General features: G+C 44.2%; 4 protein-coding genes, 2 long non-coding RNA genes and 1 other non-coding gene across 29 annotated transcripts; 5 read left to right on the plus strand and 2 right to left on the minus strand.

Annotated features, from left to right (window-relative positions):
• Window positions 1-1,168: 1,168 nt before the first annotated feature.
• LOC135364544 (uncharacterized) lies at window positions 1,169-8,212 on the minus strand. 2 transcript variants are annotated; one of them, XR_010411873.1, is made up of 3 exons: window positions 8,084-8,212; window positions 3,084-3,604; window positions 1,169-1,291 (listed from the first exon to the last, which is right to left on the minus strand). It is a non-coding gene; the product is annotated as an uncharacterized LOC135364544 (long non-coding RNA). The 2 variants fall into 2 exon arrangements; XR_010411874.1 differs by lacking the exon at window positions 1,169-1,291 and adding an exon at window positions 2,205-2,380.
• On the plus strand, window positions 2,355-31,423 carry LOC135364542 (acyl-coenzyme A synthetase ACSM3, mitochondrial-like). Of its 9 annotated transcripts, none has more exons than XR_010411869.1 (7): window positions 2,355-3,299; window positions 18,674-18,754; window positions 19,193-19,410; window positions 26,143-26,270; window positions 28,272-28,446; window positions 30,128-30,290; window positions 31,252-31,350. XR_010411869.1 is itself a non-coding variant. In XM_064592636.1 (6 exons), exons 1-6 carry the CDS (start codon window positions 2,867-2,869, stop codon window positions 31,421-31,423), a joined length of 1,158 nt encoding a protein of 385 aa, XP_064448706.1. In that variant the 5' UTR covers window positions 2,355-2,866. The 9 variants fall into 9 exon arrangements, 7 of the variants coding, with proteins under 7 accessions (XP_064448706.1, XP_064448709.1, XP_064448708.1 ...); XR_010411870.1 differs by having other exon boundaries at window positions 28,272-28,429; XM_064592636.1 differs by lacking the exon at window positions 30,128-30,290 and having other exon boundaries at window positions 28,272-28,429; window positions 31,284-31,423.
• LOC135364539 (transport and Golgi organization protein 1 homolog) lies at window positions 31,257-54,594 on the plus strand. 4 transcript variants are annotated; one of them, XM_064592615.1, is made up of 20 exons: window positions 31,765-31,876; window positions 32,687-32,749; window positions 33,466-33,553; window positions 36,140-36,205; window positions 36,651-36,782; window positions 40,244-40,265; window positions 42,006-42,094; window positions 42,328-42,405; window positions 42,748-42,858; window positions 43,469-43,532; window positions 43,702-43,840; window positions 45,831-45,932; window positions 46,600-46,660; window positions 46,769-46,804; window positions 46,884-46,951; window positions 47,075-47,169; window positions 48,113-48,195; window positions 49,827-49,989; window positions 50,582-50,664; window positions 51,936-54,594. In XM_064592615.1, exons 3-19 carry the CDS (start codon window positions 33,488-33,490, stop codon window positions 50,662-50,664), a joined length of 1,458 nt encoding a protein of 485 aa, XP_064448685.1. In that variant the 5' UTR covers window positions 31,765-31,876; window positions 32,687-32,749; window positions 33,466-33,487; the 3' UTR covers window positions 51,936-54,594. The 4 variants fall into 4 exon arrangements, with proteins under 4 accessions (XP_064448686.1, XP_064448688.1, XP_064448687.1 ...); XM_064592616.1 differs by lacking the exons at window positions 31,765-31,876; window positions 32,687-32,749 and adding an exon at window positions 31,257-31,351; XM_064592618.1 differs by lacking the exon at window positions 36,140-36,205 and having other exon boundaries at window positions 31,379-32,749.
• Window positions 54,595-62,833: 8,239 nt separating this feature from the next.
• On the minus strand, window positions 62,834-70,095 carry LOC135364543 (uncharacterized). 2 transcript variants are annotated; one of them, XR_010411871.1, is made up of 3 exons: window positions 69,749-70,095; window positions 64,749-65,269; window positions 62,834-62,956 (listed from the first exon to the last, which is right to left on the minus strand). It is a non-coding gene; the product is annotated as an uncharacterized LOC135364543 (long non-coding RNA). The 2 variants fall into 2 exon arrangements; XR_010411872.1 differs by lacking the exon at window positions 62,834-62,956 and adding an exon at window positions 63,870-64,045.
• On the plus strand, window positions 64,020-93,090 carry LOC135364541 (acyl-coenzyme A synthetase ACSM3, mitochondrial-like). Of its 9 annotated transcripts, none has more exons than XM_064592627.1 (6): window positions 64,020-64,964; window positions 80,338-80,418; window positions 80,857-81,074; window positions 87,809-87,936; window positions 89,937-90,111; window positions 92,956-93,090. In XM_064592627.1, the coding sequence occupies exons 1-6, from the start codon at window positions 64,532-64,534 to the stop codon at window positions 93,088-93,090; spliced, it is 1,170 nt and encodes a 389-aa protein (XP_064448697.1). In that variant the 5' UTR covers window positions 64,020-64,531. The 9 variants fall into 9 exon arrangements, with proteins under 9 accessions (XP_064448697.1, XP_064448699.1, XP_064448700.1 ...); XM_064592629.1 differs by having other exon boundaries at window positions 89,937-90,094; window positions 92,919-93,022; XM_064592630.1 differs by having other exon boundaries at window positions 92,919-93,016.
• Window positions 93,091-93,505: 415 nt separating this feature from the next.
• LOC123842573 (transport and Golgi organization protein 1 homolog) lies at window positions 93,506-115,772 on the plus strand. Of its 2 annotated transcripts, XM_064592623.1 has the most exons (20): window positions 93,506-93,542; window positions 94,353-94,415; window positions 95,132-95,219; window positions 97,822-97,887; window positions 98,333-98,464; window positions 101,926-101,947; window positions 103,688-103,776; window positions 104,010-104,087; window positions 104,430-104,540; window positions 105,151-105,214; window positions 105,384-105,522; window positions 107,513-107,614; window positions 108,282-108,342; window positions 108,451-108,486; window positions 108,566-108,633; window positions 108,757-108,851; window positions 109,795-109,877; window positions 111,509-111,671; window positions 112,264-112,346; window positions 113,612-115,772. In XM_064592623.1, the coding sequence occupies exons 3-19, from the start codon at window positions 95,154-95,156 to the stop codon at window positions 112,344-112,346; spliced, it is 1,458 nt and encodes a 485-aa protein (XP_064448693.1). In that variant the 5' UTR covers window positions 93,506-93,542; window positions 94,353-94,415; window positions 95,132-95,153; the 3' UTR covers window positions 113,612-115,772. The 2 variants fall into 2 exon arrangements, with proteins under 2 accessions (XP_064448693.1, XP_064448694.1); XM_064592624.1 differs by lacking the exons at window positions 93,506-93,542; window positions 97,822-97,887.
• Window positions 115,773-124,774: 9,002 nt separating this feature from the next.
• On the plus strand, window positions 124,775-124,908 carry LOC123840856 (small nucleolar RNA SNORA31). Its single transcript, XR_006790116.1, has one exon. It is a non-coding gene; the product is annotated as a small nucleolar RNA SNORA31 (small nucleolar RNA).
• The last annotated feature ends 15,034 nt before the right edge of the window (window positions 124,909-139,942 follow it).

Raw genomic sequence — 139,942 nt, forward strand, 5'->3', positions numbered from 1 at the left:
GCACGTGAGTTTGCATTATGTCAATTTGCAGTCTGTATTTTGGAGGGGAGTGGTGGCAGCGCTAGCAGTTCCCTAGTGACATTGACAAAATCGGTTTCATTCTTCAGTGACACAGAAAGGAGAAGGTACAGATGTCTTTGTGTCTGAGGCACCGTCACAAAGCCCTGTCCCAGTCTGGAGAACAGGCTTGGCGGGACCCAAGCACCCTCAGTGCCTGCAGCTGAGCAGCCATGGCTTGGAGAATTGTAGGGATTCCCAGGGCAGCCGGCAGGGGGCGCGCGCGCACCTCCGACGGTGGGGGGCGGGGGCGCGCGCGCACCTCCGACGGGGGGGGCGGGGGCGCGCGCGCACCTCCGACGGGGGGGGCGGGGGCGCGCGCGCACCTCCGACGGGGGGGGCGGGGGCGCGCGCGCACCTCCGACGGGGGGGGGGGCGGTTTCCCTGAGGGCGCAGCAACTGCCTGCTGTAGGAAGACTTCATGGCCTTCTCTGACCCAGGGCACCGCAGGGCAGGAGAGGTTTCTGCTGCCCCCCGAGGACCCACTACCCTCCGAGAGCCAGGGCTGCGTTTACCAGCAAGTTCTGCCGCCGCCCTGGGAGAACCTGGGGCCTTTGCAGCAACTTGGTGCCTCCTGAGGAGCGAAGGAGAAGCAGCCTTGTTGGCTGAGTGCTGAGCAGGGGGCTCTGGGCGGCTTCCCAGGCCCTGCTGGTAGGTGAGCAGCACAGTCGCTTGCATTTGGGGGGCTGTTGCCCTGGTTTGGTCCTTATTTTCCCTGAGGGTATTTGAACAAGAGGTATTTGACTCGGGCATCCGTGGATGGAGGGGTCCCGCGACGCCCCGTCAGAGATGCTGTGGTGGTTTTGTTACAGATGCAGGCTTGTTTCTGGGGAGAAATCCTGACTCCAATTAAGAGGAAGGGGAGCAGCATTTAGTTGGGAGGTGAAGACGCTAACTGCTGCCTCTCAGGACCTTCTAGAAGAATGAGCTGGGATCCCACTTTCTGATTTCTGCTGGAACCAGAGCCCCAGGTAAAAACCAAGTACCGTCCAGTTTGTAACCTTAAAGGTAGAAACTCTCAGGGAATTATCAGCCCAGGTCGGGTTTCTTTGGAAGGAAAGAGACTTGAATGCAGGACAGAGAAGCTGTGATTCAACCGTAGGCACATTGGGGAATATCAGAGAGGCTCCCTGTTTTCAGGAGGAAAGGGGGCAATTTGGAAGGCTGTTAAGAACCGAAGGTCCATTGGTGGCATCTGGGAGTTCCAAGTGTTGTAGCTTCTCGTGGGTGAGCCCTGTTGGAGGAGGTGAGGGGGGGATATAGAGATGAGAATAGAGTTCTGCTAGCTGGAGTAGTGGAGTATCCATGTGCGAGGTCAAGTCCATGTCTTCCTGTTGGGTCCCCACTTTATTTGGAGGGGTAGGGTGTGGGGGCTCCCCCTGCCCAAACCTCCTGCCTGTGTTTTGTGACATTTCCCATTAGGAGTTTTCAAAATTACCCTTTTAAAAAAATTTTATTACGTTAGTCGCCATGCAGTACGTTAGTTTTTGATGTAGTGTTCCATGATTCATTGTATTTGTGTAACACCCTCACTCCTTCTGATCAAGATTTGCTTTGATGAGCAAAATAAATCAGAGAAAGATAAATACTGTATGATTTTACTCATCTGTGGAGTTTATAAAGAAAAAAAAAACAAATGAGCCAAGAGAAGAAAAAAGAGTCAAACCAAGAAACACTCTTAAGTAGAGAGAACAACCTGTTGTTACCGAGGGGAGGTGTTTGGGGGAATGGGTTGAATAGGTGATAGGGATTAGGATGAGCACCAGGTGTTGCCTGGAAGTGTTGAAGCGCTAGATTGTACACCTGAAATGAGTATCATAGTGTATGTGGACTAATTGTAAATAAGAACTTTAAAAAAGTTTCCTTGGGAGAATTTCTTTTTCTCTTTAGGATTTTATTTATTTGTATGTATGTATGAGAGAGAGACAGAGAGGCAGAGAGGCAGAGGGAGAAACAGGCCCCCGCTGAGCAAGGATCCCAATGTGGGACTCAATCCCAGGACCCTGGGACCATGACCTGAGCCAAAGGCAGACGCTTAATCGACTGAGCCGCCCAGGTGTCCCTGGAAGGCTTCCTGATCAACAGTCAAGTTCTTTGTAGTTAGTGGTTTTGTGTTTCAGTGCCAGCAAAGCTTTTTCAGATTGGCATGTCTCATGTTGGAGGGAATGTGCATGGCAGTTGTAAACTACTCAAGTGACACCTGAGGAACAGGGAGGGTTAGATGGGAGAAACTCACGAACTTCCCATGTGAAGTCTGTATCTGCTCAAGACTGAGACCAGTGAGCCAGCATCACTTCATTGGAGACAGTGTTTCTACAAAGGACTGAGAGACAGCAAGTACAGAATCAAAAACAAGATGACAATTCCAAACCATATGCTGGTTTTAATCCAGGACCCTAGGTCTGAAAGGAGCCAGCTGAAAATATTTATTGGCACTTGTTTGGACTGAAGGCAAACCCGGAGTCCTGTATGCCTCCTGGAAGTGTCCTCCCCCAGTGGCTAGAAACAAAACAGACAAATACTGCAGGAATGCACTGAATGAAATCACTGAGCACATTAGGGAACATAGAGTACACTGAAGAACATGAAGCAATAGTTAGAGAACTTGTTGCAAGAATAGGAATACTTCTGGGACATTTCAAAACAGTATTGTTCTTTCAAAAGAACTGTTTAGAACTATATGGGTTATCAGTAGTGGTCTGTTATGTTGTAAATTCAGAAACCATGCATTTGGATTAGAATCAGGATTCAGTTAGTAGTTGAGGTAAAAGAAAGACTTTTGAATTCTGAACCTTCTAAACCTCTAGAAATGCTCACAAGATCAAAAGGAGGCGATTTTAGGGAAGATCATAATCCAAAGAGGTTTCCTCCTTTTGCAAGAGACTGGGATATGCAGAAAATGGCATGTTCTTTGCACAAAAGAGGTAGAAGGAGCAACAGTGAGAAAAGGAATGCAGGCCTGGTCTGGACATGTGGGGCAAGCTGTCTCCCCAGATGTTTTCTATTGCAATTTGGGAAGTATTTACCTTCTTGTCACCAGCTGGTGTACAGGTCCAGTCAGGGTTTGGTGCCTTCTTTAAATGTGTCCCGTGGACCCAAGAGTCCATTCCCTGGGATTTGGCAGCACAAGGTTTGGTTAGCAGTATGTGATAAGGGCCTCTCAAGGGAGGTTGAAGAGAATCTCTGTGGAGGTGTCTTTTCCAATGGAGAGACTCTCCAGGTTGCAAGGTGTGATGATCAAGGTAAGTGTCCGCTGGGAGTGGCCTGTGAAAAGATTGCTCTGCTACAACATGGTTAGTTTTAATAGAAGCAACTAGATGTTTGCATTATTGAAATATATCCCCTTTTCCCACCTGTGGGTCAAAAGGGGCAGTGGTCGAATGCATGGATGTCCAGTGACTGTCTCCAAGGGTGAGAGTCTGAGTTCCAAAGGGTGTGGACTTGAGATTTCGAAGGAGTAACAGCAATGCCTTTGTCCCAGGTAGTTGGAAAATTTGCACATTTTGCTCATTGAGTCCCCAGTATTGCCATTATTGCATTGGACCATCTGTGAAGATAGGGGTTAGTAATGTACAATGAAAGTGTTGTAAAACTGGCCAAACATCACAAACGGGGTGAGGGCCCTGCACGGTAGAATGGGTTTTCTGGTCACTGTGTAGTTCAAGAGGGCTTCCCTGGGAGGGATAATTTTTTCTAACAGGATTTTAGCCACACACGAGTCATTGGCCTTTCTCCAAGGGAAAGCTTTGGTCCAGTGAGGAAACATAGGCACATTGACTAACACTTATTTCCATGAGATGAGGAAGTGGCATGAAATCCACTTGCCAAATCTCAAAGGGTTCATTGGGCAGTTTAAATGCCCACGGGAGGTATGGATTTCTTTCCCAGGATTGTATTTTGGACCAATGGGAGGAGCAAGGTAGGCACTTTTTTTGCAGCCTTCTTAATATTTCCCCACCAATATTGGTTCATGAACACTATCAGTTTGTTATTAGACCAATGGTTTAATGTTTGTACTATTGTCAGGCATGGGAATTTTAGAATTTTGGGGAGGGCCAGATTGTTACTTGATCCAAGGCAGAATTCTCTCTTTTTATCAGTCATTAGATTCCCAACATTGTTTCTCCTTCTCTGGGCCCAGTTGTTGGGCATATCTGATCAATTTTTCCAAACTGTCAATTGGTAGGACATCCCTTCAGAACATGACAGAGGCCTGACTCTCAAGCTCCTTTTGAGCAGATTTTTTGGCAGAAATGTCAGCAAGGCTGTTTCCTCTGGCCCCCAGGGAGTCAAGTGCAGAATATCCCTGGGACCTTAATAATAGCTAGATCTGCAGGCAAAAATATGGCATCTGATGAATTTTGGACATAGCCATTTTTTAAATTTTTAAATTTTATTATGTTACTCACCATACAGTACATCATTAGTTTCTTTTTTCTTTAAAGATTTTATTTATTTATTTGACAGAGAGACCCACAGCAAGAGAGGGAACACAAGCAGGGAGAGTGGGAGAGGGAGAAGCAGGCTTCCCGCCGAGCAGGGAGCCCGACGTAGGGGCTCGATCCCAGGACCCTGGGATCATGACCTGAGCCGAAGGCAGACACTTAACGAGTGAGCCACCCAGGCGTCCCTGTACTGTGGAGTTTTATGGTTTTTATATTCTGGTTTTTCATGACCTATCTTGTTTTTCCGTCAAAACCAAACTATCCTGTCTCCTTGTGCCTCAGGGCGCTACTGAAAATCTAGTAAGTGATTTCCAGTATAGAGGAAGGACTGGATCCGTGATCCATTCCTCCCACAGTTTTGATCTTTGAGATAATACCTTAACTCAAAAGTGCTCTAATGGCAAGCAGGTATTATAGGCCATAGCATGTAGGTGGAAGGACTGCAAATTGAGGACTTTTCGTTTCATCATCAGCACACCACCCTATGCGCAGTCTCAGTCAGCTAGGTGTCTAACTCTTGATTTAATTTTGGCTCAGGTCACGACCTCATAGTTGTTGGATTGAGCCCTGCGTCAGTGTCAGGCTCCACATGCAGCAGGGAGTCTGCTTGAGATTCTGTCTCTTCCTCTGCCTTCCCCACGTCCTCCCCTCCCCCGCCTCGATCTCATGCACTCTCTCTCTGTAATAAATAAATTAATCTTTAAAAAATGAGTCAGAAAAAGATAAACATTCAGATTTTAAAATCGAAAAAGGACAGTAAACAGCAGAAAAACTTCAATCTTACTAGTAATCAAAAGACAAGTAAGATTACTCACTTTTTTTTTTTTTGAGATTATTCACTTTTCACATTGGCCAAGACTTAAAACCTGATAATATCCAATGTTACTTGCTCCTTTACTGTCTGTAAGGGTTTTTGTAAGTTTCATGTTATTTCTTCCATAAATGTTTGATAGGATTTACCAGTAAAACCACCTGGGTCTGGGGCTTTCTTTCTGGTAAGGTTGTTAATAATTATTTCAGTTATTAAAATAGATACTGGATCATTCAGATTTTTGTTTTATTTTGTGTGGTATGTTCTATTTTTTGAGGCATCTTTCCATTTCATCTACATTGTTGAATTTGTTGACCTAAAACTGTTCATAGTATTTTCTTGTTATCTTTTTTTTTAAAGATTTATTTATCTATTTTAGAGAGAGAATGTGAGAGACTGGTAGAGGGGTAGAGGGTGAGGGAGAGCGAGAATCTCAAGCAGGTTCCCCACTGAGTGCAGAGCCCAACATGGGGCTCAATTCCATGACCCTGAGATCATGACCTAAGCCAAAACTGGCTAAGGCCAACACTTAATCAACTGAGCCACCCAGGCACCTCTGTCTTTTTAATATGTGTAAGATCTGTAGCGATAACTCCTTTTTTATTTCTGATACTGACATACAAAAATGTTATGTTAAAGGATGATCATCCAAGCGTTTTATAAAGTAAAAAATTGAAAAAAAACTAAAAACCAAACCTCCAACAATAAGGGATTAGTAAAGTAAAAAACTTTATCATCTTGACAGAATGAACTACTACATGTCCCTTAAAATTATATGAAAACTATTATGAAATAATACTGCAGACTTACCTGGATGACTAAAGTTTAAAAGATTCATAGTAACAAGTGTTGTTGAGGGTATGGAGCAAATAGAACTTTTTTAAAAAAGGTTTCTCTTTAAATTCCAGTTAACATACAGTATAATATTCATTTCAGGTGTAGGGTTTAGTGATTCAGCAAACCAAACAACATCCAGTGCCCATCACAACAAATGTGCTTCTTAATCCCCACCACCTGTTTCACCCATCTCCCCACCCACCTCCCCTCTGGCAACCATCAGTGTGTTCTCTATAGTTATAAGTCTCTTTCTTGGTTTGCCTCTCTCTCTCTTTTTCCTTATGCTCATTTGTTTTGTTTCTCAAATTCCGCATATGATTGAAATCATCTGATATTTGTCTTTCTCTGACTGACTTATTTCGCTTAGCATAATTATGCAAATGGAACTTTTATTCAGCCTCCACTGTGGTAGGAGTATAAATTGGGAATTAGAAAACTGTGGTAATATCTTAATCAAACTTAAAATATGCATACCTTATGATTCACATCTCCCCTCCTAGATCTATATCAGTCATCAATCTTTGCATATATTCAGCAACAGACATGTAGAATAATATTCAAAGCACCTTTATTCATGTTATCCCAGATTGGAATCAATCCCATTCTCTCACCAAAAGTAGAGTGGATAAGTAAATTTTAGGTGTATTCATACAATGGGATTCTACATAGCAATGAAGAAGAATGAACTATTGATACAGATACAATGACATGGATAAATCTCACAGGCATTATTTTGAGAGAAAGAAGTCAGACACAAAAGAGTACAGACGGGATGATTCCATTTGTATAAGGGAGCAGGCAAAATTAATCTATGGTTTTAGAAGTCAGAATAATAGTTACTGATGGAAAGAGAGGCTAAAGGTAAACCTTGAGACCAGTTAGAGGTAAAGAAAGGAAGTGGTTCATTCAGAATTAACTCCAGTAGGGAGTGCTCAGAGGAGAGACTTCCTGAGCAAACTTTAGTTGAGTTTTTTAAGTTGTGTCAAAACACTGGGAAAGCAGGTTTGCGATTTAGAGAGTGGGATGTTCAAATTGCTTGTCATATTTAACATTCCTGTGACTTTTGTGGTTGGCCAGGTCTGAATTGGGATGGCCCATGGAATCTGCTTGCAGGCATCTGCCACTCAGAATTTTTTTTTTTTAAGATTTTATTTATTTATTTGAGAGAGAGAGAATGAGAGAGAACACATGAGAGGGGGGAGGGTCAGAGGGAGAAGTAGACTCCCTGCCGAGCAGGGAGCCCGATGCGGGACTCGATCCAGGGACTCCAGGATCATGACCTGAGCTGAAGGCAGTCGCTTAACCAACTGAGCCACCCAGGCGCCCTGCCACTCAGAATTTATTGCTCTTAGGATTTAATGGACTTTTCCCAATTCCTGAAACTGCTTTTAGGTACAGAAATTTACTTCTAAGTTCATAAAAGGAGGAGTTCAGTTTTCACAGAGGCGTGAGGACATGAGGGAGCCTATTAGGGTGCTGGGAATATCTTATGTCCTAATCTAAATGTGATTACAGGTGCATAAATATGTAAACATTCATTGGGCTGTTCATGTAAGATTTGTGTACTTACTGAATATATGTTTTACTTAATTAAAAATTTTAAAATGGTATTATGTAAATATGCATTATTGCACAGAAAAACATTTCTCTTATATTGCTGAATGAAAAAGACAAGTTATGCTAGAACATTTCTCCTTGAACTCACTTCTACTAAAAAAGTGTTTCTATATACGAAGAAAGAAGACTAGAAGAATATACACCAAAATATGAGATGGTGAATGACTCTTATTTTTTTATTTTTGTTTATTTGCATTTTCTAAACTTTCTGTAATGCTTATGTATCTGAGGTGGTCCAGAGCCCTCCCCAGACCACCACAGCCCCACGCTCAATAGCAGTAACCACAAGCATTTACCGCCTCTGACCCCAACACACCTGGGACATCATCAGCTCTACCAGTCCACCAGAAGGAACCATCTTCATCCATGATCCCTCTGTCCCCTGTGAGGTAAGCCATGTGGACTCTCGCTGAAGCATATTCCTCCCAGCTCACCTGAGAGAAGAACAAATTCAGAAACCTAAATTTACGTAACTTCCACAATCATTTAATGGCATGAGCTGAGCACTGTGCTAGCCCTGAAGGGAGATAGAGAGAAATAACACAAAATCTGCACTCTCCAGGTGCTTCCCAGAGAGAAAACGCACATAGATCTTTGTTGGTGACTTCTGTTAGCACCAGGTCTTTTTTTTTTTTTTCTTCCCATCTGGAAACAGGAATAAGGATGGTACTTTACCCAGAGGTTTTTTCCTGAGGCTGAAATGATGCAGTGCAAGCATAGCATTTAGCATAGGGCCAGTGGCCGTGTGTGCAAGGGACGCTGGCTTCTATTTTCTTAGGCTCATCATCCATCAAACACAATCACTGCTCTTAAATTGTGCCTTTAATTTCCACACTGTCCATGGCTTTCTATCAGAAGGTGACTTTGGATTTATGTTCTTACACCAGAAACACAACACAGTGATTAGTACAAATACCCCTTAGCACAGACAACCTCATTTTGCTTGATCATTCTGTAGCGTATCCACAGATTCTTTTTTTAAAAAGATTTTAAGGGCACCTGGGTGGCTCAGTCATTAGGCGTCTGCCTTCGGCTCAGGTCATGATCCCAGGGTCCTGGGATCAGCCCCACATCGGGCTCCCTGCTCCACGGGATGCCTGCTTCTCCCTCTCCCACTCCTCCTGCTTGTGTGCTCTCTCTTTCTGTCAAATAAATAAATAAAATCTTAAAAAAAAAGATTTTACTTATTTGAGAGAGAGAGAGAAAGAGAAAGAACACAGGGAGAGAGCACAGAGGGAGTTGGAGAAGCCGACTCCCCACTGAGCGGAGAGCCCGGCATGGGGCTTGATCTCAGGACCCTGGGATCATGACCTGAGCTGAAGGGAGACGTCCACCCGACTGAGCCACCCAGTGCCCCAAACATCCACAGATCTAACAGCACTTGACTTGCCTGCTATGGAAACCACAAGACCAGTTAGTCTAGGTTCTTGTATCTAAAAAAAAATCTGCTTATTAAAGTTCTAATGAATTTTGGTAAAACTGTGTAAGCAACTCCTTCTCAAGTAGCATAATAATCCAAATAGGTGTATGAGATGCTGGAATCTCTTATTTGGAATCTCTATATTATGGGGCAGAAAGAGATTTTTTTGGTATCAGTGTGTCTGAGTTATCTTGTCAAAGTTTGAAAATATTAAGCATTATCCCTTCAAGAAATTTTGTAATATTAGAACTTTTAAAAAACAAGAAACAGAATCTTAATTATAGAGAACAAACAAATGATTACCCAAGGGGAGGGGATGAGTGAAATATGTGATGGGGATTAACGAATACACCTGTGATGAGCGCCAAGCGTTGTATCAAAGTGTTGAATCATTAGGGGCACCTGGGTGGCTCAGTCAGTTAAGCGGTTGCAGCTCAGGTCATGATCCCAGGGTCCTGGGATCAAGCCCTGCCTCAGGCTCCCTGCTCAGCAGGGAGTAGGAAAAAAATTACCCAGCCTTTAACTCAGAAATTTGGCTTTTGATAATTTTTCATAGGAAATAATTAAAATGGCATTTAAAGAGTTAACAAGGTTACTCACTGAAAAAGTATGTTTAATATGAAACATTGGAAATGAAGAAAATTTCCAATAATAGTGGATATGTTCAATAAATCATGATATTTCCTTTTGGTAGCATGCTGTGAAATTAAAAAAATTTTCTGTTATATAGGGGCGCCTGGGTGGCTCAGTTGTTAAGCGTCTGCCTTCCGCTCAGGTCATGATCCCAGGGTCGTGGGATCGAGCCCCACATCGGGCTCCCTGCTCAGTGAGAAGCCTGCTTCTCCCTCTCCCGCTCCCCCTGCTTGTGTTCCCTCTCTTGCTGTGTCTCTCTCTGTGAAATAAATAAATAAAATCTTTAAAAAATTTTTTTCTGTTACATAAAAAGATTTACCTCTTTGTGAAAATCATAAGTAAAAAAGCAAGATTGATAGCCAGTAGGTAGAATGTAATTCCAATTTTATAAAATAATATATGTACATAGAGAAATAAGAGAAGGACATATATCCAAACGTTAAAGTGAGTAGTAATGGTGGGATTATGAGTGAAAAGAATTTTCTTTGGCCTTTTTCTTAGTTTTTCAAAGTTTTCTATATATAACATAGAGTTTTATTATTAGAAAGGTTGAATAAATAATATTTATATTTAAAAGTAATTAAAAGGAGGCTTCCCTTTATAGAAAAAATGGAAATCTCTTTTTTTATATGTATATTTTTTTATTCTTATGTTAATCCCCATACATTACATCATTAGTTCTAGATGAAGTGTTCCATGATTCATTGTTTGTGCATAACACCCAGTGCTCCATGCAGAATGTGCCCTCCTCAATACCCACCACCAGGCTAACCCATCCTCCCACCTGCCTCCCCTCTAGAACCCTGTTTGTTTTTCAGAGTCCATCGTCTCTCATGGTTCGTCTCCCCCTCCGATTTCCCCCTTCATTCTTCCCTTCCTGCTATCTTCTTCTTTTTTTTTTCTTAACATACATTGCATTATTTGTTTCAGAGGTACAGATCTGAGATTCAACAGTCTTGCACAATTCACTGCGCTTACCAGAGCACATACCCTCCCCAGTGTCTATCACCCAGTCACCCCATCCCTCCCACCCCACCCCCCACTCCAGCAACCCTCAGTTTGTTTCCTGAGATTAAGAATTCCTCATATCAGTGAGGTCATATGATACATGTCTTTCTCTGATTGACTTATTTCGCTCAGCATAACACCCTCCAGTTCCATCCACGTCGTTGCAAATGGCAAGATCTCATTCCTTTTGATGGCTGCATAATATTCCATTGTATATATATACCACATCTTCTTTATCCAGTCATCTGTCGATGGACATCTTGGCTCTTTCCACAGTTTGGCTATTGTGGACATTGCTGCTATAAACATCAGGGTGCACGTAGCCCTTCGGATCCCTACTTTTGTATCTTTGGGGTAAATACCCAGTAGTGCAATTGCTGGATCATAGGGTAGCTCTATTTTCAACTTTTTGAGGAACCTCCATACTGTTTTCCAGAGTGGCTGCACCAGCTTGCATTCCCACCAACAGTGTAGGAGGGTGCCCCCTTCTCCGCATCCCCACCAACATCTGTCGTTTCCTGACTTGTTAATTTTAGCCATTCTGACTGGTGTGAGGTGGTATCTCATTGAGGTTTTGATTTGGATTTCCCTGATGCCGAGCGATATTGAGCACTTTTTCATGTGTCTGTTGGCCATTTGGATGTCTTCTTTGGAAAAATGTCTGTTCATGTCTTCTGCCCATTTCTTGATTGGATTCTTTGTTCTTTGGGTGTTGAGTTTGATGAGTTCTTTATAGATTTTGGATACTAGCCCTTTATCTGATATGTCATTTGCAAATATCTTCTCCCATTCTGTCGGTTGTCTTTTGTTTTGTTGACTGTTTCCTTTGCTTTGCAAAAGCTTTTTATCTTGATGAATTCCCAATAGTTCATTTTTGCCCTTGCTTCCCTTGCCTTTGGCGATGTTTCTAGGAAGAAGTTGCTTCGGCTGAGGTCAAAGAGGTTGCTGCCTGTGTTCTCCTTTAGGATTTTGATGGACTCCTGTCTCACATTGAGGTCTTTCAACCATTTGGAGTCTATTTTTGTGTGTGGTGTAATGAAATGGTCCAGTTTCATTCTTCTGCATGTGGGGCTATCCAATTTTCCCAACACCATTTGTTGAAGAGACTGTCTTTGTTCCATTGGACCATTCTTTCCTGCTTTGTCAAAGATGAGTTGACCATAGAGTTGAGGGTCCATTTCTGGGCTCTCTATTCTGTTCCATTGATCTATGTGTCTGTTTTTGTGCCAGTACCATGCTGTCTTGATGATGACAGCTTTGTAATAGAGCTGGAAGTCCGGAATTGTGATGCCGCCGGCTTTGCTTTTCTTTTTCAACATTCCTCTGGCTATGTGGAGTCTTTTCTGGTTCCATACAAATTTTAGGATGATTTGTTCCATTTCTTTGAAAAAAGTGGATGGTATTTTGATGGGGATTGCATTGAATGTGTAGATTGCTCTAGGTAGCATTGACATCTTCACAATATTTGTTCTTCCAATGCATAAGCATGGAACGTTTTTCCATTTCTTTGTGTCTTCCTCAATTTCTTTCATGAGTATTTTATAGTTTTCTGAGTACAGATCCTTTGTCTCTTTGGTTAGATTTATTCCTAGGTATCTTATGGTGTTGGGTGCAATTGTAAATGGGATCGACTCCTTAATTTCTCTTTCTTCTGTGTTGTTGTTGGTATATAGGAATGCGAATGACTTCTGTGCATTGATTTTATATCCTGCCACTTTACTGAATTCCTGTATGAGTTCTAGCAGTTTCAGGGTGGAGTCTTTTGGGTTTTCCACATAAAGTATCATATCATCTGCAAAGAGTGAGAGTTTGACTTCTTCTTTGCTGATTTGGATGCCTTTGATTTCTTTTTGTTGTCTGATTGCTGTGGCTAGGACTTCCAATACTATGTTGAAGAGCAGTGGTGATAGTGGACATCCCTGCCGCGTTCCTGACCTTAGGGGGAAAGCTCTCAGTTTTTCCCCATTGAGTATGATATTCGCTGTAGGTTTTTCATAGATGGCTTTTATGATATTGAGGTATGTACCCTCTATGCCTATACTCTGAAGAGTTTTGATCAAGAAAGGATGCTGTACTTTGTCAAAAGGTTTTTCTGCATCTATTGAGAGGATCATATGATTCTTGTTCTTTCTTTTGTTAATGTATCGTATCCCATTGATTGATTTGCGGATGTTGAACCAACCTTGCAGCCCAGGGATAAATCCCACTTGGTCATGGTGAATAATCCTTTTAATATACTGTTGGATCCTATTGGCTAGTATTTTGGTGAGAATTTTTGCATCCATGTTCATCAGGGATATTGGTCTGTAATTCTCCTTTTGGATGGGGTCTTTGTCTGGTTTTGGGATCAAGGTAATGCTGGCCTCATAAAATGAGCTTGGAAGTTTTCCTTCCGTTTCTATTTTTTGGAACAGTTTCAGAAGAATAGGTATTAATTCTTCTTGAAATGTTTGGTAGAATTCCCCTGGGAAGCCATCTGGCCCTGGGCTTTTGTTTTTTGGGAGATTTTTGATGACTGCTTCAATTTCCTTAGTGGTTATAGGTCTGTTCAGGTTTTCTATTTCATCCTGGTTCAGTTTTGGTAGTTGATACATCTCTAGGAATGCATCCATCTCTTCCAGGTTGTCTAATTTGCTGGCATAGAGTTGCTCATAATATGTTCTTATAATTGTTTGTATTTCTTTGGTGTTGGTTGTGATCTCTCCTCTTTCATTCATGATTTTGTTGATTTGGGTCATTTCTCTTCTCTTTTGGATAAGTCTGGCCAGGGGTTTATCAATCTTGTTAATTCTTTCAAAGAACCAGCTCCTAGTTTCGTTGATCTGTTCTACTGTTCTTTTAGTTTCTATTTCATTGATTTCTGCTCTGATCTTTATGATTTCTCTTCTCCTGCTGGGTTTAGGCTTTATTTGCTGTTCTTTCTCCAGCTCCTTTAGGTGGAGGGTTAGGTTGTGTACTTGAGACCTTTCTTGTTTCTTGAGAAAGGCTTGTATTGCTCTATACTTTCCTCTTAGGACTGCCTTTGCTGCATCCCAAAGATTTTGAACAGTTGTGTTTTCATTTTCATTGGTTTCCATGTATTTTTTTAATTCTTCTTTAATTTCCTGGTTGACCCATTCATTCTTCAGTAGGATGCTCCTTAGCATGGCTCTCTTTCTTCCCTAAAGGCATTTACTGTCTTGACTTTTATGGTATTCCTTTCCTTGTTTTCCCTTATAGGTTACCTCCTAAGGAAATACCCCTAAACAAATTATCATATTTTACTTGCTTTTGATCTTTATGTGTGTAATCATATATTACTCTGTAATCTTTGGCTTCTTTTTTCAGTATTATGTTTTTAAGATGTGTCTATGTTGCTGTAGTTAAGTTTCATTGCTGTATAATATCCCATTGTATAAAAACATGATGTGTTTTTTATCTGTTCTACCATTAATGGACACTGGGTAGTTTTCATTTTGGGGCTATTAGTGATTAATGCTGCATTGAATTCTTGTACATGTACGCTGGTGCATATAAGCATGCATTTCTGTAGCATTTTTCTGGAAGACGAATTGCTAGTTCACACTGACATGACATTTTACCATGCGATTTTCCAAAGTATTGAAATGCTCCCATTAGCAGGAGAGGAGAATTCCCATTGTTCCATAACGTTGGCAATATTTGTTATTGTCAGAGTTTTTAATTTTTGTCAATCTGATGGATATATAGTGTTATCTTACTGTAGAGTTTTATTTTTGCATTTCCCCATGTTTGCAGGTTAATTTCAGCTAACCTGAAATCTGCTCTTTGAAACTTATGGGCATTTATGTATCTTTTAAAGAGTCTGAGATTAAAACGGCTACTTCAAAAATCAGAGTAACATGTCGTAAATATAGAATTAAAATATTAAGGTGTTCTGTGGCTACCCTTATGAAGCTAACTCTGAAACACAGTTTTGATTTTATTCATGAAGCCTCAAGCTGTTTGGATCCTGTTTCCATCTGTATTTCAAAGCTCATATTAAGCTACTTTTTGAACATTCCTCAGTCAATGATCTTTGTCCAAACCCAGTAAAAATACAACCAAAGCATAGCTAATGACTGCATCAGAGAATCTGCCCATTTTACCTACTTTGGATAAAGCTGCAGAAGAATGAAGAAGACACCCTCAGCCCTCCTGTCCCTGACTCTGACTCTGATGTACCAGGACAGGGTGATGAGGATGAGAAGGTGAACCAGATGTCTGCTACCTCTCTCATCCCCAAGAGCTGACCCGGCTCAGCCCCAGGCCACCTGGTACTGAGACCTCAATCACTTCTCCCCACGTCCTTCAGGGAATCCATCATTATTTTGTGGTTGTTTTTTTATTAGCAGAAAATGTTATGGGGAAAAATGAAGAAGAGGATTTACATCATGCAATGTACCTACTACAGATGTTCACAGCCAACTTTTTGGCTCTCTGAAATTCTTTCTCTCAGGGCTGCTACCATAACCCTTCTCTCCTTTCCTACACACATCCCAGTCTTCCTTGATGTCCTGGGCAATTCATTTCTACCCTCTAACTTGCATTCTCTGCTCAGAAATACAAAAGCCCTTCAATTCACATGACCCTACCCTTCAGAGAAGGCAATGCAGTTCTGTTAGCATCCTAACATGCTCTTGGGATCTTATCCCCTACCACCTTACAGTTTATAAAATACCCCTCATAGCCACAGAGAGTGTGAAGACAAGGTCTGATAAATACATCTTTGCCATCTTTTTATGTCAGCTTCCAAAGTTGATCCAAACCTTTGATCCAAACCCATTAGCCTCACCGCCACCACCCACCCCTTGCCAGAAGAGTTAACATGAACTGACAGGAAGTGAGTGACTTCCAGTTGGCTTTGACCACCAGCAAATTGCCTCAAAGGCAACTAAGAACATGAGGAAGCAGAAGCATGAATGATCCAGATGACGAGGCTCTGAGCTCTTAACACTCTGGGCCTGGGGCAGAACATCCAAGGCCTGACTGCAAGTTCTCTTGTCACTTTGCCTTCCCCTAAGTCTCAGGTTCCCTACCCTGGAGCACTCTCTGCTGCCAGAGGATCAAGAGCAGTGGAGAAAACGGACAGGTCTTCTGCTCTACGAGGTCTACGGACAGTCAGAAACAGTAGGTAGAAACAGTAGGTAGATGGTACTTTCTTGATCAGTCAGGATGTGCTGAGCCACTGAGCCCAGCAGACGAGCTGAACCATGTATATGCAGAGGCCCCACTCTGCTCACACATTGCCTGAAGCCAATGGGAGGCTTCAGAGTTCTAGGCTAATTTGCCCCAAATCAATTTGCACAAAGACAATTCACAGCTCATCAGTTTGTCAAGAGGCCAATGTCCTGAAAACTATTGGACAAAACTTTGAAAAGGGGTGTAAGGACATGGTGCTACCATCCCTGTGATCATTAGCTCTAGGGAGCCCAGGAGGGGTGGCGGGATGGGAGGTTCTCTCCAGTAACATGGAGCCCACCATCAGCAAGTCCTGCCTACTTCATTCCTTCCTAGGGTGGCAACCACAGGCAGCCAGGAGCTGGCCCCAGAAGTTCATTTCTGGATGCTCATGTGGACAGCACACAGGTTTGATTGTGGGACACTAGCTAGAGTGGGGGAGGGAACAGAGACTTTCTGTATATACCAACACACACACACAGACACACACACATACACACACACATAGTGTGACTCCCAAAGGCATCACTGACTAGCCAGGTGACAGGACATTCAGAGTATCAGGCATGTCTTAAACCAGAAAAACGTTATTAATGATAGTAGGGGCAGGGGCAGGTATCTTCCAACACAATTCTCAAGTCATTTCTGTTGCTGGGCCACTTTCCCCAGCCTCCTTGTTATCCCTGTAACTGACAGACAGACGACTACCATCTCAGGAGCTGGAGCAAAATGACTATTTTAGCCTCAATTCACATACTCGTCTTGACTTTTTTGCAAAAAAAAATATGCTTTTAAATCATCAGTTAATTGGTCCGCTTCCAGGCCTAAGAAATATTAAGACTCTAGGTTAGTTCTTGTATGGTTCATAGTTTATATTTGGACAAGGAGGAGGGTGGGATGAGAACTACAATATACCCATGATCCAGGTTCCTTTGTATCAACTCTTTGCAACAACAGAATACTGCCTCATACCCAGGTGGTGCTGTATTTCACAAAGTATTTGCATAGCCACTGACTCATCTCTGGGACATTTTCCACATGCCTGTACTGTGAGCAGCAACATAGCAAAGGAGGAAGAGCTTTCCCTCTCAGGAACTCAGACCCCGGTTCAAATCTCAGCTTGCCAATTACAGGCTTCAAGACCACTGGCATAGCACTGAACCTTCCAGAGTCTCTGCTTCTCTGTCTCCAAAATGGAAATATAACCCAGTCTCGCTGGGTTGTGATAAGGGAAACGAAAGGAAGTATATAAAGCTCTGGCTACAATGTCCAACCTCTTGTACATGCTCACCTTGCTGTTACTCTTGTTTTTAAGTAAGTGTTGCCCTAGATACTAGGGTAGTAGAGATGAATGGGGCAGTCTCTATTCTCAGGATGCTTGTTATTCACTGAGGGAAACAGACAAGCAAAAATAAGGATAATTGGGAGCTCTCGGTTGGCTCAGTGGGTTGAGTTTCCGACTCCTGGTTTCAGCTTAGGTGGTGATCTCATGGGTCGTGGGATTGAGCCCCTGCATAGGGCTCCATGCTCAGCGGGGAGTCTGCTTAAGACTCTCTCTCCCTCTGCTCCCCAAACCCCATTCAAGCACTCTTGCACTCTTTCTATCTCTCTAAAATAAATGGATAAATATTTTTTAAAAAAGAAGTATAATGCTCTCTTGGCTACAATGGAAGTGTGGGAAAAAATACTACAGAAGGAGAATGTCCCAACTGACTTTTCTTGGGGCCAGAATAATAGCTAGTTGTGACTGTTTATGGAGCTAACTTGGTGTGCCAGGCACTGTGTGAAGAGTTTTCCACACACTCACAGGTACTATGAGAGCTAAGTGTTATAATTACCCCTTTACAGAGAAGATGAAGGGGGATTAATTGGCACATAGCTGGAGTCAAGATTCAAATCCTTGGGTGGCTCAGTCGGTTAAGCATTTGCCTTTGGCTTGGGTAGTGGTCCCAGGGTCCTGGGATTGAGCCCCACATTGGGCTCCCTGCTCAGCTGGGGAGCCTGCTTCTCCCTCTCCCCCTGCCCGTCCCCCTCCACCCCTACTCTGTCTCTCGTTTTTCTCTCTCTCAAATAAACACACAAAATCTTAAAAAGAAAAAAAAAAGATTCAAATCCTGGTCTAGCTTAGCTTTAGAAAGATATTTTAGAGTACCATAAAGGAGGAATAAAGTTCATCAGGAGGATAAATGGGGGTGGGGCAGTTGCCTAGCAGAGGGGACAACACAATCTGAATATTCTCAGCACAGCTCTGAGTCGTTGAGACAGGGTTCCTATCACTGTTTAACAGCCTGAGTCAATGTTAAATGATATCATGGCCTTCCTCTAGCAAACGGACACATGTCTGACATACAGTGCGTACTCCACACCTCACGTTACATGCCCACAGCCCCGGGCTCACCCCTTTGCTTCTTTTTTGGCCCCTCGCAGTGGACCCGGTAGCCCCAGGAGCTCGCACAGGCCCAGTCTATGTCAGGTGTGGTGAATATCTGCTGACCAGAATTGGGTCCATGCCTTGCACCTAGAATCTGGGCCTTCTAGCTTCCCCATAAGGGTTCTTTGCATAGCATCGAATGACATGGATGAGTGAGGATGCTGTGTGTGGTTCTTAATGCTTTGTAATCAGCCTGGACTCTTTGGCCAACCCCATTTTCTTTCTTTTATGAATAGGGAGTAAGTTGTGTCACTCTCCGTGGAATGAAGATCAAGCCGGGTTCCATCGGGAAAGGCATCCCCTCCTTCGACGTCCAGGTCTGGTCCTAAAGGCATTTGCTGGGTGCAGTTAGGGCTGAGCTGGGATTGAACAATTGTGGGACACCAGGTGACAGAACCAGCTGTGCCCACTCCACCCCACCCCCACCCCAGTTGTTGTCCTTCTTCCTCTCCTCCTGTTTTCCCGCCGATTTCCTGGGGAGGCTTCAGTTGAGAACTGCAGTATCCTGGGCATGAATGCTGCTCAGCCTGGCAGCCGGAAGCCTCATACACAACAGATGGGACCAGAGCACCTGGAGGGAGCCCTGGCAGCTCTCTCCATCAGCTGGTGCTTCTAGTTTTCCCTGATCTGTGTTTTCTAGCTTGAAGACACGTTTGCCACGTCTGCATATCCGTGAGACCAGGAGACCCATAACTTGGGTTTCACCATTTCCTGACTTCAAAGTCTTCTGACAGCTGTAATCTATTTTTTGACAGGGCTCCTCCCCCCATTTATTCTCACCAGTGTCACACAAATAGTCAGGTACTGTGTGGGTGGGGCCGGCGTGTTGGGGTGGCCCTGCAGGTTGGGATCCACAGGCCTGTTGCTCCAGATCATTGACGACAAGGGCAACAGCCTGCCGTTCAACACTGAAGGCAACATTGGCATCAGGACGAAGCCCACCAAGCCCATTGGCCTCTTCATGGGCTATGAAGTAAGTGGTGATCCTCACCTGCCCACTTCCAGGCCCCCCAAATCCCTTCAGGGAGCAGTGTGGGTACTAAGGGGGTGGATACAACTCTGTACTACGAGCCTTCTTCACACCTCTCTTCAGTCACTCCAACTCAATGAAGCCTCTTCTAATTAATCTCTAAGCTCCTAGTGTGTTCTCACATCCTTTCCTGTCCAAAACCATCTGACACTTAAGTGCTGACAGGGTAGAAAGAAGCACCCCAGACTTGGGTTCCAATGATCTCTCTCTCTTTTTTTTTCAGATTTTATTTATTTATTTGACAGAGAGAGACACAGTGAGAGAGGGAACACAAGCAGGGGGAGTGGGAGAAGGAGAAGCAGGCCTCCTGCAGAGCAGGGGGCCGGATGTGGAACTTGATCCCAGGATCCTGGGATCATGACCTGAGCCAAAGGCAGATGCCTAACGACTGGGCCACCCAGGCGCCTGTCCAATGATCTCTTGAGGTTGAGTATGCAGGAAGCTTTGACTGAGTTCAAATCCTACAGTCCCACTTACCAACAGGCTGTGCACAAATCTGTTAACCTTGCTGAGCCTCCAGAGAGGACAGTGGTGCCCCCACTTCACAGAGGAAGAAACTGCAAATTGGAAGCTTTGTATGTTTTCCCCACGTCAAATAAATGGCAGGTCTAGGATTCAAACCCACATCTTTTTGGTTCCCAAACCCTACGTAAGAAATCCAGGGATTACATAAAACTGTGACAGGTTCTAAAGAAACCTGAAACTCTTGACCAGGCAAATTCTCAGCTTCCAAGATTGGTCAGGGGAGAGTGGACAGACCTTGAAGTTGATCTCAGACCCGTCTCCTTTCTCCACAGGAACAACCATTGGTGTCCCTGTTGGCCTCACTCTATGGCCTTGGGGGTGGGTGGTGCTGCTCCTTTTGTGACGTTATTGACCAAAAGCAAATAATGCAGGCCCTAGCCTTAATTCACAGTAGCACGATTTTAGGCTTGGATAAAAGAGGAAATAAACAGAGTAACAGATATATAGATCAGTGGTTCTCAACCCTGCCTGTATGTTAGAATCAGTTGAGGAGATTTAAAAAAATAATTCTTGGATCCAACCATAGAGATTCTGGCTAAATTAAACTGGGATGGTCCAGAGCAACATCAGTTTTGTTTTAAATTGGAAGTAACATATTTTATTTTACAAAGATGTCCTCCTCTATGCCCACACCTGTGTAGATATATACCCCATTTCACATGCTCTCTTGACTATATGTTGTCACTCCTCCACTGAGATTTGTTTGCTTTTTTCCTTTCTTTTCTTTACTGAGGTAGAATATATAAAATTCACCCTTTTCACCATTTTTAAGCATACAATTCAGCAGCACTGAGTAAATCACAACATTGTACAATTACCACCATGCATGTGCAGAAATTTTTTCCATCCCAAATGGAGACTCTGTTCCCATTAAACAATAACTCCCCCCTCCTCCTCATATCCCCAGCATTTGGTAACCTTTAATATACTTTTTGGCTTTAAGAATTTGCCTATTTTAGGTACCTCTATTAAGTGGAATTGTACAACATTTGGCCTTTTGTGTCTGGCTTATCTCACCTAGCACATGTTTTCAAGGTTCATCCATGTTGTAGCATGTGACCAAATGTCATTTTTTTTTCAGGCTGAATGGTATTGTATGGGTATACCATATTTTGTATATCCATCAATTTCTTAATAGACATTTAGATTATTTCCATCTTTTGGCTACTGTGAATAATGCTGCAATGAACATTGGTGTGCAAGTATCTGTTTGAGTTCCTGCTTTCACTTCTTTTGGATATATACCTGAAAGTGGAATTGCTGCATCTTATGGTAATTCTATATTTAACTTTTTTTTTAAAGATTTTATTTATTTATTTGACAGAGAGAGAGAGACAGCGAGACAGTGAAAGAGGGAACATAGGCGGGGGGAGTGGGAGAGGGAGAAGCAGGCTCCATGCTGAGCAGGGAGCCCGATGTGGGGCTTGATGCCAGGACCCTGGGATCATGACCCGAGCCGAAGGCAGACGCCCAATGACTGAGCCACCCTGGCGCCCCTATATTTAACTTTTTGAGGAACTGCCAAAATGTTTTCCACAGTGGCTGCACCATTTTATATTTCTGTCAGCAATGTACAAGTGTTCCCGTTTCTCCATATCCTTGCTAATCCTTGTTATTTTCAGGTTTGTTTGTTTGTTTTGTGTGTATAATAGTCATTCTACTGCATGTGATGTGGTGTCTCATTGTGGTTTTGATTTTCATCTCCCTAATGACTAGTGATGTTGAGCATCTTTTCATGTGCTTATTGGCCATTTGTGTACCTTCTCTGGAGAATTGTCTATTTAAGTCCTTTGCCTATTTTTAAAATTGGGTTGTTTGTTTTGTTGTTGATTTGTAAGAGCTCTTTATATACTCTGAATATGAACCCCTCATAAGATATATGCTTTGCAAATATTTTCTCCCATTCAGTGCATTGTCTTTTCACTCTTTTGATAGTGTCCTTTCAAGTAAAATTTTAAAAATTTGATGAGGAACATTTTATCTATTTTTTTCTTTTGTTTCCCGTGCTTTTGGTGTCATAGTCAATAAATAATTGTCAAATCCAAAATCAGGAAGACTTCCCCCTATGTTTTCTTCTAAGAGTTTCAGAATTTTAGCTCTTGTGTTTAGGTTTTTGATCCATTTTGAGTTAATTTGTGTATATGGTGTATAAGGTAACTGCATTCATTTGCATCTGAACATCCTAGTTTCTCAGTGCCATTTGTTGAAAAGATTGACTTTTCCCACTGAATGGTCTTGGCATTTTTGCCTAAAATCCATTGACCATATATGTGAGGATTTCTTTCTGGGTTCTCTATTTTATTACAATCATCTATGTGTCTTTTTTTTTTTAATGCCAGTTTTGTATGGGTGTACCATATTTTGTATATCCATCAATTTCTTAATAGACATTTAGATTATTTCCAGTATAGTTTTGCAGTAAGTTTAAAAATCAGTAGTGTAAGCTCTTTTCCCTGGAAAGAAGAACTTTCTTCTCCCTTTAAAAGATTGTCTTGGCTATTTGAGATCCGTCAAGATTTCATATGAATTTTAGGATGAATATTTCTATACCACTGAGATTTTGATAGGGAGTGCATTGAACCTGAAAATGGCTTTGGGTAGTACTGTCATCTTAATATTAAGTCTCCAGGGTGCCTGGGTGGCTCAGTTGGTTAAACGACTGCCTTCAGCTCAGGTCATGATCCTGGAGTCCCGGGATCGAGTCCCACATCAGGCTCCCTGCTCAGCAGGGAGTCTGCTTCTCCCTCTGACCTTCCCCCTCTCATGTGCACTCTCTCTCTCTCATTCTCGCTCTCTCAAATAAATAAATAAATAAATAAAATCTTAAAGAAAATATTAAGTCTCCAATTAATACAGTATGTCTTTCCATTTATTGATACCTTCTTTCATTTCTTTCAGCAACAATTTTTATTTTTCAGTGTACGTCTTTCACTTTCTTGACTAAATTTATTCTTAGTATTATATTCATTTTGTTGCTATTCTAAATAGAATCATTTTTTAATATCTTTTGTCCATATATAGTTTTTTCTGTTTTTTAGTTCTTTGTTCATTTTTTCTCTTAGTTTTTGATCACTTAACACGTTTGACTTATTATTTCTTCCAAGTTTTTATTTAAATTCCACTTAGTCAACATACAGTGCAATATTAGTTTCAGGTATAGAATTTAGTGATTCATCACTTACATACTTCAGCCAGTGCTTATCGTAAGGGGTGCACTCCTTAATCCCCATCACCTATTTCACCCATCCCCCTGCCCCTCCCCTCTGGTTACCATCACTTTGTTCTCTACAGTTAAGAGTCAGTTTCTTAGCCTTCCCCTCTTTTTTCCCCAATGTTCATTTGTTTTGTTTCTTAAATTCCACATATGAGTGAACTCTAGAAATCAGATTCTCCCACTTCCCTGGGGGTTGAGGTTGCTGGGGTTTCATTGTTTTGTTTTTTGATTTTGGACTGTTGAAGGCTATAGTAGTCCTTTGTTGTGGTACTTTTGCAAATTCTTTAAAGACTATTGTTTGTCATGTGTGATTACTGAGGTTTCTGATCCTTTAGCTTGTGTTCAGTTAATGTTTTGACAGAGATTTCCTTGAGGGGCAGGAGCTCAAATGAACAAAGAAAAACATCACCAACCAAAAAAGAAGAGAGAACAACCACTGTGCAGATTGGCTCTGTGCTGGGATACTCCTTCACCACTTAGCTGGACTTGCTCTGAGCCTAGGGATCAGCCTGAGATGAAAGCTTAAGGTTTTCTCAGGACTTTGCTGAGCATGCATCTTGCCCAGGCATGTTCACGGCTGTCTTAATTCCCCCATGCATATAGCTGTCTTGAACATCCTAATTTCAAAAACAAAAAACAAAAAAACCCCCAAAACTCACTCCAGCATCTCCCCCAGACCTTGATGGTCTATTGTATATCTCCACCCATAATCTCTTACGTCAGGCAACTTCACTTTTGTAGTTTGCCTGGTAGCTTCTATGAGCCGGGCCTGCTGCTTTTTTCTGAGTTACATAAAGTGAGTTCCTTGCACCTGTCCTTCAGGCAGCCCCCCAGATAGGTTAGAACAGATGCACACAATAATCATTATTTTACTTTAAAACATCTGTTTTTGGGGGCACCTGAGTGGCTCAGTCGTTAAGCATCTGCCTGCGGTTCAGGTCATGATCCCAGGGTCCTGGGATCGAGCACCGCATCGGGCTCCCTGCTCCACGGGAAGCCTGCTTCTCCCTCTCCCACTCCCCTTGCTTGTGTTCCCTCTCTCGCTGTGTCTCTCTCTGTCAAATAAATAAATAAAATCTTTTAAAAAAAATAAAACATATGTTTTTTAAAAAGTTAATCAGTATCACAAATGGAAAACAGTATGATTTGCCAAAAACAGAAGGCAATTATAACTATAACTATAATGCAAACAAAACAATTTTTCTTGAATTCTAGCTAAACCCTGTTCCCACTAAAAGCTCCAGTCCTGAAACTTACTCTTGGTAGTTCCAGAGCTTTTAAAAACATGTCAGAGAGTCTCCTTAATACAATCAGAACAATTGGAAGGGAACATAAAATGGGATGTCATTCAATTTTTTTTTTTTAATTTTTTTTTCCTGGACCTTTTTCAAATCATTTCATGTTTCATGAGAGGGATGATCTCAACACATTGAGTGTTTGAGTGCAAACACTTGGTGGTTGAGTACAAAGGCTGTGGAGCAAGAATTAAATTCAAATACCAACCCTACCACTGACCAGCTGGGTGACTTTGAGTGAGTTATTGTGCTTCTCTGAGCATTCATTTCTTCTGTTATGGCCTATAAAAATCTAGCCTCACATAAAACCTGCACATGAATGTTGAGAGCAGCTTTATTCACAATAGCCCCAAACTGGAAACAACCCAGATGCCCTTCAATGGGTTGACACCCAAACTGGGGTTCATCCATAACATGAAGTACCATTTAGCAGTAAAGAGAACAAAGTATTGATGAACATAAGAAGCTGGACGAATTTCCAGAAAATTATACTGAGTGAAAAAAATAAAAACAGAGCTAGTCCCAAAAGGTTACATACTCTAGGATTCCATTTATGTAACACTCTTAAAGTGACAAAATTATAAAACTAGGGAATAGATCAGTCCCTGCCGAGGGCTTAGGGATTTGGAGGGAGGGAAAAGATGAGGGAGATGGGTGTAGATATAAAAGAGCAACACAGGAGATCCTCAGGATGACGGGAGTCTTCTGTAACTTGACTCTGGTGGTGGATGCACATTTGATAAAATACACGTAGACACACACAAAAAAGTAAAAGTAAACTGCTGGGAGATCTAAGTGAGATTGGTGGACTGTAGCAATGTCAGTATCCTGGTTGTGATATTGAACTGTAGTTTTGCAAGATGCTACCATTGGAGAAAACTGAGTAAGTGGCACACAGGATCTCTCTGTGTTATTTCTTATAACTGCATGCAAATATATAATTATCTTTTTAAAAAAGATTTATTTATTTATTTGAGAGAGAGAGAGAGAACATGTATGCATGCATGTGTGCATTAGTTAGGGAAGGGGCGGAGGGAGACAGAGAATCTCAAGCAGGCTCCATGCTGAGTGCAGAGCCCTACACAGGGCTCGATCTCACAACCCTGAGATTATGACCTGAGCAGAAATCAAGAGTTATCCGCCCAACTGAATGAGCCACCCAGGTACCCTGCAAATATACAATGATCTTAAAATAAACAGTTTAATTAGAAAAATAAAAGCCTTGTAGGTTTTCTGGGAGGATCAGATGAGGTAGTATTTTGGGAAGGAAATTCATTTAACAAAAGTGTATTGAACCTCTCATTTATCCAGGCACTATGTGAATGCTAAGCTGAGAACAATAAATAAAATACACAGGGTCCATGTTCTAGTGGAAATTTTATTATACTAGAGCGCCACACAAAAGTGAGTTGTTACTTTAAAAAATTATCCTTAAAATTGGCTCAATATTGTTCACTAATTGACAAGTAGTGTTCATTGAGTACTTGGATATAATGAAAATAGACTCAGAGAGATTACAAAACTTGCCCAGGTGCCAAGTAGAGCCAGGAGCGGGATCCAGACCCAGATCTGAGCACCAGGTTGTGGCTCATCATCTCTAAACTCGTTGCCTTCAACAAAGGGGTATTGTTGTCTTTGCAGGACAACCCAGTAAAGACAGCCAAAGTGGAGTGTGGGGACTTTTACAACTCTGGAGATAGAGCAACTATGGATGAAGAGGGCTACATCTGGTTCCTGGGGAGGAACGATGACATCATCAATGCCTCTGGGTAGGTATGGCTGACCTGAGCCGGGAGGCATCACCCTCACATGCCTCATGGGATCTAGCTTGTTCTGACATTCATCCAAGCTTGGTGATGGTTAGCTCAGGCTAACTCTGAACAGAGCTCTGTCTATGGGCCCCCTTTCTGGGGATACCTGTGCACCTCCCCCAAGCCCTGCATCCAGAAAAGTCTATCAAAATGTAGTTCAAGAAGGTCTGCAAGGCGAACCATAATGAGACATTATGCAATTTAAGGGATTTGGAAGGAAGACGTTACATAGGCCCTTATTGTTGAGGAAGCTTCCTCTATGTTTGGCTCCTCTAATGGGACACAACAATCACTGAAAATTTTAATAATAGATAACAACAACATAAACCTTTATGGGGCACTTACTATGGGGATGCACACTCTGCAGTGCTTTATATAACCCAGCTCTCAGTGCTAGAAGGTAGATGCAGTTATGCCCATTTTACAGATGAAGGAACTGGGTTACTGACTAGTGAATAAAGTTCCCTAAAGTTTCAGAGTGCTGGGTACAACCCAGATTTACCAAAGCTGTCTGGCTCCAAGTCAGTTGTCCCTAAATCTTCACGTGATTTGGAAAGAAAAAAAAAAATGACACATTATACCAGAGTAACAAGTTCTCTTGGCTATTTCAGGGAAGTTGAGTGTGTTTACCTTTTAAATTTCTAAAACATGCTAATATGATGGGGAAGAGTATGCAGAATTTGCATGAATGTTTAAGATAAAGGCTGAGGCTTCTAGTAGGTTTCATGCCAAGGGAAGCTGCTTGAGCCCAGCCCCAGAGCTCGGGGAGAACTAAATATTCACCCTCCTCCCTGAGCAGAGGCAGTGAGGTGAGAAACTCTGGGGAGCATGTGAGTGTTGTATTTCTCAGCACGGAGTGCCCATTCTTCATGTTTGGGGCCCATGAGAGAGCCAGGGCACAGGTATCTGGCTTCCTGTGACAGTTATCCTATGTGACAAGGGACGAGGTGACCCTCCAAAACATGAGACTTGAGGGCTTGGGTCACCCGGCCCTGGCAGCCACTCAGAAGCCAAGAAGGAGCCCGCAGGTACCGCGTCGGGCCCGCAGAGGTGGAGAATGCCCTGGCCGAACACCCGGCTGTGGCTGAATCAGCTCTGGTGAGCAGCCTGGACCCAATTCGAAGGGAGGTGAGGAGGACACAGAGGTCATCGTGTCTGTGTGTGGGCACCAAGGCAGGTGCCGGGAAACCTTCCTCCTGGTCCTGTCTCTCCAACCTTGGACCTCGGGTGGAGGGGGGCCCCGGGGTGTGCATGTGCATTTACACTGTGTGGCCACCAGAGAGCAGTGTGGCCTCAACCATGTGGGACAGAAAATGATGCTTGTGAATGTGGCTTGCAGCTGGGGCTACTGCTGCCCGTCTCCTAATTTCTGAGCCCTTCCTACCTGCCGGCTCATTTCCCCCTCACAGCAACCTCATTAATTAAGGACTCTGAGACCCTTTTTTACAGGGAAAGAAACAAGCATAAGGAGATTAAATAAGTTGCCTGATCACAAAGCTGTCAAGTGGTGGAGCCAGAATGGGAATGTGAGCAGTCTGGCTCCAGAGCAAGCATTCATTGATTCACTGTGTGCTGAGCACCTACTCTGGACAAGGCCCTGTGCCCTGTAGACGCGACATGAATAATAGGAACGTAGTTAATCACCACCATTGATTTAATGCCCACAGAACTCTACCTATAATAATAGGGAAAATGGTGATGATAATGATAGGAATAAAAATCAGTTTAAACGAGCTTCATGGTTTATATGAATGATCTCGATGAATCTTGAGAGCCATGCCCTGAGGAATGAAGCCGTGCTGTCCCCACATCAGAGAAGGACATGGAGGCTGAGAGAGGTGAAGTAATTTTCCAAGGCAGAGAGTAGAAATTGGAAGTATGGACACTGGTCCTGTTCTTTTCCAGAGGCTCAACTGTCAACTTGTTTTTCCATTTACTTAATACACATTTACTTTTTAGACTATACACTTGGTTGCCACTCCCCCTGAGCCTCCACTCTGGTTCTGCGCTGCAGGTGGTGAAGGCATTTATTGTCCTGACTCCGGAATTCCTCTCCCATGACCGGGACCAGCTCACCAAGGAGCTACAGCAGCATGTGAAGTCAGTGCCAGCCCCGTGTAAGTACCCCAGGAAGGTGAGTGAGGGCAGAGGGATGGGGCCTGGTCCCGTCCAGTGGGCCCTGGGCTCTGCTGCCCCAAATCTCCTGGGGTGGCTGGGGTGGAGCTTACGTAGCCCATGGAATGAGCATTTTTCTCTACTGAAGAAGCATTCAACTTAGGGGTTTAGGGGAGATCCATCTTAATCATGGAAACCTCTATCCTGTGTCAGAAAACAAAAAGGCTGACAAAAAACCTACAGAAAAAAATCAGCCAAGAGCCTAGAAATATCCAAGAAGGATATTTGAAATCTTTCACAATTTGAAAAAGACATTCGGGGCACCTGGGTGGCTCAGTCGTTAAGCGTCTGCCTTCGGCTCGGGTCACGATCTCAGGGTCCTGGGATCGAGCCCCTCATCGGGCTCCCTGCTCGGCGGGAAGCCTGCTTCTCCCTCTCCCACTCCCCCTGCTTGTGTTCCCTCTCTCGTTGTGTCTCTCTCTGTCAAATAAATAAAAAGAAAATCTTTAAAAAAAGAAAAAAAAAAGACATTCAAGTCAACAACTGCCACACTTTTAAAAAACATTATTTGTAGTAAGAAATATATTCTAAATTGAAGCCCAATACATATATAGATACATAACAAACAAAAGGTAACAAAATAATATTTATTGTAGCATAAAATACATTCTGAGAGATTTTTTTTCTACCTCGTTTTCAGTGCCATGTGAGAACTATGAAAATGTCCAACAATAGAGAAATGATTAAATTATTCGTGGTAATTAATGCTGTCCTATAATTTAAAAAGATGATGCAGATCTCTTATTTGTAACATAAAAAACATCACAAAAATATATTATTAAGAGACAAAAGCAGGCTGTGAATAAATATACATGTTATCTGACTTGTTGAAAAACCACGTTTGCAAGGATACATGGGTCAAAAATTTAACGTGTCTTTCTTTTGTAATAATACATTGCTGTGCTTTCTGAGTGTTTACCCAAAGCTAGATAGCTAATATTTATTGAACATGTGTGCCGGGCGCTGGACTCAAAGCTCTACATGTGTTATTTCATATAATCCCCCCAAACCTGAGATGGTATAACCATCCATTTGACAGAATGGAAACGGGAGAGGCTCAGAGACTCACAGTAAATTGCCTGAGGTTGGAGTGAAGAAAAGGGCAGAGCTGAACTCAAACCCAGTGTATCTGAAAACGGAGTTCGTCCTTCACATGTAAGGCTCTGCCGCCTCCTAGAGAGTAGACTGGAGGATGCAGGCCAGTTAGGATGGGCTGATGTTCCTGTGAGGAACTAGTAGCCCCTGTCTTAGTGGCTCCTACTAGGGAAGTATCTTTCTTGCTCCGGCCACATGTCCGCATGGTCTTCCTGGGACCAGGATAAAGGAGCACCCACCATAGGTAACTGCCAGGTGCTAGAAGAGATGGACAGAGTGGATGCCAGACCAGTGGTCTCAAGTGTTCTGTTCGAGGTGGCACGCCTCACTCCCACTCACATCTCACTGGTCAGAGCACATCACAGGGCTGCATCCAACTTCCTGGGTCAGGGGACACCCTGACATGCCTTGGTGGAGCCTACTGGGGCCACCACAGGGTGCCAGCCCGTCTGGGGGACTGTGCAGGGGCAGAGGAGGAGCCTGGGGCATTGGTAAGAAATGACAGCAGGACTAAGTTGGGATGGGTTTGCTTTATCCTTGACCAGATGGAATTTGTCTCAGAGCTGCCCGAAACCGTCACTGGCAAGATTAAAAGAAGTGACCTTCGGAAAAAGGAGTTTGGTCAGATGTAATCAGCAAAACCCTCAGAAACCACTGTGTCTTCTTTGCCAAATCCCTGGCTGCCTCAGTTTCCTCACTATGGGGAGGGTGAGGAGGGGAGTGTTGGACATTGATTTTAAGAGCATCAGGAGTGCTCACATTGCAGCATTTTTGTTCTTTTAAATTACTATCCATTACTCTCCTGCTTCCAAGTCCCCGAGTGAGCGCCCAGGATGTAGCTGGGGTAATAAAGGGACATGAGCATCCAAGGGGACTTGTGTTGTGCTTTGATTCTGTGAATGAACCAGAGCTAAATGCGGTCCCTCCATGATTCTCCCCAAGCCCCATTGGAGAGGACTCTGGGGCCAGATTCTCCCCCCTGGTTCCAGGGGCCCTGGGTGACTCCTGTTGTCTGTTCAACAACCACAACACAGAGGTCTGGGGAGGGACCCTTCCTTGGCCCCAGGTGTCCACCTCTGCCTGGCTTGCCCATGCCCTGCTGGAGGGTGAGGTCAGGGCCAAGCTAGTGAGGTGGCTGGGGAAGGGGGAAGGCACCGAGGGCAGCCCAGCCTGGTGGTTCCACCTGCCTGCCAGACCATTCCTCACCGCTCCATCCAGCATGCCATGGACCCGCTGCCTCTGTATGGTGCTGCTTCCAGGTCCCAGCCTGCACCAGCTTAGGTGTGGGAGGGATCTGCCCTGTGGGGACCCAGGAAACCTGCAAGACTCCTCCAGCCCTTTCCGGGGTGCCCAATCCCCCATGCCTTCCATGGAGCCCAGGAGCTCCGTTCCCCAGCCCTCCGTAGGGCCCCCCAATCACTCACCCTTCCCCAGGGCCCAGGAATCCCTCAGCCTCCCCAGGGGCCCGGAGCTCTCCCCACACTTTATGAGGTCCTCCTGCCATCTGTAGCCCGAGAGATGATGTGTGCAAAGGGCAGGGCTTAGCACAGGCCTGAAACAGGAGGGACCTCTGGTTGTCACCAGTGTTGCTTTGAACAGCTGTGAGACGTGAGGCACCGGATCTGGGAAGGCACTTGCCCCATGGAGATGATGATGCTAATGTCCACAGGTGCTCAGCACGGGGCTTCCTCTTGTCCTCAGCACAGTTATGGACACAGGCTTGGACGCCCCAGCTCCCTGAAGGAAAGCAGCCCAGGGTCACAGAGCTGGTAAGCAGCACAGCTGGATCTCACACTCTAGGCTCCCGGCCCTGTTTCCAGGGGCCACGAAGGGCTTCGTAGACAGGAGGCTGACACTGGCTTTGGGGACACTTCCTCACCTCCACGAGTGATCTCACCTGTTCGAGGCCCCCAAACTCTGTTCACTGCTTCTTCTTCCCTGCTCCCTGTTCCAGTTATAATCAGGGTGACCCCGGCCATCCTTCCTGGAATTCCCTAGTCCCCCTTATAGGCTGGGCCTATATATATATAGTCTGACTCCACCCCTTCTGTAGCTGGTCTCTCCTTCTATAACCAGGACCACCCGACTCTGGGGCTCTGGAGGCGGGCAGCAGCTTCTAAACAGAATTTAATACAAATGTTTTGCTATCCTTGTTTTGTTTTTGTTTGCGTGTCTTTTATGGCTTCTTTATATTTTATGGCTAATTATATAAATATATTTATATTTATGTTAAAGATACTGCGTTCCTATTTTAGCAGTGCTGAAATGGTTCCTGTTTACAAGAAATTTACACAGTAAGTGGTGGTTTGTAGAGCATTGATTTTCAGCTGCCTTGGGCCTGAATGAGTTGGGATTAACTCACAATTAGATAACACTAATTGTGTTAGTCCTAGAGAGAAACAGTTTAGGAGGTTCGGCTCAGGACAGGGCCCAAGAGAGATGATCACAGGGGGTTTGTCCAGTCACCTGGGTCCCTGGCCCTGCCCACCTGCTTGGCTCTCCCCGTCCAGCACACCTGGGGCTGCCAGCTCTCTGGGTGTTGTCTTGGATCCCCCAGGAGAGAAGCTGGTGAATGTTTTCTCTTAAAATGCTCTCATTCCTGGAGGTCCCAAGAGATCCCATGAGAGTCAGCTTGGATTGTTTCCCCTGTGAGGTTCATATCGTAAAGCCCAAGCTAGTGGGTAGCAGGGTCACATAGATAAGCGACAGATCTACCGCTGTTGGAGGTGTTCAAATGTCTCCGTCAATTAGGGATGATTTTGAGGCCATTCGGTCTTCTCATACTAATATCCCAGGATATACCAGCCCAGAAGACATATCTGATTACAATTTTGTCATGCTTATTTCATTCGGTTCCAATGTAGCTTTTTCTTTGGGATTTCTTTACTCCTATTTTATTTGTAGAGGTACTTCTCAATTTCTAAACATATGGGAATTTCTAGTGAGCTTTTTATCCATGATTTCTAGCACATTATATTACCACAACATGCTCTGTGTGATTTCATGCCTCTGAAACATATTGAAATGTCCCTTATGACCAAAATAGATCGGGTGCATTTTTGTAAGTGTATCCTATATGCCTAAAGTTAATGTGTCCTCCACAGTGGTCTATGGATGTGGACAGACATACGGAGATAGCTGTGGGATTCAGATGGTTTGCTCTCAAGGTCTACATGTTATGGATGTTCTGTCTGCTTTGAGTCACTGAGAGAGGGTTGAAACCTCCCACTCTGCTTGTGTATTTGCTTGTTGTTGCAGTTCTGTCCTCCTTTGCTTTATATGTTGTTCAGCCAATGGCTCTAGGATGGGAGTTCTGGAAGGAAGGAGATAGCGCCCAGAAGAGGGCAACAGGGACCTGGGTTGGGAGGCAGCAGAAACAAGAAGGATGGCCAAAGTTCCAGAGAGGACCTGTTATTGGGATGGCACGTGGTGGGGCGCCAGTTGGGAAGGGGCTCTTTAAATATGAGGTCACGCGGGGTGCCCATTATGACCTACCAGGGGCAAAGGCAGATGATTGGCTGAGAGAGAGTATAAAGCCTCTGGGTTGCTAAGGAATGGTTCAACCAGGGGAAGGCTTGGAGAAAAGTGTATCCTCCTCCAATCCCTTCACCTGCTACTGTTTCCTGCTGACCTAGTGATTTACTAACCTGCTGACCTACTACCCTTTCTGAACCTCCCCTCGAGTACTTACTCTGACCCTGACACCGTCGCTGACCCCTTCTTCTCCTGACAAACGCCTTCCCCAATCCCACCCTTTATTTCTACCCTGCTCCCAACCCTCATTAAAACCCTATCCCCTTCCCACCCCTTCCCACCCCTCCCTACCCCACCCACCCCTACCTCCACTCCACCCCCCATCTCCACCTCCTCCCTGACGCCCCAGCACCCCTTGAAAGGACCAAGACATGAAGGTGCAGAGGCTGTTGTTCCTGGTGCTCTTGCTGCGGTGTCCCGGTTCCCCAAACCCAAATGTGAGTAAACATGGCACTTCACTGGCATCTTCACAGGTGTGGGGGGAAGGGCAGAGGGGGAGGGAGAGAGAGAATCCCAAGCCAGCTGTGCAGTGAGTCCAGAGCCTGAAGAGGGGCTCATCCTCAGGACCATGAGACCATGACTTGATCCAAACCAAGACGTCGTCACTGAACGGCCTGAGCCCCCCGGTGACTCAAAGCTGCTAGTGGTGTCTTCATTCCTACTGGGTTCTTTCACATGGTGGTCAAATAATAGTTTTTTCATGGGGTTGTTGGTGAGAACTTCAGAAGAACTGCAGTTCTTCCTGAAGACCGAGGACCACAGGGCAGGTTTCTCGGTCAGCCTGAAGGGGCTGTGGCCACAGCCGTCCACATCAAGTTCTGGGTCCTGTCTGTGCTGCTTGGTCCAAAAAGAGCAGCTCTGGCAGGATGGAAACCTGCAAATACTAGGGTAATGGTGGCAAGAAGGAAGGATTTGAGAAGATATGAAAAGCCATTGAGCTCTTTGTCTTAAATAGGGGGCTTGTATGATATGTACATTATATCTCATTAAAATTGTCTTTTAAAATGTCGGGAATGCTAATTTATAGGAGCTACGGGCATTAGACTGGCTCCTGGAAGCCCAGTGAAGATCCTGCTTCAAGCCTTGTATGTTTAGGGTCCATCTTCTACATTGATTTCATGTCAGCACATTGTTCATATTTGTGAAGTTTGGCAGCCCTGGGAACAGTGGTATCTTAAGCATTGGTGTTGGGTCTTGAGTGTTAAACAGTGAAATGTCCTTTGTGCTCTGTGCTTCCTGGTTGGTTGACTTGTAACAACTTCGGAGTCAGCCCTTTCCTCCTGGCCTTGGAGGCTGTCCCCAGGGACTCTGTGTCCCACCAGGTCCGTGGGAGCCCTGAGAAGCCCAGCAGACACTAAGTGACCGCATCTCGCTGGGACGTTTGTCACAGGAAAATCTGATGGATTGATGTAATCAGGAAGTGAATGAGTTGTTACCCTTTCTTTGGCCCAGTGTGTACAGAGTGTTGATTTCCCCAAAGTCAAAAGCTCCTGAATGTCCTTAGGATTGTCCAAATATAAAGAAATACCTGGTTCCTAGTGTGACTATTTCACTCCTTAAAAAAGAAAACCCTTACCCTCAGGAGAGAGAGACAGACAGGGAACACTCTAGAAATAAGCAGACTTCTTTAGATCGGCCTACACCAGATTCTTAGAGAGGGATTTGCAAAGTGGGAGTAGTCAGGAAGGACCCTAGTGTTGAGGCAGAATCATCCCACATGAATACCTCCAGTCAAAATAGACTCGATTCTGTTTCTTTTGAGTCTTCAATGGAGGGAATTTCTTCGTAGTCTTTATTGGAAATATTCCCCTCTGCCTAGGCTGCATCTCATAGAGCACTTCGCCTTTCTCACCCTCCCTCATCTCTGAGCTCTTGCATAAACTACCTGGTCTCGCATTTCCCTCCTCCACCTGCTCATGGCCATTGTCTGTTAGAACCTAGTGTTATTGGCCCCATTGGATGTCATCTAGTTAAGAGTCAGCTACTGGTCAGCATCCAGACAGCTGCTAGATGTACCACGTGGCCACAACTGGGGGTGTTTTCCATTTGTGACAAGATGGCCTCTGTCTTTTGTGCATTTGATCCCCATGATCAACCATTGAGCAGATAGCTAATGTTCTCTTTCAGACAGCGGCTGTTCCAAGACCGTGTATGTTTCCCACCAGCACACATGTTTGTGACCTCAGCTGTGAGGGTTGAGGATGAAAATGTTATAGATTTCAGGGGTACTTTCTAGAGAGTTGTGTTTGCACAAAATTCAAGCTTGGTGTGAATTAGTAGGAATTGCATTGTGAGCGTCTTGTCTCCTAAAATACTTGGAACTCCAGTTTTTGTAAAATGAGATGTGTTCTTTGTTTTGGTGTCCATATCCAGGAATTTTGTATTCTTTTAGAAATGAAATTTCATGGTCACCTGGGTGGCTCAGTCAGTTGAGCTTCTGCCTTAGCCTTGGGTCATGATCCCAGGGTCCTGGGATTGAGCCCTGCTTGGGCTCCCTGCTCAGCCGGCAGTCTTCTTTTCTGTCTCCCTCTACCCCTTCCCCTGCTCATGCTCTCTCTTTCACATAAGTAAATAAAATCTTTTTAAAAATCAAATTTTAGAGTTGCTCTTGACTGATTTAGTTACAATACTGAGAAATAGGAACATGAATGCCTTTCATTGGCTTTTGGAGATAGGTGTTCAAGTAATTTAAAATGTCACAGATACCATCAAAATAAACAAGATCACCTGATTATGAAAATCTTTATGTACCCCTGAAATCTGACATTTTGGGCTGTGATTCTGAAGCAAAGTGGGCATTGAAAGAAAACATCACTGTTTTCAGAAACTAAACAGTAATTCGAATTTATTTTTGTTGAAATAATAATCCCATATTCTTCTAATAGAAGCCTCCTGTCTCTCTCTCACTCATGTCCTGATCTATAAACATCTGTCCATAGAACATTCTCATTTATATCTCTAGTACATTTTTTAGTCTTGCTTTTTCTCATTCTTCCATAAATTTTGGGCCTATTTTTGGAAAGGTTCCAGAGGAGTTTATCCAGGTCCTTCATGGATGTACAATAGAAGTCAGTGACTTCTTACCTACTGTAAGTTTACATTTACTTATCTTGTCTATTTTATGTTGGCTTATAAATTCTTAAGTTCTGTTAGCTATAGAAAATTTATTTGCCATGTGTTTGTAGGCAAAATAAAATCTCTTAAGATTTGTCTATTAGATTTTTCCTACAGCTTCAGTGTTATATAATGTATATATGATCACAACATCTTTTTCAAGAATACAGTTTGTTGATAGTTGACATAGGTAAACACAGGGAAACCCATCAGCACAGTACGATAGTAAACACACTCATCACTCCCAAAAGTTTGCCCCTGTTCCTTTGTAATCCCTCTGTGCTCCTTCTCCTCCATGGGGAGGCAGTTGAGAGGTGTGCTTACCTGGGGGAGGCTGGTGGAGGGTTTGTAAAGTTGATTGTTTGGGACAGAGACATTGTAAATCTTTGAGATTCCTCATTGTCTCACGTGTTATTTCAGCTTGTCCATGTTGTGCCTGACCGTTTCCTTCTTGGCCCTGATGGGGTTGGAGTTCTATGGAAACTTCCCATTATCACTGCCCCCTTGGGAGTTTGTGTCTTTCTCATTTATATCTGGAGAACCATCCTCGCTGTAAGTATACTAAAGTAGCTTATATATACTGTTCTTCATAAATGAGCAGAAAATTTTATAGTTATTGGACCTTTTATATCCATTCAGTAATAGAAATATCCCTCTAATACATCAATTTTGATGATCACCTAGATTGAAATAGATTTAAATTTGTGTTGCAGTGCCTTCTGTGATCCATATGTTCTTTTTTTTTTTTTTTTAAGTTCAAGCATAATTGGCCAACAGTGTAGTATTAGTTTCAGGTGTACAACATGATTCAGCAATTCTATACATTTCTCAGTGCTCATCACAATAAGTGTACTCTTAATCCCCTTCACCTCTTTCATCCATCCCTCCACCCACCTGCCCTCCAACCCATGTGTTCTTTAGAAGTGTGTTGTTTAATCTCCATTTTTTGGTCATTCTCTAGCTATCTTTCAGTACTTGGTGTCTAGTTTGAGTCATTTGTGGTCTGAGAACATACGTCCTGTGATTTCTTTTCCTTTGGTCGTTCAGATGTATCTTATGGCCCAGAATATGGCCTCTCTTAGTGAATGTTCCATGGGAACTTGAGAAGAATGTCTTTAGTTTGGTTGTTGAATGGATTATTCTGCAGATGTTAATGGATCCAGTTGATTGGTGATGCTTTTCAGTTCACCTGTATTCTCATGGAATTTCTGTATCTGTTGGATCTGTCAATGACTGATAGAGGGTTCTGAATTCCCCAGCTATAATAGGGATTCATCTGTTTCCATCAGCAATTCTTTCAGTTTCTGCCTGATGTACTTCGACACTCTGTTGTTAATGCATGTACATGAGAAATTATTATGTCTTTTGGAGGATTGACACCTTTACCGTTGAAGTAATGCCCATCATTATCCCCGACGGTTTTCCTTACTCTGTAGTGTGTTTTGAAGGATCATTTCACTGGCCACAGGTTTCTCGTTGGATGTTTCTGTTAACACTTTAAACATTTCATCCTTCTTGATGGCAAGGTTTCGGAAGTGTGATGTAGTCCTTATCCTTATTCCTCTTGGGTAAGGGTTACTGCTCTCCTTCCCCCTTCCACCACCCACACCCAAGCCCTGCTCCAGATTTCCAGACTTGTTTCTTTGTCTTTAATCACCTGTGACTGAACATTCTGGATTAGGCATCATTGGCGTTAGTTGTTGGTGTGTTTGTTTTGGTATTTATCCTGCTTTCCTTGTTTTGAGCTTCCTGGATCTGTGGTTTGGTGGCTATATTAATTTAGGAAAATCCTCAGTCATTATTGCTTCAACTACCTCTCTGTCCATTCTCCTGCTGCTCCTATTCTGTGTGTGTTACACGATTTGTAATTGTCCCACTGGTCTTGGATTTTCTGTGCTGTCTTTTTAATATTTGTCTTTGTTTTTCTTTTGGGAAGTTTCTACCGGAAATTCTTTAGGCACAATGATTCTTTCCTCTGGTATGTTGAGTCTCTTAATGAACCCATCAAAGGCATTCTTGATTTCTGTTATGGTATTGTCCAGAATCCCGGTAAAATCTTAGAGTTTCATATCTCTGCTTACATTCATCACCTCTTCTTCCTACTGCCCCCTTTTTGCTTAGATCCAATATCAGGTATGGAAGGGACTTGAAATTCCCAACCTGCCAATGCCATCATCTCTGCCTTAGATGCCTTAGGTAGTGTGATTCTAGTGCTTGCTGTCGTGGTTTTTACCCTTAGTATGCCTTGTACGGTTGTGTTGAAAGCTAGATCTCCTGTTCTGGTAAAGGAACTGAGGTAAATAGGATGTGAGGGTGAGGTTGTCTACTCATCTGTCTGGGGTTAGACTGAGTTTACTCCCAGGTGAGACAGGGAGGCGATTGCATTGGAGTTGAGACTTTCCCCCTCACCTCTATTGCGTAGTCTTTGGGAAAGGCCCAGTTAGGCTCTGGGGACATAGTTTCACTTGAAGGCAGACCTTTCTAAGAAGAACAGAAAACTTCTGAGTTTATTTCTAAATGGAATCTCCCCCCTCTCCCTGCCAATGGAGAAACCTTCCCTTCAAAAGGAACACAAGTATGTGCTATGGTGAGCGCTGTGAATTGGGCAAGACTGTTGAATCACAGATCTGTACCTCTGAAACAAATAATGCAATATATGTTAAGAAAAAAAGAAGAAGAAGATAGCAGGAGGGGAAGAATGAAGGGGGGGGGAATCGGAGGGGGAGATGAACCATGAGAGATGATGATGGACTCTGAAAAACAAACTGAGGGTTCTAGGGGGGAGGGGTGTGGGAGGATGGGTTAGCCAGGTGATGGGTTAAAGAGGGCACGTTCTGCATGGAGCACTGGGTGTTATGCAGAATGAGTCATAGGTCACTACATCAAAAACTAATGATGTAATGTATGGTGATTAACATAACAATAAAAAATTTTTAAAAAAAGGAAAACAAAACTATGACGTCTTTGGTGTGCTCATCTGTCTCTTCACTTCCCCTTCCTGTGGGGCTCGGTGACAAGGGCCAGAGCAACTCAGAGATTCCTAAGCAACATGTGAAGTTACAGGAATCACCATGGTTTTCTGTTTGCCCTCCACTGATGGACTTTCCTCTAACAACGTTATTATGACTGGCTTGTTGATAGCATGGTGATATTCCAATATCCTGGCAAGATTTGGGGGCGGGCCTCAGCCTCTCCTCATCCTGTAAAACTTTTGAACGGGGAAATATGTTAATGGTTTCAAAATGGGGTCTTGCCTAGAGTTTACTAAGCTATAATTTATCAGGGTGACTCGATCTGGATAGCCCGGTTCCCCTCTTTTGAAACATCCGCTGTCATTTCTCTTGTTGCTTATGCTTCGTCTCTCGCCACGTGCCACTCTTTTTCTCATTCGATGGCTTTTCTGTCTTTTTGATGACCCTCTGTAGCAGTCTGGGAAACTTCATAGCACCTGATGTGCCATAACTGTGTGTGAATTCAGCAAACAGCCAACCCTTAGTAATAGTTCAGAGAAGCTTTCTGGACAAGGAAAACGGCATAATTTTGTCAGAGCTTTGCTCACCTGCCAGCCTTCCTTCCTACATTCCTTCCTCCCTTCCTTCCATTTTCTTTCTTTCAGGATCTTATAATAATCCATTTCTGAACTCAGTGTGCATATCGGGTTGCATTAAAGTTACGGAAATGATGAATTAATGAATATTTTTTTAAATGTCTGCATGGTCCGCTGTCAAGAATTGAACAGGTTGAACGTTCATTTCACAGTATGTGAATAGATTTTGGGGTCAAAACTAAGTTATATACCTTTGTGCTCCTTATCAGAAATGGATTGTGAACTATGATGACTTAATCAGGAAATTCCAATTTTGTCTTCTTTTTTAATCCTGTGAAGTCATTCTGCTATACAAAATGATGATTGTAATTTTCTTGGATGACTGTTTCGGTATTGACCTGAACTAGAGATTTTTCCTAGTAGTACGTTTTGACATCAAACTTCATTTTGTTTCTTCCTCTCTTAGATAAAGCCTCGGCGATATGAAGGTAAGTTTTTTGGCTTTAGTTTTCATTGTCGTAAATTCTCAGTACCGGTGTTTGATGTGGGTATAATTCGACTAGGGGTAAATATGGTGACTTCTGATGTCTAAGTGACTTGTTAACTCCTGAAAATCATTCTCTTTCCCATGTGGAGTCTAAGTGACAATGTGGAGGGTGTTGCCATCTCTTAGGAGACCAGGAGGAGGTATACTTCATGGGAGTAGGGAGAATAGAAAGAGTAATTTTGCAGAGACATGTTTAGGAGGCATGCGATGATAGGAGCCTGAGGTCTGGAGTGAGTACTATGCCATGACCTGGCTCTTGGCGAAATGTCAAGATGAGAAAACACTCTTTGAGTCTAACAAGCAGGCTACACTTAGAGAAGGAGCCACATATTGCCAGACAGAGCGTGTGTCACAAGAGAGGTTTAAACCATGGTTTTGAGTCTGAAGTGGAGGGAGCCTTTCCTGCCAGGGGAGAATGAGTGGAAAGGAACGTGTGCCAGTGGGGCTGATGTATCGTGTCGGGCCTCATGGATTGTGATGATTCCACGGTGCTGTCTGTTGACGGCCAGGGTGGCTGCCTGGCACATAGCAAACCCTCGAATGCTGGTGTTCGTCCCTGTGAGTGCAGCAGTGGGCGTGGTGAGAAGAGAGATCTCAGGGCAGGAGAGCGCTCACATTGGGCCACTAGAAGAGAAGTTTGCACTTTGAGGTAAGATGAGAGAATTATTATTTTTTAAAAGATTCTGTTTATTCATCTGACAGAGAGAGCACAAGCAGACCGAGTGGCTGGCAGAGGGAGGGGGAGAAGCATGCACCCCACTGAGTGCAGACCCAGATGTGGGACCCCAGGGCCCAGAGTGGAATCATGACCCGATGTGGGATCGTGACCCAAGCTGAAGGCAGACACTTAACCGACTGAGCCACGCAGGTACCCCAAGATGAGAGAATTAGGAGCCAGTTAGAGGAGTCTGTGTTCTCGACCTTCGATGTGTTATCCATCTGTGATAGGGCGCTTCATGAGTGTGGTTTTCCTGTCAGGGTAGAGGGTAACCTTCTCATGTTGGGATGAGAAAAGCTTGTGTTCCAGGGAGTGTGAGTTATCCAGGCCCTCCAGAGACTGTAACGTGGAGTTTGTACCCGAGTGTGTTTGATTCCAAAGGTCTTGTCCTCCAGAGCCCCTGCCTAGGGTTCATGACAGGCAATCTGTGAGCAGCAGAAAGTCACTGAAGGCCTTGGAGTTGTCACTCAATTGCCATTTTGAGCTTTCCTTGTGTGGAATTCCAAGGAGGATCTGGAAACGGACATGGCGCTGAGCAGGAGCAAAGGATGGTTTTGTTCATTTTGGGTTGTTGGCAGGGACCTATTTTTGTACCTTAATCATTGGAGGAGAGAAATGTTAGTTGACAGGATGCTTGATTTTTCTGTTACATATCTGGGGATGACATCAGCATTTGCAGTGATTGCATTTTCCAAGACTGGTGCTTACAGATGGGAGTAAACGTAGAAGACATTTGAGGGCGTTTCTCTATCTTTGAAAAAAATTTAAGTAGGAATCTCCCCAAAATAGGTTGTCTTGGGTTTCAAATGCTGCTAAAACTTGCTTCCTTAGGGCACAATGGGAATGCTAACAAGTTAGTTACACCCGAGTGTCAGAGAATGTGTCTCTGGTGCTCATACACTGGGATTATTCAATGTCACTCGTTTTGCTAATTATCTTTGCGATTCTTTTTTCTCCTTTTAGTAACCTTACAACAAATAAATGAGAAGATCCATCGACTTAGGACAGAAAACAGGGAGCTTGCTCAGGAAATATCCCTTTGGGAGCTGAAGGTATCAGTGCCTTTTCAAATACTTTTTGTGATTTCATTTTGGTTACTTCCACCTCTTGTAGTTCATCCTATTGACCTATTTCATGTGATCCAGAAATGGTCCTGATTCAAGAGAAGCTTCACGAATGTAGAGCACTGCCTCTCTATTTTGAAAGGAGTCACACATTAGTAGATAGGTTTGTGTAACACGATGCTATTTTGGAATTCTGTTTCCTTTTTTCATATGTTTTATAGATCCGGGAAGGCAAGAAGCATGTTGCAGAAACTAAGAGTGAACATAAGTTTCTCTCTGAGGAAGTTCTTAAATTGAAGGTAAGAATCCCTTCTTTGCCTGAATTGTGTCCTAACAACAGAAATAAAAGTAATGAATTATCATCATTATCATTATCACTATTATTATTTTAAACATTGATTGATTGATTTGAGAGAGAGAGAAAGAGTGAGTGGTAGGGGACAGAAGGAGAGAGAGAATCCCAAGCTGACTCCATGCTGAGTGTGTAGCCTGATGCAGGGGTCCATCCCAGAACCCTGAGATCAGGCCTTGAGCCAAAACGAAAGCAGGAGTCAGACACTCCACCGACTGTGCCACCCAGATGCCACCCTGGTGCCCCAAGGAATGAATTATTATTACTCATTCAAAATGTTTTGTTGAAGGAGAACATCGAAAAGGTTGACGAAGTTAATGAAAATTTAAATGACACCCTTCGTTGGGCACTGGCTCACTTGCAAATTGAGAGAGAGAAGAAGGTCAAGAATCAGGATGTGGTAAGAGCTGGCTGTTGAGTTTTACCTTAATGTGGCCCCGGCAGGCTTTTGGTTCACTGGGTGAGATGAGTGCAGCATCCTCGCTTGCTGTTTAGCACAGTAGAGAGTGGGCCTCTGGGAACTGAAACTCCTACGGAGCAGTGAGCTGGGATTTCACTTAGAACCACCGTGATGGGGTTTGCTCTTATAAGGACTAGGAAGTATGGTTGATTTCACAGCGAGGTAATGATCACATCATTCAGCCCTGCCCTCCAAGATATGTAGAAAATCCCCACAAGACACTTGAGCGATGAAGGGCGATGGCTGACCCAACTGTGCAGTCCCTTCGTCTCTTAATGCCAAACAGAGCATTTTCAATGTGAATAGGGGAAGATGTGTATATATGTATGTATGTGGATATATATATGAAGGAAAGCCACTAAGAAAGTCATTTGTGAGTTCTTTGACGTGAACTATTTTCCACTTTGCTTACTTCCTCCTTGTTCCATTATGCCTTAAGGGCTTTCTTTGTTGCACTGCATGATCCTGTGCAGGAGGAGGGTGTCAGACACCCTCACGTTGTTCTGTGATCATGATTTCCTGAATGTCTTTTCTCATATCTGTCTTGAAGGCCCAAGATGCATTCGAGGATGGAGAGCAGAGAGCCTTTAGGGCCAAAAAACGAGAACTGCAGGGTATGTTCTTTTGGGGGAAGAAATCCGCATATGGTGGCAATGAGCTTGCATTGGGAAGGGAAGGAATGCCTTCCTGCCTTCAAGGTCTTGCCCTTCTCCTTTCCCTATCAAACCGAAGTTCTCCGGTCATGTGCACATACACACACAAAAGAAAACTCATCCTTTCCAGAATGTCGACGATTGTTGGAAGACCATTGCAATGCCCTGAGTTCTTTGAAAACAACTCAAGAAGCCGAACTGAAAATGCTGAGGAGGAAAGTGGATATCGTGGTGGATTTCTCTAAACAAAGACAAGCGGCTGCCGAAGAGTAAGCTATTCTTGTGTGAATTGTCACCAATACTATTGTATGAATTTAGGTGACGGCCAGTCTAGATAAGTGTATTTCTTTTAGAATTGGATCTAGAGTATTTTTGCCAAATGCATTCTGTAGAATTGTGCCTGCCCTTGCTGCCTTGATGTGTGTGACCTGCATTTCCCTTTGTGTTCTGACTGCTTGTCACGCTTGTTGTGTGACTCCTTGGAGTAGAAGAGGGAAGGTACCCTCCTTAAAACCTTTGATACCTGGATCCCCTCTGGGTCTGTCTGCCTTGTCCTTTTGGTTTCCGTGTCATCACATGTTCTTATTAGCCCTGAATTCAGTCACTTTTGGTTCAGTACGAGCCTTGGGTCAATAATGGGGATAGAAAAATGGAATTGTCTTGCTGCGGAAACACTGGGAGTCTCCTTGTGGAAAGTGGGTTGGGGCTCCAGCAGTCCTGGATGCCTTCATCCAGTATACAACTGACATCACTCACTGTCGCCCAGTCCCTAAGAAGGCCAGGGTATTTCCCATCCACCGGATTTTTTTAGGTGTAACTCTCCTGGGTCCCAGCCAAAGCCTGCGGGTTCACTAGGGCTCACCTTGGCTGGCTGACCCTGAACTTCACTCGTTTCCTTCTAAGCCCATGCCCATAAAGTTGTTCAGCTTCTTTACAGTTCACTTGCCTGTTCCAGAATGTATTGATGTGTCCTGGGGAGATTGGCTCCCACTGCCAGGCTGGCTTTCTCCTAGGCTTCCTTCTTCTCCATCTGGTTCTCGTGTTTCTTCATGTACTCTTTAGAAATTGGGTGCATTCCCTCACGAGTTTGCTCTTTTGTCCAGTGTTTCCTTTCTTTTCTCAGGAGGAGATCAGGACCTTAGAGTCCCTCATTCACGTTGAAAAGCAAAACTGTTCCCTGTCTTCCCTGGAGACTCAGCTTTGTGTTATTCCTTCCCACAGCGGGGATGGGGGCTGCTCTGTGTCACTGGCATCTTGGTTCAGTTCATTGGAAATTTCTTTTGGGGGTGGGTACAGTGTCCTGACCACCTTTCTGTCTTCTACACCTTCCAACTGAGCCACTCCATTACAGCCGCTCCAGAAAGCATTTGCTGAAGGATTGCCTGAGAGACCAGAAGCAAATGCATGTGTCTTTCTCTGTCGGGAGCTTTTGACTCAGTTTCTAAGAGTCTTTTGGCATGTGATCTTGAGGAAATGAGGTGTCCTCTTGAAACCCTTTAAATCAACACCATGAGCAAAAGAGTCTGAGGGCAGCACAGCAAAGCAGCCTTTTTAAGCATCGCACGTTGCTGCCTTCACTATCAGTGAACTCAGTCTTGTTAAAGTCGGTTGACTCCATGCAATTGATAGTTTTCCATCTGAAATCTGTTGCGTGGAGATAACACACTGGCTATGTGACAGTTCACAGCCTTTTGCGCTTCAGGACATATTGCTGGTACTAAGATTGGCCTCTTCAAAGGAGGAGGCAGGGGTTGTAGTTGTAGACCCAGAGATGTCTGGGAGTGAGTTGCCATGCTGATGAAGCCATATTCTGGAAGGCTTCCTTTTGGGTTCATTTTGTCAGGCACAGCCTTGGTCTGAGGATCAGGGCTCCCCATGGAGGTGTACGACTAACGATGGTCCCCTGCTTCATCCTATAGTTGGTCAGGCTTGGTTTTTCACTTTGAACTGAAAGGAGCCTTCACCGTCTCCGACAAAAGACCAACTCTGAGAGGACACAAGCTGCAATGTTACTTGAGGAGTTGATAATGAAGTAGAGAAGTGTAAAGACAGCTCCGATTGCAAGGGACTTGGCAGCATCCAGAGTCTGATTTTTCTTTAACCCTAAATGGGACCTTCAGTTCATTTCCCTCCTTGTGTTGTCAGTCTGTGCATTTATGAGGGACATTGGAATCTAGGCCATCCAGTGTGCTGGGAGGAATGACGGCAGAACTTCTGGATCTTGGCTACTGGACCATGTCTATACCTTTCCTGTCTTAGGAAGGTTGCAAAGACCCGCTGTGACCTGGAGGCAACAGAGAGTCAGCTGTCCGCTGCCATGGAAAATCTGAAAGGAATCACAGAAGCAACGGACAAGTACAAGTGAGTTCAGACACTGAATATTAGCGGCTCCTGAAATCCCTGTTCACTTTGTATTTTTAACTTTTCTTCATTGTTTAGACTCAATTCACATGTAATATAAACAAAAATTCAGAGGCATATCCGGAGAGAATTAACAGACACAAAAAGTTAAGCTCTAGAAAGAACAAAGCAATTTCATTACTAAACATGTCCTGATCCCCAGCGCTGGCCTGATTCTGTGGAGCCTTCTTCCACGCCATCGTCCCTGGGGGTGGTGTCAGTTGTCCTAATCTGGAGGAAAGCAGTTTGTCGTAGGATGCATCCTACCCATAAGCCCGGCAGGGCCATCTGATGGCGCTGGTCTTTGCCGCCCTGGGAGCCATGGCGAGGATAGAAGTTGCCCAGCACACTTGATGGCACCCTTGTCACGTGATAAATTAGGGCGAGATTGAAAATGGGTAAGGAAATTATGTCAACTCTGCACCCTGCAGGGGAAGAAAAATGATTACGGAAAAGAGGTAACAATAGCTTTGATCCTACTGTACATTATAACCATGTGAAAAGTGTTTCCTGTGTGAGGATCAATTGTATGAGGGGACAGATAAGAGGAGAATGGCCACGTGGGCAGATGATTTAAAATCACAGCCAATATTGGGTGTTATCTGACGAGAGCACTTATAACTCACAGGCAAGAAATTGGAGAGATGCAAGATCAGCTGCAGGAGGCAGAGCTCACCTTCCAACACAAGGTAACCTGAGTTGTGCCCCAACCTCCTGGCCCCTTAGCGCCTCCTGCAGGTGATGGAAGTGGCCCTTCGATCCCCCAACATGGGCTCTTGGTGTGTTGACTTTTTCAGATCGCAGCTCATGAGAGAAGTGCTCTAGATAATTGGGTAAGTGTTTTCTTTTTCCTCCTCTTCGTTTGGGGCCCAGTCCGGCACAGCTGAAGGTGGATGTGTTTTTCTCCCCCAGATCAAGGCTCAGGTTTGGGAGAGGAAGATAGTGCAGCAGAGGAGGGAGAACGCCTATGTGAAACACAGGTGTGTGATTTTGACGTGCCTTTTTCTGGGCGTCTTGAGGGGTCAAGGCTAAGCTGTTTAGTGTCTAGTAGAGGACATGGTGGTGTCATTCTTATAGACGTCCATTCTTTTTCTGTCTTCAAGACTGCACATGATGAGGAGAGAGATGCTGCCTGAGGGATCCATGAGGCAGGAACCGATGCCGGGAAGACCTGAGACACAGAACCGTGTGCAGAGAGGTAGGGAGCGTGCTGTGAAATGCAGCAGCCTGATCTCTGCTGGGAGAGCACATGGTGTCCTTCCCGTTCCTGTGGGTGATCACTGTGTGTCCTGGAGAGAATCACAAGCACTACCTAAGGACAGCAGGTTGTCTGAAGGGGTGACAGGAGGGTGCTTTCCTCAGGTGCCCACCGGCCGCAGGGCACCTGTCCCTGTGACAGGTGGAGCTCATGCCCCTCCCGTGACTGCAGACCCTCCCACCTCCTCTACCACCCACCTACTGAAGAGCTGAGCCTGGAGGAGTTGTGGGCCCGAGCTCCCTTCCCACCTTGATGCAATGGTGAAGACTTTTTGGAAAAAAAGAAATGGAGAAAAATGGCATTTATTTACTCTTTATGGAGGTTCCTTGATTTTTGTTTTATTCGTCATCTACAGTCCTATATTAATCCATGAAATTCATGCATTTTACTCCTCTAATGTTATCGGTATAAAGCCACAGCTTTACTTCTCAATCTGCCTATTTTTACTTTGCTCCTGGCTGTACGATTAGTGTACTCCAATTCTTCTCTTCAATATTTATGTAATAGCCAGCCACACATGCTAGGCCTCATCTATAGACTGAAGGATTGAACCATCAACTGGCGGCCTGAGAAGAGAATGCATGCCGTTCATGTTGAGGGTTTATCCATTTTTAGCTGGTTGAGCCCAGAGCAGTCTACTGCTGTCCCCTTAGCTATGAAAACACCTGAAGCAAGCTGGGCGATGGTGGTCCCATCCTCGAGGGGGAGAGGCAGAGGTCTCCCCCTTGTCCTCAGGGGTCAGCAGAGACCTTTGAGAAATGCTGTGTGTCTGAGAAGGGACCCAAGAGTGGGACAGAGGGCAACGTGTTAGGGGCGGGTTTGGAGGGTTGGTTTGATTTCTGCACAGTCAGTGCTGGTCTGAATCCACCTCCATCTGTTCTAGGGCTTTGGTCTGATGCTGAAACTGGTGGGTCTCCCATGGGGAACAGGGGCACCGAGCCTCACAGAGACCCAGGGATGAGCAAGGTAACTACTGTGGCCTCTACCAGGTGTTCCGGAAACTTTTCCCTTTCTGAGCAGCACCCTGTCCTGGCCTTGTGTCTGTTGGGTGGGTTAGGGTTTGTCTGTGGTGTCGTTCACCTTTCAAAATACAAGCAGTTCACCCGGGGGCTGACAGGCTTCTCCATTACAGATCCTCACCTTCGGTGGCACCTCCTGAAGCCACGGGTGCTTAGAGGTGAAGGATGGCAGGGCGCTCACTGTGTGTGCGTGTGTGCTTGTGTGTGTGAGTGTGTGCGTGCGTGTGTGTGTTTGTGTCCATCCGTCCACCCCTGCCCACGCACAATGCCTGTGGGGGAAAGTAGCTCGAGGAGGATGACACGTCACTCCACAGTGAAGTCTCTGGCCGGCCTGACTGCCAGTCAGTAGGTTCCGATCAGGTGCGATTGGTGTAGTGTTCATGTTGGGGTTCGATGATTTACCTGTGCCAAGGTCTGGGGTAATCCTCACAACTGGAAACTAGGGGAAACTCTCTCTCCATTTTCTATTGTCTGTTTTGCAGTTTGGAATGTTCTTAGATAGGGCAAGTTTCATAAGTCATCCCTGTTTTCCTTCTGCTGGTACAAATGCTGTACAGAATCCCTCTACTTGTACCCTTTCAACGACTGTTGTGAATTTCCAAAGTGGGGGGTGTCCTGGCACACACATTCTGAAGCGGGGATGTCGGTGATTAGCTGCATGACCCGGGCCTCACAAGCCCTGCAGTTGGGCTTCTAGGAGCAGGTCCTTTTGGTCTTAGGTCACTGTGAGAGCTGGTTTCTTCTCTCATCACACGCTCTGGAGTTGTCCGTCAGAAAGCATACACATTTTTGTGAATTCTCAAAATTCACAAAAGTTAGCCTTAGTTAGCCTTCCCATCTTAATTTCCCACTGGACAAAATTGCTCTGGAACTCAGTGTGCGGAAAATTCCAATGACTGTGTTTTAAGATAAACACAGCCGCTGCACGTAAATAAGGGCTATTGGTATCATGTTCCTCTCAGAAAACCCTCTTCCAGGTCCCCTATCAGACCACAGGCCCCTAAATCCTCAAGGGTCTTTGTGGCCTGGACAGAAACTGCAGAGAGTAGAAGACCGCTTTGTCAGGAAGTGAGGCAGGTGGGGACAGTCAGGGGCTTTGCAGGCAAGGGATTCACCTCGAGTGGCTCGGATTCCTTGTGGAGAAAGGGCATTCAGTTTCATCACATTCTGTCTATTCTTAACAAACCCAAATCTTCTGCGGTGGTTGAAGAGGAAAGATGAAGTGTTGTCCACGATGTCGATGCCTCCCTGTCTGGAGTGTGGGCTGCTTTACTTGTTTCCAGTGATCCCTTTTCACCCTTTAAGACTCTACTTCTTGGTAGTGGATGTTGGCAGACTTGGGTAGTGATGTTTGATGACAGTAGGTTATTCCTGTAACATCCTTTCTCCTTCCCCGTCCCCCCCCTTATGATAGTAGGCAGCAATTGGGAGGGACAAAGTTTTCTAGCATGACGTGGCTCTCCTGGAACGTGGTATTGGGGAAGGAGCCAGATGCTGAGAGCTTGCTCTTTGGGTTTCATCTCTTGGTGTTGCAACTTTTGGCTGTCTTACCCAAATATTTTGTCCTCTGTTCTGCAGGTCGGTACAGATGTGAGAGGGTTTCCTCATGCTCCAAGGCCCCCCCATATGCCCTACCACATGGGGCAGGGTTTACCAGGCTTCCCTGGCTATGGGCCACCTCCACCTCCTCCACATGGGTGGACATGGGGGCCTCAACCACAGCTCATTCCTGCTACACATGGTAAGATGATCTGAACTGGATGACCTGAATCGTAAAGCCTATTCATAGTTTAAGTACTTCTGTTGGTGGAGAAGATGTAGAGGAGGTACCAGAAGGCTTTGCAATGCAAGGATCGACCTGAGTGAGGACATAGTAGCATTCGTCACCTTTCTGTGGACATCCATTTCATGGACTGTCTTGTTTCACCCTACAGAAATGGGCAGCAGGTGTCTGCCATAGAGAAGAAAAGTGACAGTTTGCAAAGGACAGACATAAAAGCTTTGCCCATGGGCACTGCCCAGACACAATGTTTTGGGCCCTGGGATGGATGAAGCACAACCTCAAATCACTGTTACTTGTGGAGGCCCCAGTTGTCCAGTGTTATTCACTAGCTCTGAAAACATCTGTCACTGGGTGGACTGATCACATCCTCAGTTGTGGGGGACTTGTCTCTCCTTTGTCCGCAGGGGTGAGAGGAGACCTGTGAGAAATGCTCTGAATCTGGAAGGGATGTGGGAGTGGGAGAGCGTGGAATAGGGTGGGGCAGGTGTAGAGGGTTGGCTTGCATCCTGCATGGTCAAGGCCAGTCTGAATCCACCTCTGTCCCTTGCAGGGCTTCGGTCGTATTCAGAAACCTGTGGCTCTCAAGGGGACAACAGTGGCACCCCGCCCAAGAAGGTCCCACAGAAGGACTAGGTAAATACTGTGTCTTTTCTCAGTTGTAACCATTTCTGGAATCCTGTTCCTGTCTGGGCAGCACCCTGTCCTGACCTGTGTCTATTGGGTATGTCCTGGGATCTGTGTGTGGTGTCATTGACCTTTCAATATGCCCAGTCTTCATTCGGAGCCTACAGACTTCTCTGTTTCCAAATCATCACCTTACGCGGGGCGTCCTGAAGCTCCACGTGCTTAGAAATGAAGGAGAGCAGGACCCTGCCCTTGTGTGTGTGTGTGTGTGTGTGTGTGTGTGTGTGTGTGTGTAAACTCCTGGAGGAGAGCAATATCTCACTCCACACTGAAGTCGGCCAGTCCCGCTGACTCCTTGCAGTTTGCTTTCCCGCGGGAGCGGTAGTGGTGTTGGGTTTCGGGTCAGGAGACTAAGCTGGGAGAATGTCTGCGGTAATCCTCACAGCTGGAAACGGGAAAAGCCATGCCCTGCCTCACACTTTGTGCCACGTGCTTTGGGCAGCCGTGAGTGTTGGTGGACAAGGTGAGCTGCGACCTCACGTGCGTTCCATCTGTGTGGGTAAAGACGCGACCCGGAATCCCTCCAGTTGCTCCCTGGGTGAGATGAAGGTGAACTCTGCCAGGGGCCAGCTGTGTGGTAGAAAACGCCTCCCAGAGCACAGCCGTGAAGAGGGAATCCCGGTGACTCCCTGCAGGGCCCACGGCTCACACACGTTTCAGTCGTGCTCCCGTGAGCGGGTTCTGATGCGGTTTGCTGGCTGTGCCGACTGATAGCGTCTCTCCTGATCCACCCTGGGAGGGTCACGCCTGCTCTCCAGACACATTGGTTTGCACCCGGGGATGCAGAATGGGCCCCTCAGTGGTTCTCGGCACCAAGGACTATGCATTTGCTCTGTGCCTGAGCTGAGGAGCATCGGAATGTCGGTGACTCAGATCCACAGAGCTGGGTCTCACGAACTCATCGGGATCGTGTTCTTCTCAGCACTTTTCCCGGTCCGCTGCAGGACTCCAGAAACTCCCGTCTCCTGAGCGGTGTCTGTGGCCATGGACAGCACTTGGGAGAGTAGAAGAAGACCCCTTTGTCAGGGAGGGAAGCGGAGCAGGGTCAGGCGGGGGCTGGTGGGCAGCAGTTGGACCCACGAGGGGCTGTGATTCCACGTGTGGACACTGGGCTTCTCCGGACTTCTCACCGTGCTGACCCCTGCTTCTTCGGGTTTCAGGTTGATGGGGGTTCTGCTTCTGTCTGTCATAGCAACATTCCTTTGGTTTCTGTTCTGCAGAACCCTGTGGATGCAAGAGGACCTGCTCCTGTACCCGGCCCACTGGGTCCACCGTACCCCACGGATCCCCCTTCATCACCATCCTGGAGCCCTGGGGCACATCTCCCTCCACCCACCCAGTGGTCTCTGCATCCTTACCCTGCTCCCGAACCTACACCACAGGGTTTGATGATATGAATTGTATGATTTGACTTATAATCTGTATTGTCTTCTTTCTTATTGAGTTGGTGGGGCAAAGGCCAAGTTTGTGCTGAGGCCTTGACATTGGGAGGGGAAAACCGCCTGGGGGCGCTGTAACATCCTGAAGTTTCTCAGGACATACAGGTGTTGTGCTGGGCTATTTCCACACACTGAGCGGGGGGAGGTGCCGTTGTTGGGAAGGAAGTGTCTCTATCGCACAATGGCAGACATATATTTCTTACCGTCGGGCACGTCCAGAGTCCACCGTTGTTGTTCTGGGCGGGATGAAACACACCTCTCACTTTGTTTTCAGCGTGTTGAGTTTGAGCTCTCATTTCCTCAGTTATATAAACACCTGAAGCAGGGCTATGGTCCCTTGATTAATCATTAGGGCAGGGGTCTGTCCCTTGTCCTCGGCAGTCAGTGGATACTTGTGGGAAACCCTCTTGTCCGGTAAGGGAGTTGAGAATGAGAAACAGTGGCAGATGCTGGAGGCAGGTGTAGACGGTTTGTTAGAATGTTGCTCAGTCACTTCCAGTGGGATGGTCTTCCGTCTTTTCTCTGACGTGGGTCAGATACAGACGCTGGGGCATCCTCCATAAGGAATAGCAGTCCTACATGCAGGCCTCTCATGTTATGGGAGAGTGAATGTTGCTAAGGACATGATCACTTTCTTCAGGTTGCTCAGGAGACGCCTTTGAGGGACTTTGTCTTTCACTCATACTGAGGTGGTCAGCAGGTCCCTTTGTGGTGAAGGAGAGCCGCTCTTCTCCAAAAGCTGGGCACAGCAGGTATGCGCATGCACACTGTGCAGAGACGATATTCTGTGCTCTGGGAGGGATGAGGAGGGAATTTCAGGGGTCTGAGAGCAGCGAGGGACACATTCATTAAACGACAGAGAGGTTGTGTTCCGTATAAGGGAAGCCCCAGCGATGGATCTGAAGGACCAGAGAGGGAGCCATGAGTCACTAGAAACAGGAGGCTGTGGATGAGCAGGATGGAGGTGCTCAGGGGAGTGGATGGGCCTCTCTCGGGTAGAGCGGAGGCCGTTCCTGCAGGCCAGCAGCTTGAGCAGTGAGTGTGAGGACACCGTGAGATCCACACCGAGCTGCTGCCTGTGTCCATCACACAGCGTGGATGATGCAATTATTTGTATCAGAACGTCATGGTTGCCATAAAGCTGTTCGTTCATAATCTATAAGGATTGTTGTTTCCTCTGAATTTCTGAAGGTTCTGAACTGGGTGAAAGAATGTGGTGGAGACTTGGGAAATTGAACTCGGTTCCTTTGGGGATTCTTGTCTGCCTGAGTTTGTGGGCCCCAGTGAGAAAAAGTGAAGACGGGACCAAGATCAGCAGAGTGGCTGCCTTGGCCTTCAGCCCGAGTCAGACTCTTCGTGGGGCATTCAGGATTGACCAGGAGCCACTCTCGCTGGATCCCTGTCACTACGCCTCTGCATCTGAGTCACCGCCCTGCCTGCACTTTGCATCTCCCTGAACTTTGGTCACAGTATCCTGCGGATTGACCTGTGTTCCTGCCCGAATGCCAGCTCTCCGTGGGGCCTACTCAGAGCCTCAGCTCTGTTATCTGTGAAAGGGGAGCCTGTCGGATTCTGAGGTCATTAGAAGAATAGGAGTTGAAGTACATAAAGAATCTGCAGGGGCCCCTGGGTGGCTCAGTCGATTAAGCATCGGACTCTTGATTTCTGCTCAGGTCATGATCTCAGGGTTCTGTGATCGAGCCCCAAGTCAGGCTCGGCGTTGGGTGTGGAGCCTATCTAGGAATTTCTGTCCTCCCCACCCACCCCCCCACGCCCCCCACGCCCCCCACGCCGCCTTTCCAGCACAAATTTGCCCTTTTTCGGTCTCTATCTCAAGAAAAGAAAAAGAATATGCAAAATATCTGGGCTCTTGGCCACTCCCCCTTCTCACTGTTTAAATGAAAATAGCTCCATCAGATGATCATCAAAAGATGTTCATTTAAGTCCACAACATTACACTGAGAGTATAACACCTCAGCCCAGAGATTGGCATCCTCATTTCAAAAATAAGGCAAAGACCCCCCCTTTTTTTTTCTATTAAATTTTAGGTCCTAGCCAAGAACGAAGTAAAAGATCATTATGAGAACATGTATATTCAGAGATTCATATCTGAGATGTGAAGACAGTTATTTTCTATTACATACAGACTCACGGAAGCAGCCACACCCTCAGGTGTTCATTCAAGGCCTCAGATATACCAGAGGAAGCAAATGCATTCAGGAAAACATAAGGTCACAGTGTACTAACCCCAATCCGTCTGCCTTACAGGACAGTACATTTGCTATTTGAAGACCTCCCTGAGCAGTAACAACCAGGCTGTGTGTGCATATATTTAGAAAATTGTCAGATCAGCCTAATGTCCTGAATGTTGTCCCTGCCCATCCTGTCCCCTGTGCTCTGTCTCTCCTGGGATCCCCCAAATAAACCTTCCACGGTTCTGTCTCTGTGTCAGCGTCTGCCATCAGGACGCCCTACAGTCGCTCCCCTTCGAGTGCACGCTGTGAAGCCCGTACACACAGAAAACAAACCGGCAGCAATGGTGGTGACGGAGAATAGTAGCAAGAGTCCCCTTTGTGGTATCTTTACTGCAAGGGGCGTAAGAAATCCTTCTGGGGAGGCGGACACAACATGTATTTAAGTCTGTTGGTGGTTGTATGAACTCTGGTGCTAGATACTCTTGAGCACATGGCGCCTGCTAGTTTAAGGGGTGTGTGGTGATCAGCAGGACAGGTGTCTGTCCCCAGGCAGTGGTCTGTTGTGATGGTGAGGAATGAACGAAGCATCCCTAGTGGCCCTGGGAGACCGGTGAGGAGGCCCTGCATTAATCCAGATTTTGTGCACTGGTTTCACCTTACCAGCTGCCCCCCAACAGCAGATGGGCTCTGAGGGGGGCTGATGGTGACAGTTTTCTTGGTAAGACCCACGATGCCCCATAATCCGCCCCCAGTTTCCTTGTTGAGGGATGGGCAGGGCAGAGGCCAATGACAAGAGACCCATTCCTCCCTCACCACACAGGAGGAGTTGGGTGTATGCTTCTGTCACTTTTTAGTCCTTTACTCCAATCCATTCTGCACCACAACTCCTGGGTCTTGCAAAGCCCTCCTTCTTCCCGGGTTGTGGAAGCAGCCATCCTCCAGTAGCTTTGAGGTCGTGGCTGGGCCACCAAGGTGTCCAGGTCTGTCTGTCCACATGCTTCCCAGGAGTGGCTGGTAACTGCACTGCTGTAGTCAAGGTCAGCCTGAGCAGCCTTTGACAATGGGATTGCCATGCCCTGTGAGCAGGGTCTGGGCCGAATGATGGCAGGAGAGAGGGGGAGACAGGAGAGGTGGTTCCCTGTGGTCTTGGACAGGGCTGCACAGAGCAGAAGGCCTGAGGGCCTGCGGAGAGATAGGGAAAGAGACTGTCAGGGAGAGAGACACTGAGTGAGTGGTGGGGGGATTGGGCAAGTCCTAGAAAGTGAGAGGAACAAAGAGAGAGACACAGGGTAGAGAGAAGCAGAGACAAAGAGGAATTTCAAGGATGAAAAGAGGTTGCTGGTCTAGGTGTATGGAAGTGGACCGTGGACCAGGGTGGAGGAGGTCGATGTAGGTGCTTTGAGCATTGGGACCCGAGAAGGTGGGAAAGCAGGTGATCAGATTTCCCTGAGCCCAAAGCTCCCACCTTCCTAGGGCTGAGCTTTGCAGAGGCCGTTTCACTTGGGAAGATGGGCACACGTCCTTTTGCATGGACTTGTGGGGCCGAGCCTCAGGATCTGTCATGGAGAGAGATGGCTTGGCTGGACCTGAGCATGCTCTGTCCCTCCAGCTGAGGGGCCATGGCTTTGAGCATTGTAGGGATTCCCAGTGCGGCCAGGAGAGGGCGCCCGCGCACCTCCACCGGGACGCGGAGGTTTCTCTGCGTTTGCTGACCCAGGGCATCTCAGAGCAGGAAGGACTTCTGTAGCAGCCCAAGGATCCAGCCCGACTCTGGCTGCCCCAGGATAGAGAGCCAGGGCTGTGGTTCCAGTAGGTTCTGCCACCACCCTGTGGGAGACCCTGGGGGCTTTGCAGCAACTTGGTGCCTCCTGACGTGCCACAGACAAGCTGCTTTGTTGGGTGAGTGCTGAGGAGGGGGCTCTGGGTGTCTTCCCAGGACATGCTGGTAGGTGAGCAGCACAGTCGCTTGCATTTCCTGAGCTGTTCCCCTGGTTCATTCCTCCCTTTCCCTGAGGGTATTTCAACAAGACGTATTTTACTCAGGGATCCGTGGATTGAGGGGTCCTGCAATGTCACATCAGAGATGCTGTGGTGGTTTTGTTACAGCTGGAACCAGAGCCCCAGGTAAAAGCACAGAGTGTCCTCCACTTAAACATGCGTTTACTGCACAGTTAATTGGTAATGTTTATAGGAAGAGAACATGATTAGATTTTTTTTTTTGTCACTAATGCAACATACTATCAATTGCTGTTAAGCTTGGAAAACTGCACTTGGTTAACACTGATTTCAAGGTTAGTGAGCACTCTTAAGCTTCAGGTCCCATGCCTCCTGAGACTCCAGGGAATGGGAATTTTTTTCCTGGAGGAGGAAAGTGTTCACTGTTTTGCAGTCAAGGTATAGACTTTAGGTAGTCCTCCATCCCTTGTTAAAGGAGTATGTCTTTGTCCCTGGCAAGTTTTGAAGAGTGCTTATTAGAAAAGTTGCTTGAATTGAAACTTCTAGACTCAAATAGTGGAGTTCGGGTTTTCATGGGACAGAAGTTGTTATTTAGGAAGTATCAGTGTTGGGACTGTAAGTGATAATAAAAGTAAGGAACCATGCCAGTCATTTGGCGTATGACGTGGAGCACTGCACTAATTTCTCAATGTTTCAGATCCCAGGGGTCATGATATTGAATATACACATGTGAGGAGAGGGTTGGTGCCCTGCTGTCATTACTGGCACCCCCCATCCTGCACACACAGTGACTGCCTATACTGCAGTTGCCGGCAGCTCTTTGCCTGAGTGTGTCCATTGGCTTCCTAATGGCTTCTTTAGCTGGGGCAGTGAGCTCTTCTGCCAGGTAATTCATGTCCACGAGAGCAGCACTCATTCCATGCAGGTCTTTTCATACATGGGCGGGATGACTCAGGGCTGTTCTGCACAGTCTTCTGGACGTTCCCAGTAGACGGAGAGTTGCCCACAGCCGTGACCTCTAAACTAATACCGTCTTGTGTGTTGGCTCGACTCCTTCACGTCTTAGCTCCTGTCATTGCTTCCTGAAGACCCTTCCAGAGAAACTACTTATACCACATCCTTGTCTTAGAGTCACTTTCTGAGGGACCCAACCACTCCTAACTCCTGGTGCTGCCAAGAATCGTGGGTATTGTCCCTCTGTGCCCCAGGAGAGAATCTGCTTTTAAAAGACACACGTTCTTGGGAGATCTCAAAGCTGGGTCATGAGAATCAACTTACATTTTTCCCTTGTGTGTGAAAACTTAAAAGCCACACATACAAGGTGGTGGACTGACATAGATCACAGTGAGATTATTCAACTTGTCACACAAAGTGGAATGCTCAGGCTGGAAGGAGACATTTGTTGTAGGATCATTATCAGTGGCACTATTATTGAGCTCAAATACCCTAGCCTTTGAAGGTTCTTCTTTGACTCCTGTTTTGTCCATAAGGGTACTGTGTGGCTATATGCCCACCCTAGATACATCCCCAGTCCTTATCTTTGTCTCCAGTCCTAGACTCACTGTCATCCAACCCCACCTCCCCTGTTCCCACTTTCTGTGTCACGTCCTCCTTTTCTGCTCCCCAAGGTTTCCCACGATCCATCTTGGCTCCAGACTCCCACCCTTCAGCTGTCAGAGGTTCCTTGGGTCCTCCATCTCCCCTGATCCCCTCTGATTAGTAGGAGGGGATGTGAGTATGACTGAAGGTCCTGCTCTGCCTTTACTTAAGTCCTGGGACTGCACGAGGGAATGGGCCCCAGTCTGGAGTCCTGGATTGCCTGGATATTGATCTATGGCAAAGAAGTAATTGAATTCAACACAATTACGTTGAACTCGAGGCTTTTGCCAGGCACTGGGAAGAGCACCAGCATATTTTGGGAGGGGTGGTGGTCGGGAGACACACCCAGTGCTTAGGCCTTGCCCTGAGAAATGGTCCAGTTATAAAGACAGTAGCTAAAAAAATGCAAGGCAAGGAAAGGTAAGGAATAGGATGTCAGGCTTATTGAGTGCTTTATGTCAGGTGTGCGTCAGTAATCATTCTGCTCTCAGGCGACAGTGCCCTACAGTAGAAAAATCTCATTGTCACCCCCATTTTGGAGATGAGCATGCTGAGGCTCAGAGAAAGGCACACAGCTAGAGAGTGAGGGAGCTAGGGTTCCAACCAACGGAGAGCCTTCCCTTCTACCCAAGACTCTATGAGCTTTTATAGAGCTACATGCCACTTGATTCTTTCTGGTGAAGGGAGCAAAGGGGTATTTAAATCCTCATAGAACTCAAAATATTCTTCGTGGAGAAGAGAAAACAGAATAAAAGGCCTACCCCGGGAAGAATAGATTCAGAGGGCCTGTCTTGGGGGAAGACTCAGCATTGACCTCAGGCCAGTGGCTTCTTACTCCACCTCTGATGAGGTTATTTACCAAACAGAACCTTTATCGGACCCATCAGGTTGTTCCCCAAACTTACTGGACTCTGATGTAGACTGAGAGATTTTTTTATCAAGCAGATGTGAATCCTTTCTCAGGCTCTGGGTTTCCGTGCCTGAACTTCTGAGGACCAAGAATGAGGACCTCTTCATGTGAAAAGGATGCAGGAACCAGCTTGAAAGGGTCACCACTGTCCAAATGAAGACAACCTGCAGATCAAAATGAATCATGGCAGGAATAGTTTCCCAATACTGAATGATAATCCATGAGTCTAGAGTACTCCTTAAGAAAAGCTTTGAAAATCGAGATTGAGAGAAGGGAAAGATCTTTACAAAAGATTGCTCAGAATTAAAGATACAAGTAGACAGTGGAAAGAAGAAATCACCTTTAAACAAACATAACAATTCAGCCACCAGTTATCAGTAGATGGTCTTTAGGGGAAATGATGTTAGGGCACAAGATATGGACTGTGGGAACCACGGTGAACTTAACACCACTTACTTACAGTGAAACTAGACTTTTTCCATGTGGCTCATGAGGCAGGATCAAAGTGAAGGGCATAATATCAGATAGTAACAGATTTTAAAAGGAGAAGAAAAACTAGAGAAGTCTGGACAAATAGAACGCACATCATGAGATGATAAATGTAAAGTCAAGGAGAAAAAGTCCCATTGAATGCGAATGGACAAAAAGATCCAGATAAAAATCCACAACTTTCTAAACCAACCAACCGACCAACAAGGGCAAGCTTTTGCAGTGCCTGGGTGGCTCAGTCAGTTAAGCGTCTGCCTTCAGCTCAGGTCATGATCCCAGGGACCTGGGATTGAGCCCCACATCCAGCTCCCTGCTCAGCGGGAGTCTGCTTCTCCCTCTCCCTCTGCCCCTCCCCCCACTCATGCTTTTTCTCTCTCTGCTCTCTCTTTCAAATAAATAAATAAAATCTTTCAAAAAAAATGCAGGAAAAATAAAATCCTCGAGTGGCAAATTTTCACAGCCCTCTCTCAGCAGCCCCCAAACTAGTAAGGATACAGAAGATTGGACAGTTAAAACATCTGAATGTAGAGGTAGATACATAATCATATAAAGTACATAGCATATAGAAGGAGATACAAAATAAAGACATAAAATACATGTATAATAATTATGCATTTAGATATTAGATAAGATAAAATAGAAGTTAAAAAATAAAACTATTCTACACTCGTATAAAATGAATATATACAGATACAGAAATATGTATATATATTAATACATACAGTTATACACAGAAATCTATAGGTTATTTTACCAAGAAGATAAAGGAGAGTCATTATTTTTAAGGACATATCATATGTTTATAAAATTTAAGCATGAATTGGACATAAAGCAAGTCTCAATATATTTCAGAAGAGTGAAACCCACAAAGGATGTTCTTTGATCACAGTTGCAAATGTGCTGGATCATTGAAGAAATGATAACTAGCATTGCCACATATGTTTGGTAATTGAATAGCCTTTTGAACAAAACTACAGAAGGAAATCTGAAAGGAAAAATCAGTGGGAACTGGATGAAAATGATACTGAATAAATGGCAGTAAAATAGACCTCTTCTGTCTTGGGAATTTGCCTTTGGATAGAAAGATTTATGGTGTTCAAATCATCCCATATTAAGGGAGAAGGTGTTACACGTTAAACATCCCTAGAAATGCCCCTTATCTCTGTCACCTTATTAGGTGTTAGTGTGGGGTTTACATTATGCACATAAATGGAAAAATGCCAAGCTGCATCTCATGCTTGATCTGTGTGGGATCTCCATGACCATTTTAATTCATAAAGTTCATAAGCTTCTCTCTCAAGGGACTTCTGGACAACACCCAGGGAGTGTGGCACCACCAGGAGCCTGAGAGAGGGTGAGGAAGAATCAGAGGGAGATAGGGGTCGAGAGAAGAAGGGACAATGAGGAATTGCAAGGAGGAAAGGGGGAGGTGGTCCAGGTGTGTGGAGGCCGTGGGCCAGGGAGCCCTCCTATACCAGAGGGGCCTTGCTCAATTTCCAAAACCAGGCCCCAGATCCTGCAGCCTGGAACTGGCACAGATGCATTGCTGATCTCGACCCAAAGTATTCGAAAATAAGGTCCGTGTTCTCCCTCCGGAGCTAGCAATGTGCAGCAGGATGGGGGGGTTGCTATCCTCATGTCCACTGTGGATCCTGATGCAGGATGGTAGGTGGACAGTTTCCAACCCCAAGCATTCGGGGCGCCTGGGTGGCTCAGTCTTTAAGCATCTGCCTTTGGCTCTGGTCATGATCCCAGAGTCCTGGGATCAAACCCGGCATCGGGCTCCCGGCTCAGCTTCTCCCTCTCCCACTCCCCTGCCTGTGTTCCCTCTCTCACTGTCTCTCATTCAGAGTGAGAGAGGGAACAAGTCAAAAAGAAATCTTAAACAAAACCAAAAAACAAACCCCAAGCATTCTCTTACATCCAAGCAGAAACGTCATACTTCACCAAGCTTCTTCTAGTTGTGACCGGATGGCAATTAGTATTTGAAGGTAAAATGGGTTCCTTCCCAGACTGATGGAAACGATTTCATCCATCTTCCATGTCTAAATCACTTTTCATTGAAAACATTATCTCAGGAGACATGCAGTAATTCATAAGGCATGTGTAGCTCCCTCTAGGTTTGCATTTGGACCCTGTCACCTATGTGTTCCCAAACACTTGATTGGCAAAGTTGAAACTACGCTGTCACGATCAAGATCATGGTGCTAGATGATGTCTTACCTAAATGGAATTTCAATATCCTGACCTGACCGGAAATTATTCTGTTCTTAAGAGGGAGAAGATTGAAAGCAAAATTAAGATAGTGTACTGGGTGTCAGTGTTTTATGTACTAGGAACCTTTTGGTGGGTAAACCCAAGCACGTGAGTTTGCATTATGTCAATTTGCAGTCTGTATTTTGGAGGGGAGTGGTGGCAGCGCTAGCAGTTCCCTAGTGACATTGACAAAATCGGTTTCATTCTTCAGTGACACAGAAAGGAGAAGGTACAGATGTCTTTGTGTCTGAGGCACCGTCACAAAGCCCTGTCCCAGTCTGGAGAACAGGCTTGGCGGGACCCAAGCACCCTCAGTGCCTGCAGCTGAGCAGCCATGGCTTGGAGAATTGTAGGGATTCCCAGGGCAGCCGGCAGGGGGCGCGCGCGCACCTCCGACGGTGGGGGGCGGGGGCGCGCGCGCACCTCCGACGGGGGGGGCGGGGGCGCGCGCGCACCTCCGACGGGGGGGGCGGGGGCGCGCGCGCTCCTCCGACGGGGGGGCGGGGGCGCGCGCGCTCCTCCGACGGGGGGGGGGGGGGCGGTTTCCCTGAGGGCGCAGCAACTGCCTGCTGTAGGAAGACTTCATGGCCTTCTCTGACCCAGGGCACCGCAGGGCAGGAGAGGTTTCTGCTGCCCCCCGAGGACCCACTACCCTCCGAGAGCCAGGGCTGCGTTTACCAGCAAGTTCTGCCGCCGCCCTGGGAGAACCTGGGGCCTTTGCAGCAACTTGGTGCCTCCTGAGGAGCGAAGGAGAAGCAGCCTTGTTGGCTGAGTGCTGAGCAGGGGGCTCTGGGCGGCTTCCCAGGCCCTGCTGGTAGGTGAGCAGCACAGTCGCTTGCATTTGGGGGGCTGTTGCCCTGGTTTGGTCCTTATTTTCCCTGAGGGTATTTGAACAAGAGGTATTTGACTCGGGCATCCGTGGATGGAGGGGTCCCGCGACGCCCCGTCAGAGATGCTGTGGTGGTTTTGTTACAGATGCAGGCTTGTTTCTGGGGAGAAATCCTGACTCCAATTAAGAGGAAGGGGAGCAGCATTTAGTTGGGAGGTGAAGACGCTAACTGCTGCCTCTCAGGACCTTCTAGAAGAATGAGCTGGGATCCCACTTTCTGATTTCTGCTGGAACCAGAGCCCCAGGTAAAAACCAAGTACCGTCCAGTTTGTAACCTTAAAGGTAGAAACTCTCAGGGAATTATCAGCCCAGGTCGGGTTTCTTTGGAAGGAAAGAGACTTGAATGCAGGACAGAGAAGCTGTGATTCAACCGTAGGCACATTGGGGAATATCAGAGAGGCTCCCTGTTTTCAGGAGGAAAGGGGGCAATTTGGAAGGCTGTTAAGAACCGAAGGTCCATTGGTGGCATCTGGGAGTTCCAAGTGTTGTAGCTTCTCGTGGGTGAGCCCTGTTGGAGGAGGTGAGGGGGGGATATAGAGATGAGAATAGAGTTCTGCTAGCTGGAGTAGTGGAGTATCCATGTGCGAGGTCAAGTCCATGTCTTCCTGTTGGGTCCCCACTTTATTTGGAGGGGTAGGGTGTGGGGGCTCCCCCTGCCCAAACCTCCTGCCTGTGTTTTGTGACATTTCCCATTAGGAGTTTTCAAAATTACCCTTTTAAAAAAATTTTATTACGTTAGTCGCCATGCAGTACGTTAGTTTTTGATGTAGTGTTCCATGATTCATTGTATTTGTGTAACACCCTCACTCCTTCTGATCAAGATTTGCTTTGATGAGCAAAATAAATCAGAGAAAGATAAATACTGTATGATTTTACTCATCTGTGGAGTTTATAAAGAAAAAAAAAACAAATGAGCCAAGAGAAGAAAAAAGAGTCAAACCAAGAAACACTCTTAAGTAGAGAGAACAACCTGTTGTTACCGAGGGGAGGTGTTTGGGGGAATGGGTTGAATAGGTGATAGGGATTAGGATGAGCACCAGGTGTTGCCTGGAAGTGTTGAAGCGCTAGATTGTACACCTGAAATGAGTATCATAGTGTATGTGGACTAATTGTAAATAAGAACTTTAAAAAAGTTTCCTTGGGAGAATTTCTTTTTCTCTTTAGGATTTTATTTATTTGTATGTATGTATGAGAGAGAGACAGAGAGGCAGAGAGGCAGAGGGAGAAACAGGCCCCCGCTGAGCAAGGATCCCAATGTGGGACTCAGTCCCAGGACCCTGGGACCATGACCTGAGCCAAAGGCAGACGCTTAATCGACTGAGCCGCCCAGGTGTCCCTGGAAGGCTTCCTGATCAACAGTCAAGTTCTTTGTAGTTAGTGGTTTTGTGTTTCAGTGCCAGCAAAGCTTTTTCAGATTGGCATGTCTCATGTTGGAGGGAATGTGCATGGCAGTTGTAAACTACTCAAGTGACACCTGAGGAACAGGGAGGGTTAGATGGGAGAAACTCACGAACTTCCCATGTGAAGTCTGTATCTGCTCAAGACTGAGACCAGTGAGCCAGCATCACTTCATTGGAGACAGTGTTTCTACAAAGGACTGAGAGACAGCAAGTACAGAATCAAAAACAAGATGACAATTCCAAACCATATGCTGGTTTTAATCCAGGACCCTAGGTCTGAAAGGAGCCAACTGAAAATATTTATTGGCACTTGTTTGGACTGAAGGCAAACCCGGAGTCCTGTATGCCTCCTGGAAGTGTCCTCCCCCAGTGGCTAGAAACAAAACAGACAAATACTGCAGGAATGCACTGAATGAAATCACTGAGCACATTAGGGAACATAGAGTACACTGAAGAACATGAAGCAATAGTTAGAGAACTTGTTGCAAGAATAGGAATACTTCTGGGACATTTCAAAACAGTATTGTTCTTTCAAAAGAACTGTTTAGAACTATATGGGTTATCAGTAGTGGTCTGTTATGTTGTAAATTCAGAAACCATGCATTTGGATTAGAATCAGGATTCAGTTAGTAGTTGAGGTAAAAGAAAGACTTTTGAATTCTGAACCTTCTAAACCTCTAGAAATGCTCACAAGATCAAAAGGAGGCGATTTTAGGGAAGATCATAATCCAAAGAGGTTTCCTCCTTTTGCAAGAGACTGGGATATGCAGAAAATGGCATGTTCTTTGCACAAAAGAGGTAGAAGGAGCAACAGTGAGAAAAGGAATGCAGGCCTGGTCTGGACATGTGGGGCAAGCTGTCTCCCCAGATGTTTTCTATTGCAATTTGGGAAGTATTTACCTTCTTGTCACCAGCTGGTGTACAGGTCCAGTCAGGGTTTGGTGCCTTCTTTAAATGTGTCCCGTGGACCCAAGAGTCCATTCCCTGGGATTTGGCAGCACAAGGTTTGGTTAGCAGTATGTGATAAGGGCCTCTCAAGGGAGGTTGAAGAGAATCTCTGTGGAGGTGTCTTTTCCAATGGAGAGACTCTCCAGGTTGCAAGGTGTGATGATCAAGGTAAGTGTCCGCTGGGAGTGGCCTGTGAAAAGATTGCTCTGCTACAACATGGTTAGTTTTAATAGAAGCAACTAGATGTTTGCATTATTGAAATATATCCCCTTTTCCCACCTGTGGGTCAAAAGGGGCAGTGGTCGAATGCATGGATGTCCAGTGACTGTCTCCAAGGGTGAGAGTCTGAGTTCCAAAGGGTGTGGACTTGAGATTTCGAAGGAGTAACAGCAATGCCTTTGTCCCAGGTAGTTGGAAAATTTGCACATTTTGCTCATTGAGTCCCCAGTATTGCCATTATTGCATTGGACCATCTGTGAAGATAGGGGTTAGTAATGTACAATGAAAGTGTTGTAAAACTGGCCAAACATCACAAACGGGGTGAGGGCCCTGCACGGTAGAATGGGTTTTCTGGTCACTGTGTAGTTCAAGAGGGCTTCCCTGGGAGGGATAATTTTTTCTAACAGGATTTCAGCCACACACGAGTCATTGGCCTTTCTCCAAGGGAAAGCTTTGGTCCAGTGAGGAAACATAGGCACATTGACTAACACTTATTTCCATGAGATGAGGAAGTGGCATGAAATCCACTTGCCAAATCTCAAAGGGTTCATTGGGCAGTTTAAATGCCCACGGGAGGTATGGATTTCTTTCCCAGGATTGTATTTTGGACCAATGGGAGGAGCAAGGTAGGCACTTTTTTGCAGCCTTCTTAATATTTCCCCACCAATATTGGTTCATGAACACTATCAGTTTGTTATTAGACCAATGGTTTAATGTTTGTACTATTGTCAGGCATGGGAATTTTAGAATTTTGGGGAGGGCCAGATTGTTACTTGATCCAAGGCAGAATTCTCTCTTTTTATCAGTCATTAGATTCCCAACATTGTTTCTCCTTCTCTGGGCCCAGTTGTTGGGCATATCTGATCAATTTTTCCAAACTGTCAATTGGTAGGACATCCCTTCAGAACATGACAGAGGCCTGACTCTCAAGCTCCTTTTGAGCAGATTTTTTGGCAGAAATGTCAGCAAGGCTGTTTCCTCTGGCCCCCAGGGAGTCAAGTGCAGAATATCCCTGGGACCTTAATAATAGCTAGATCTGCAGGCAAAAATATGGCATCTGATGAATTTTGGACATAGCCATTTTTTAAATTTTTAAATTTTATTATGTTACTCACCATACAGTACATCATTAGTTTCTTTTTTCTTTAAAGATTTTATTTATTTATTTGACAGAGAGACCCACAGCAAGAGAGGGAACACAAGCAGGGAGAGTGGGAGAGGGAGAAGCAGGCTTCCCGCCGAGCAGGGAGCCCGACGTAGGGGCTCGATCCCAGGACCCTGGGATCATGACCTGAGCCGAAGGCAGACACTTAACGAGTGAGCCACCCAGGCGTCCCTGTACTGTGGAGTTTTATGGTTTTTATATTCTGGTTTTTCATGACCTATCTTGTTTTTCCGTCAAAACCAAACTATCCTGTCTCCTTGTGCCTCAGGGCGCTACTGAAAATCTAGTAAGTGATTTCCAGTATAGAGGAAGGACTGGATCCGTGATCCATTCCTCCCACAGTTTTGATCTTTGAGATAATACCTTAACTCAAAAGTGCTCTAATGGCAAGCAGGTATTATAGGCCATAGCATGTAGGTGGAAGGACTGCAAATTGAGGACTTTTCGTTTCATCATCAGCACACCACCCTATGCGCAGTCTCAGTCAGCTAGGTGTCTAACTCTTGATTTAATTTTGGCTCAGGTCACGACCTCATAGTTGTTGGATTGAGCCCTGCGTCAGTGTCAGGCTCCACATGCAGCAGGGAGTCTGCTTGAGATTCTGTCTCTTCCTCTGCCTTCCCCACGTCCTCCCCTCCCCCGCCTCGATCTCATGCACTCTCTCTCTGTAATAAATAAATTAATCTTTAAAAAATGAGTCAGAAAAAGATAAACATTCAGATTTTAAAATCGAAAAAGGACAGTAAACAGCAGAAAAACTTCAATCTTACTAGTAATCAAAAGACAAGTAAGATTACTCACTTTTTTTTTTTTTGAGATTATTCACTTTTCACATTGGCCAAGACTTAAAACCTGATAATATCCAATGTTACTTGCTCCTTTACTGTCTGTAAGGGTTTTTGTAAGTTTCATGTTATTTCTTCCATAAATGTTTGATAGGATTTACCAGTAAAACCACCTGGGTCTGGGGCTTTCTTTCTGGTAAGGTTGTTAATAATTATTTCAGTTATTAAAATAGATACCGGATCATTCAGATTTTTGTTTTATTTTGTGTGGTATGTTCTATTTTTTGAGGCATCTTTCCATTTCATCTACATTGTTGAATTTGTTGACCTAAAACTGTTCATAGTATTTTCTTGTTATCTTTTTTTTTAAAGATTTATTTATCTATTTTAGAGAGAGAATGTGAGAGACTGGTAGAGGGGTAGAGGGTGAGGGAGAGCGAGAATCTCAAGCAGGTTCCCCACTGAGTGCAGAGCCCAACATGGGGCTCAATCCCATGACCCTGAGATCATGACCTAAGCCAAAACTGGCTAAGGCCAACACTTAATCAACTGAGCCACCCAGGCACCTCTGTCTTTTTAATATGTGTAAGATCTGTAGCGATAACTCCTTTTTTATTTCTGATACTGACATACAAAAATGTTATGTTAAAGGATGATCATCCAAGCGTTTTATAAAGTAAAAAATTGAAAAAAAACTAAAAACCAAACCTCCAACAATAAGGGATTAGTAAAGTAAAAAACTTTATCATCTTGACAGAATGAACTACTACATGTCCCTTAAAATTATATGAAAACTATTATGAAATAATACTGCAGACTTACCTGGATGACTAAAGTTTAAAAGATTCATAGTAACAAGTGTTGTTGAGGGTATGGAGCAAATAGAACTTTTTTAAAAAAGGTTTCTCTTTAAATTCCAGTTAACATACAGTATAATATTCATTTCAGGTGTAGGGTTTAGTGATTCAGCAAACCAAACAACATCCAGTGCCCATCACAACAAATGTGCTTCTTAATCCCCACCACCTGTTTCACCCATCTCCCCACCCACCTCCCCTCTGGCAACCATCAGTGTGTTCTCTATAGTTATAAGTCTCTTTCTTGGTTTGCCTCTCTCTCTCTTTTTCCTTATGCTCATTTGTTTTGTTTCTCAAATTCCGCATATGATTGAAATCATCTGATATTTGTCTTTCTCTGACTGACTTATTTCGCTTAGCATAATTATGCAAATGGAACTTTTATTCAGCCTCCACTGTGGTAGGAGTATAAATTGGGAATTAGAAAACTGTGGTAATATCTTAATCAAACTTAAAATATGCATACCTTATGATTCACATCTCCCCTCCTAGATCTATATCAATCATCAATCTTTGCATATATTCAGCAACAGACATGTAGAATAATATTCAAAGCACCTTTATTCATGTTATCCCAGATTGGAATCAATCCCATTCTCTCACCAAAAGTAGAGTGGATAAGTAAATTTTAGGTGTTATTCATACAATGGGATTCTACATAGCAATGAAGAAGAATGAACTATTGATACAGATACAATGACATGGATAAATCTCACAGGCATTATTTTGAGAGAAAGAAGTCAGACACAAAAGAGTACAGACGGGATGATTCCATTTGTATAAGGGAGCAGGCAAAATTAATCTATGGTTTTAGAAGTCAGAATAATAGTTACTGATGGAAAGAGAGGCTAAAGGTAAACCTTGAGACCAGTTAGAGGTAAAGAAAGGAAGTGGTTCATTCAGAATTAACTCCAGTAGGGAGTGCTCAGAGGAGAGACTTCCTGAGCAAACTTTAGTTGAGTTTTTTAAGTTGTGTCAAAACACTGGGAAAGCAGGTTTGCGATTTAGAGAGTGGGATGTTCAAATTGCTTGTCATATTTAACATTCCTGTGACTTTTGTGGTTGGCCAGGTCTGAATTGGGATGGCCCATGGAATCTGCTTGCAGGCATCTGCCACTCAGAATTTTTTTTTTTTAAGATTTTATTTATTTATTTGAGAGAGAGAGAATGAGAGAGAACACATGAGAGGGGGGAGGGTCAGAGGGAGAAGTAGACTCCCTGCCGAGCAGGGAGCCCGATGCGGGACTCGATCCAGGGACTCCAGGATCATGACCTGAGCTGAAGGCAGTCGCTTAACCAACTCAGCCACCCAGGCGCCCTGCCACTCAGAATTTATTGCTCTTAGGATTTAATGGACTTTTCCCAATTCCTGAAACTGCTTTTAGGTACAGAAATTTACTTCTAAGTTCATAAAAGGAGGAGTTCAGTTTTCACAGAGGCGTGAGGACATGAGGGAGCCTATTAGGGTGCTGGGAATATCTTATGTCCTAATCTAAATGTGATTACAGGTGCATAAATATGTAAACATTCATTGGGCTGTTCATGTAAGATTTGTGTACTTACTGAATATATGTTTTACTTAATTAAAAATTTTAAAATGGTATTATGTAAATATGCATTATTGCACAGAAAAACATTTCTCTTATATTGCTGAATGAAAAAGACAAGTTATGCTAGAACATTTCTCCTTGAACTCACTTCTACTAAAAAAGTGTTTCTATATACGAAGAAAGAAGACTAGAAGAATATACACCAAAATATGAGATGGTGAATGACTCTTATTTTTTTATTTTTGTTTATTTGCATTTTCTAAACTTTCTGTAATGCTTATGTATCTGAGGTGGTCCAGAGCCCTCCCCAGACCACCACAGCCCCACGCTCAATAGCAGTAACCACAAGCATTTACCGCCTCTGACCCCAACACACCTGGGACATCATCAGCTCTACCAGTCCACCAGAAGGAACCATCTTCATCCATGATCCCTCTGTCCCCTGTGAGGTAAGCCATGTGGACTCTCGCTGAAGCATATTCCTCCCAGCTCACCTGAGAGAAGAACAAATTCAGAAACCTAAATTTACATAACTTCCACAATCATTTAATGGCATGAGCTGAGCACTGTGCTAGCCCTGAAGGGAGATAGAGAGAAATAACACAAAATCTGCACTCTCCAGGTGCTTCCCAGAGAGAAAACGCACATAGATCTTTGTTGGTGACTTCTGTTAGCACCAGGTCTTTTTTTTTTTTTCTTCCCATCTGGAAACAGGAATAAGGATGGTACTTTACCCGGAGGTTTTTTCCTGAGGCTGAAATGATGCAGTGCAAGCATAGCATTTAGCATAGGGCCAGTGGCCGTGTGTGCAAGGGACGCTGGCTTCTATTTTCTTAGGCTCATCATCCATCAAACACAATCACTGCTCTTAAATTGTGCCTTTAATTTCCACACTGTCCATGGCTTTCTATCAGAAGGTGACTTTGGATTTATGTTCTTACACCAGAAACACAACACAGTGATTAGTACAAATACCCCTTAGCACAGACAACCTCATTTTGCTTGATCATTCTGTAGCGTATCCACAGATTCTTTTTTTAAAAAGATTTTAAGGGCACCTGGGTGGCTCAGTCATTAGGCGTCTGCCTTCGGCTCAGGTCATGATCCCAGGGTCCTGGGATCAGCCCCACATCGGGCTCCCTGCTCCACGGGATGCCTGCTTCTCCCTCTCCCACTCCTCCTGCTTGTGTGCTCTCTCTTTCTGTCAAATAAATAAATAAAACCTTAAAAAAAAAGATTTTACTTATTTGAGAGAGAGAGAGAAAGAGAAAGAACACAGGGAGAGAGCACAGAGGGAGTTGGAGAAGCCGACTCCCCACTGAGCAGAGAGCCCGGCATGGGGCTTGATCTCAGGACCCTGGGATCATGACCTGAGCTGAAGGGAGACGTCCACCCGACTGAGCCACCCAGTGCCCCAAACATCCACAGATCTAACAGCACTTGACTTGCCTGCTATGGAAACCACAAGACCAGTTAGTCTAGGTTCTTGTATCTAAAAAAAAATCTGCTTATTAAAGTTCTAATGAATTTTGGTAAAACTGTGTAAGCAACTCCTTCTCAAGTAGCATAATAATCCAAATAGGTGTATGAGATGCTGGAATCTCTTATTTGGAATCTCTATATTATGGGGCAGAAAGAGATTTTTTTGGTATCAGTGTGTCTGAGTTATCTTGTCAAAGTTTGAAAATATTAAGCACTATCCCTTCAAGAAATTTTGTAATATTAGAACTTTTAAAAAACAAGAAACAGAATCTTAATTATAGAGAACAAACAAATGATTACCCAAGGGGAGGGGATGAGTGAAATATGTGATGGGGATTAACGAATACACCTGTGATGAGCGCCAAGCGTTGTATCAAAGTGTTGAATCATTAGGGGCACCTGGGTGGCTCAGTCAGTTAAGCGGTTGCAGCTCAGGTCATGATCCCAGGGTCCTGGGATCAAGCCCTGCCTCAGGCTCCCTGCTCAGCAGGGAGTAGGAAAAAAATTACCCAGCCTTTAACTCAGAAATTTGGCTTTTGATAATTTTTCATAGGAAATAATTAAAATGGCATTTAAAGAGTTAACAAGGTTACTCACTGAAAAAGTATGTTTAATATGAAACATTGGAAATGAAGAAAATTTCCAATAATAGTGGATATGTTCAATAAATCATGATATTTCCTTTTGGTAGCATGCTGTGAAATTAAAAAAATTTTCTGTTATATAGGGGCGCCTGGGTGGCTCAGTTGTTAAGCGTCTGCCTTCCGCTCAGGTCATGATCCCAGGGTCGTGGGATCGAGCCCCACATCGGGCTCCCTGCTCAGTGAGAAGCCTGCTTCTCCCTCTCCCGCTCCCCCTGCTTGTGTTCCCTCTCTTGCTGTGTCTCTCTCTGTGAAATAAATAAATAAAATCTTTAAAAATTTTTTTTCTGTTACATAAAAAGATTTACCTCTATGTGAAAATCATAAGTAAAAAAGCAAGATTGATAGCCAGTAGGTAGAATGTAATTCCAATTTTATAAAATAATATATGTACATAGAGAAATAAGAGAAGGACATATATCCAAACGTTAAAGTGAGTAGTAATGGTGGGATTATGAGTGAAAAGAATTTTCTTTGGCCTTTTTCTTAGTTTTTCAAAGCTTTCTATATATAACATAGAGTTTTATTATTAGAAAGGTTGAATAAATAATATTTATATTTAAAAGTAATTAAAAGGAGGCTTCCCTTTATAGAAAAAATGGAAATCTCTTTTTTTATATGTATATTTTTTTATTCTTATGTTAATCCCCATACATTACATCATTAGTTCTAGATGAAGTGTTCCATGATTCATTGTTTGTGCATAACACCCAGTGCTCCATGCAGAATGTGCCCTCCTCAATACCCACCACCAGGCTAACCCATCCTCCCACCTGCCTCCCCTCTAGAACCCTGTTTGTTTTTCAGAGTCCATCGTCTCTCATGGTTCGTCTCCCCCTCCGATTTCCCCCTTCATTCTTCCCTTCCTGCTGTCTTCTTCTTTTTTTTTTCTTAACATACATTGCATTATTTGTTTCAGAGGTACAGATCTGAGATTCAACAGTCTTGCACAATTCACTGCGCTTACCAGAGCACATACCCTCCCCAGTGTCTATCACCCAGTCACCCCATCCCTCCCACCCCACCCCCCACTCCAGCAACCCTCAGTTTGTTTCCTGAGATTAAGAATTCCTCATATCAGTGAGGTCATATGATACATGTCTTTCTCTGATTGACTTATTTCGCTCAGCATAACACCCTCCAGTTCCATCCACGTCGTTGCAAATGGCAAGATCTCATTCCTTTTGATGGCTGCATAATATTCCATTGTATATATATACCACATCTTCTTTATCCAGTCATCTGTCGATGGACATCTTGGCTCTTTCCACAGTTTGGCTATTGTGGACATTGCTGCTATAAACATCAGGGTGCACGTAGCCCTTCGGATCCCTACTTTTGTATCTTTGGGGTAAATACCCAGTAGTGCAATTGCTGGATCATAGGGTAGCTCTATTTTCAACTTTTTGAGGAACCTCCATACTGTTTTCCAGAGTGGCTGCACCAGCTTGCATTCCCACCAACAGTGTAGGAGGGTGCCCCCTTCTCCGCATCCCCACCAACATCTGTCGTTTCCTGACTTGTTAATTTTAGCCATTCTGACTGGTGTGAGGTGGTATCTCATTGAGGTTTTGATTTGGATTTCCCTGATGCCGAGCGATATTGAGCACTTTTTCATGTGTCTGTTGGCCATTTGGATGTCTTCTTTGGAAAAATGTCTGTTCATGTCTTCTGCCCATTTCTTGATTGGATTCTTTGTTCTTTGGGTGTTGAGTTTGATGAGTTCTTTATAGATTTTGGATACTAGCCCTTTATCTGATATGTCATTTGCAAATATCTTCTCCCATTCTGTCGGTTGTCTTTTGTTTTGTTGACTGTTTCCTTTGCTTTGCAAAAGCTTTTTATCTTGATGAAGTCCCAATAGTTCATTTTGGCCCTTGCTTCCCTTGCCTTTGGCGATGTTTCTAGGAAGAAGTTGCTTCGGCTGAGGTCAAAGAGGTTGCTGCCTGTGTTCTCCTTTAGGATTTTGATGGACTCCTGTCTCACATTGAGGTCTTTCAACCATTTGGAGTCTATTTTTGTGTGTGGTGTAAGGAAATGGTCCAGTTTCATTCTTCTGCATGTGGGGCTATCCAATTTTCCCAACACCATTTGTTGAAGAGACTGTCTTTGTTCCATTGGACCATTCTTTCCTGCTTTGTCAAAGATGAGTTGACCATAGAGTTGAGGGTCCATTTCTGGGCTCTCTATTCTGTTCCATTGATCTATGTGTCTGTTTTTGTGCCAGTACCATGCTGTCTTGATGATGACAGCTTTGTAATAGAGCTGGAAGTCCGGAATTGTGATGCCGCCGGCTTTGCTTTTCTTTTTCAACATTCCTCTGGCTATGTGGAGTCTTTTCTGGTTCCATACAAATTTTAGGATGATTTGTTCCATTTCTTTGAAAAAAGTGGATGGTATTTTGATGGGGATTGCATTGAATGTGTAGATTGCTCTAGGTAGCATTGACATCTTCACAGTATTTGTTCTTCCAATGCATAAGCATGGAACGTTTTTCCATTTCTTTGTGTCTTCCTCAATTTCTTTCATGAGTATTTTATAGTTTTCTGAGTACAGATCCTTTGTCTCTTTGGTTAGATTTATTCCTAGGTATCTTATGGTTTTGGGTGCAATTGTAAATGGGATCGACTCCTTAATTTCTCTTTCTTCTGTGTTGTTGTTGGTATATAGGAATGCCACTGACTTCTGTGCATTGATTTTATATCCTGCCACTTTACTGAATTCCTGTATGAGTTCTAGCAGTTTCAGGATGGAGTCTTTTGGGTTTTCCACATAAAGTATCATATCATCTGCAAAGAGTGAGAGTTTGACTTCTTCTTTGCTGATTTGGATGCCTTTGATTTCTTTTTGTTGTCTGATTGCTGTGGCTAGGACTTCCAATACTATGTTGAAGAGCAGTGGTGATAGTGGACATCCCTGCCGCGTTCCTGACCTTAGGGGGAAAGCTCTCAGTTTTTCCCCATTGAGTATGATATTCGCTGTAGGTTTTTCATAGATGGCTTTTATGATATTGAGGTATGTACCCTCTATGCCTATACTCTGAAGAGTTTTGATCAAGAAAGGATGCTGTACTTTGTCAAAAGGTTTTTCTGCATCTATTGAGAGGATCATATGATTCTTGTTCTTTCTTTTGTTAATGTATCGTATCCCATTGATTGATTTGCGGATGTTGAACCAACCTTGCAGCCCAGGGATAAATCCCACTTGGTCATGGTGAATAATCCTTTTAATATACTGTTGGATCCTATTGGCTAGTATTTTGGTGAGAATTTTTGCATCCATGTTCATCAGGGATATTGGTCTGTAATTCTCCTTTTGGATGGGGTCTTTGTCTGGTTTTGGGATCAAGGTAATGCTGGCCTCATAAAATGAGCTTGGAAGTTTTCCTTCCGTTTCTATTTTTTGGAACAGTTTCAGAAGAATAGGTATTAATTCTTCTTGAAATGTTTGGTAGAATTCCCCTGGGAAGCCATCTGGCCCTGGGCTTTTGTTTTTTGGGAGATTTTTGATGACTGCTTCAATTTCCTTAGTGGTTATAGGTCTGTTCAGGTTTTCTATTTCATCCTGGTTCAGTTTTGGTAGTTGATACATCTCTAGGAATGCATCCATCTCTTCCAGGTTGTCTAATTTGCTGGCATAGAGTTGCTCATAATATGTTCTTATAATTGTTTGTATTTCTTTGGTGTTGGTTGTGATCTCTCCTCTTTCATTCATGATTTTGTTGATTTGGGTCATTTCTCTTCTCTTTTGGATAAGTCTGGCCAGGGGTTTATCAATCTTGTTAATTCTTTCAAAGAACCAGCTCCTAGTTTCGTTGATCTGTTCTACTGTTCTTTTAGTTTCTATTTCATTGATTTCTGCTCTGATCTTTATGATTTCTCTTCTCCTGCTGGGTTTAGGCTTTATTTGCTGTTCTTTCTCCAGCTCCTTTAGGTGGAGGGTTAGGTTGTGTACTTGAGACCTTTCTTGTTTCTTGAGAAAGGCTTGTATTGCTCTATACTTTCCTCTTAGGACTGCCTTTGCTGCATCCCAAAGATTTTGAACAGTTGTGTTTTCATTTTCATTGGTTTCCATGTATTTTTTTAATTCTTCTTTAATTTCCTGGTTGACCCATTCATTCTTCAGTAGGATGCTCCTTAGCATGGCTCTCTTTCTTCCCTAAAGGCATTTACTGTCTTGACTTTTATGGTATTCCTTTCCTTGTTTTCCCTTATAGGTTACCTCCTAAGGAAATACCCCTAAACAAATTATCATATTTTACTTGCTTTTGATCTTTATGTGTGTAATCATATATTACTCTGTAATCTTTGGCTTCTTTTTTCAGTATTATGTTTTTAAGATGTGTCTATGTTGCTGTAGTTAAGTTTCATTGCTGTATAATATCCCATTGTATAAAAACATGATGTGTTTTTTATCTGTTCTACCATTAATGGACACTGGGTAGTTTTCATTTTGGGGCTATTAGTGATTAATGCTGCATTGAATTCTTGTACATGTACGCTGGTGCATATAAGCATGCATTTCTGTAGCATTTTTCTGGAAGACGAATTGCTAGTTCACACTGACATGACATTTTACCATGCGATTTTCCAAAGTATTGAAATGCTCCCATTAGCAGGAGAGGAGAATTCCCATTGTTCCCTAACGTTGGCAATATTTGTTATTGTCAGAGTTTTTAATTTTTGTCAATCTGATGGATATATAGTGTTATCTTACTGTAGAGTTTTATTTTTGCATTTCCCCATGTTTGCAGGTTAATTTCAGCTAACCTGAAATCTGCTCTTTGAAACTTATGGGCATTTATGTATCTTTTAAAGAGTCTGAGATTAAAACGGCTACTTCAAAAATCAGAGTAACATGTCGTAAATATAGAATTAAAATATTAAGGTGTTCTGTGGCTACCCTTATGAAGCTAACTCTGAAACACAGTTTTGATTTTATTCATGAAGCCTCAAGCTGTTTGGATCCTGTTTCCATCTGTATTTCAAAGCTCATATTAAGCTACTTTTTGAACATTCCTCAGTCAATGATCTTTGTCCAAACCCAGTAAAAATACAACCAAAGCATAGCTAATGACTGCATCAGAGAATCTGCCCATTTTACCTACTTTGGATAAAGCTGCAGAAGAATGAAGAAGACACCCTCAGCCCTCCTGTCCCTGACTCTGACTCTGATGTACCAGGACAGGGTGATGAGGATGAGAAGGTGAACCAGATGTCTGCTACCTCTCTCATCCCCAAGAGCTGACCCGGCTCAGCCCCAGGCCACCTGGTACTCAGACCTCAATCACTTCTCCCCACGTCCTTCAGGGAATCCATCATTATTTTGTGGTTGTTTTTTTATTAGCAGAAAATTTTATGGGGAAAAATGAAGAAGAGGATTTACATCATGCAATGTACCTACTACAGATGTTCACAGCCAACTTTTTGGCTCTCTGAAATTCTTTCTCTCAGGGCTGCTACCATAACCCTTCTCTCCTTTCGTACACACATCCCAGTCTTCCTTGATGTCCTGGGCAATTCATTTCTACCCTCTAACTTGCATTCTCTGCTCAGAAATACAAAAGCCCTTCAATTCACATGACCCTACCCTTCAGAGAAGGCAATGCAGTTCTGTTAGCATCCTAACATGCTCTTGGGATCTTATCCCCTACCACCTTACAGTTTATAAAATACCCCTCATAGCCACAGAGAGTGTGAAGACAAGGTCTGATAAATACATCTTTGCCATCTTTTTATGTCAGCTTCCAAAGTTGATCCAAACCTTTGATCCAAACCCATTAGCCTCACCGCCACCACCCACCCCTTGCCAGAAGAGTTAACATGAACTGACAGGAAGTGAGTGACTTCCAGTTGGCTTTGACCACCAGCAAATTGCCCCAAAGGCAACTAAGAACATGAGGAAGCAGAAGCATGAATGATCCAGATGACGAGGCTCTGAGCTCTTAACACTCTGGGCCTGGGGCAGAACATCCAAGGCCTGACTGCAAGTTCTCTTGTCACTTTGCCTTCCCCTAAGTCTCAGGTTCCCTACCCTGGAGCACTCTCTGCTGCCAGAGGATCAAGAGCAGTGGAGAAAACGGACAGGTCTTCTGCTCTACGAGGTCTACGGACAGTCAGAAACAGTAGGTAGAAACAGTAGGTAGATGGTACTTTCTTGATCAGTCAGGATGTGCTGAGCCACTGAGCCCAGCAGACGAGCTGAACCATGTATATGCAGAGGCCCCACTCTGCTCACACATTGCCTGAAGCCAATGGGAGGCTTCAGAGTTCTAGGCTAATTTGCCCCAAATCAATTTGCACAAAGACAATTCACAGCTCATCAGTTTGTCAAGAGGCCAATGTCCTGAAAACTATTGGACAAAACTTTGAAAAGGGGTGTAAGGACATGGTGCTACCATCCCTGGGATCATTAGCTCTAGGGAGCCCAGGAGGGGTGGCGGGATGGGAGGTTCTCTCCAGTAACATGGAGCCCACCATCAGCAAGTCCTGCCTACTTCATTCCTTCCTAGGGTGGCAACCACAGGCAGCCAGGAGCTGGCCCCAGAAGTTCATTTCTGGATGCTCATGTGGACAGCACACAGGTTTGATTGTGGGACACTAGCTAGAGTGGGGGAGGGAACAGAGACTTTCTGTATATACCAACACACACACACAGACACACACACATACACACACACACAGTGTGACTCCCAAAGGCATCACTGACTAGCCAGGTGACAGGACATTCAGAGTATCAGGCATGTCTTAAACCAGAAAAACGTTATTAATGATAGTAGGGGCAGGGGCAGGTATCTTCCAACACAATTCTCAAGTCATTTCTGTTGCTGGGCCACTTTCCCCAGCCTCCTTGTTATCCCTGTAACTGACAGACAGACGACTACCATCTCAGGAGCTGGAGCAAAATGACTATTTTAGCCTCAATTCACATACTCGTCTTGACTTTTTTGCAAAAAAAAATATGCTTTTAAATCATCAGTTAATTGGTCCGCTTCCAGGCCTAAGAAATATTAAGACTCTAGGTTAGTTCTTGTATGGTTCATAGTTTATATTTGGACAAGGAGGAGGGTGGGATGAGAACTACAATATACCCATGATCCAGGTTCCTTTGTATCAACTCTTTGCAACAACAGAATACTGCCTCATACCCAGGTGGTGCTGTATTTCACAAAGTATTTGCATAGCCACTGACTCATCTCTGGGACATTTTCCACATGCCTGTACTGTGAGCAGCAACATAGCAAAGGAGGAAGAGCTTTCCCTCTCAGGAACTCAGACCCCGGTTCAAATCTCAGCTTGCCAATTACAGGCTTCAAGACCACTGGCATAGCACTGAACCTTCCAGAGTCTCTGCTTCTCTGTCTCCAAAATGGAAATATAACCCAGTCTCGCTGGGTTGTGATAAGGGAAACGAAAGGAAGTATATAAAGCTCTGGCTACAATGTCCAACCTCTTGTACATGCTCACCTTGCTGTTACTCTTGTTTTTAAGTAAGTGTTGCCCTAGATACTAGGGTAGTAGAGATGAATGGGGCAGTCTCTATTCTCAGGATGCTTGTTATTCACTGAGGGAAACAGACAAGCAAAAATAAGGATAATTGGGAGCTCTCGGTTGGCTCAGTGGGTTGAGTTTCCGACTCCTGGTTTCAGCTTAGGTGGTGATCTCATGGGTCGTGGGATTGAGCCCCTGCATAGGGCTCCATGCTCAGCGGGGAGTCTGCTTAAGACTCTCTCTCCCTCTGCTCCCCAAACCCCATTCAAGCACTCTTGCACTCTTTCTATCTCTCTAAAATAAATGGATAAATATTTTTTAAAAAAGAAGTATAATGCTCTCTTGGCTACAATGGAAGTGTGGGAAAAAATACTACAGAAGGAGAATGTCCCAACTGACTTTTCTTGGGGCCAGAATAATAGCTAGTTGTGACTGTTTATGGAGCTAACTTGGTGTGCCAGGCACTGTGTGAGAGTTTTCCACACACTCACAGGTACTATGAGAGCTAAGTGTTATAATTACCCCTTTACAGAGAAGATGAAGGGGGATTAACTGGCACATAGCTGGAGTCAAGATTCAAATCCTTGGGTGGCTCAGTCGGTTAAGCATTTGCCTTTGGCTTGGGTAGTGGTCCCAGGGTCCTGGGATTGAGCCCCACATTGGGCTCCCTGCTCAGCTGGGGAGCCTGCTTCTCCCTCTCCCCCTGCCCGTCCCCCTCCACCCCTACTCTGTCTCTCGTTTTTCTCTCTCTCAAATAAACACACAAAATCTTAAAAAGAAAAAAAAAAAGATTCAAATCCTGGTCTAGCTTAGCTTTAGAAAGATATTTTAGAGTACCATAAAGGAGGAATAAAGTTCATCAGGAGGATAAATGGGGGTGGGGCAGTTGCCTAGCAGAGGGGACAACACAATCTGAATATTCTCAGCACAGCTCTGAGTCGTTGAGACAGGGTTCCTATCACTGTTTAACAGCCTGAGTCAATGTTAAATGATATCATGGCCTTCCTCTAGCAAACGGACACATGTCTGACATACAGTGCGTACTCCACACCTCACGTTACATGCCCACAGCCCCGGGCTCACCCCTTTGCTTCTTTTTTGGCCCCTCGCAGTGGACCCGGTAGCCCCAGGAGCTCGCACAGGCCCAGTCTATGTCAGGTGTGGTGAATATCTGCTGACCAGAATTGGGTCCATGCCTTGCACCTAGAATCTGGGCCTTCTAGCTTCCCCATAAGGGTTCTTTGCATAGCATCGAATGACATGGATGAGTGAGGATGCTGTGTGTGGTTCTTAATGCTTTGTAATCAGCCTGGACTCTTTGGCCAACCCCATTTTCTTTCTTTTATGAATAGGGAGTAAGTTGTGTCACTCTCCGTGGAATGAAGATCAAGCCGGGTTCCATCGGGAAAGGCATCCCCTCCTTCGACGTCCAGGTCTGGTCCTAAAGGCATTTGCTGGGTGCAGTTAGGGCTGAGCTGGGATTGAACAATTGTGGGACACCAGGTGACAGAACCAGCTGTGCCCACTCCACCCCACCCCCACCCCAGTTGTTGTCCTTCTTCCTCTCCTCCTGTTTTCCCGCCGATTTCCTGGGGAGGCTTCAGTTGAGAACTGCAGTATCCTGGGCATGAATGCTGCTCAGCCTGGCAGCCGGAAGCCTCATACACAACAGATGGGACCAGAGCACCTGGAGGGAGCCCTGGCAGCTCTCTCCATCAGCTGGTGCTTCTAGTTTTCCCTGATCTGTGTTTTCTAGCTTGAAGACACGTTTGCCACGTCTGCATATCCGTGAGACCAGGAGACCCATAACTTGGGTTTCACCATTTCCTGACTTCAAAGTCTTCTGACAGCTGTAATCTATTTTTTGACAGGGCTCCTCCCCCCATTTATTCTCACCAGTGTCACACAAATAGTCAGGTACTGTGTGGGTGGGGCCGGCGTGTTGGGGTGGCCCTGCAGGTTGGGATCCACAGGCCTGTTGCTCCAGATCATTGACGACAAGGGCAACAGCCTGCCGTTCAACACTGAAGGCAACATTGGCATCAGGATGAAGCCCACCAAGCCCATTGGCCTCTTCATGGGCTATGAAGTAAGTGGTGATCCTCACCTGCCCACTTCCAGGCCCCCCAAATCCCTTCAGGGAGCAGTGTGGGTACTAAGGGGGTGGATACAACTCTGTACTACGAGCCTTCTTCACACCTCTCTTCAGTCACTCCAACTCAATGAAGCCTCTTCTAATTAATCTCTAAGCTCCTAGTGTGTTCTCACATCCTTTCCTGTCCAAAACCATCTGACACTTAAGTGCTGACAGGGTAGAAAGAAGCACCCCAGACTTGGGTTCCAATGATCTCTCTCTCTTTTTTTTTCAGATTTTATTTATTTATTTGACAGAGAGAGACACAGTGAGAGAGGGAACACAAGCAGGGGGAGTGGGAGAAGGAGAAGCAGGCCTCCTGCAGAGCAGGGGGCCGGATGTGGAACTTGATCCCAGGATCCTGGGATCATGACCTGAGCCAAAGGCAGATGCCTAACGACTGGGCCACCCAGGCGCCTGTCCAATGATCTCTTGAGGTTGAGTATGCAGGAAGCTTTGACTGAGTTCAAATCCTACAGTCCCACTTACCAACAGGCTGTGCACAAATCTGTTAACCTTGCTGAGCCTCCAGAGAGGACAGTGGTGCCCCCACTTCACAGAGGAAGAAACTGCAAATTGGAAGCTTTGTATGTTTTCCCCACGTCAAATAAATGGCAGGTCTAGGATTCAAACCCACATCTTTTTGGTTCCCAAACCCTACGTAAGAAATCCAGGGATTACATAAAACTGTGACAGGTTCTAAAGAAACCTGAAACTCTTGACCAGGCAAATTCTCAGCTTCCAAGATTGGTCAGGGGAGAGTGGACAGACCTTGAAGTTGATCTCAGACCCGTCTCCTTTCTCCACAGGAACAACCATTGGTGTCCCTGTTGGCCTCACTCTATGGCCTTGGGGGTGGGTGGTGCTGCTCCTTTTGTGACGTTATTGACCAAAAGCAAATAATGCAGGCCCTAGCCTTAATTCACAGTAGCACGATTTTAGGCTTGGATAAAAGAGGAAATAAACAGAGTAACAGATATATAGATCAGTGGTTCTCAACCCTGCCTGTATGTTAGAATCAGTTGAGGAGATTTAAAAAAATAATTCTTGGATCCAACCATAGAGATTCTGGCTAAATTAAACTGGGATGGTCCAGAGCAACATCAGTTTTGTTTTAAATTGGAAGTAACATATTTTATTTTACAAAGATGTCCTCCTCTATGCCCACACCTGTGTAGATATATACCCCATTTCACATGCTCTCTTGACTATATGTTGTCACTCCTCCACTGAGATTTGTTTGCTTTTTTCCTTTCTTTTCTTTACTGAGGTAGAATATATAAAATTCACCCTTTTCACCATTTTTAAGCATACAATTCAGCAGCACTGAGTAAATCACAACATTGTACAATTACCACCATGCATGTGCAGAAATTTTTTCCATCCCAAATGGAGACTCTGTTCCCATTAAACAATAACTCCCCCCTCCTCCTCATATCCCCAGCATTTGGTAACCTTTAATATACTTTTTGGCTTTAAGAATTTGCCTATTTTAGGTACCTCTATTAAGTGGAATTGTACAACATTTGGCCTTTTGTGTCTGGCTTATCTCACCTAGCACATGTTTTCAAGGTTCATCCATGTTGTAGCATGTGACCAAATGTCATTTTTTTTTCAGGCTGAATGGTATTGTATGGGTATACCATACTTTGTATATCCATCAATTTCTTAATAGACATTTAGATTATTTCCATCTTTTGGCTACTGTGAATAATGCTGCAATGAACATTGGTGTGCAAGTATCTGTTTGAGTTCCTGCTTTCACTTCTTTTGGATATATACCTGAAAGTGGAATTGCTGCATCTTATGGTAATTCTATATTTAACTTTTTTTTTAAAGATTTTATTTATTTATTTGACAGAGAGAGAGAGACAGCGAGACAGTGAAAGAGGGAACATAGGCAGGGGGGAGTGGGAGAGGGAGAAGCAGGCTCCATGCTGAGCAGGGAGCCCGATGTGGGGCTTGATGCCAGGACCCTGGGATCATGACCCGGGCCGAAGGCAGACGCCCAATGACTGAGCCACCCTGGCGCCCCTATATTTAACTTTTTGAGGAACTGCCAAAATGTTTTCCACAGTGGCTGCACCATTTTATATTTCTGTCAGCAATGTACAAGTGTTCCCGTTTCTCCATATCCTTGCTAATCCTTGTTATTTTCAGGTTTGTTTGTTTGTTTTGTGTGTATAATAGTCATTCTACCGCATGTGATGTGGTGTCTCATTGTGGTTTTGATTTTCATCTCCCTAATGACTAGTGATGTTGAGCATCTTTTCATGTGCTTATTGGCCATTTGTGTACCTTCTCTGGAGAATTGTCTATTTAAGTCCTTTGCCTATTTTTAAAATTGGGTTGTTTGTTTTGTTGTTGATTTGTAAGAGCTCTTTATATACTCTGAATATGAACCCCTCATAAGATATATGCTTTGCAAATATTTTCTCCCATTCAGTGCATTGTCTTTTCACTCTTTTGATAGTGTCCTTTCAAGTAAAATTTTAAAAATTTGATGAGGAACATTTTATCTATTTTTTTCTTTTGTTTCCCGTGCTTTTGGTGTCATAGTCAATAAATAATTGTCAAATCCAAAATCAGGAAGACTTCCCCCTATGTTTTCTTCTAAGAGTTTCAGAATTTTAGCTCTTGTGTTTAGGTTTTTGATCCATTTTGAGTTAATTTGTGTATATGGTGTATAAGGTAACTGCATTCATTTGCATCTGAACATCCTAGTTTCTCAGTGCCATTTGTTGAAAAGATTGACTTTTCCCACTGAATGGTCTTGGCATTTTTGCCTAAAATCCATTGACCATATATGTGAGGATTTCTTTCTGGGTTCTCTATTTTATTACAATCATCTATGTGTCTTTTTTTTTTTAATGCCAGTTTTGTATGGGTGTACCATATTTTGTATATCCATCAATTTCTTAATAGACATTTAGATTATTTCCAGTATAGTTTTGCAGTAAGTTTAAAAATCAGTAGTGTAAGCTCTTTTCCCTGGAAAGAAGAACTTTCTTCTCCCTTTAAAAGATTGTCTTGGCTATTTGAGATCCGTCAAGATTTCATATGAATTTTAGGATGAATATTTCTATACCACTGAGATTTTGATAGGGAGTGCATTGAACCTGAAGATGGCTTTGGGTAGTACTGTCATCTTAATATTAAGTCTCCAGGGTGCCTGGGTGGCTCAGTCGGTTAAACGACTGCCTTCAGCTCAGGTCATGATCCTGGAGTCCCGGGATCGAGTCCCACATCAGGCTCCCTGCTCAGCAGGGAGTCTGCTTCTCCCTCTGACCTTCCCCCTCTCATGTGCACTCTCTCTCTCTCATTCTCGCTCTCTCAAATAAATAAATAAATAAATAAAATCTTAAAAAAAATATTAAGTCTCCAATTAATACAGTATGTCTTTCCATTTATTGATACCTTCTTTCATTTCTTTCAGCAACAATTTTTATTTTTCAGTGTACGTCTTTCACTTTCTTGACTAAATTTATTCTTAGTATTATATTCATTTTGTTGCTATTCTAAATAGAATCATTTTTTAATATCTTTTGTCCATATATAGTTTTTTCTGTTTTTTAGTTCTTTGTTCATTTTTTCTCTTAGTTTTTGATCACTTAACACGTTTGACTTATTATTTCTTCCAAGTTTTTATTTAAATTCCACTCAGTCAACATACAGTGCAATATTAGTTTCAGGTATAGAATTTAGTGATTCATCACTTACATACTTCAGCCAGTGCTTATCGTAAGGGGTGCACTCCTTAATCCCCATCACCTATTTCACCCATCCCCCTGCCCCTCCCCTCTGGTTACCATCACTTTGTTCTCTACAGTTAAGAGTCAGTTTCTTAGCCTTCCCCTCTTTTTTCCCCAATGTTCATTTGTTTTGTTTCTTAAATTCCACATATGAGTGAACTCTAGAAATCAGATTCTCCCACTTCCCTGGGGGTTGAGGTTGCTGGGGTTTCATTGTTTTGTTTTTTGATTTTGGACTGTTGAAGGCTATAGTAGTCCTTTGTTGTGGTACTTTTGCAAATTCTTTAAAGACTATTGTTTGTCATGTGTGATTACTGAGGTTTCTGATCCTTTAGCTCGTGTTCAGTTAATGTTTTGACAGAGATTTCCTTGAGGGGCAGGAGCTCAAATGAACAAAGAAAAACATCACCAACCAAAAAAGAAGAGAGAACAACCACTGTGCAGATTGGCTCTGTGCTGGGATACTCCTTCACCACTTAGCTGGACTTGCTCTGAGCCTAGGGATCAGCCTGAGATGAAAGCTTAAGGTTTTCTCAGGACTTTGCTGAGCATGCATCTTGCCCAGGCATGTTCACGGCTGTCTTAATTCCCCCATGCATATAGCTGTCTTGAACATCCTAATTTCAAAAACAAAAAACAAAAAAAACCCCAAAACTCACTCCAGCATCTCCCCCAGACCTTGATGGTCTATTGTATATCTCCACCCATAATCTCTTACGTCAGGCAACTTCACTTTTGTAGTTTGCCTGGTAGCTTCTATGAGCCGGGCCTGCTGCTTTTTTCTGAGTTACATAAAGTGAGTTCCTTGCACCTGTCCTTCAGGCAGCCCCCCAGATAGGTTAGAACAGATGCACACAATAATCATTATTTTACTTTAAAACATCTGTTTTTGGGGGCACCTGAGTGGCTCAGTCGTTAAGCATCTGCCTTCGGTTCAGGTCATGATCCCAGGGTCCTGGGATCGAGCACCGCATCGGGCTCCCTGCTCCACGGGAAGCCTGCTTCTCCCTCTCCCACTCCCCTTGCTTGTGTTCCCTCTCTCGCTGTGTCTCTCTCTGTCAAATAAATAAATAAAATCTTTTAAAAAAATAAAACATATGTTTTTTAAAAAGTTAATCAGTATCACAAATGGAAAACAGTATGATTTGCCAAAAACAGAAGGCAATTATAACTATAACTATAATGCAAACAAAACAATTTTTCTTGAATTCTAGCTAAACCCTGTTCCCACTAAAAGCTCCAGTCCTGAAACTTACTCTTGGTAGTTCCAGAGCTTTTAAAAACATGTCAGAGAGTCTCCTTAATACAATCAGAACAATTGGAAGGGAACGTAAAATGGGATGTCATTCAATTTTTTTTTTTTTTAATTTTTTTTTCCTGGACCTTTTTCAAATCATTTCATGTTTCATGAGAGGGATGATCTCAACACATTGAGTGTTTGAGTGCAAACACTTGGTGGTTGAGTACAAAGGCTGTGGAGCAAGAATTAAATTCAAATACCAACCCTACCACTGACCAGCTGGGTGACTTTGAGTGAGTTATTGTGCTTCTCTGAGCATTCATTTCTTCTGTTATGGCCTATAAAAATCTAGCCTCACATAAAACCTGCACATGAATGTTGAGAGCAGCTTTATTCACAATAGCCCCAAACTGGAAACAACCCAGATGCCCTTCAATGGGTTGACACCCAAACTGGGGTTCATCCATAACATGAAGTACCATTTAGCAGTAAAGAGAACAAAGTATTGATGAACATAAGAAGCTGGACGAATTTCCAGAAAATTATACTGAGTGAAAAAAATAAAAACAGAGCTAGTCCCAAAAGGTTACATACTCTAGGATTCCATTTATGTAACACTCTTAAAGTGACAAAATTATAAAACTAGGGAATAGATCAGTCCCTGCCGAGGGCTTAGGGATTTGGAGGGAGGGAAAAGATGAGGGAGATGGGTGTAGATATAAAAGAGCAACACAGGAGATCCTCAGGATGACGGGAGTCTTCTGTAACTTGACTCTGGTGGTGGATGCACATTTGATAAAATACACGTAGACACACACAAAAAAGTAAAAGTAAACTGCTGGGAGATCTAAGTGAGATTGGTGGACTGTAGCAATGTCAGTATCCTGGTTGTGATATTGAACTGTAGTTTTGCAAGATGCTACCATTGGAGAAAACTGAGTAAGTGGCACACAGGATCTCTCTGTGTTATTTCTTATAACTGCATGCAAATATGTAATTATCTTTTTAAAAAAGATTTATTTATTTATTTGAGAGAGAGAGAGAGAACATGTATGCATGCATGTGTGCATTAGTTAGGGAAGGGGCGGAGGGAGACAGAGAATCTCAAGCAGGCTCCATGCTGAGTGCAGAGCCCTACACAGGGCTCGATCTCACAACCCTGAGATTATGACCTGAGCAGAAATCAAGAGTTATCCGCCCAACTGAATGAGCCACCCAGGTACCCTGCAAATATACAATGATCTTAAAATAAACAGTTTAATTAGAAAAATAAAAGCCTTGTAGGTTTTCTGGGAGGATCAGATGAGGTAGTATTTTGGGAAGGAAATTCATTTAACAAAAGTGTATTGAACCTCTCATTTATCCAGGCACTATGTGAATGCTAAGCTGAGAACAATAAATAAAATACACAGGGTCCATGTTCTAGTGGAAATTTTATTATACTAGAGCGCCACACAAAAGTGAGTTGTTACTTTAAAAAATTATCCTTAAAATTGGCTCAATATTGTTCACTAATTGACAAGTAGTGTTCATTGAGTACTTGGATATAATGAAAATAGACTCAGAGAGATTACAAAACTTGCCCAGGTGCCAAGTAGAGCCAGGAGCGGGATCCAGACCCAGATCTGAGCACCAGGTTGTGGCTCATCATCTCTAAACTCGTTGCCTTCAACAAAGGGGTATTGTTGTCTTTGCAGGACAACCCAGTAAAGACAGCCAAAGTGGAGTGTGGGGACTTTTACAACTCTGGAGATAGAGCAACTATGGATGAAGAGGGCTACATCTGGTTCCTGGGGAGGAACGATGACATCATCAATGCCTCTGGGTAGGTATGGCTGACCTGAGCCGGGAGGCATCACCCTCACATGCCTCATGGGATCTAGCTTGTTCTGACATTCATCCAAGCTTGGTGATGGTTAGCTCAGGCTAACTCTGAACAGAGCTCTGTCTATGGGCCCCCTTTCTGGGGATACCTGTGCACCTCCCCCAAGCCCTGCATCCAGAAAAGTCTATCAAAGTGTAGTTCAAGAAGGTCTGCAAGGCGAACCATAATGAGACATTATGCAATTTAAGGGATTTGGAAGGAAGACGTTACATAGGCCCTTATTGTTGAGGAAGCTTCCTCTATGTTTGGCTCCTCTAATGGGACACAACAATCACTGAAAATTTTAATAATAGATAACAACAACATAAACCTTTATGGGGCACTTACTATGGGGATGCACACTCTGCAGTGCTTTATATAACCCAGCTCTCAGTGCTAGAAGGTAGATGCAGTTATGCCCATTTTACAGATGAAGGAACTGGGTTACTGACTAGTGAATAAAGTTCCCTAAAGTTTCAGAGTGCTGGGTACAACCCAGATTTACCAAAGCTGTCTGGCTCCAAGTCAGTTGTCCCTAAATCTTCACGTGATTTGGAAAGAAAAAAAAAATGACACATTATACCAGAGTAACAAGTTCTCTTGGCTATTTCAGGGAAGTTGAGTGTGTTTACCTTTTAAATTTCTAAAACATGCTAATATGATGGGGAAGAGTATGCAGAATTTGCATGAATGTTTAAGATAAAGGCTGAGGCTTCTAGTAGGTTTCATGCCAAGGGAAGCTGCTTGAGCCCAGCCCCAGAGCTCGGGGAGAACTAAATATTCACCCTCCTCCCTGAGCAGAGGCAGTGAGGTGAGAAACTCTGGGGAGCATGTGAGTGTTGTATTTCTCAGCACGGAGTGCCCATTCTTCATGTTTGGGGCCCATGAGAGAGCCAGGGCACAGGTATCTGGCTTCCTGTGACAGTTATCCTATGTGACAAGGGACGAGGTGACCCTCCAAAACATGAGACTTGAGGGCTTGGGTCACCCGGCCCTGGCAGCCACTCAGAAGCCAAGAAGGAGCCCGCAGGTACCGCGTCGGGCCCGCAGAGGTGGAGAATGCCCTGGCCGAACACCCGGCTGTGGCTGAATCAGCTCTGGTGAGCAGCCTGGACCCAATTCGAAGGGAGGTGAGGAGGACACAGAGGTCATCGTGTCTGTGTGTGGGCACCAAGGCAGGTGCCGGGAAACCTTCCTCCTGGTCCTGTCTCTCCAACCTTGGACCTCGGGTGGAGGGGGGCCCCGGGGTGTGCATGTGCATTTACACTGTGTGGCCACCAGAGAGCAGTGTGGCCTCAACCATGTGGGACAGAAAATGATGCTTGTGAATGTGGCTTGCAGCTGGGGCTACTGCTGCCCGTCTCCTAATTTCTGAGCCCTTCCTACCTGCCGGCTCATTTCCCCCTCACAGCAACCTCATTAATTAAGGACTCTGAGACCCTTTTTTACAGGGAAAGAAACAAGCATAAGGAGATTAAATAAGTTGCCTGATCACAAAGCTGTCAAGTGGTGGAGCCAGAATGGGAATGTGAGCAGTCTGGCTCCAGAGCAAGCATTCATTGATTCACTGTGTGCTGAGCACCTACTCTGGACAAGGCCCTGTGCCCTGTAGACGCGACATGAATAATAGGAACGTAGTTAATCACCACCATTGATTTAATGCCCACAGAACTCTACCTATAATAATAGGGAAAATGGTGATGATAATGATAGGAATAAAAATCAGTTTAAACGAGCTTCATGGTTTATATGAATGATCTCGATGAATCTTGAGAGCCATGCCCTGAGGAATGAAGCCGTGCTGTCCCCACATCAGAGAAGGACATGGAGGCTGAGAGAGGTGAAGTAATTTTCCAAGGCAGAGAGTAGAAATTGGAAGTATGGACACTGGTCCTGTTCTTTTCCAGAGGCTCAACTGTCAACTTGTTTTTCCATTTACTTAATACACATTTACTTTTTAGACTATACACTTGGTTGCCACTCCCCCTGAGCCTCCACTCTGGTTCTGCGCTGCAGGTGGTGAAGGCATTTATTGTCCTGACTCCGGAATTCCTCTCCCATGACCGGGACCAGCTCACCAAGGAGCTACAGCAGCATGTGAAGTCAGTGCCAGCCCCGTGTAAGTACCCCAGGAAGGTGAGTGAGGGCAGAGGGATGGGGCCTGGTCCCGTCCAGTGGGCCCTGGGCTCTGCTGCCCCAAATCTCCTGGGGTGGCTGGGGTGGAGCTTACGTAGCCCATGGAATGAGCATTTTTCTCTACTGAAGAAGCATTCAACTTAGGGGTTTAGGGGAGATCCATCTTAATCATGGAAACCTCTATCCTGTGTCAGAAAACAAAAAGGCTGACAAAAAACCTACAGAAAAAAATCAGCCAAGAGCCTAGAAATATCCAAGAAGGATATTTGAAATCTTTCACAATTTGAAAAAGACATTCGGGGCACCTGGGTGGCTCAGTCGTTAAGCGTCTGCCTTCGGCTCGGGTCACGATCTCAGGGTCCTGGGATCGAGCCCCTCATCGGGCTCCCTGCTCGGCGGGAAGCCTGCTTCTCCCTCTCCCACTCCCCCTGCTTGTGTTCCCTCTCTCGTTGTGTCTCTCTCTGTCAAATAAATAAAAAGAAAATCTTGAAAAAAAGAAAAAAAAAAGACATTCAAGTCAACAACTGCCACACTTTTAAAAACCATTATTTGTAGTAAGAAATATATTCTAAATTGAAGCCCAATACATATATAGATACATAACAAACAAAAGGTAACAAAATAATATTTATTGTAGCATAAAATACATTCTGAGAGATTTTTTTTCTACCTCGTTTTCAGTGCCATGTGAGAACTATGAAAATGTCCAACAATAGAGAAATGATTAAATTATTCGTGGTAATTAATGCTGTCCTATAATTTAAAAAGATGATGCAGATCTCTTATTTGTAACATAAAAAACATCACAAAAATATATTATTAAGAGACAAAAGCAGGCTGTGAATAAATATACATGTTATCTGACTTGTTGAAAAACCACGTTTGCAAGGATACATGGGTCAAAAATTTAACGTGTCTTTCTTTTGTAATAATACATTGCTGTGCTTTCTGAGTGTTTACCCAAAGCTAGATAGCTAATATTTATTGAACATGTGTGCCGGGCGCTGGACTCAAAGCTCTACATGTGTTATTTCATTTAATCCCCCCAAACCTGAGATGGTATAACCATCCATTTGACAGAATGGAAACGGGAGAGGCTCAGAGACTCACAGTAAATTGCCTGAGGTTGGAGTGAAGAAAAGGGCAGAGCTGAACTCAAACCCAGTGTATCTGAAAACGGAGTTCGTCCTTCACATGTAAGGCTCTGCCGCCTCCTAGAGAGTAGACTGGAGGATGCAGGCCAGTTAGGATGGGCTGATGTTCCTGTGAGGAACTAGTAGCCCCTGTCTTAGTGGCTCCTACTAGGGAAGTATCTTTCTTGCTCCGGCCACATGTCCGCATGGTCTTCCTGGGACCAGGATAAAGGAGCACCCACCATAGGTAACTGCCGGGTGCTAGAAGAGATGGACAGAGTGGATGCCAGACCCAGTGGTCTCAAGTGTTCTGTTCGAGGTGGCACGCCTCACTCCCACTCACATCTCACTGGTCAGAGCACATCACAGGGCTGCATCCAACTTCCCGGGTCAGGGGACACCCTGACATGCCTTGGTGGAGCCTACTGGGGCCACCACATGGTGCCAGCCCGTCTGGGGGACTGTGCAGGGGCAGAGGAGGAGCCTGGGGCATTGGTAAGAAATGACAGCAGGACTAAGTTGGGATGGGTTTGCTTTATCCTTGACCAGGTGGAATTTGTCTCAGAGCTGCCCGAAACCGTCACTGGCGAGATTAAAAGAAGTGACCTTCGGAAAAAGGAGTTTGGTCAGATGTAATCAGCAAAACCCTCAGAAACCACTGTGTCTTCTTTGCCAAATCCCTGGCTGCCTCAGTTTCCTCACTATGGGGAGGGTGAGGAGGGGAGTGTTGGACATTGATTTTAAGAGCATCAGGAGTGCTCACATTGCAGCATTTTTGTTCTTTTAAATTACTATCCATTACTCTCCTGCTTCCAAGTCCCCGAGTGAGCGCCCAGGATGTAGCTGGGGTAATAAAGGGACATGAGCATCCAAGGGGACTTGTGTTGTGCTTTGATTCTGTGAATGAACCAGAGCTAAATGCGGTCCCTCCATGATTCTCCCCAAGCCCCACTGGAGAGGACTCTGGGGCCAGATTCTCCCCCCTGGTTCCAGGGGCCCTGGGTGACTCCTTTTGTCTGTTCAACAACCACAACACAGAGGTCTGGGGAGGGACCCTTCCTTGGCCCCAGGTGTCCACCTCTGCCTGGCTTGCCCATGCCCTGCTGGAGGGTGAGGTCAGGGCCAGAGCTAGTGAGGTGGCTGGGGAAGGGGGAAGGCACCGAGGGCAGCCCAGCCTGGTGGTTCCACCTGCCTGCCAGACCATTCCTCACCGCTCCATCCAGCATGCCATGGACCCGCTGCCTCTGTATGGTGCTGCTTCCAGGTCCCAGCCTGCACCAGCTTAGGTGTGGGAGGGATCTGCCCTGTGGGGACCCAGGAAACCTGCAAGACTCCTCCAGCCCTTTCCGGGGTGCCCAATCCCCCATTCCTTCCATGGAGCCCAGGAGCTCCGTTCCCCAGCCCTCCGTAGGGCCCCCCAATCACTCACCCTTCCCCAGGGCCCAGGAATCCCTCAGCCTCCCCAGGGGCCCGGAGCTCTCCCCACACTTTATGAGGTCCTCCTGCCATCTGTAGCCCGAGAGATGATGTGTGCAAAGGGCAGGGCTTAGCACAGGCCTGAAACAGGAGGGACCTCTGGTTGTCACCAGTGTTGCTTTGAACAGCTGTGAGACGTGAGGCACCGGATCTGGGAAGGCACTTGCCCCATGGAGATGATGATGCTAATGTCCACAGGTGCTCAGCACGGGGCTTCCTCTTGTCCTCAGCACAGTTATGGACACAGGCTTGGACGCCCCAGCTCACTGAAGGAAAGCAGCCCAGGGTCACAGAGCTGGTAAGCAGCACAGCTGGATCTCACACTCTAGGCTCCCGGCCCTGTTTCCAGGGGCCACGAAGGGCTTCGTAGACAGGAGGCTGACACTGGCTTTGGGGACACTTCCTCACCTCCACGAGTGATCTCACCTGTTCGAGGCCCCCAAACTCTGTTCACTGCTTCTTCTTCCCTGCTCCCTGTTCCAGTTATAATCAGGGTGACCCCGGCCATCCTTCCTGGAATTCCCTAGTCCCCCTTATAGGCTGGGCCTATATATATATAGTCTGACTCCACCCCTTCTGTAGCTGGTCTCTCCTTCTATAACCAGGACCACCCGACTCTGGGGCTCTGGAGGCGGCAGCAGCTTCTAAACAGAATTTAATACAAATGTTTTGCTATCCTTGTTTTGTTTTTGTTTGCGTGTCTTTTATGGCTTCTTTATATTTTATGGCTAATTATATAAATATATTTATATTTATGTTAAAGATACTGCGTTCCTATTTTAGCAGTGCTGAAATGGTTCCTGTTTACAAGAAATTTACACAGTAAGTGGTGGTTTGTAGAGCATTGATTTTCAGCTGCCTTGGGCCTGAATGAGTTGGGATTAACTCACAATTAGATAACACTAATTGTGTTAGTCCTAGAGAGAAACAGTTTAGGAGGTTCGGCTCAGGACAGGGCCCAAGAGAGATGATCACAGGGGGTTTGTCCAGTCACCTGGGTCCCTGGCCCTGCCCACCTGCTTGGCTCTCCCCGTCCAGCACACCTGGGGCTGCCAGCTCTCTGGGTGTTGTCTTGGATCCCCCAGGAGAGAAGCTGGTGAATGTTTTCTCTTAAAATGCTCTCATTCCTGGAGGTCCCAAGAGATCCCATGAGAGTCAGCTTGGATTGTTTCCCCTGTGAGGTTCATATCGTAAAGCCCAAGCTAGTGGGTAGCAGGGTCACATAGATAAGCGACAGATCTACCGCTGTTGGAGGTGTTCAAATGTCTCCGTCAATTAGGGATGATTTTGAGGCCATTCGGTCTTCTCATACTAATATCCCAGGATATACCAGCCCAGAAGACATATCTGATTACAATTTTGTCATGCTTATTTCATTCGGTTCCAATGTAGCTTTTTCTTTGGGATTTCTTTACTCCTATTTTATTTGTAGAGGTACTTCTCAATTTCTAAACATATGGGAATTTCTAGTGAGCTTTTTATCCATGATTTCTAGCACATTATATTACCACAACATGCTCTGTGTGATTTCATGCCTCTGAAACATATTGAAATGTCCCTTATGACCAAAATAGATCGGGTGCATTTTTGTAAGTGTATCCTATATGCCTAAAGTTAATGTGTCCTCCACAGTGGTCTATGGATGTGGACAGACATACGGAGATAGCTGTGGGATTCAGATGGTTTGCTCTCAAGGTCTACATGTTATGGATGTTCTGTCTGCTTTGAGTCACTGAGAGAGGGTTGAAACCTCCCACTCTGCTTGTGTATTTGCTTGTTGTTGCAGTTCTGTCCTCCTTTGCTTTATATGTTGTTCAGCCAATGGCTCTAGGATGGGAGTTCTGGAAGGAAGGAGATAGCGCCCAGAAGAGGGCAACAGGGACCTGGGTTGGGAGGCAGCAGAAACAAGAAGGATGGCCAAAGTTCCAGAGAGGACCTGTTATTGGGATGGCACGTGGTGGGGCGCCAGTTGGGAAGGGGCTCTTTAAATATGAGGTCACGCGGGGTGCCCATTATGACCTACCAGGGGCAAAGGCAGATGATTGGCTGAGAGAGAGTATAAAGCCTCTGGGTTGCTAAGGAATGGTTCAACCAGGGGAAGGCTTGGAGAAAAGTGTATCCTCCTCCAATCGCTTCACCTGCTACTGTTTCCTGCTGACCTAGTGATTTACTAACCTGCTGATCTACTACCCTTTCTGAACCTCCCCTCGAGTACTTACTCTGACCCTGACACCGTCGCTGACCCCTTCTTCTCCTGACAAACGCCTTCCCCAATCCCACCCTTTATTTCTACCCTGCTCCCAACCCTCATTAAAACCCTGTCCCCTCCCCACCCCTTCCCACCCCTCCCTACCCCACCCACCCCTACCTCCACTCCACCCCCCATCTCCACCTCCTCCCTGACACCCCAGCACCCCTTGAAAGGACCAAGACATGAAGGTGCAGAGGCTGTTGTTCCTGGTGCTCTTGCTGCCGTGTCCCGGTTCCCCAAACCCAAATGTGAGTAAACATGGCACTTCACTGGCATCTTCACAGGTGTGGGGGGAAGGGCAGAGGGGGAGGGAGAGAGAGAATCCCAAGCCAGCTGTGCAGTGAGTCCAGAGCCTGAAGGTCCTGAAGCTCAGCCTCAGGACCATGAGATCATGACTTCATCCAAACCAAGACGTCGTCCCTTAACGGACTGAGCCCCCCAGTGACTCAAAGCTGCTAGTGGTGTCTTTGTTCCTACTGGGCTCTTTCACATGGTGGTTAAATAATAGTTTTTTCATGGGGTTCTTGGTGGGAACTTCAGAAGAACTGCAGTTCTTCCTGAAGACCGAGGACCACAGGGCAGGTTTCTCGGTCAGCCTGAAGGGGCTGTGGCCACAGCCGTCCACATCAAGTTCTGGGTCCTGTCTGTGCTGCTTGGTCCAAAAAGAGCAGCTCTGGCAGGATGGAAACCTGCAAATACTAGGGTAATGGTGGCAAGAAGGAAGGATTTGAGAAGATATGAAAAGCCATTGAGCTCTTTGTCTTAAATAGGGGGCTTGTATGATATGTACATTATATCTCATTAAAATTGTCTTTTAAAATGTCGGGAATGCTAATTTATAGGAGCTACGGGCATTAGACTGGCTCCTGGAAGCCCAGTGAAGATCCTGCTTCAAGCCTTGTATGTTTAGGGTCCATCTTCTACATTGATTTCATGTCAGCACATTGTTCATATTTGTGAAGTTTGGCAGCCCTGGGAACAGTGGTATCTTAAGCATTGGTGTTGGGTCTTGAGTGTTAAACAGTGAAATGTCCTTTGTGCTCTGTGCTTCCTGGTTGGTTGACTTGTAACAACTTCGGAGTCAGCCCTTTCCTCCTGGCCTTGGAGGCTGTCCCCAGGGACTCTGTGTCCCACCAGGTCCGTGGGAGCCCTGAGAAGCCCAGCAGACACTAAGTGACCGCATCTCGCTGGGACGTTTGTCACAGGAAAATCTGATGGATTGATGTAATCAGGAAGTGAATGAGTTGTTACCCTTTCTTTGGCCCAGTGTGTACAGAGTGTTGATTTCCCCAAAGTCAAAAGCTCCTGAATGTCCTTAGGATTGTCCAAATATAAAGAAATACCTGGTTCCTAGTGTGACTATTTCACTCCTTAAAAAAGAAAACCCTTACCCTCAGGAGAGAGAGACAGACAGGGAACACTCTAGAAATAAGCAGACTTCTTTAGATCGGCCTACACCAGATTCTTAGAGAGGGATTTGCAAAGTGGGAGTAGTCAGGAAGGACCCTAGTGTTGAGGCAGAATCATCCCACATGAATACCTCCAGTCAAAATAGACTCGATTCTGTTTCTTTTGAGTCTTCAATGGAGGGAATTTCTTCGTAGTCTTTATTGGAAATATTCCCCTCTGCCTAGGCTGCATCTCATAGAGCACTTCGCCTTTCTCACCCTCCCTCATCTCTGAGCTCTTGCATAAACTACCTGGTCTCGCATTTCCCTCCTCCACCTGCTCATGGCCATTGTCTGTTAGAACCTAGTGTTATTGGCCCCATTGGATGTCATCTAGTTAAGAGTCAGTTACTGGTCAGCATCCAGACAGCTGCTAGATGTACCACGTGGCCACAACTGGGGGTGTTTTCCATTTGTGACAAGATGGCCTCTGTCTTTTGTGCATTTGATCCCCATGATCAACCATTGAGCAGATAGCTAATGTTCTCTTTCAGACAGCGGCTGTTCCAAGACCGTGTATGTTTCCCACCAGCACACATGTTTGTGACCTCAGCTGTGAGGGTTGAGGATGAAAATGTTATAGATTTCAGGGGTACTTTCTAGAGAGTTGTGTTTGCACAAAATTCAAGCTTGGTGTGAATTAGTAGGAATTGCATTGTGAGCGTCTTGTCTCCTAAAATACTTGGAACTCCAGTTTTTGTAAAATGAGATGTGTTCTTTGTTTTGGTGTCCATATCCAGGAATTTTGTATTCTTTTAGAAATGAAATTTCATGGTCACCTGGGTGGCTCAGTCAGTTGAGCTTCTGCCTTAGCCTTGGGTCATGATCCCAGGGTCCTGGGATTGAGCCCTGCTTGGGCTCCCTGCTCAGCCGGCAGTCTTCTTTTCTGTCTCCCTCCCTCCCCCTTCCCCTGCTCATGCTCTCTCTCTCTCTCTCTTTCACATAAGTAAATAAAATCTTTTTAAAAATCAAATTTTAGAGTTGCTCTTGACTGATTTAGTTACAATACTGAGAAATAGGAACATGAATGCCTTTCATTGGCTTTTGGAGATAGGTGTTCAAGTAATTTAAAATGTCACAGATACCATCAAAATAAACAAGATCACCTGATTATGAAAATCTTTATGTACCCCTGAAATCTGACATTTTGGGCTGTGATTCTGAAGCAAAGTGGGCATTGAAAGAAAACATCACTGTTTTCAGAAACTAAACAGTAATTCGAATTTATTTTTGTTGAAATAATAATCCCATATTCTTCTAATAGAAGCCTCCTGTCTCTCTCTCACTCATGTCCTGATCTATAAACATCTGTCCATAGAACATTCTCATTTATATCTCTAGTACATTTTTTAGTCTTGCTTTTTCTCATTCTTCCATAAATTTTGGGCCTATTTTTGGAAAGGTTCCAGAGGAGTTTATCCAGGTCCTTCATGGATGTACAATAGAAGTCAGTGACTTCTTACCTACTGTAAGTTTACATTTACTTATCTTGTCTATTTTATGTTGGCTTATAAATTCTTAAGTTCTGTTAGCTATAGAAAATTTATTTGCCATGTGTTTGTAGGCAAAATAAAATCTCTTAAGATTTGTCTATTAGATTTTTCCTACAGCTTCAGTGTTATATAATGTATATATGATCACAACATCTTTTTCAAGAATACAGTTTGTTGATAGTTGACATAGGTAAACACAGGGAAACCCATCAGCACAGTACGATAGTAAACACACTCATCACTCCCAAAAGTTTGCCCCTGTTCCTTTGTAATCCCTCTGTGCTCCTTCTCCTCCATGGGGAGGCAGTTGAGAGGTGTGCTTACCTGGGGGAGGCTGGTGGAGGGTTTGTAAAGTTGATTGTTTGGGACAGAGACATTGTAAATCTTTGAGATTCCTCATTGTCTCACGTGTTATTTCAGCTTGTCCATGTTGTGCCTGACCGTTTCCTTCTTGGCCCTGATGGGGTTGGAGTTCTATGGAAACTTCCCATTATCACTGCCCCCTTGGGAGTTTGTGTCTTTCTCATTTATATCTGGAGAACCATCCTCGCTGTAAGTATACTAAAGTAGCTTATATATACTGTTCTTCATAAATGAGCAGAAAATTTTATAGTTATTGGACCTTTTATATCCATTCAGTAATAGAAATATCCCTCTAATACATCAATTTTGATGATCACCTAGATTGCAATAGATTTAAATTTGTGTTGCAGTGCCTTCTGTGATCCATATGTTCTTTTTTTTTTTTTTTAAGTTCAAGCATAATTGGCCAACAGTGTAGTATTAGTTTCAGGTATACAACATGATTCAGCAATTCTATACATTTCTCAGTGCTCATCACAATAAGTGTACTCTTAATCCCCTTCACCTCTTTCATCCATCCCTCCACCCACCTGCCCTCCAACCCATGTGTTCTTTAGAAGTGTGTTGTTTAATCTCCATTTTTTGGTCATTCTCTAGCTATCTTTCAGTACTTGATGTCTAGTTTGAGTCATTTGTGGTCTGAGAACATACGTCCTGTGATTTCTTTTCCTTTGGTCGTTCAGATGTATCTTATGGCCCAGAATATGGCCTCTCTTAGTGAATGTTCCATGGGAACTTGAGAAGAATGTCTTTAGTTTGGTTGTTGAATGGATTATTCTGCAGATGTTAATGGATCCAGTTGATTGGTGATGCTTTTCAGTTCACCTGTATTCTCATGGAATTTCTGTATCTGTTGGATCTGTCAATGACTGATAGAGGGTTCTGAATTCCCCAGCTATAATAGGGATTCATCTGTTTCCATCAGCAATTCTTTCAGTTTCTGCCTGATGTACTTCGACACTCTGTTGTTAATGCATGCACATGAGAAATTATTATGTCTTTTGGAGGATTGACACCTTTACCGTTGAAGTAATGCCCATCATTATCCCCGACGGTTTTCCTTACTCTGTAGTGTGTTTTGAAGGATCATTTCACTGGCCACAGGTTTCTCGTTGGATGTTTCTGTTAACACTTTAAACATTTCATCCTTCTTGATGGCAAGGTTTCGGAAGTGTGATGTAGTCCTTATCCTTATTCCTCTTGGGTAAGGGTTACTGCTCTCCTTCCCCCTTCCACCACCCACACCCAAGCCCTGCTCCAGATTTCCAGACTTGTTTCTTTGTCTTTAATCACCTGTGACTGAACATTCTGGATTAGGCATCATTGGCGTTAGTTGTTGGTGTGTTTGTTTGGGTATTTATCCTGCTTTCCTTGTTTTGAGCTTCCTGGATCTGTGGTTTGGTGGCTATATTAATTTAGGAAAATCCTCAGTCATTATTGCTTCAACTACCTCTCTGTCCATTCTCCTGCTGCTCCTATTCTGTGTGTGTTACACGATTTGTAATTGTCCCACTGGTCTTGGATTTTCTGTGCTGTCTTTTTAATATTTGTCTTTGTTTTTCTTTTGGGAAGTTTCTACCGGAAATTCTTTAGGCACAATGATTCTTTCCTCTGGTATGTTGAGTCTCTTAATGAACCCATCAAAGGCATTCTTGATTTCTGTTATGGTATTGTCCAGAATCCCGGTAAAATCTTAGAGTTTCATATCTCTGCTTACATTCATCACCTCTTCTTCCTACTGCCCCCTTTTTGCTTAGATCCAATATCAGGTATGGAAGGGACTTGAAATTCCCAACCTGCCAATGCCATCATCTCTGCCTTAGATGCCTTAGGTAGTGTGATTCTAGTGCTTGCTGTCGTGGTTTTTACCCTTAGTATGCCTTGTATGGTTGTGTTGAAAGCTAGATCTCCTGTTCTGGTAAAGGAACTGAGGTAAATAGGATGTGAGGGTGAGGTTGTCTACTCATCTGTCTGGGGTTAGACTGAGTTTACTCCCAGGTGAGACAGGGAGGCGATTGCATTGGAGTTGAGACTTTCCCCCTCACCTCTATTGCGTAGTCTTTGGGAAAGGCCCAGTTAGGCTCTGGGGACATAGTTTCACTTGAAGGCAGACCTTTCTAAGAAGAACAGAAAACTTCTGAGTTTATTTCTAAATGGAATCTCCCCCCTCTCCCTGCCAATGGAGAAACCTTCCCTTCAAAAGGAACACAAGTATGTGCTATGGTGAGCGCTGTGAATTGGGCAAGACTGTTGAATCACAGATCTGTACCTCTGAAACAAATAATGCAATATATGTTAAGAAAAAAAGAAGAAGAAGATAGCAGGAGGGGAAGAATGAAGGGGGGGGGGAATCGGAGGGGGAGATGAACCATGAGAGATGATGATGGACTCTGAAAAACAAACTGAGGGTTCTAGGGGGGAGGGGTGTGGGAGGATGGGTTAGCCAGGTGATGGGTTAAAGAGGGCACGTTCTGCATGGAGCACTGGGTGTTATGCAGAATGAGTCATAGGTCACTACATCAAAAACTAATGATGTAATGTATGGTGATTAACATAACAATAAAAAATTTTTAAAAAAAGGAAAACAAAACTATGACGTCTTTGGTGTGCTCATCTGTCTCTTCACTTCCCCTTCCTGTGGGGCTCGGTGACAAGGGCCAGAGCAACTCAGAGATTCCTAAGCAACATGTGAAGTTACAGGAATCACCATGGTTTTCTGTTTGCCCTCCACTGATGGACTTTCCTCTAACAACGTTATTATGACTGGCTTGTTGATAGCATGGTGATATTCCAATATCCTGGCAAGATTTGGGGGCGGGCCTCAGCCTCTCCTCATCCTGTAAAACTTTTGAACGGGGAAATATGTTAATGGTGTCAAAATGGGGTCTTGCCTAGAGTTTACTAAGCTATAATTTATCAGGGTGACTCGATCTGGATAGCCCGGTTCCCCTCTTTTGAAACATCCGCTGTCATTTCTCTTGTTGCTTATGCTTCGTCTCTCGCCACGTGCCACTCTTTTTCTCATTCGATGGCTTTTCTGTCTTTTTGATGACCCTCTGTAGCAGTCTGGGAAACTTCATAGCACCTGATGTGCCATAACTGTGTGTGAATTCAGCAAACAGCCAACCCTTAGTAATAGTTCAGAGAAGCTTTCTGGACAAGGAAAACGGCATAATTTTGTCAGAGCTTTGCTCACCTGCCAGCCTTCCTTCCTACATTCCTTCCTCCCTTCCTTCCATTTTCTTTCTTTAAGGATCTTATAATAATCCGTTTCTGAACTCAGTGTGCATATCGGGTTGCATTAAAGTTACGGAAATGATGAATTAATGAATATTTTTTTAAATGTCTGCATGGTCCGCTGTCAAGAATTGAACAGGTTGAATGTTCATTTCACAGTATGTGAATAGATTTTGGGGTCAAAACTAAGTTATATACCTTTGTGCTCCTTATCAGAAATGGATTGTGAACTATGATGACTTAATCAGGAAATTCCAATTTTGTCTTCTTTTTTAATCCTGTGAAGTCATTCTGCTATACAAAATGATGATTGTAATTTTCTTGGATGACTGTTTCGGTATTGACCTGAACTAGAGATTTTTCCTAGTAGTACGTTTTGACATCAAACTTCATTTTGTTTCTTCCTCTCTTAGATAAAGCCTCGGCGATATGAAGGTAAGTTTTTTGGCTTTAGTTTTCATTGTCGTAAATTCTCAGTACCGGTGTTTGATGTGGGTATAATTCGACTAGGGGTAAATATGGTGACTTCTGATGTCTAAGTGACTTGTTAACTCCTGAAAATCATTCTCTTTCCCATGTGGAGTCTAAGTGACAATGTGGAGGGTGTTGCCATCTCTTAGGAGACCAGGAGGAGGTATACCTCATGGGAGTAGGGAGAATAGAAAGAGTAATTTTGCAGAGACATGTTTAGGAGGCATGCGATGATAGGAGCCTGAGGTCTGGAGTGAGTACTATGCCATGACCTGGCTCTTGGCGAAATGTCAAGATGAGAAAACACTCTTTGAGTCTAACAAGCAGGCTACACTTAGAGAAGGAGCCACATATTGCCAGACAGAGCGTGTGTCACAAGAGAGGTTTAAACCATGGTTTTGAGTCTGAAGTGGAGGGAGCCTTTCCTGCCAGGGGAGAATGAGTGGAAAGGAACGTGTGCCAGTGGGGCTGATGTATCGTGTCGGGCCTCATGGATTGTGATGATTCCACGGTGCTGTCTGTTGACGGCCAGGGTGGCTGCCTGGCACATAGCAAACCCTCGAATGCTGGTGTTCGTCCCTGTGAGTGCAGCAGTGGGCGTGGTGAGAAGAGAGATCTCAGGGCAGGAGAGCGCTCACATTGGGCCACTAGAAGAGAAGTTTGCACTTTGAGGTAAGATGAGAGAATTATTATTTTTTAAAAGATTCTGTTTATTCATCTGACAGAGAGAGCACAAGCAGACCGAGTGGCTGGCAGAGGGAGGGGGAGAAGCATGCACCCCACTGAGTGCAGACCCAGATGTGGGACCCCAGGGCCCAGAGTGGAATCATGACCCGATGTGGGATCGTGACCCAAGCTGAAGGCAGACACTTAACCGACTGAGCCACGCAGGTACCCCAAGATGAGAGAATTAGGAGCCAGTTAGAGGAGTCTGTGTTCTCGACCTTCGATGTGTTATCCATCTGTGATAGGGCGCTTCATGAGTGTGGTTTTCCTGTCAGGGTAGAGGGTAACCTTCTCATGTTGGGATGAGAAAAGCTTGTGTTCCAGGGAGTGTGAGTTATCCAGGCCCTCCAGAGACTGTAACGTGGAGTTTGTACCCGAGTGTGTTTGATTCCAAAGGTCTTGTCCTCCAGAGCCCCTGCCTAGGGTTCATGACAGGCAATCTGTGAGCAGCAGAAAGTCACTGAAGGCCTTGGAGTTGTCACTCAATTGCCATTTTGAGCTTTCCTTGTGTGGAATTCCAAGGAGGATCTGGAAACGGACATGGCGCTGAGCAGGAGCAAAGGATGGTTTTGTTCATTTTGGGTTGTTGGCAGGGACCTATTTTTGTACCTTAATCATTGGAGGAGAGAAATGTTAGTTGACAGGATGCTTGATTTTTCTGTTACATATCTGGGGATGACATCAGCATTTGCAGTGATTGCATTTTCCAAGACTGGTGCTTACAGATGGGAGTAAACGTAGAAGACATTTGAGGGCGTTTCTCTATCTTTGAAAAAAATTTAAGTAGGAATCTCCCCAAAATAGGTTGTCTTGGGTTTCAAATGCTGCTAAAACTTGCTTCCTTAGGGCACAATGGGAATGCTAACAAGTTAGTTACACCCGAGTGTCAGAGAATGTGTCTCTGGTGCTCATACACTGGGATTATTCAATGTCACTCGTTTTGCTAATTATCTTTGCGATTCTTTTTTCTCCTTTTAGTAACCTTACAACAAATAAATGAGAAGATCCATCGACTTAGGACAGAAAACAGGGAGCTTGCTCAGGAAATATCCCTTTGGGAGCTGAAGGTATCAGTGCCTTTTCAAATACTTTTTGTGATTTCATTTTGGTTACTTCCACCTCTTGTAGTTCATCCTATTGACCTATTTCATGTGATCCAGAAATGGTCCTGATTCAAGAGAAGCTTCACGAATGTAGAGCACTGCCTCTCTATTTTGAAAGGAGTCACACATTAGTAGATAGGTTTGTGTAACACGATGCTATTTTGGAATTCTGTTTCCTTTTTTCATATGTTTTATAGATCCGGGAAGGCAAGAAGCATGTTGCAGAAACTAAGAGTGAACATAAGTTTCTCTCTGAGGAAGTTCTTAAATTGAAGGTAAGAATCCCTTCTTTGCCTGAATTGTGTCCTAACAACAGAAATAAAAGTAATGAATTATCATCATTATCATTATCACTATTATTATTTTAAACATTGATTGATTGATTTGAGAGAGAGAGAAAGAGTGAGTGGTAGGGGACAGAAGGAGAGAGAGAATCCCAAGCTGACTCCATGCTGAGTGTGTGGCCTGATGCAGGGGTCCATCCCAGAACCCTGAGATCAGGCCTTGAGCCAAAACGAAAGCAGGAGTCAGACACTCCACCGACTGTGCCACCCAGATGCCACCCAGGTGCCCCAAGGAATGAATTATTATTACTCATTCAAAATGTTTTGTTGAAGGAGAACATCGAAAAGGTTGACGAAGTTAATGAAAATTTAAATGACACCCTTCGTTGGGCACTGGCTCACTTGCAAACTGAGAGAGAGAAGAAGGTCAAGAATCAGGATGTGGTAAGAGCTGGCTGTTGAGTTTTACCTTAATGTGGCCCCGGCAGGCTTTTGGTTCACTGGGTGAGATGAGTGCAGCATCCTCGCTTGCTGTTTAGCACAGTAGAGAGTGGGCCTCTGGGAACTGAAACTCCTACGGAGCAGTGAGCTGGGATTTCACTTAGAACCACCGTGATGGGGTTTGCTCTTATAAGGACTAGGAAGTATGGTTGATTTCACAGCGAGGTAATGATCACATCATTCAGCCCTGCCCTCCAAGATATGTAGAAAATCCCCACAAGACACTTGAGCGATGAAGGGCGATGGCTGACCCAACTGTGCAGTCCCTTCGTCTCTTAATGCCAAACAGAGCATTTTCAATGTGAATAGGGGAAGATGTGTATATATGTATGTATGTGGATATATATATGAAGGAAAGCCACTAAGAAAGTCATTTGTGAGTTCTTTGACGTGAACTATTTTCCACTTTGCTTACTTCCTCCTTGTTCCATTATGCCTTAAGGGCTTTCTTTGTTGCACTGCATGATCCTGTGCAGGAGGAGGGTGTCAGACACCCTCACGTTGTTCTGTGATCATGATTTCCTGAATGTCTTTTCTCATATCTGTCTTGAAGGCCCAAGATGCATTCGAGGATGGAGAGCAGAGAGCCTTTAGGGCCAAAAAACGAGAACTGCAGGGTATGTTCTTTTGGGGGAAGAAATCCGCATATGGTGGCAATGAGCTTGCATTGGGAAGGGAAGGAATGCCTTCCTGCCTTCAAGGTCTTGCCCTTCTCCTTTCCCTATCAAACCGAAGTTCTCCGGTCATGTGCACATACACACACAAAAGAAAACTCATCCTTTCCAGAATGTCGACGATTGTTGGAAGACCATTGCAATGCCCTGAGTTCTTTGAAAACAACTCAAGAAGCCGAACTGAAAATGCTGAGGAGGAAAGTGGATATCGTGGTGGATTTCTCTAAACAAAGACAAGCGGCTGCCGAAGAGTAAGCTATTCTTGTGTGAATTGTCACCAATACTATTGTATGAATTTAGGTGACGGCCAGTCTAGATAAGTGTATTTCTTTTAGAATTGGATCTAGAGTATTTTTGCCAAATGCATTCTGTAGAATTGTGCCTGCCCTTGCTGCCTTGATGTGTGTGACCTGCATTTCCCTTTGTGTTCTGACTGCTTGTCACGCTTGTTGTGTGACTCCTTGGAGTAGAAGAGGGAAGGTACCCTCCTTAAAACCTTTGATACCTGGATCCCCTCTGGGTCTGTCTGCCTTGTCCTTTTGGTTTCCGTGTCATCACATGTTCTTATTAGCCCTGAATTCAGTCACTTTTGGTTCAGTACGAGCCTTGGGTCAATAATGGGGATAGAAAAATGGAATTGTCTTGCTGCGGAAACACTGGGAGTCTCCTTGTGGAAAGTGGGTTGGGGCTCCAGCAGTCCTGGATGCCTTCATCCAGTATACAACTGACATCACTCACTGTCGCCCAGTCCCTAAGAAGGCCAGGGTATTTCCCATCCACCGGATTTTTTTAGGTGTAACTCTCCTGGGTCCCAGCCAAAGCCTGCGGGTTCACTAGGGCTCACCTTGGCTGGCTGACCCTGAACTTCACTCGTTTCCTTCTAAGCCCATGCCCATAAAGTTGTTCAGCTTCTTTACAGTTCACTTGCCTGTTCCAGAATGTATTGATGTGTCCTGGGGAGATTGGCTCCCACTGCCAGGCTGGCTTTCTCCTAGGCTTCCTTCTTCTCCATCTGGTTCTCGTGTTTCTTCATGTACTCTTTAGAAATTGGGTGCATTCCCTCACGAGTTTGCTCTTTTGTCCAGTGTTTCCTTTCTTTTCTCAGGAGGAGATCAGGACCTTAGAGTCCCTCATTCACGTTGAAAAGCAAAACTGTTCCCTGTCTTCCCTGGAGACTCAGCTTTGTGTTATTCCTTCCCACAGCGGGGATGGGGGCTGCTCTGTGTCACTGGCATCTTGGTTCAGTTCATTGGAAATTTCTTTTGGGGGTGGGTACAGTGTCCTGACCACCTTTCTGTCTTCTACACCTTCCAACTGAGCCACTCCATTACAGCCGCTCCAGAAAGCATTTGCTGAAGGATTGCCTGAGAGACCAGAAGCAAATGCATGTGTCTTTCTCTGTCGGGAGCTTTTGACTCAGTTTCTAAGAGTCTTTTGGCATGTGATCTTGAGGAAATGAGGTGTCCTCTTGAAACCCTTTAAATCAACACCATGAGCAAAAGAGTCTGAGGGCAGCACAGCAAAGCAGCCTTTTTAAGCATCGCACGTTGCTGCCTTCACTATCAGTGAACTCAGTCTTGTTAAAGTCGGTTGACTCCATGCAATTGATAGTTTTCCATCTGAAATCTGTTGCGTGGAGATAACACACTGGCTATGTGACAGTTCACAGCCTTTTGCGCTTCAGGACATATTGCTGGTACTAAGATTGGCCTCTTCAAAGGAGGAGGCAGGGGTTGTAGTTGTAGACCCAGAGATGTCTGGGAGTGAGTTGCCATGCTGATGAAGCCATATTCTGGAAGGCTTCCTTTTGGGTTCATTTTGTCAGGCACAGCCTTGGTCTGAGGATCAGGGCTCCCCATGGAGGTGTACGACTAACGATGGTCCCCTGCTTCATCCTATAGTTGGTCAGGCTTGGTTTTTCACTTTGAACTGAAAGGAGCCTTCACCGTCTCCGACAAAAGACCAACTCTGAGAGGACACAAGCTGCAATGTTACTTGAGGAGTTGATAATGAAGTAGAGAAGTGTAAAGACAGCTCCGATTGCAAGGGACTTGGCAGCATCCAGAGTCTGATTTTTCTTTAACCCTAAATGGGACCTTCAGTTCATTTCCCTCCTTGTGTTGTCAGTCTGTGCATTTATGAGGGACATTGGAATCTAGGCCATCCAGTGTGCTGGGAGGAATGACGGCAGAACTTCTGGATCTTGGCTACTGGACCATGTCTATACCTTTCCTGTCTTAGGAAGGTTGCAAAGACCCGCTGTGACCTGGAGGCAACAGAGAGTCAGCTGTCCGCTGCCATGGAAAATCTGAAAGGAATCACAGAAGCAACGGACAAGTACAAGTGAGTTCAGACACTGAATATTAGCGGCTCCTGAAATCCCTGTTCACTTTGTATTTTTAACTTTTCTTCATTGTTTAGACTCAATTCACATGTAATATAAACAAAAATTCAGAGGCATATCCGGAGAGAATTAACAGACACAAAAAGTTAAGCTCTAGAAAGAACAAAGCAATTTCATTACTAAACATGTCCTGATCCCCAGCGCTGGCCTGATTCTGTGGAGCCTTCTTCCACGCCATCGTCCCTGGGGGTGGTGTCAGTTGTCCTAATCTGGAGGAAAGCAGTTTGTCGTAGGATGCATCCTACCCATAAGCCCGGCAGGGCCATCTGATGGCGCTGGTCTTTGCCGCCCTGGGAGCCATGGCGAGGATAGAAGTTGCCCAGCACACTTGATGGCACCCTTGTCACGTGATAAATTAGGGCGAGATTGAAAATGGGTAAGGAAATTATGTCAACTCTGCACCCTGCAGGGGAAGAAAAATGATTACGGAAAAGAGGTAACAATAGCTTTGATCCTACTGTACATTATAACCATGTGAAAAGTGTTTCCTGTGTGAGGATCAATTGTATGAGGGGACAGATAAGAGGAGAATGGCCACGTGGGCAGATGATTTAAAATCACAGCCAATATTGGGTGTTATCTGACGAGAGCACTTATAACTCACAGGCAAGAAATTGGAGAGATGCAAGATCAGCTGCAGGAGGCAGAGCTCACCTTCCAACACAAGGTAACCTGAGTTGTGCCCCAACCTCCTGGCCCCTTAGCGCCTCCTGCAGGTGATGGAAGTGGCCCTTCGATCCCCCAACATGGGCTCTTGGTGTGTTGACTTTTTCAGATCGCAGCTCATGAGAGAAGTGCTCTAGATAATTGGGTAAGTGTTTTCTTTTTCCTCCTCTTCGTTTGGGGCCCAGTCCGGCACAGCTGAAGGTGGATGTGTTTTTCTCCCCCAGATCAAGGCTCAGGTTTGGGAGAGGAAGATAGTGCAGCAGAGGAGGGAGAACGCCTATGTGAAACACAGGTGTGTGATTTTGACGTGCCTTTTTCTGGGCGTCTTGAGGGGTCAAGGCTAAGCTGTTTAGTGTCTAGTAGAGGACATGGTGGTGTCATTCTTATAGACGTCCATTCTTTTTCTGTCTTCAAGACTGCACATGATGAGGAGAGAGATGCTGCCTGAGGGATCCATGAGGCAGGAACCGATGCCGGGAAGACCTGAGACACAGAACCGTGTGCAGAGAGGTAGGGAGCGTGCTGTGAAATGCAGCAGCCTGATCTCTGCTGGGAGAGCACATGGTGTCCTTCCCGTTCCTGTGGGTGATCACTGTGTGTCCTGGAGAGAATCACAAGCACTACCTAAGGACAGCAGGTTGTCTGAAGGGGTGACAGGAGGGTGCTTTCCTCAGGTGCCCACCGGCCGCAGGGCACCTGTCCCTGTGACAGGTGGAGCTCATGCCCCTCCCGTGACTGCAGACCCTCCCACCTCCTCTACCACCCACCTACTGAAGAGCTGAGCCTGGAGGAGTTGTGGGCCCGAGCTCCCTTCCCACCTTGATGCAATGGTGAAGACTTTTTGGAAAAAAAGAAATGGAGAAAAATGGCATTTATTTACTCTTTATGGAGGTTCCTTGATTTTTGTTTTATTCGTCATCTACAGTCCTATATTAATCCATGAAATTCATGCATTTTACTCCTCTAATGTTATCGGTATAAAGCCACAGCTTTACTTCTCAATCTGCCTATTTTTACTTTGCTCCTGGCTGTACGATTAGTGTACTCCAATTCTTCTCTTCAATATTTATGTAATAGCCAGCCACACATGCTAGGCCTCATCTATAGACTGAAGGATTGAACCATCAACTGGCGGCCTGAGACGAGAATGCATGCCGTTCATGTTGAGGGTTTATCCATTTTTAGCTGGTTGAGCCCAGAGCAGTCTACTGCTGTCCCCTTAGCTATGAAAACACCTGAAGCAAGCTGGGCGATGGTGGTCCCATCCTCGAGGGGGAGAGGCAGAGGTCTCCCCCTTGTCCTCAGGGGTCAGCAGAGACCTTTGAGAAATGCTGTGTGTCTGAGAAGGGACCCAAGAGTGGGACAGAGGGCAACGTGTTAGGGGCGGGTTTGGAGGGTTGGTTTGATTTCTGCACAGTCAGTGCTGGTCTGAATCCACCTCCATCTGTTCTAGGGCTTTGGTCTGATGCTGAAACTGGTGGGTCTCCCATGGGGAACAGGGGCACCGAGCCTCACAGAGACCCAGGGATGAGCAAGGTAACTACTGTGGCCTCTACCAGGTGTTCCGGAAACTTTTCCCTTTCTGAGCAGCACCCTGTCCTGGCCTTGTGTCTGTTGGGTGGGTTAGGGTTTGTCTGTGGTGTCGTTCACCTTTCAAAATACAAGCAGTTCACCCGGGGGCTGACAGGCTTCTCCATTACAGATCCTCACCTTCGGTGGCACCTCCTGAAGCCACGGGTGCTTAGAGGTGAAGGATGGCAGGGCGCTCACTGTGTGTGCGTGTGTGCTTGTGTGTGTGAGTGTGTGCGTGCGTGTGTGTGTTTGTGTCCATCCGTCCACCCCTGCCCACGCACAATGCCTGTGGGGGAAAGTAGCTCGAGGAGGATGACACGTCACTCCACAGTGAAGTCTCTGGCCGGCCTGACTGCCAGTCAGTAGGTTCCGATCAGGTGCGATTGGTGTAGTGTTCATGTTGGGGTTCGATGATTTACCTGTGCCAAGGTCTGGGGTAATCCTCACAACTGGAAACTAGGGGAAACTCTCTCTCCATTTTCTATTGTCTGTTTTGCAGTTTGGAATGTTCTTAGATAGGGCAAGTTTCATAAGTCATCCCTGTTTTCCTTCTGCTGGTACAAATGCTGTACAGAATCCCTCTACTTGTACCCTTTCAACGACTGTTGTGAATTTCCAAAGTGGGGGGTGTCCTGGCACACACATTCTGAAGCGGGGATGTCGGTGATTAGCTGCATGACCCGGGCCTCACAAGCCCTGCAGTTGGGCTTCTAGGAGCAGGTCCTTTTGGTCTTAGGTCACTGTGAGAGCTGGTTTCTTCTCTCATCACACGCTCTGGAGTTGTCCGTCAGAAAGCATACACATTTTTGTGAATTCTCAAAATTCACAAAAGTTAGCCTTAGTTAGCCTTCCCATCTTAATTTCCCACTGGACAAAATTGCTCTGGAACTCAGTGTGCGGAAAATTCCAATGACTGTGTTTTAAGATAAACACAGCCGCTGCACGTAAATAAGGGCTATTGGTATCATGTTCCTCTCAGAAAACCCTCTTCCAGGTCCCCTATCAGACCACAGGCCCCTAAATCCTCAAGGGTCTTTGTGGCCTGGACAGAAACTGCAGAGAGTAGAAGACCGCTTTGTCAGGAAGTGAGGCAGGTGGGGACAGTCAGGGGCTTTGCAGGCAAGGGATTCACCTCGAGTGGCTCGGATTCCTTGTGGAGAAAGGGCATTCAGTTTCATCACATTCTGTCTATTCTTAACAAACCCAAATCTTCTGCGGTGGTTGAAGAGGAAAGATGAAGTGTTGTCCACGATGTCGATGCCTCCCTGTCTGGAGTGTGGGCTGCTTTACTTGTTTCCAGTGATCCCTTTTCACCCTTTAAGACTCTACTTCTTGGTAGTGAATGTTGGCAGACTTGGGTAGTGATGTTTGATGACAGTAGGTTATTCCTGTAACATCCTTTCTCCTTCCCCGTCCCCCCCCTTATGATAGTAGGCAGCAATTGGGAGGGACAAAGTTTTCTAGCATGACGTGGCTCTCCTGGAACGTGGTATTGGGGAAGGAGCCAGATGCTGAGAGCTTGCTCTTTGGGTTTCATCTCTTGGTGTTGCAACTTTTGGCTGTCTTACCCAAATATTTTGTCCTCTGTTCTGCAGGTCGGTACAGATGTGAGAGGGTTTCCTCATGCTCCAAGGCCCCCCCATATGCCCTACCACATGGGGCAGGGTTTACCAGGCTTCCCTGGCTATGGGCCACCTCCACCTCCTCCACATGGGTGGACATGGGGGCCTCAACCACAGCTCATTCCTGCTACACATGGTAAGATGATCTGAACTGGATGACCTGAATCGTAAAGCCTATTCATAGTTTAAGTACTTCTGTTGGTGGAGAAGATGTAGAGGAGGTACCAGAAGGCTTTGCAATGCAAGGATCGACCTGAGTGAGGACATAGTAGCATTCGTCACCTTTCTGTGGACATCCATTTCATGGACTGTCTTGTTTCACCCTACAGAAATGGGCAGCAGGTGTCTGCCATAGAGAAGAAAAGTGACAGTTTGCAAAGGACAGACATAAAAGCTTTGCCCATGGGCACTGCCCAGACACAATGTTTTGGGCCCTGGGATGGATGAAGCACAACCTCAAATCACTGTTACTTGTGGAGGCCCCAGTTGTCCAGTGTTATTCACTAGCTCTGAAAACATCTGTCACTGGGTGGACTGATCACATCCTCAGTTGTGGGGGACTTGTCTCTCCTTTGTCCGCAGGGGTGAGAGGAGACCTGTGAGAAATGCTCTGAATCTGGAAGGGATGTGGGAGTGGGAGAGCGTGGAATAGGGTGGGGCAGGTGTAGAGGGTTGGCTTGCATCCTGCATGGTCAAGGCCAGTCTGAATCCACCTCTGTCCCTTGCAGGGCTTCGGTCGTATTCAGAAACCTGTGGCTCTCAAGGGGACAACAGTGGCACCCCGCCCAAGAAGGTCCCACAGAAGGACTAGGTAAATACTGTGTCTTTTCTCAGGTGTAACCATTTCTGGAATGCTGTTCCTGTCTGGGCACCCTGTCCTGACCTGTGTCTATTGGGTATGTCCTGAGATCTGTGTGTGGTGTCATTGACCTTTCAATATGCCCAGTCTTCATTCGGAGCCTACAGACTTCTCTGTTTCCAAATCATCACCTTACGCGGGGCGTCCTGAAGCTCCACGTGCTTAGAAATGAAGGAGAGCAGGACCCTGCCCTTGTGTGTGTGTGTGTGTGTGTGTGTGTGTGTGTGTGTGTAAACTCCTGGAGGAGAGCAATATCTCACTCCACACTGAAGTCGGCCAGTCCCGCTGACTCCTTGCAGTTTGCTTTCCCGCGGGAGCGGTAGTGGTGTTGGGTTTCGGGTCAGGAGACTAAGCTGGGAGAATGTCTGCGGTAATCCTCACAGCTGGAAACGGGAAAAGCCATGCCCTGCCTCACACTTTGTGCCACGTGCTTTGGGCAGCTGTGAGTGTTGGTGGACAAGGTGAGCTGCGACCTCACGTGCGTTCCATCTGTGTGGGTAAAGACGCGACCCGGAATCCCTCCAGTTGCTCCCTGGGTGAGATGAAGGTGAACTCTGACAGGGGCCAGCTGTGTGGTAGAAAATGCCCCCCGGAGCACAGGCGTGAAGAGGGAATCCCGGTGACTCCCTGCAGGGCCCACGGCTCACACACGTTTCAGTCGTGCTCCCGTGAGCGGGTTCTGATGCGGTTTGCTGGCTGTGCCGACTGATAGCGTCTCTCCTGATCCACCCTGGGAGGGTCACGCCTGCTCTCCAGACACATTGGTTTGCATCCGGGGATGCAGAATGGGCCCTCAGTGGTTCTCGGCACCAAGGACTATGCATTTGCTCTGTGCCTGAGCTGAGGAGCATGGGAATGTCGGTGACGCAGATCCACAGAGCTGGGTCTCACGAATTCATCGGGATCGTGTTCTTCTCAGCACTTTTTCCGGTCTGCTGCAGGACTCCAGAAACTCCTGTCTCCTGAGCGGTGTCTGTGGCCATGGACAGCACTTGGGAGAGTAGAAGAAGACCCCTTTGTCAGGGAGGGAAGCGGAGCAGGGTCAGGCGGGGGCTGGTGGACAGCAGTTGGACCCACGAGGGGCTGTGTTTCCACGTGTGGACACTGGGCTTCTCTGGACTTCTCACCGTGCTGACCCCTGCTTCTTTGGGTTTCAGGTTGATGGGGGTTCTGCTTCTGTCTGTCATAGCAACATTCCTTTGGTTTCTGTTCTGCAGAACCCTGTGGATGCAAGAGGACCTGCTCCTGTACCCGGCCCACTGGGTCCACCATACCCCATGGATCCCCCTTCATCACCATCCTGGGGCCCTGGGGCACATCTCCCTCCACCCACCCAGTGGTCTCTGCATCCTTACCCTGCACACGAACCTACACCACAGGGTTTGATGATATGAATTGTATGATTTGACTTATAATCTGTATTGTCTTCTTTCTTATTGAGTTGGTGGGGCAAAGGCCAAGTTTGTGCTGAGGCCTTGACATTGGGAGGGGAAAACCACCTGGGGGCGCTGTAACATCCTGAAGTTTCTCAGGACATACAGGTGTTGTGCTGGGCTATTTCCACACACTGAGCGGGGGGAGGTGCCGTTGTTGGGAAGGAAGTGTCTCTATCGCACAATGGCAGACATATATTTCTTACCGTCGGGCACGTCCAGAGTCCACAGTTGTTGTTCTGGGCGGGATGAAACACACCTCTCACTTTGTTTTCAGCGTGTTGAGTTTAAGCTCTCATTTCCTCAGTTATATAAACACCTGAAGCAGGGCTATGGTCCCTTGATTAATCATTAGGGCAGGGGTCTGTCCCTTGTCCTCGGCAGTCAGTGGATACTTGTGGGAAACCCTCTTGTCCGGTAAGGGAGGTGAGAGTGAGAAACAGTGGCAGATGCTGGAGGCAGGTGTAGATGGTTTGTTGGAATGTTGCTCAGTCACTTCCAGTGGGATGGTCTTCCGTCTTTTCTCTGACGTGGGTCAGATACAGACGCTGGGGCATCCTCCATAAGGAATAGCAGTCCTGCATGCAGGCCTCTCATGTTATGGGAGAGTGAATGTTGCTAAGGACATGATCACTTTCTTCAGGTTGCTCAGGAGACGCCTTTGAGGGACTTTGTCTTTCACTCATACTGAGGTGGTTGGCAGGTCCCTTTCTGGTGAAGGAGAGCCGCTCTTCTCCAAAAGCTGGGCACAGCAGGTATGCGCATGCACACTGTGCAGAGACGCTATTCTGTGCTCTGGGAGGGATGAGGAGGGAACTTCAGGTGTCTGAGAGCAACGAGGGACACATTCATTAAACGACAGAGAGGTTGTGTTCCGTATAAGGGAAGCCCCAGCGATGGATCTGAAGGACCAGAGAGGGAGCCATGAGTCACTAGAAACAGGAGGCTGTGGTTGAGAAGGATGGAGGTGCTCAGGGGAGTGGATGGGCCTCTCTCGGGTAGAGCGGAGGCCGTTCCTGCAGGCCAGCAGCTTGAGCAGTGAGTGTGAGGACACCGTGAGATCCACACTGAGCTGCTGCCTGTGTCCATCACACAGCGTGGATGATGCAATTATTTGTATCAGAACGTCATGGTTGCCATAAAGCTGTTCGTTCATAATCTATAAGGATTGTTGTTTCCTCTGAATTTCTGAAGGTTCTGAACTGGGTGAAAGAATGTGGTGGAGACTTGGGAAATTGAACTCGGTTCCTTTGGGGAATCTTGTCTGCCTGAGTTTGTGGGCCCCAGTGAGAAAAAGTGAAGACGGGACCAAGACCAGCAGAGTGGCTGCCTTGGCCTTCAGCCTGAGTCAGACTCTTCGTGGGGAATTCAGGATTGACCAGGAGCCACCCTCGCTGGATCCCTGTCACTACGCCTCTGCATCTGAGTCACCGCCGTGCCTTCACTTTGATTCTCCCTGAACTTTGGTCACAGTATCCTGTGGATTTACCTGTATTCCTGCCTGAATGCCTTGTTAGTGTAGAAGAAAGCAACTAATTTCTGTACATTGATTTTGTATCCTGCCACATTACTGAATTGCTGTATGAGTTCTAGTAATGTGGGGTTGAATCTTGGGTTTTCCACATAAAGTATCATGTCATCTGTGAAAAGAGAGAGTTTGACTTCTTTGCCAGTTTGAATACCTTTTATTTCTGTTTGTTGTCTGATTGCTGTTGCTAGGACTTCTAGTACTATGTTGAACAGTAGTGGCGAGGGTGGGTATCCTTGACGTGTTCCTGATCTTAAGGGAAAGGCTTTTCCCCATTGAGGATGATATTCACTGTGGGTTTTTCATAGATGGATTTTATGAACTTGAGGAATGTTCCCTCTATCCCTATACTCTGAAGAGTTTTAATCAGGAAAGGATGCTGTACTTTGTCACATGCTTTTTCTGCATCAATTGAGAGGACCATATGGTTCTTCTCCCTCTTATTAATGTGTTCTATCACATTGATTGATTTGCGAATGTTGAACCACCCTTGCATCCTGGGGATAAATCCCACTTGGTCGTGGTGGATGATCCTTTTAATGCATTGTTGGATCCTCTTAGCTAGGATTTTGTTGCAGATTTTGGAATCCATATTCATCAGGGATATCAGTCTGAAATTCTCCTGTTTGATGGAGTCTTTGCCTGGTTTGGGGATTAAGGTAATGCTGGCCTCATAGAATGAGTTTGGAAGTTTTCCTTCCATTTCTACTGTTGAAACAGCTTCAGTAGAATAGGTATTATTTCTTCTTTGAATGTTTGGTAGAATTCCCCAGGGAATCCATCAGGCCCTGGACTCTTGTTTTTCGGGAGGTTTTAGATCACTGCTTCAATCTCGTTACTGGTTATTGGCCTATTCAGGTTGTCAATTTCTTCCTGTTTCAATCTTGGCAGCTTATAGGTTTCCAAGAAGGCCTCCATTTCATCCAGATTGCTCAGTTTATTGGCATGTAGTTTTGATAATAATTTCTAATAACTGTTTCTATATCCTTGGTGTTAGTCATGATCTCTCCCCTTTCATTCATAATTTTATTAATTTGGGTCCTTTCTCTTTTCTTTTGGATAAGTCTGGCCAGTGGTTTATCGATCTTATTAATTCTTTCAAAGAACCAACTTCTAGTTTCATTAATCTGATCTACTGTGTTTCTGGTTTCTAATTCATTGATCTCTGCTCTAATCTTATTTCTCTTCTAATGCATGGCTTAGGCATCATTTGTTGCCTTTTCTCTAGTTCTTTAAGGTGTAGAGTTAGTTGGTGAATTCGGGATTTTTCTATTTTTTTGAGTGAGGCTTGGATGGCTATGAATATACCCCTTAGGACCATCTTTGCAGTATCCCATAGGTTTTGGACCGATGTGTTTTCGTTCTCATTGATTTCCATGAATTGTTTAAGTTTTTCTTTGATTTCCTGGTTTACCCAAACATTCTTGAGCAGAGTGGTCTTTAGCTTCCAAGTGTTTGAATTTCTGCCAAATTTTTTCTTGTGATTGAGTTCCAGTTTTAAAGCATTACCATCTGAGAATATGCAGGGAATAATCTGTCTTTTGGTATCGGTTGAGACCTGATTTGTGACCCAGTATGTGGTCTATTCTGGAGAAAGTTCCATGTGCGCTTGAGAAGAATGAGTATTCTGTTGTTTTAGGGTGGAATGTTCTGTATATACCTATGAGGTCCATCTGGTGCAGTGTGTCATTCAAAGCTCTTGTTTCCTTGTTGGTTTTCTGCTTAGATGATCTGTCCAGTGCTGAGAGTGGAGTATTGAGGTCTCCTACTATTAAGGTATTCTTACAATATGACTCTTTATTTTGGTTAACAGTTGGCTTATGTAGGTGGCTGCTCCCATGTTGGGGGCGTATATATTTACAATTGTTAGATCTTCTTGTTGGATAGACCCTTTAAGAATGATATAGTGTCCTTCTATGTCTCTAACTACAGACTTTAGTTTAAAATCTGCTTTGTCTAAGAATTGCTACCCCAGCTTTCTTTTGAGGTCTGCTGGCATGGAAGGTGGATCTCCATCCCTTCACTTTCAGTCTGGATGTATCTTTAGGTTCAAAATGAGTCTCTTGTAGGCAGCATATGGATGGGTCCTGTCTTTTTATCTAATCTGCAACCCTGTGCTGTTTTATGGGAGCATTTAGGCCATTCATGTTGAGAGTGATTATTGAAAGATATGAATTAATTGTCATCATGTTGCCTGTGAAGACTGTTTTTATAGATTGTCCCTGTAAATTTCTGTTGTAGATCACTCTTGGGGTCTTTCTCCTTTTATAGAACCCCCCTTAATATTTCTTGCAGGGCCGGCTTAATGGTCACATATTCTTTCAGTTTCTGCTGGTCTTGGAAGCTCTGCACCTCTCCACCCATTCTAAATGACAGCCTTGCCAGATAAAGTATTCTTGGCTGCATGTTCTTCTCATTTAGTACCCTGAATATATCATGCCAGCCCTTTCTGGCCTCCCAGGGCTCTGTGGATAGGTCTGACATTATTCTGATGTTCCTCCCTCTTTATGTAAGGAATCTCTTCCCCCTAACTGCCTTTAAGATGGTTTCCTTGGTTCTAAGGTTTGCGACATGCTGGGGTGTTGGCCTGTTTTCCTTGATCTTGGGAGGGGTCCTCTCTGCCTCTAGGACACGAATGTTTGTTTCATTCCCCAGATTAGGGAAATTCTCAGCTATGATTTGTTCAAATACATCTCCCCGTCCCCTCTCTCTATCCACTCCCTCCGGGATTCAAATTTTGCTGACATTGGAACGCTTCATGGTGTCACTTATTTCTCTGATTCTATTTTCATGGATTCTGAGTTGTTTTTCCCTGGTCTCCTCTTTTCCCTTTTTATCTATTATATTGTCTTCCAGGTCGCTTATTCATTCTTCTGCCTCACTTACCCTAGCTGTTCGATTATCTAGATTGGATTGGATCTCATTGATAGCATTTTTAAGTTCTGCCAATTCAGCTTTCATTTCTGCCCTTAGAGACTCTATGTTGCCATTGACTGATTTCTCCATTCTAGCCATTGTCTTCACAATTGCTAGCCTGAATTCCATCTCCCACATCTTGGTTATATCTGCATTCATTTCTAAATCTACAGCATAAGTCATAATCTCTGAGTCTTCTATTTTGGGGGTTCCTCCTCCTAGTCATTCTGTTGATGGATGTTTGAGGGAATGTATAGAGTCCAAATTATTGACCAGAACCCAAGGAAGATGCACTTGTTTTCTTGGGACCTTAGGGTTGCTGGCCTCTTGTTTTCCCAGCCTGTCTTCTGGGGGAGGGCCCTGTTGCGCTGTTACTCAGGCAACCCTGTTTGGGCGGAGTTGCCCTGCCCCCCTGTGGCGGGGGATGGGCTCAGCAGGAATCAGTTTTGGGGGCTTTTGTTCTCTGGCAGCTTTCCCTGGCACCTTTCTGCGTCTCTTCCACGAGCCAGAGCAGAAGAGACTGTTTCCAACCCTCTGCCTCAGAGCAGAGAGATCGCAGTCTGTTCTTCAGTGAGGTCTCCAGGCCACACTGTCTCCGTTTCTGTCCGTGCTGCTATAAACTGCCGCACCTTGGTTGTGCGCCCCTCCGCAGGACCCCCAGTCCTGCCTCCGGGTCGGGGCACGTCTCTGCCCTTTATGCTTCTAAAACCACCAGTCGCTCCCAGTGCACCTGTGCGACCCTGCTGCTCTGGGTTTCCGCCCCGAGGGCTGCCCTAAAGTTCTTTCCCCACCACTACCGGTCTGCGAGTCTGTGCCCCATCCCCAGCACACAAGGCAGTCACTCACCAGCAGTGTAGAATCCCCACGGCCAGGCACCCTCCCGCTGCCATTTATCCTCTGATATCTGCCCACGGAATCAGGGCTTCTGGCTTCATACCTCAGAACCAACCGCCTGTGATATTCTGCTTGTAGAGATCCAGATCTTCTTACATCTCAGGCTGGTTTCGTGGGTGCTCAGAGTGGTCTGGTAGATATCCAGCTCAATTCCAGGGACCAGTTGAAATAGGGTTCCCTACGCCTCCACCATCTTTCCTTCCTCCTTGTTTTTTTTTTTTTTCAGTTTCGGGTATCATCTGATTTGCTTAGTGTATATTTCTCTGGGGTTGTTGTTGCCATTTTAGTATTTCTCTCATTCATCCATTCTTCGCTGGACAGAGGGACAAGATGGAAAAACTCACCTCAAAAAAGAGAACAAGAGGCATTACTGACTGCCAGAGATCTAATAAGTATGGACATAAGATGTTGGAACCAGAGTTCAGAATAAAGATGATAAAGATACTTGCTAGGCTTGAAAAAAACATAGAAGACACTAGAGAATCCCTTTCTGGGGAAATAAAAGAACTAAAATCTAACCAAGTCAAAATAAAAAATGCTATTAATGAGATGCAATCAAAAATGGAGACTGCTAAAATAAATGAGGCAGAAGAGAGAATTGGTTATATAAAAGACTAAACTATGGAGAATATGGAGGTGAGAAAAAGAGAGGAAAACAACTACTGGATCATGAGGGGAGAATTGGAGAGATAAGTGATGCCATAAAGTGAAACAATAATAGAATAATTGGGATCCCAGAAGAAGAGGAAAGACGGAGATGGGGGGCGGGCAGAAGGTATATTGGAGCAAATTATAGTGAAGAACCTCCCTAACATGGGGAAGGAAACAAGTATCCACGTCCAAGAGGCACAGAGAACCACCCTCAAAATTGATAAAAGTGGGTCAACACCCCAACATCCAATAGCGAAACTTGCAAACCTCAGAGACAAAGAGAAAATTCTGAAAGCAGCTCCGGATAAGAGGTGGTTCACCTACCAGGGTAGAAACAGAAGACTGGCAGCAGACCCATCCACAGAGACCTGGCAGGCCAGAAAGGATCGGCATGATATATTCATGGTGCTCAATGAGAAAAATATGCAGCCAAGAATACTTTATCCAGCAAGGCTGTCATTCAGAATAGAAGGAGAAATAAACAGCTTCTAAGACTAACGGAAACTAAAAGAACTTGTGATCACGAAAACAATCCTGCAAGAAATATTAAAGGTGATCCTATAAGCAAAGAGAGAGCCCAAAAGTAACACAAACCAGAAAGGAACAGAGACGATATACAGAAAGAGCGCTTTTATAGGTAATACAATGGCACTAAATTCATATCTTTTAATAGTTACTCTGAATGTAAATGAGATAAATGGACAATCAAAAGATACGGGGTATTGGACTAGATGAAAAAGCAAGACCCATCCATATTTTGTCTAAAGAGACTCATTTTAGATGCAAAGACACGTCCAGATTGAAATTGGGGGGTGGAATCGTGCTAATGGACATCAAAAGAAAACTGGGGTAGTAACCCTTATCAGACAAATTAGATTTTAAACCAAGGACTGTAATAAGAGCTGAGGAAGGAAGCTATATCATACTTAAAAGGGTCTATCAAACAAGAAGATCTAAAAATTGTAAATATTTATGCTGCTAACATGGGAGCTGTCAACTATATGAGCCAATTAATAAAATTAAGGAAACACATTGATAATAATACAATAATAGTAGGGGACTTTAACACCCCACTCAAAGGAATGGACATATCATCTAAGCAGAAGATCCACAAGGAAACAAGGGTTTTGAATGACACAGGGGACCAGATGGACTTCACAGATATATTCAGAACATTCCATCCTAAAGCAACAGAATACACATTTCTCTTCAGTGCACATAGAACGTTCTCCAGAATAGATCACATACTGGGTCACAAATCAGGTCTCAACTGGTACCAAAAGATTGGGATTATTCCTTGCATACTCTCAGACCCCAGTGCTTTCAAATTGGAACTCAATCACAAGAGGAAATCTGGAAGAACTCAAATACATGGAGGCTAAAGAGCATCCTACTAAAGAATGAATGCATCAACCAAGAAATTAAAGAAGTATTTAAAAAATTCATGGAAACGAATGAAAATTAAACCACAACAGTTCAAAACCTTTGGGATGCAGCAAAGGTGGGCCTAAGAGGGAAGCATATAGCATTACAAGCCTTTCACAAGAAATAAGTCTCAATTACACAACGTATCCTTACTCTTAAAGGAGCTGGAGAATGAGAAACAGATAAAGCCTAAACACAGCAGGTGTAGAGAATTAATAAAGATCAGAGCAGAAATCAAGGAAATAAAAACCAAAATAACTGTAGAACAGATCAATGAAACTTGGACCTGGTTCTTTTAAAAGAATTAATAAGATTGATAAATCCCTGCCCAAACTTATCAAAAAGAAAAAAGAAAGGAGCCAAATAAATAAAATCATGAATGAAAGAGAGGAGATCACAACCAACATCAAAGAAATACAAACAATTATAAGAACTTATTCTGAGCTACTATATGCCAACAAATCAGGCAATCTGGAAGAAATGGATGCATTCCTAGAGACGTCTAATCCACCAAAACTGAAACAGGAAGAAAGAGAAAACCTGAACAGACCCATAACCAGCTAGCAAATTGAAGCAGTCATCAAAAATCTCCCAACAAACTAGAGTCCAGGACCAGAGGTTTTGCAGAGTAATTCTACCAAACATTTAAAGAAGAGATTATACCTGTTCTTCCGAAGCTGTTTCAAAAAACGGAAATGGGAGGAACACTTCCGAACTCTTTCTATGAGGCCAGCATTACCTGCTCCCCAAACCGACAAAGACCCCACCAGGAAGGAGAATTACAGACCAATATCCCTGATGAACATGGATGCAAAAATTCTCACCAAGATACTAGCCAGTAGGATCCAACAGTCCATTAAAAGGATTATTCACCACAACCAAGTGGGATTTATTCCTGGGCTGCAAGGGTGATTCAGTATCTGCAAATCAATCCATGTGGTACACTACCTAAAGAAAAGAAAAGACAAGAACCATATGACCCACTCAATAGATGCTGAAAAAGCACTTGACAAAGAATAGCATCCTTTCTTGATTGAAACTCTTTACAGGGTAGGCATAGAAGGAACATACCTCAATATCATAAAAGCCATCTATGAAAAGCCTACAGTGAATATCATTCTCAGTGGGGAAAAACTGAGAGCTCTTTCCCTAAGGACAGGAACATGACAGGGATGTCCACTATCACCACAGTTGTTCAACATAGTACGAGAAGTCCTAGCCTCAGCAATCAGATAACAAAAAGAAATAAAAGGCATCTGAATCAGCAAAGAAGAAGGCAAACTCTCACTCTCTGCAGATGGCATGATATTCTATGTTGAAAACCCAAAAGACTCCACCCCAAAACTGCTAGAACTCATACAGGAATTCAGCAATGTGGCAGGATATAAAATCAATGCACAGAAATCAGCTGCTTTTCTATGTAATGAGAGAGAAGAAAGGCGAAATTAAGGAGTCGATCCCATTTACAATTGCACTCAAAACTGTAATACACCTTGGAATAAACCTAACTAAAGAGCCCAAAGGATCTGTCCTCAGAAAACTATAGAAGACTCATGAAAGAAATTGAGGAAGACACAAAGAAATGAAAAAACATTTCATTCTCATGGATTGGAAGAAAAAATATTGTTAAAATGTCTACACTACCAAAGCAACCTATATATTCAATGCAATCCCTATCAAAATACCATCAACAGTTATCACAGACCTGGAAGAAATAACCCTATCATGTGTACAGAACCAGAAAAGACCCCAAAAAGCCAAAGGGATGTTGAAAAAGAAAACCAAAGCTGGTGGCATCACAATTCCGGACTTCAAGCTGTATTACAAAGCTGTAGTCATCAAGAACGTATGGTACTGACACAAAAACAGACACCTGGATCAATGGAACAGAATAGAGAGCCCAGAAATGGACCCTCAGCTCTATGGTCAACTAATCTTTGACAAAGCAGGAAAGAATATCCAGTGGAAAAAAGTCTCTTCAACAAACGGTGTTGGGAAAATTGGACAGCCACAAGCAGAAGAATGAAAATGGACCATTTCCTTACACCATACTCAAAATGGATGAAAGACCTAAATGTGAGACAGGAATCCATCAAAATCCTAGAGGAGAACAAAGGCAGTAACCTCTGTGACCTCGACCGCAGCACCTTCTTGCTAGATATCTCTCCAAAGGCAAGGGAAACAAAGGCAAAAATGAACTATTGGGACTTCTTCAAGATAAAAAGCTTTTGCACAGCAAAGGAAACAGTCGACAATACCAAACAACCAACAGAATGGGAGAAGATACTTGGAGATGACCTATCAGATAAAGGACTGGTAACCAAGATCTATAAAGATCTTATCAAACTCAACACCTAAAGAACAAACGATCCAGTCAAGAAGTGGGCAGAAGACATGAACAGACATTTCTCCTAAGAAGACATACAAATGGCCCACAGATACATGAAAAAATGCTCCACATCACTTGGCATCAGGGAAATAGAATTCAAAAGCACAATGAGATACCACCTCACACCAGTCAGAGTGGATAAAATTAACAAGACAGGACATGACAGATGTTGGTGAGGATGCAGAGAAAGGGGAACCCTCTTACACTGTTGGTGGGAAAGCAAGCTGGTGCAGACACTCTGGAAAACAGTATGGAGGTTCCTCAAAAGTTGTAAAAAGAGCTAATTTATGATCCAGTAATTGCACTACTGGGTATTTACCCCACAGATACAAATGTAGTGATCCGAAGGGGCATCTGTACCCCAATGTTTATAGCAGCAATGTCCACAATAACCAAACTATGGAAAGAGCCCAGATGTCCATCAACAGATGAATGGATAAGGAAGATGTGATATATATACACAATGGAATACTACTCAGGCATCAAAAAATGAAATCTTGCCATTTGCAATGAGCTGGATGGAACTAAAGGGTATTATTCTAAGTGAAATAAGTCAATCAGAGAAAGACAATTATCATATGATCTCACTAGTATGTGGAATTAAACAAAACAGAGGGTCATAGGGGAAGAGAGGGAAAAATAAAAGAACATGAAACCAGAGAGGGAGACAAACCATAAGGACTCTTAATCATAGGAAACAAACGGAGCATTACTGGAGGGGACGACGGTGGAGGGATGTGGTAACTGGGTGATGGCATTAAGGAGGGGATGTGATGTAATTGCCATTGGGTATTATATAAGACTGATATCACTGACCTCTACCTCTGAAACTGATACTATATTATATGCTAATTAACTGAATTTAAATTTTGAAAAAAACTAAAAAACTAAAACTAAAATAAAATGTACTGCTTACTGTGATGAATGTTTTGAAAATCGTGTGGCAGTTGTTGATTTGAATTTCTTTTTCAATTTTGAAAGATGACAAATAGCCCTCAGGGCACCTTGGTGGTTCAGTTGCTTAAGATCAGGATCATGGTATCGAGCCCTGTGTTGGGGTCCATGCTCATCAGAGTCTTACCTGAGCTTCTCTCTCTCCCTGTCTTTCCCTCTCCTCTCTCTCTCTCTCAAAAATAAATAAATAATGCATCCGTTTGACAGACCTGGAGCAGTTCCTGTCTGCTGCTAAGGTTTCCACTAGAGATGCAAGAAAAAAGTGTCCTCACACTTTCTGTCTGTCTCATTATGGCAGTCCAGATTGAATGGGGGAGTACAGGGAAAAACCAAAAGAATTTCTGCAACTCAGAAGTAACCTTGTCAACAATGAAATCTTGTTTTACTCCAAAAAAAAAAAAAAATCTTCAAAAAAAGAAAGGAAGATTACATATAAACTTCTTGGATATTTCTAGGCACTTGTCTGATATTTTTTCTTTAGGTTGACATGCCAGCCATGGATTCCTTTTGGTTTTCTGCCACAGGAAAGAAACTTTCACTATTTTCAGATGACATGAGACTATACATAGAAAACCCTAAAGACTCTACCAAATAACTACTAGAAGTGATCGATAAATTCAATAAAGTTTTAGATACAAAATTCATACACAGAAATCTGTTGCGTTTCTATACTCTCCTAATGAAGTTGTAGAAAGAGAAACTAAGAACACAGTCCTGTTTACAATTACACCAAAACATTTAAAACACCTAGCAAAAAACTTAACCAAGGAGGTGAAACACCTGTACTCTGAAAGCTGTCCAACACTGGTGAAAGAAATTGAAGACGACAGAAACAAATCCATGAACAAATTCCATGTTCATCAATTGGGAGAACCAATATGAAAATGGCCATACTACCAAAAAGAACCTACAGTTTTAATGCAATCCTTATCAAAATATCAACAGCAGTTTTTCACTCAACTAGAACAAAGAATCCTAAAATTTGTATGGAACACAAAAGACCCTCAAGGGCCAAAGCAATTTTGAAAAAGAAGAACAAAACTGGAGGTATCACAATTCCAGATTTCAAGATATACTACAACACTGTAGGAATCAAAACAATATGGCCTGGCACAAAAATGAATACACAGGTCAATGGAACAGAACAGACAGTTCAGAAATAACCCCATTCTTGTATGGTCAATTCATCCATGACAAAGGAGACCAGATACACAATGGGGAAAAGACTTGTCCCTTCAACAAATGGTGTTGGAAAAACTGGACAGCCACCCACAAAACAATGAAACCAATCACTTCCTTACACCATGCTCAAATATAGACTCAAAATGGATTAAAGACCTATATGTGAGACCTGAAACCATAAAATTCCTAAAAGAATACAGGAAGTAATTTCTTTGACATCAGTCATGGAAACATTTTTCTGGATAGGTCTCCTCTAGCAAAAGGGACACAAAAGCAAAATTAATACACTGGGATTACAACGAAATATAAACTTCTGCTGAGTGAAGGAAACTACCACCAAAACACAAAGACAACATACTGAATGTGAGAAGATGTTTGCAAATGATGTGTCTGGTAAGAAGTTAATATCCAAAATAAAGAACTTATACAATGCCACACCAAAAAAACCCCCAAATGAGCCAAGTGAAAAATAAGCAGAGGACACAAATAGACATATCTCTAAAAAGAAATACAGATGGGTAACAGACACATGAAAAGATGCTTCCTTTCACTAATCATGGGGGAAATTCAAATCAAAATAACCGTGAGATAGCATCTCACACATGTCATAATGGGTAGAAGAAAAACATAAGAAATAAGTATTGCTGAGGACTGGGGCAAAAGGTAACCTCATGCACTGTTGGTGGGAATGCAAACTGGTACAGCCACTGTGGAAAACAGGATGTGGGTTCCTCACAAAATTTATACATACCATAGGATCCAGTAATTCCACAGCTGGGCATTTATCTACCCAAGATAAATGAAAACACTTATTTGAGAAGAGGGATGGACCCCTACATTAACTGAGGCATTATTACCACAGCTAAGATATGGAAGCAACTCAAGTGTCTATGCATACATTAATGGATAAAGAAGATGGAGTATATATTCAAAAGAATATTATTCAGCCATAATAAAAAGTATGAGATCTTGCCATTTGCAACAACATGGATGGATCTAGAAGATAAGATGCTAATTGAAAGGAGTCAGAGAAAGACAAATACCATATGATTTCACTCATATCTGGAATTTAATAAGCCGAGAGAAAAGATGAATCAAAACAGACTCTTAAATACAGAGAATGAACTGATGGTTGACAGAGGAGAGGTGGGTGGGGGGATGGGTGATAAAGGTGAAGGGGATTAAGAGGACACTGATGGTGATGAGCACAGAGTCACGTATACAATGGTTGAATCATTAGACTGCACACCTGGCACTAATAGAACACCATTTGTTACTTATACATGAATAAAAAATTTTTAAAAAGAATAGTGGCACACAACAGATTTGTTGATTTCATTATCTTGGAATGAAATTGTGATATATTAAGTTTCTGAAATCATTAATAAATTGGGGAAAATGGGGGTATTGTCATCAAATTACTCCTATCCAGATATACAATTGAGTAACTATAGCACGTCTGTGCAATATAAGCCATTATTTCTTCCCCCAAAATGATTATGCCCCCTTACATTTTCTTCAGCAATTTACTTAATTCCATATGCAGAAGTTCTCCATTTATGAATTCAAATGTGCAAACCTTAAAACTGTGTACATAGGATATATGTATCTTTTCAAATTCAATGAACTGGGGGATAGTCTTATGTCTAAAATATACCTATATTTACTAAATACTTACAAATAGAATATCAAGTGAAATACACTATGATGAAATGAAATCATACTGATAGAGATACGTTCCTTTTTTAAATGACTAGTCAATGTGGGAAGAAATTTTCACCTGTGTGGGAAAAGTAAGTAATAACCTACAACAATAACAACAATCACTTAAGTTATAGAAAGCTGCATTCTCCTTAGAAGGCCTATCTTCTTTCTTACAACAAGCCACAGAAAGGAGCCTTGACAGTATTAACTTAGGAAGACATATGAATATAATGTGTGAATTAAAAAATAAGCAAAACAGAAAAGTGAAGAAATTGGAAATGTATGAATTGGTAGACACAAGTGTCATTTTTAACATTTTATTAAAAAATACCATCATGTTTTTCTTCTAAAACAGATTAAAAAACCCTTAGTACAATCTTCTCCATATTTAGAAGTTGTCTTGATAGTTCTTTTTAAAGATTTATTTTCTGATTTTAGAAAGAGACAGAAAGGACAAGCTGGGGGAAGGGTAGAAGGAAAGGGAGAGAGGGAGAAAGAGAGAGAGAGAAGCTCCCCAATGAGTGGGGAGCCTGATGCAGGGCTCAATCACAGGACCCTGATATCATGACCTGAGCTGAAATCAAAAGTTGGATGCTTAACTCACTGACACCCAGGTGCCCCCCACCTGGGGTTTTGAGGGCAAGTTTCTTCCTAGATTTCAAGCTCCACATCCTGTGTCTGAGTTCTCCAAGCTTTACTTGGGATCTATTGAAGGCCTTTTTTTTTTTTTTTTTTTTTTAATCATTTCTTCGTGTATTCATTTGGCCTTCTGGTTTGATTCAGACTCTTCCTGAAGGAACTGTGTGTGCTAGCCTTTGATCTAATTCCTGTTTGGAATGGGACTGCTCTTAATGGAACTGGGCTAGCCCTCAATCTGAGTCCTTTTAAAAGCAGACCTTTCCAGTGAGATCTGTGCCAGTTGGAATTGCGTAGGCTTTGGTCCTATTCTCCTTTGCAACTGCACTCTTCCCTTTGGGACTCTGCTTGTTGGAACTGGGCTAGCCTTCAGTCCCTGGTCTGTTTGGGACTGAACTGTTCTCTCTGAAACTGGGCTGGCCTTTGGTCTGATTTCTTCTAGAAACAGGCTGTCCCTGAAACACTCCTAAGAAATGGGATCCCAGTCATCAAAATGCTTTGAGAGCACCATCCTGTGGGCAAAACTACAGTATATGTATACACACACACACTAGAATATTACTCAGCCATCAAAAAATGAAATCTTACCATTTGCAACAACGTGGATGGAACTAGAGGGTATTATGCTAAGCAAAATAAGTCAATCAGAGAAAGAATTACCATATGATTTTCACTCATATATGGAATTTAAGAAACCAAAGAGAGGCTCATGGGGAAAGGAGGAAATAATAAAATAAGATGAAATCAGAGAGGGACACAAACCACAAGAGGCTCTTAGCTATAGGAAAGAAACTGAGGGTTGCTGGAGGGGAGATGGATGGGTGCATGGGCATTAAGGAGGGCATGGGATGTAATGAGCATCAGGTATTGCATGCAAGTGATGAAACCCTGAACTCTACACCTCTGAAACTAATAATATGCTATATATTTATTAATTGTGAATTTAAACATGGGAAAATTAAATTTAATAAAAGAAAATTAAAATTAAAAAATAAAAATATAGACAATGGTCCCTCTGCATGCACATTTACAAATAAATGGACTGACTTAACCAGAAATAATTTAGAACTTCAATGGCCATGATGGGGAACTTTTGATCATCCCAACCTTAATTTTCTCAAAGCTGAATTGGACAACCATGGTTCTAAAATGGGATGCCTATTTCAATGGCTATTTTGAAGCTTCCAAATGCTATCAAGAATTGAAAATTGCATCTCCAAATACAACTTATAAACTAAATGAGGCAATCATACAATTAGACAAAACAGAGCTTCTGAGGCCTCTTCTTCCCCTCCCCCACCTTCTAATTCTACAGAAGGGAGGCAACAACCTTGTGCTCAGGCCTCAAAACAGGCCCCACCTCTGGCTCCATCTCCCTCTGTTCTCTCAGCACCCTCTCATCTCCTCTGCTCCTGCCCTCTTATCCTATTACTAACCTTCCTTTTCCTCTGAAGCTCCCTCTGCTCCCTCTGCTCCCAACTGTTGAAACCTGCCCCTTTGAAGTTAAGTCTTCTGAGGATCTAAATAGACGCCGCATTTCCAAGTTTCCTTTTTTTTTTTTTTCTGCAGATGACACACAATATTACATTAGTTTCAGGTGTTCAAATTAGTGATTTTATAAGTTTAAATGTTATGCTATGTTCACAAGTATAGCTACCATCTATCCCTCTACATCACTACTAACTGTCATTGACTGTATTCCTTACACTCTGCTTTTTATTCCCGTGACTTACTCATGTCATGACTGGAGGCCTATAACTCCCTCTCCCCTTCACCCATCTTGCCCACCACATGATAATAAGTGTGCTGTGGGCTCTCCTTTGTTAAAATATGTCGATGATTGGCATCTCTGCTCCCCTCCTCACACCTCTTCACAGGAAGACAGCATCCCCCTGTGAAAACTTTTGGCCTTAAAAGGGACATAAAGTCTCCAAAGAAAAACTGCATTTGCTCAAACTCAGGTAGGTATTTAGGTCACCAGATCTCAGAACAAGGACGACAGCTGGAAACAGGTAGACTCAAGGCATCCTCGATTTCTCACAACCTAAAACTAAGCACCAATGACCAGGCTTTCCTGGACTGGCTGGCTACTGTCAACAGTGGATTCCAAACCTCTCTTAAGACTCAGCCAGTATATGCTTTACTAAAAAATGACAAACCCAACACAATTATTCAGAAAGAGGGGGCTGACATAGGCTTTGAAACCCCAAACAAAAGTCTACCAAAAGCCCCTGCCCTCGGACTTCCTAATTATCAACTTCCCTTTTTCCTCTATGTGACAGGGAAGGGAATGCCCTTGGAGTGCTCACCCCAAAACTTGGGGACCACCATCACCCCATAGAGATTTAGAGTCAACAGGTAGATGCCATGGCTGGGGGATATACCCCCTACCTCAGAGCCATTCCTGCCACTGCCCTCTGGGATAAGGCCACTGAAGAATTCATCACAGCATCCCCTTTAACCATCCGTGGGCCCCATGTAGTAGAAGCCTTTCTGAATTCTCCTCACCTCAACATTTTCCAGTCACCTTACCTCCTATGAAATCCTCCTGCTTACAGCTCCTCACCTAACTCTTTCTGCTTCCAATAGCCTCAACCCTGGCACCCTTCTCCCCTCCTTCACATATGAAACCCCTCACAGCTGCTTCACACTGACAGATCACCTGTTGACTCCCTTGACAATTTTCAGCAAACTGCTCTAACCAAGCAGAATTTTCATGCTTTCTTGATGGCTGTTATTTAAAGGAGGAAAAGGATAAATATCATGCCAGGTCAGCTACTGCAACTCCTTTTGAAGACACGGAGGCAGCACCTTTGTGTCTGGCTACTTCAGCCCAGCACGATGAGTTCTATGCCCCTACTCCAGCTCCTATTTTAGCTGAGGGAACCACTGCAAACATGTATGCTAATTCTCGGGATGTACTTTGGGTAGGTAGCTCATGGTTTTGGAATATTATGGAAGCAACGAGGTTCCCTTCCCTACAATGGGGATGAGATTAAAAAGGGCTCCTATGTCCAAAATTCATCAGATGCCATACTTTTGCCTGCAGATCTAGCTATTATTAAGGTCCCAGGGATATTCTGCACTTGACTCACTGAAGGCCAAAGAAAACCACCTTGTTGATATTTCTGCCAAAAAATCTGCTCAAAAGGAGCTTGAGAGTCAGGCCTCTGTCATGTTCTGAAGGGATGTCCTACCAACTGACAGTTTGGAAAAATTGTTCAGATATGCCCAACAACTGGGCCCAGACAAGGAGAAACAATGTTGGGAATCTAATGACTGTTTGATTAAAAGAGAGAATTCTGCCTTGGATCAAATAATGATCTGGCCCTCCCCAAAATTCTAAAATTCCCATTAGAGACAACTATAAAAACATTAAACCATTGGTCTACTGACAAACAGCATTCATGAGCCAGTATTGGTGGGGAAATATTAAGAAGGCTGCAAAAAGTGCCTACCTTGCTCGTCCCATTGGTCCAAAATACAATCCTGGGAAAGAAATGCATACCTCCTCTGGGCATTTTAAACTGCCTAATGAACCATTTGAGATTTGGCAAGTGGATTTCATGCAACATCCTCATCTCATGGAAATAAGTATGTGTTAGTCAATGTGCCTGTGTTTTCTCACTGGACCAAAGCTTTCCCATGGAGAAAGACCAATGACTTGTGTGTGGCTAAAACCCTGTTAGAAAAAAATTATCCCTCCCAGGGAAGCCCTCTTGAACTACACAGTGACCAGAAAACCCATTCCACCGTGCAGGGCCCTCACCCCATCTGTGATGTTCGGCCAGTTTTACAACACTTTCATTGTACACTACTAACCCCTATCTTCACAGATGGTCCAATGCAATAATGGCAATACTGGGGACTCAATGAGCTAAATGTGCAAAGATCTTCCAACTACCTGGGCCAAAGGCATTGCCGTTACTCCTTCTAAATCTCAAGCCCACCCCCTTTGGAACTCAGACTCTCACCCTTGGAGACAGTCACTGGACATCCATGCATTCGACCACTGCCCCTTTTGACCCACAGGTGGGAAAAGGGGATATATTTCAATAATGCAAACATCTAGTTGCTTCTATTAAAACTAACCATGTTGTAGCAGAGCAATCTTTTCACAGGCCACTCCCAGCGGACACTTACCTTGACCATCACACCTTGCAACCTGGAGAGTCTCTCTATTGGAAAAGACACCTCCACAGAGATTCTCTTCAACCTCCCTTGAGAGGCCCTTATCACATACTGCTAACCAAACCTTGTGCTGCCAAATCCCAGGGAATGGACTCTTGGGTCCACGGGACACATTTAAAGAAGGCACCAAACCCTGACTGGACCTGTACACCAGCTGGTGACAAGAAGGTAAATACTTCCCAAATTGAAATAGAAAACATCTGGGGAGACAGCTTGCCCCACATGTCCAGACCAGGCCTGCATTCCTTTTCTCACTGTTGCTCCTTCTACCTCTTTTGTGCAAAGAACATGCCATTTTCTGCATATCCCAGTTTCTTGCAAAAGGAGGAGGCCTCTTTGGATTATAACCTTTTCAGAAATAGTCTCATTTTGGACACGTTCTGCATGGAGCAGTGGGTGTTATATGCAAACAATGAATCATGGAACACTACATCAAAAACTAATGATGTAATGTATGGTGATTAACATAATTAGAAAATAGCCTCATTTTGATCTTGTGAGCATTTCTAGAGGTTTAGAAGGTTCAGAATTCAAGTCTTTCTTTTACCTAAACTTTTTTTTTAATTTTTTTATTCTTATATTATCCCCATACATTACATCATTAGTTTTTGATGTAGTGTTCTATGATTCATTGTTTGTACATAACACCCAGTGCTCCATGCAGAATGTGCCCTCCTCAATACCCATCACCAGGCTAACCCATCCTCCCCCCCCCCCGAACCCTCAGTTTGTATTTCAGAGTCCATCGTCTCTCATGGTTTGTCTACCCCTCCGATTTCCCCCCTTCATTCTTCCCCTCCTGCTCCCTTCTTCTTTTTTTTTTCTTAACATATATTGCATTATTTGTTTCAGAGGTACAGATCTGAGATTCAACAGTCTTGCACAATTCACAGTGCTTACCAGAGCACATACCCTCGCCAGTGTCTATCACCCAGTCACCCCATCCCTCCCACCCCACCCCCCACTCCAGCAACCCTCAGTTTGTTTCCTGAGATTAAGAATTCCTCATATCAGTGAGGTCATATGATACATGTCTTTCTCTGTTTGACTTATTTCGCTCAACATAATACCCTCCAGTTCCATCCACATCGTTGCAAATGGCAAGATCTCATTCCTTTTGATGGCTGCATAATATTCCATTGTATATATATACCACCTATCTTTATCCATTCATCTGTCGATGGACATCTTGGCTCTTTCCACAGTTTGGCTATTGTGGACATTGCTGCTATAAACATCGGGGTGCACGTACCCTTTCGGATCCCTACTTTTGTATCTTTGGGGTAAATACCCAGTAGTGCAATTGCGAGATCATATGGTAGCTCTATTTTCAACTTTTTGAGGAACCTCCATACTGTTTTCCAGAGTGGCTGCACCAGCTTGCATTCCCACCAACAGTGTAGGAGGGTGCCCCTTTCTCCGCATCCCTGCCAACATCAGTCGTTTCCTGACTTGTTAATTTTAGCCATTCTGACTGGTGGGAGGTGGTATCTCATTGAGGTTTTGATTTGGATTTCCCTGATGCCGAGCGATATTGAGCACTTTTTCATGTGTCTGTTGGCCATTTGGATGTCTTCTTAGGGAAAATGTCTGTTCATGTCTTCTGCCCATTTCTTGATTGGATTCTTTGTACTTTGGGTGTTGAGTTTGATGAGTTCTTTATAGATTTTGGATACCAGTCCTTTATCTGATATGTCATTTGCAAATATCTTCTCCCATTCTGTCTGTTGTCTTTTGGTTTTGTTGACTGTTTCCTTTGCTTTGCCAAAGCTTTTTATCTTGTTGAAGTCCCAATAGTTCATTTTGCCCTTGCTTCCCTTGCCTTTGGCGATGTTTCTAGGAAGAAGTTGCTGCGGCTGAGGTCGAAGAGGTTGCTGCCTGTGTTCTCCTTTAGGATTTTGATGGACTCCTGTCTCACATTGAGGTCTTTCAACCATTTGGAGTCTATTTTTGTGTGTGGTGTAAGGAAATGGTCCAGTTTCATTCTTCTGCATGTGGCTATCCAATTTTCCCAGCACCCTTTGTTGAAGAGACTGTCTTTTTTCCATTGGACATTCTTTCCTGTTTTGTCGAAGATTAGTTGACCATAGAGTTGAGGGTCCATTTCTGGGCTCTCTATTCTGTTCCATTGATCTATGTGCCTGTTTTTGTGCCAGTACCATACTGTCTTGATGATGACAGCTTTGTAATAGAGCTGGAAGTCCAGAATTGTGATGCTGCCAGCTTTGCTTTTCTTTTTCAACATTCCTCTGGCTATGCAGGGTCTTTTCTGGTTCCATACAAATTTTAGGATTATTTCTTCCATTTCTTTGAAAAAGTGGATGGTATTTTGATGGGGATTGCATTGAATGTGTAGATTGCTCTAGGTAGCATTGACATCTTCACAATATTTGTTCTTCCAATCCATGAGCATGGAACGTTTTTCCATTTCTTTTTGTCTTCCTCAATTTCTTTCATGAGTATTTTATAGTTTTCTGAGTACAGATCCTTTGTCTCTTTGGTTAGATTTAGTCCTAGGTATCTTATGGTTTTGGGTGCAATTGTAAATGGGATTGACGCCTTAATTTCTCTTTCTTCTGTCTTGTTGTTGGTGTATAGGGATGCCACTGACTTCCGTGCATTGATTTAATATCCTGCCACTTTACTGAATTCCTGTATGAGTTCTAGCAGTTTTGGGGTGGAGTCTTTGGTGTTTTCCACATAAAGTATCATATCATCTGCAAAGAGTGAGAGTTTGACTTCTTCTTTGCTGATTTGGATGCATTTTATTTCTTTTTGTTGTCTGATTGCTGTTGCTAGGACTTCCAATACTATGTTGAATAGCAGTGGTGATAGTGGACATCCCTGCCGCGTTCCAGACCTTAGGGGGAAAGCTCTCAGTTTTTCCCCATTGAGATTGATATTCGCTGTGGGTTTTTCATAGATGGCTTTTATGATATTGAGGTATGTACCCTCGTTCCCTATACTCTGAAGAGTTTTGATGAAGAAAGGATGTTGTACTTTGTCAAATGCTTTTTCTGCATCTATTGAGAGGATCATATGATTCTTGTTCTTTCTTTTGTTAATGTATTGTATTGCATTCATTGATTTGCGGATGTTGAACCAACCTTGCAGCCCTGGGATAAATCCCACTTGGTCGTGGTGAATAATTCTTTTAATGTACTGTTGGATCCTATTGGCTAGTATTTTGGTGAGAATTTTTGCATCCATGTTCATCAAGGATATTGGTCTGTAATTCTCCTTTTTGATGGGGTCTTTGTCTGGTTTTGGGATCAAGGTAATGCTGGCCTCATAAAATGAGTTTGGAAGTTTTCCTTCCATTTCTATTTTTTGGAACAGTTTCAGAAGAATAGGTATTAATTCTTCTTGAAATGTTTGGTAGAATTCCCCTGGGAAGCCATCTGGCCCTGGGCTTTTGTTTGTTGGGAGATTTTTGATGACTGCTTCAATTTCCTTAGTGGTTATAGGTCTGTTCAGGTTTTCTATTTCTTCCTGGTTCATAGTTGATACATCTCTAGGAATGCATCCATTTCTTCCAGGTTATCTAATTTGCTGGCATAGAGTTGCTCATAATATGTTCTTATAATTGTTGGTATTTCTTTGGTGTTGGTTGTGATCTCTCCCCTTTCATTCATGATTTTGTTGATTTGGGTCATTTCTCTTCTCTTTTGGATAAGTCTGGCCAGGGGTTTATCAATCTTGTTAATTCTTTCAAAGAACCAGCTCCTAGTTTCATTGATCTGTTCTACTGTTCTTTTAGTTTCTATTTCATTGATTTCTGCTCTGATCTTTATTATTTCTCTTCTCCTGCTGGGTTTAGGTTTTATTTGCTGTTCTTTCTCCAGCTCCTTTAGGTGTAGGGTTAGGTTGTGTACTTGAGACCTTTCTTGTTTCTTGAGAAAGGCTTGTATTGCTATATACTTTCCTCTTAGGACTGCCTTTGCTGCATCCCAAAGTTTTTGAATAGTTGTGTTTTCATTTTCGTTGGTTTCCATGAATTTTTTAAATTCTTCTTTAATTTCCTGGTTGACCCATTCATTCTTCAGTAGGATGCTCTTTAGCCTCCATGTATTTGAGTTCTTTCCAACTTTCCTCTTGTGATTGAGTTCTAGTTTCAAAGCATTGTGGTCTGAAAATAGGCAGGGTATGATCCCAATCTTTTGGTACCGGTTGAGACCTGATTTATGACCTAGGATGTGATCTATTCTGGAGAATGTTCCATGGGCACTAGAGAAGAATGTGTATTCTGTTGCTTTGGGATGCAATGTTCTGAATATGTCTGTGAAGTCCATTTGGTCCAGTGTGTCATTTAAAATCTTTATTTCCTTGTTGATCTTTTGCTTAGACAATCTGTCCATTTCAGTGAGGGGGATGTTAAAGTCCCCCACTATTATTGTATTGTTGTCGATGTGTTTCTTTGCTTTTGTTATTAATTGCCTTATATAATTGGCTGCTCCCATGTTAGGGGCATAGATATTTACAATTGTTAGATCTTCTTGTTGGATAGATCCTTTAAGTAGGATATAATGTCCTTCCTCATCTCTTATTACAGTCTTTGGTTTAAAATCTAATTTGTCTGATATAAGGATTGCCACCCCAGCTTTCTTTTGGTGTCCATTAGCATGGTAAATGGTTTTTCACCCCCTCACTTTCAATCTGGGGGTGCCTTTGTGTCTAAAATGAGTCTCTTGCAGACAGCATATCAATGGGTCATGTTTTTTAATCCAATCTGATAGCCTGTGTCTTTTGATTGGGGCATTTAGCCCATTTACATTCAGGGTAACTATTGAAAGATAGGAATTTAGTGCCATTGTATTGCCTGTAAGGTGACTGTTACCGTATATAGTCTGTGTTCCTTTCTGGTCTATGTTGCTTTTAGGCTCTCTGTTTGCTTAGAGGACCCCTTTCAAGATTTCCTGTAGGGCTGGTTTTGTGTTTGCAAATTCCTTTAGTTTTTGTTTGTCCTGGAAGCTTTTTATCTGTCCTTCAGTTTTCAATGACAGCCTAGCTGGATAGAGTATTCTTGGCTGCATATTTTTCTCATTTAGTGCTCTGAATATATCCTGCCAGTCCTTTCTGGCCTGCCAGGTCTCTGTGGATAGGTCTGTTGCCAATCTAATGTTTCTACCCTTGTAGGTTACATATCTCTTCTCCCGAGCTGCTTTCAGGATTTTCTCTTTGTCTATGAGACTCGTAAGTTTTACTATTAGATGTTGGGGTGTTGACCTATTTTTATTGATTTTGAGAGGGGTCCTCTGTGCTTCCTGGATTTTGATGCCTGTTTCCTTCCCCAAATTAGGAAAGTTCTCTGCTATAATTTGCTCCATTATACCTTCTGCCCCCCCCCTCTCTTTCTTCTTCTTCTGGGATCCCAATTATTCTAATGGTTCGTGTTATGGTATCGCTTATCTCTCGAATTCTGCCCTCATGATCCAGTAGTTGTTTATCTCTCTTTCTCTCAGCTTCTTTATTTTCTATCATTTGGTCTTCTATATCACTGATATTCTCTTCTGCCTCATTTAACCTAGCAGTTAGTGCCCCCATATTTGATTGCACCTCATTAATAGCCTTTTTGATTTCAACTTGGTTAGATTTTAGTTCTTTTATTTCTCCAGAAAGGGTTTCTCTAATAACGTCCATGCTTTTCTCAAGCCCAGCTAGTATCTTTAAAGTGATAATTCTGAACTCTAGATCTGACATCGTACTAATGTCCATATTGAGTAGGTCCCTGGCAGTCGGTACTACCTCCTGTTCTTTTTGTTGAGGTGATTTTTTCTGTTTTGTCATTTTGTGCAGAGGAGAATAGATTAATGAGAGAACAAAATGGTAGCAGAGTAACAACGTCCCCAGAAGATATACTCTAAACAAATCAGAAAAGACCTGAAGCAGTGGGAAAAGAAAGGGAAAGAGAGAAAAAAGAAAAAGGAAAAAAAAGAAAAAGATAAAGATAAAAACAAACAAAAACAGAACAAAACAAAACAACAACAACAAAAAACCAGAATGTGATCAAATATGATCAGGCTGGTATATAGATCAATGCCACACACTAGATTTTGGGTGTATTTTGGTCTGTTAGAAGAAAGTGCCTCCCAAAATTTTAAAGAAAGAAAAACTTATATATGTACAAAAATAAGGGTTGATATGATGGATGGAGTATGACTGTAAAGATGGAAATTATAAAAAATTTTATAAAAGGAATTGATAAGAAGTTGTTTGAAAAAAGAAAGAAGAGGATTTTAAAAAAGAAAAAAAAAGGGAGAGAATGTGATCAGGCAGGGGAGTAGAAAAAAAACCATATACTAGAGATTTAGGGTATATTTTGATCTGTTAGAAGAAACTATCTCAAAATTTTAAAGAGAGAACAACTTATATATATATGCCAAAAATACGGGTAGGGATAGAATATGACTCTAAAAATAAAAAATAAAAATGTTTTTTAAAAAAGGGATTGATAAGATGTTGGTTGAAAAAGGGAAAAAGAAAAATTAAAAAAAAAAAGAAAGAAAAAAAGTTAAAAAAAAATTAACTTTGAAAGACTAAAGAATCATGGGAAAAAAGCCATGAATTCTATGTGTAGTATTCCCCTAGCGCTGGAGTTCTGCTGTTCTCATTGATCGGTAAACTTGGTCTTGGCTGGCTGTTCTCGCTGATCTTCTGGGGAGGGGCCTGTTGCCATGGTTCCCAAATGTCTTTGCTGGAGGCGGAATTGCCCCGCCCTTGCCCCCTCCCGGCTAAGTAATCTGCACGGGTTTGCTCTCCGGGGCTTTTGTTCCCTGCGAGCTTTCCGTACAGCTTTGGAGGCAGAGAGTGAAAATGGCGGCCTCCCAATCTCCGCCCCAGAGGAGCCAAGAACTCGGGGCCCCGCTCCTCAGTGCGCCCCCAGAGAAAAGCCGTCAGTCACTCCCGTCTCCCCGGTCTCCAGCGCACTCCGTGCTCACCCGGCCTGTGACCGCGCGTTTCTATCTCTGGCACCCAACACCGGGTAGAGTCTCCAAACCCAGCAGATCCCTGCGGTGCACTCCCGCGTGGCTCCTCCCGGGGGAGGAAGGTGAGTCTCCCCGGATCTGCCGCTTGTTGGGTCCCTGCTGGAGGAGCAGGGGCCCGACTGTGCCACGGATCATGGTTTATGGCAACCCCGAGCTGAGAGCCCGCGCCTCGGCTCCATCTCTGCAGCCGGCTTCCCCGCCCCGATACCTGGGAGCTCTGCCGCACTCAGGCACCCCCGGTCTTTCTGTGACACCCAGGGTGCTGAGACCACAGTGTCCCGTGAGGGTTCCCCCCCCTGCTTAGCCACCGGAGTGACGTCCCTCAGCGGAGCAGACTTTTAAAAGTTCCAATTTTGTGCTCCGTCGCTCTATCACTTGCCAGAAGCGGCTGACGTAGGCCCCTCCCCCGCCGTCTATCCTCCCGAATATCGCCTCGGATTCACTTCTCCGCACGTCCTACCTTCCAGAAAGTGGTCGCTTTTCTGATGAGAGAGTTGTTGCTCTTCTTTTCTTCGATCTCCTGTTGAGTTTGTAGGTGTTCAGAATGGTTTGATCCCTATCCAGCTGAATTCCTGAGAGGAGACGAAATCCAGGTCTCCTACTCCTCCGCCATCTTGCTCCGTCCCCCCCCAAACTATTAACTGAATCCTGATTCTAAT

The sequence above is a fragment of the Mirounga angustirostris genome, unplaced genomic scaffold (genome assembly GCF_029215605.1).
Source record: "Mirounga angustirostris isolate CCGP_5_RB_7025 unplaced genomic scaffold, mMirAng1.0.hap1 SCAF_5, whole genome shotgun sequence".
NCBI classification, from domain to species: domain Eukaryota; kingdom Metazoa; phylum Chordata; class Mammalia; order Carnivora; family Phocidae; genus Mirounga; species Mirounga angustirostris.

What these genes read in the sequence shown, in the direction of transcription:
- LOC135364539 (XM_064592616.1), top strand. Translation starts at nt 33,488, where the DNA reads ATGAAGGTGCAGAGGCTGTTGTTCCTGGTGCTCTTGCTGCGGTGTCCC. An exon ending in TCAGTGACTTCTTACCTACT is followed by an intron (nt 36,206 to 36,650) that starts GTAAGTTTACAT and finishes GTGTTATTTCAG; the next exon opens with CTTGTCCATGTTGTGCCTGA. An exon ending in CAAAAAACGAGAACTGCAGG is followed by an intron (nt 43,533 to 43,701) that starts GTATGTTCTTTT and finishes CATCCTTTCCAG; the next exon opens with AATGTCGACGATTGTTGGAA.
- LOC135364542 (XM_064592635.1), top strand. Translation starts at nt 2,867, where the DNA reads ATGCTCACAAGATCAAAAGGAGGCGATTTTAGGGAAGATCATAATCCA. An exon ending in TCCCCTCCTTCGACGTCCAG is followed by an intron (nt 18,755 to 19,192) that starts GTCTGGTCCTAA and finishes ATTTTTTGACAG; the next exon opens with GGCTCCTCCCCCCATTTATT. An exon ending in GCCTCTTCATGGGCTATGAA is followed by an intron (nt 19,411 to 26,142) that starts GTAAGTGGTGAT and finishes TTGTCTTTGCAG; the next exon opens with GACAACCCAGTAAAGACAGC.
- LOC135364541 (XM_064592625.1), top strand. Translation starts at nt 64,532, where the DNA reads ATGCTCACAAGATCAAAAGGAGGCGATTTTAGGGAAGATCATAATCCA. An exon ending in TCCCCTCCTTCGACGTCCAG is followed by an intron (nt 80,419 to 80,856) that starts GTCTGGTCCTAA and finishes ATTTTTTGACAG; the next exon opens with GGCTCCTCCCCCCATTTATT. An exon ending in GACATCATCAATGCCTCTGG is followed by an intron (nt 87,937 to 89,936) that starts GTAGGTATGGCT and finishes TTTACTTTTTAG; the next exon opens with ACTATACACTTGGTTGCCAC.
- LOC123842573 (XM_064592623.1), top strand. Translation starts at nt 95,154, where the DNA reads ATGAAGGTGCAGAGGCTGTTGTTCCTGGTGCTCTTGCTGCCGTGTCCC. An exon ending in CCGGTTCCCCAAACCCAAAT is followed by an intron (nt 95,220 to 97,821) that starts GTGAGTAAACAT and finishes ATTTTTGGAAAG; the next exon opens with GTTCCAGAGGAGTTTATCCA. An exon ending in AGGAAGTTCTTAAATTGAAG is followed by an intron (nt 104,088 to 104,429) that starts GTAAGAATCCCT and finishes GTTTTGTTGAAG; the next exon opens with GAGAACATCGAAAAGGTTGA.